Source organism: Bactrocera latifrons, unplaced genomic scaffold, assembly GCF_001853355.1.
Source record: "Bactrocera latifrons isolate USDA-ARS-PBARC rearing strain unplaced genomic scaffold, ASM185335v1 scaffold_91, whole genome shotgun sequence".
NCBI classification, from domain to species: domain Eukaryota; kingdom Metazoa; phylum Arthropoda; class Insecta; order Diptera; family Tephritidae; genus Bactrocera; species Bactrocera latifrons.
This window is the reverse complement of record NW_017537612.1, coordinates 573,785-705,182: the sequence shown is the minus strand read 5'-3', so window position 1 is coordinate 705,182 and position 131,398 is coordinate 573,785. Positions and strand designations below refer to the sequence as shown.

The 131,398-nt window shown below is 37.5% G+C and overlaps 6 protein-coding genes across 7 annotated transcripts; 2 read left to right on the top strand and 4 right to left on the bottom strand.

Moving 5' to 3' along the window:
* The first annotated feature begins 11,627 nt into the window (after positions 1-11,627).
* On the top strand, positions 11,628-33,083 carry LOC108977578 (xaa-Pro aminopeptidase 2). 2 transcript variants are annotated; one of them, XM_018947309.1, is made up of 11 exons: positions 11,628-11,688; positions 21,860-22,256; positions 28,292-28,371; positions 30,249-30,572; positions 30,638-30,982; positions 31,048-31,160; positions 31,220-31,487; positions 31,558-32,002; positions 32,073-32,141; positions 32,215-32,387; positions 32,517-32,768. In XM_018947309.1, exons 2-11 carry the CDS (start codon positions 22,130-22,132, stop codon positions 32,766-32,768), a joined length of 2,196 nt encoding a protein of 731 aa, XP_018802854.1. In that variant the 5' UTR covers positions 11,628-11,688; positions 21,860-22,129. The 2 variants fall into 2 exon arrangements, with proteins under 2 accessions (XP_018802854.1, XP_018802855.1); XM_018947310.1 differs by having other exon boundaries at positions 11,657-11,792; positions 32,517-33,083.
* Positions 33,084-35,258: 2,175 nt separating this feature from the next.
* On the bottom strand, positions 35,259-39,203 carry LOC108977544 (beta-mannosidase-like). Its single transcript, XM_018947262.1, has 12 exons — positions 38,942-39,203; positions 38,747-38,884; positions 38,216-38,570; positions 38,004-38,159; positions 37,846-37,942; positions 37,608-37,788; positions 37,426-37,536; positions 36,635-37,114; positions 36,150-36,571; positions 35,892-36,089; positions 35,650-35,832; positions 35,259-35,584 (listed from the first exon to the last, which is right to left on the bottom strand). Exons 1-12 carry the CDS (start codon positions 39,066-39,068, stop codon positions 35,321-35,323), a joined length of 2,712 nt encoding a protein of 903 aa, XP_018802807.1. The 5' UTR covers positions 39,069-39,203; the 3' UTR covers positions 35,259-35,320.
* A 148-nt stretch (positions 39,204-39,351) lies between these two features.
* Positions 39,352-50,978, bottom strand: LOC108977537 (beta-mannosidase-like). The gene is made up of 13 exons (XM_018947252.1): positions 50,703-50,978; positions 45,142-45,285; positions 44,720-45,074; positions 44,503-44,658; positions 44,247-44,337; positions 43,998-44,175; positions 43,826-43,936; positions 43,456-43,630; positions 43,076-43,392; positions 42,586-43,004; positions 42,109-42,312; positions 41,857-42,039; positions 39,352-39,988 (listed from the first exon to the last, which is right to left on the bottom strand). Exons 1-13 carry the CDS (start codon positions 50,842-50,844, stop codon positions 39,647-39,649), a joined length of 2,817 nt encoding a protein of 938 aa, XP_018802797.1. The 5' UTR covers positions 50,845-50,978; the 3' UTR covers positions 39,352-39,646.
* A 1,398-nt stretch (positions 50,979-52,376) lies between these two features.
* LOC108977551 lies at positions 52,377-53,129 on the bottom strand. Its single transcript, XM_018947270.1, has 2 exons — positions 52,762-53,129; positions 52,377-52,694 (listed from the first exon to the last, which is right to left on the bottom strand). Exons 1-2 carry the CDS (start codon positions 53,048-53,050, stop codon positions 52,444-52,446), a joined length of 540 nt encoding a protein of 179 aa, XP_018802815.1. The 5' UTR covers positions 53,051-53,129; the 3' UTR covers positions 52,377-52,443.
* Positions 53,130-60,144: 7,015 nt separating this feature from the next.
* Positions 60,145-68,619, top strand: LOC108977533 (beta-mannosidase). The gene is made up of 12 exons (XM_018947248.1): positions 60,145-60,307; positions 64,167-64,298; positions 64,372-64,720; positions 64,795-64,950; positions 65,012-65,108; positions 66,303-66,483; positions 66,551-66,661; positions 66,733-67,212; positions 67,272-67,693; positions 67,767-67,964; positions 68,026-68,208; positions 68,276-68,619. Exons 1-12 carry the CDS (start codon positions 60,145-60,147, stop codon positions 68,537-68,539), a joined length of 2,736 nt encoding a protein of 911 aa, XP_018802793.1. The 3' UTR covers positions 68,540-68,619.
* A 2,701-nt stretch (positions 68,620-71,320) lies between these two features.
* On the bottom strand, positions 71,321-89,992 carry LOC108977543. The gene is made up of 2 exons (XM_018947261.1): positions 89,864-89,992; positions 71,321-73,090 (listed from the first exon to the last, which is right to left on the bottom strand). Exon 2 carries the CDS (start codon positions 73,085-73,087, stop codon positions 71,609-71,611), a length of 1,479 nt encoding a protein of 492 aa, XP_018802806.1. The 5' UTR covers positions 73,088-73,090; positions 89,864-89,992; the 3' UTR covers positions 71,321-71,608.
* Positions 89,993-131,398: the final 41,406 nt, after the last annotated feature.

Here is a 131,398-nt window from a genome sequence, read left to right as displayed (position 1 = left end):
AAAAAAATCAAAATCAAAAACAAAAAATTATCGGAACTGAGCAAAGAAGCATTATTATTTTGTATAACAAAGAAAAGCAGTAAATTGTGCACACAGCGCCTAATTTCAAATTCGATTACGCCTAATTTTTGTGATTTTTGTTAATTTTAGCGCTGCAAGCGACACGTTGGACGACTGAAAACCCCAAAGTAAACAAGCTTACACACAGACCCTGCTTCGACAGCGATTTGTGCGTCCGTATTCCAGGTGTGTATGCATTTGATGGCTTCCGTTTGGTCCTTGGACCGCCCGTTTAACAGCTGCGTCTGCAGCTGCAGCTTGAAAAGTTGTTCTATTTATTATTATAATTTATTGTAAACGTTTTTTAACACTTGCATACATACATATGTATACATATATAAATATATGTATGTATATCATTTTCTAACGTGTATGCATTTTAGTTGGTATTTAAGTTTTTTTGCTGCTGTTTTAATATAATTTTTATTGCTAAAGAAAACTTATTTAATATATATGAAAGAAAAAAAAACAATAATAATAATAACAACAACAACAAAATCAAATAAACATATTGTTCATTAATACAGCGGAAATTATAAAAAGTTCCAACTGTATTTGTATCATCTCTATTGTATACTGTATCCTTTATCATATTAGTACATACTATCCTATACAACAACAATAAAAAAATATAATATATAAAAATATATATGTATAATTTGAAGATATTTGCAGAAGAATTTAATTAATAATGAAAAATAACAAAAACGCAAAGTAAAATGTATAAAAACAACAACAACAATCCAAATAAATATAAATATTATATTAAATAAAAAGTATTAAGAAAAGTAATACAAAGGCGAGTGTTTTTAATTTAACTATTTTTTTCGAATCATTACTTGCATTATATATCCCTGAACCATGACGGAGCGCTAAGGTGATCTTTATACCCAATATAGGAAGGAAGGAATATTCACTGGCGAAATTCTTCAGGTCAATTAGTACCACCTACTTATTAAAGAGTATGAAGAAGATCGTGGAATATGAAATAAGGTCGAAGGCGCTGAAACCTGCACCTCTGGTGGTAAGACTAACCGATCTAAACGATCACGCTTCTTCTCTGCACGGAATTTAACACTAAATTCACAGTGACCATATTAACAAACAAGGCGAAGAAGTGCAGTCTTGACCTTAATATTGCAGTCGATGGCGTTAAGATTTCGACTGTCAGTAATCCAAAAATTGTAATTGTAACTTTTGATCTATGATCTATTCTTCTTCACTCTTCATACGACGATTATTGTCAAAGCACAGAGCCGCAACAAAATACTCAAGTCGCTAGCCGGCAGCACACGGGAAAAAGACAAATGAACATTTTTGACAACTTACAAGGAAACCGGCCGGTTGGTGCTCAATTAGGCCCTATCTATATGGTCGCATGTCAGAATATTACAGTCCCGTCTACGATAGGATATGCCTCTCCTAATGAACATCTGCATAGTGAGGCCCGTATGCTCCCAGTTAAGCAGCATAATAACCTCTTTTCCTAGCAGCTCTAGCTGGGATGCTTTCATAGAAATCATCCCTGCAGTCATCTGCTTGAAGCGGAACCTTCTTCTAAGAACATCAAGAAATTATGACTCAATTACGTCGATTCCTCCCGGAATGGCGTACTCGGAGTCAAACTACCACCCATTGCAGACGAAGAGCTCGAGTTGCCATGAGAAACGAGAGTGACCCGTGCGCAGCTTCATTCTGGATACTGTAGCAGGTTAAACCCTACCTATCCAGAATAGACCCCGACATCTCCAGTATATGTCCTGCGTGCAATGAGTCCCCGCTTGATACTCGCTACCTCTTTGCATACCCTATCAACTCTACTCATTTGACACTCCTCTCCCTTTGGTCCGACCCCGTCGTAACAGCACGTTTCTTGGGCCTTCCGTTAGATAACGTTGACAACAACTTAGCTAATCCTCAACGTGGACTAGGTACCCGCTAAAACAACAACAACTGCAGGAAGGCGAATATATAGACATATACAAACTTGACTTCTATGTTCTATGTCTACTATGACTTCAACTGCGTGTCAGTTGCGATGCGCATATGCTCGACGCCAGCATTTGAAGTCGTGCTGGAACTCACATGGGTGCAGGAGTCGCCGGACTACGAATCAAACTCTCCATATCTAAGGGAAGTTTTTCAAGCATATTCCAAGCAGAGATCATTGCTATAAATCGGCCGAAAGGATCTTGCGACAGTGTATGTATGGATGGTGGCCTAGCGCTGGCCAAGACCAGCTTTCTAGTAGTAGAACACACGAGGATAGCGGTCAGGTGTTTTTCCTGGCCAACTCATTTGCTTTATAGTTGCCTGTGATTTTCTGTGCTTTGGCACCCAAAATAGTATTAGTACAAAGAAGGAGAAGGATTCTTTAAATATTAATCATCGATTTAAAGGATTATGGAAAGTCGTGCGTTTGTTTTATTAAGAGCCACCTTTCAGGATCTAAGCTTTAACTTACCCCAGAAACTATCTTTTATAATGTGAATAGTATCGTTATCTATTAATCTGAAAGCTGTGTTTAGAAATTTTGCTCAACAACTCAAACAAACATTATAATGGTTGTCAAAAAAGTTTTTTTATTGAATTTTCAATTGTTCATAAAATTGGTTACAATAATGCGATTCAAGTCAAATATGCGTCGATGACGCGTTCCCAACGAGACGCCAACTTCATAATGCCCCTCTCATAGAAGCTCGCTTCCCTATTGGCAAAAAACTCGGAGAGCCAATTTTCACAGGACTCTCTTCTGGCCAACTTCAGACTACCAAGCGCGTTCGCCATGGACAGAAACAGGTGGTAATTACTTCGTGCGAGATTCGGACTATACGGTGGATGCAAAAGAACCTCCCATCCGAGCTCCCGGAGCTTCTGGCGCGTCACAAAAGATGTGTGTGGCCTGGTGTTGTCCTGATGGAAGACAAGGAGAGCAGCTCATACTGGATTATTCCCTGCCAATCACACCAAACACACAGAAGAACCTTCCTGGCCGTCAATCCAGGCTTGGCCATCGTCTGGGCCGCTTCACCGCTTTTCGACCATGACCGTTTGCGCCTTACGTTATCGTAAGTGACCCACTTTTCACCGCCAGTCACCATACGCTTCAAAAACGTGTCGATTTTGTTGCGATTCAGAAGCGATTCGCATGCGTCGATACGGACAAAGATGTTTTCTTGCGTCAATTCGTGTGGCACCCATACATCGAGCTTCTTATTGACTCCAAGCTTCTTCAAATAGTTTATAACGGTGTGATGACTCATGCCCAGCTCTTTACCGATGCTACGGTTGCTACTATGCCGGTCTCTTTCGACCAATTCAGCGATTTTATGGCAATTTTCGACGACAGGCCTTCCGAAGCGTCGCGCATCTTCGACCACCTYTACACCAGAAGGAAAACGTTGAAACCATCGATGTGCGGTTTAAATGGAAACTGTATCGGGTCCATAAACTGCACAAATTTTATTGGCGGCTTGAGATACATTCTTGCCTTGATCGTAGTAGTACTGTAAAATATGCCGTATTTTCCTTTTACTTTGCTCCATGTTTGCGACGCTATAACTCACGAAAGACTTAAAAGAAACGACTATCAATCAAGCACGTGTTAGCGCGTGAAATGAGCTTTCCAAAAAGGTATAGCATGACCCGATACGACGAATAAAACTAGAACTACGTGCTTTCAGCACCAACTAGCGAAAATACCGCAAGACTTTTTTGACAACTAACTTTTTTGCATCTTTTTTGAATACTTCCGCAAAATGAACGCACCAGTCAATTATATCTCACCCTTGCCCCACTTCTCAGCGCTGCTTGGCATAACTGTCAATCAATGAATGACCTATAATTGTCATTTCAAATCTTCTGTCGATGTGCGGCTAAGCGTTGCGGCGAGACTACTTACATTTCTATGAGTTTTTATTGAATACGCGGTTGCAACACAAACCGAACTGCAATTTGCGGCTGCATTACGATAATTACCGCTCAACTAGGTACATATGGCACTGTGTGGGCAATCATTCAAATACAAAGCGGGAAGCGTTAAATGGCTGTTTGGCGGCAATCAAAGACCTTTAGTTAAATTGTTAATGTGAATCGAATCGACACAATGAAGTGCGGCGAATGACAAAAGTGCAGAGGCATTCAAGTATTCAGCAGCTGATCAGGCAGAGCAAAAGAACACGCAATTAGCGTAAGAGGCGTGAATGGTCTTATGTGGTGGCAGTTTGAAAATAGAGTGTGGCGCGGAGAGCACAATTGATTTGTTGCGGATGAGAGTTTGTATGTCAAGCGTAAGCAATATTCTTTTTTCAGCATGTAATGAGAAAAATTTTTATGTTGATTTGAGTACTCTTCGAATTCCAAAAATTTTTGAAATTAAAAAACAGTTTTCGAAATAAGAGCTTTTATTGCGTGCGCACTATTAGAGCGTTTCCTGGTTGCTGTGATGGTATTATGTTGGTGCTCGTTCTGCTTACACTTTCTCTCCGAGAGACTTCAATAAAATATCAAGAACCCAGCAAAAAGTTTGAGGTACAATCCAAAGTAAAAAAATATATTATATATATCGCCAACTCAAAAAATCATTTTTAACTCTGCATGATATGAGTGTAGGAGAAAAACGAAATTAACTTATTATAATCTTTTCAGAACTCGTTAGTTATGTGAGTAAAGTCTTTTCTAAACAAATGTATTTTGAAAGCTGCAACACTTTTTCTTATAATTTTGACAGATCTTCTTCTTCTTCTTCTTCTTAAATGGTGTAAACACCGTTTACGCGGTCATAGAAGTGTTTAAAGCAGCGTGCCAGTCGTTCTTACTTTTCGCTGTTAAGCGCCGATTTCAGCTTCCAAGTATAGTCAGGTCCTTCTCTACCTGGTCTTTCCAATGGAGTGGATGCCTTCCTCTTCCTCTGGTTCTAACAGAAGGTAATGCGTCGAATACTTTCAGAGCTGGAGTGTTTTCACTTATTCGGACGACATGGCCTAACCAGCGTAGCCTCTGTTTCGTAATTCGCTGAACTATAAGTTTTCGTATAACTCGTACAGCTCATCGTTCCATCGACTGCGGTATTTGCCGTTGCTATTGTGAAAAGTACCATATATCTTCCGTAGAACTTTTCTCTCCAAAACTCGTAATGCTCACTCATCAGTTTTAGTCATCGTCCATGCCTCTGCACCATATAGCCGGATGATGATGGAGGTGATGAGTGATTTGTAGAATTTGGTCCTTGTTCGTCGAAAAAATACTTTACTTCCCAATCGCCTACTCAGTCCGAAGTAGTACCTGTTTGCAAGAATTAATCTGCGTGGGATTTCGACTGAATGACTGTCAACAGTGATGTTCCCCCTGCGGGTAGGGGGACCCCTCCGGGTTCGAGGGGAAACCGAATATACCCGCGGTAAGGCATGCCTGTCGTAAGAGGCGACTAAAAGCCACATGCACTATGTCTGACATTTACCAGGTCTTGGTTCGAATGTCAGCATCGTCTAAAGTCGGAAAAGTTCTATAATATTCAGCTTGAATTCCATTCTAAGCTTCATATTATAATTAATATAAGGCATTGTCGGTACATCTCAAGAGACAACATATATACAGTTGAGTTCTTAGCGACCCAACTGGCAGTAGCGAAAGCTACAAGTCACACCAAAGACTAAAACATGGTACTACGGGGAGCAGTTAGCACCTGGTGGTAACTCCAATCTGCTCATTGGGTTTTTGGCCCTTTGTGGAGATTCGTGGTGGCTGTGGTTTAAACCTAAATGCAGGAAGGGTGTGGAGTCGCATTGCGGCGGCGTGCCGGACGCAGAGTACGGCAGAGGGTTTAGGTCGGCCTCGTACCCGACCAAGGCGGCTGGGGTGTTTACGTCCACCCGAACCAATTGGAACCAAAGTATAAGTGTATGTGGAACACTCATGCTTTGGTTCTCCACAGTATTGGTGCAGGTGCATGCACTCGTGCTTTGGGGCGCTCATCAACGCATAATATTGATCTATGTGCTTCTAGCAATAGAAAGCACCGTGGGGTTAGGCCTTCGGAGCCAGGTACTCACATTAAACCACAACGGACTCTGTCAACAGTGACGTGGGCAGACGGTATTGCTTTCTAAAAGAGTAGATTAAAGAAGTCGCACGATAGGGAGTCGCCTTGTCTGAAACCTTGTTTGGTATTGAACAGTCACATTCAGATATCCCAAAAGTAGCTTTGAAATCGACGAAGAGGTTGTGTATCGATTCTCTTTTCACAGGTATTTTTTAAGATTTCGCGCGAGGTGAAGTTGGTCAGTTTTTGATTTAGTAATATGTAATATGTATACTATATGTAATTTTCTTAAGTGAAATGAGCTGTTCATTCTTTCTGTTTGCCGTATCCACTTGCCCAGATTATATATAAAGTATAACTTGATTTCAGGGCACGATTTTTTTCTAAAACTATCCTGAAAAGAAATCGAGAAATTCGAATGGAAAGAGCCAAGTACTTTCTCTTCCATTGTCCAGCCGTTGCAAGATTTGGGTTGAAACATTTCGGTAGTTTTTCCTACGGCGTACTAGAAGACACTGCCTTACCTGATACTAGCTGCCTTAACAAATTTGTGATAGCCTCCAAGTACTTTTTGGATTTATAATACCTACCCCTACGGAACTGTATTCTAGGCTGTCCACGTGGGTTCCCCGTTATGATCGACATATTAACCTTTACCTAACGTAACCAAGCGCTTTGAATCCACATACACTTAGACAGCGCTTAGATATAGTTTTCCAACCGAATAGTAAGTATATAAGGTACTTGTGAGCATTATATATAAATAGTAAATCAGCTTAATTCTTCTTCTTTCGAGCTTTTACCTTATCAGAAAAATATTGTGAATTCCGATTTATAATAGTGATTTTTATTTGGTAATTATGGCTTCCCGTAGAAATTAAATATATGAACTATAAGAATTCTACTACCAATTAGTTCTTTATATTGCCATAATATTATTTTCCATTCTTCTGATTTCTTAATGAAATTTAATTGAATTTTTAGCCACCAGTGCCAAAAATTACTTATTTGTAATGACGTTTTCGTAAGTGAATCTCCACCCTTCCCAATTTTTTATCAAGGCATTCCACAGCTCATTTGAAACACGATCACAAATCATCACGATCCGCATTATTATTTTAGCTTAAATAATGCTACTGGCATGCTCGTAATATTTATGCAGTTCACGGAAGCAAACAAAGCGAATTAATAAGAAATTAGGTAAGGATGGCTTAAGATCGGGCGTAACAGAAAAACTTAGAATCACTTCACACCACACCACCCTTTTTATACAGTTTTTGAAAGATTTTGATGATAGTCAAACGATTGAAGTGAAATTCAGATACTAAAACATACCGATCTAAAAAGGGTCAGATCTCCGAAAGAACAGACCTTTGCCGGATAAAATTCGATTCGATTCCGGTAACATAGAACTGAAAGTTGTGGAAATTGTGAAATCTAGATTTCCGCTTCGGTTTCTTATTACGACTGTGTAATTTTAAAAGGGAATATGCGAACCAAGACTGAGTCATTGTGACTCAAGAGTTCAAGATGTGTTCAACATGTGAAATTTATACTAAGATGGTTGCTGTAGTTAATGTAACTCCAGATTGGCAAATCACTGAGGGTATATACTTAACATAGTAATGGTAATGGAGTCTAAAAAAAATAATTTTTTTTTAATTAGAATTTGTATGCCTTTCAAAATGTATCTCTCGAAAAGTCAATTCATTTCTATATCACGAATAATCTTCCTTTTGGCCAAGGATGCCTTGAAAAATTTCTTTTCGAGCAATCGAAAACTCGTTATAAATAAGTTTCCGATATTATTATATAATCATAATCATTAAAAATTACCGACATAGAACGAATTAATAATTCTCTCATGCAACATGGTGCTCTCGGGCATAAAAAGTAGCCCATACAAATAAAAAAGAATTCTACGTGCAATCTACTGTATCTATAAATTCAAATGGACTGCTGGCACTAAAGGGAAACCAAACAAATAAACAGCTGTGTAATGCTGGAGCACGGTGCGTGCCACTCATGCACAGTGGGCGCACTTTAATTAATCTATTAAAGCATTCAAAATATTTGGCTGCAAATAAATAAACAATTTGCCTAACACTGAATTGGATCACTTTAAATATTGACACGCATATTCGACAAATTCGTTGATATTCATTAGTAACACTTGAGTGCGGTGTCAAAGTATTGACATAAATTTCAATCTACCCAAAACAGTAGGCAGTCAGCTGTCAACTTTGCCGAAGTCGGCCAAGCATACATTGATACTACTGAAACACCTCTGTAGTTGAGTTATTTAAATCTTTAATAGGTTACTGTTATTTTAATTTTGATTGATGGAAATCGTTAGGGAAATGTCAAAACAAAATCGAAAGCGACCAAATAACCATGGAGATGTAATAATATTTAGTACTCGTCATTATATATGTATGTACATATCTGGATAGAAATATTTCATAATAGAGAGGTATGCATTGAAAATAAATATTATTTATATATATAAATTGTGACAAAAAAGTACCCGGAAATTTTAAATAACACAAAAAATATTTAATTATTCATCAATATCCTCCTTATGCTAATATTTTCATCAGTCTTTGAAACACTTTGCCCGTTTTGGGTTGAACTTAAGCTTTTCAGCGAGTTTTGTTTTATCTCTTTCATCGACTGTTAACGGGTTTACGGATCGGCAATTATATAAAAATATCATGGAGCCAAATATAATATGGTGATTGCGGTGGTTGATCGATGCTATTAATTGGGTTTTTGGCTTTAAATTTGGTCATAAAAGTACTCTTTTTGAAAAAAATTAGCTTTATCGGGACAAGTCGAACAAGAACGCATTTCATACTCAAAATATCCACCGAAATCATTCGAATGGGCTCTTGCCATCTCTATAACACTTGTCTGACGATTTTCAAGTATCATATCCTTCACTTTTTTAGTATCTCTCTACAATTTGGGAAGGCTTTGTACCACTCGTTGGATTTTGAAACAAGTCATCGTAATATTCATCATTTGGTTAGTGGTAAATAAGTTTCTTGTAATATGAAAACATTTTCGAAAAATGGAGGGTTACCTCTGATTGACGATAAATCGAAGAGAGAGAAAGTATGAGATTCCAGATATCTACCGTAAAGCTGAGGTGTTGCTATTTCGACTATTTAAAATTATTTCGACAATTTTCGTTCGGTACAAGTGCTATTCTCACCTCACAACGGCTAGTTTAAAAATCATCGTTTTAGTTGCCTATATACAGGACAAGATAAACTCTGTTGAGCTCAGGTAGGATCTCAGTTCAGTAGTATTTTGAGACTGCACAAGTGATGGCTCAATACCACCGAGCTAGCGAAACTCAATCCTCAAGTACTAAATCGTAGGAAATTAATATATTAGTATTAGAAATCTCGAAAAGAAAACGGGACCTGAAAAGATTCTAACAAAAGTCTAGTAGTACAAAAAGTTGACTAAATCCCTCAATTGAAAAAGACTTAAACGTTATTTGATTCATATTTTTAATATATACTTAGTATAAATTAATATGTTAAAATTAAGGAAGCAAAGACGCCATGAGCTCTGAGCAATGCTAATACCTTTTTTTTGCGCAAATTTTTGGTATGGGAAGCCTTGTTGAAAGGGATACACACGATTTTTATCTAAAGCTCAAACGAATAAGTAAAAAAAAAACTTCTGGTAACTAGTTTCTTTTATTTTTTTAAAGGATCTGAGTTTCGGATCTTCAAAGAGAGCAGCATTTTGTTGTAGTTATAAATACCATCGGATCAAAAACTAGCCGGGCTAACAGAAAATAACTAAATTTTCATTTATTTTATTAGAAATCTCTATTATAGCCTTCAAAATAGGCTCATAAGTCAATCACCGTTGTGACCGTTGTCACCGTTCAATCCCCTCTCCCATACAATTGCTATACCTACGGCTGAGATAGCTTTCAGTGACATCAATTATTGTTTTTTTTTTTGCGGTTTGGACTCACTCCCGTGCCATTTGCTAGATGATTGGATACCTTGTCCCCTGTAATTCTGTACAGGGTGACTCATTGTGTTACAAAAATAAACAAGAATAACTATTTTTCTATCTGAGTAGTCGACTTACATTATTTTTATTTGGCATGCTATTATTTAAGTTTTTTTTTTTTTTTATAAATAAATGCCTGGGCTACCGAAATGAGGGCTTGGTTAAAGCGTTGATTAAAAATAAGTTATTACGGTTTGTTTTTGTAGCACTATTCATGCGCCACGCTGTAGTTGTAGTATCCTTAGATTGTTAAGACTATCTTTTGCGACCTCTACTCGATGAAGTTCTTTTGGATCTCTTTGACACGCTTCGTCCCTAAACGTTAAGCAAAATGTGTTGATTCGATTCAAATGATATGTTGAGATCTTGTGATATCTCTCTAAAGTCAACACGACAGGTTTCAAGTACAGTTTCTTTAACTTTTTCGATTTTATCGTCATTAAAAGAAGTGGATGGAAGACACACATTAGGAAAAAAATATTTACCGAATTAAATGGACCAGTTCGGGTCAAATTTAATCATACGGTATAATATTTAGGAGTAAAATTTCAAGTGCTGTTTCTCTAACTTTTTCGATTTTAGAAAAAATATTTTTAGAAACAGTCCGTGTTAAATTTGATCACATGGTATACTATTTAGGGTTATGTTGTAATAGGGCTAATAAAAAAATAAATTTTTTTTTTTTTCAATAAATGTATAATACCTTGATAGAATTTTGGTATATGAAACTAGAACTTCGGCTCACTGTAAATCGATTTTTGTAAACTGTTTCCTCCTAAGTTAAACGCGTGCGAGCTTTCTTGAAAGTAACGATTCCCTTAAATAGCAAATCATACAGCAATGGGATTTGTTTACAATGTGTAAAGGGTATATGTATCTAAGCGCAATGGCGATTTGGTAAGACTTTTCACTGCCTACAACAAAGTAGCGCGCCTACAGACATACATACTGCCATGTGCACTTGCATATAGTTATGTACGGAGATGTATTTCATTCAGGAACTGCATTCATACCATAAAACCAATACCGCAAAGTAATTTGAACGCATCGACGCGTAATGCTTTAGGAGCAGAGCGAAGCAGCCGCAGCAAGCGCTGCCGTCGTCACCGCATTTACGAGTTATGAATGCGCCGGCCAAACGCACAAATACTTAGCGCTAACTGTCGCTCTAAGCACTATATTTATGTACATGTGTGTGTGAGTATTTGTGCTTGTCAAGCTGACAAAGAGGCAATTGCTGTTGTCGCCAGCCAGCAGCAGCGATTTTCTTTTGCTTTACCCATTTTTCCGCCAAAGCTCCGCTGACTTCCCAAACGCATGAACTTTTTATTTCTCTGTGTAGTTGTTGTACATATGTGCTGTTGCTCACAAACACACACAAGCGCAATGCTGGCGCGCTGTTCGAAACATAATGCAATGAATTTATTTCGTACTTTGATATTTTGAAAAAAAAAAAGAAATAGAAAATATTCTACGCTGAGCGTGGCGCGCGCATTTAGTTCGCTATTTGCTTTGCTTGCGTGCGGTTCGAAGAAAGCGAGAAAAACGTAACGGAAATTAATAGTTTTTCATTATTCTAAGACTTGTGACACACATATTATTGGCCTATGCAAATATATATGTTATACACGCGTGTGCAAGTCGACAACAGGTTAAAAAAAGTTTTGAAAAAATATATAAAAATTTGTGAAACTTTGATGCTGAAAATCAGCTGTTTGAATAAAATAAAAAAACAACGAAAGTTGTAAAACTATTGTATAATAATAACTACCATAAAGTCATACACTGCGTATGAGTAACGTTGCTGCCGAAAAAAGTGTTACAAATTAAAAGGACGATTTAGCAGCGCGCCACATATACATACACATATATTTTATATACATACATACATACATACATATACTTTGCACGCATCGTTGCTTTTGATATTTTAAATGTTGACGCGGTCATTGCCAAGAGTTCAAAAATAAAAAATTGTCGAAATTTTCAGTTTTCAGTTTTCAAGGTGTTTTGTGATTGAAAAAAAAAAGTTAAAAAAATATTTGGCTCGTTGAAAAAAGTTTTTGAAATATCTGCGCGCAAATAAAGCAGCATAATTTTATTTGGCACTGCCTCAGCTGTGCGCCGCATGAGTCATTTGTTTTTTGTAAACGCAGCATATAAACAAACTAGTGTACAACAAGTGTAGTTAATTGCAAAAATTAATTATTGATTAATTAAATATTGATAAAATGTATTTAAATTTTTTTTAATTAAAAATTTTTTTTTAATTTTTTTTAATCTTTTTTTTTAATTATTTTTTTTAATCTTTTTTTTTAATTTTTTTCTTAATCTTCTTTTTTAAATTTTTTTTCTTAATTTTTGAAACTTTGATGCTTGGAATCGCAAACATTTTTCACATACCCACCTAAATACATATGTATAAGTACATATTCAAATCTAGTGCCATGTTTACATGGCATGCGTCGGTGGCAAATAATTGCTGCTCCATATAAATAAGCAAAATTTCGATTTTAAAATAGCCAGAGCATTAATTATCTTGCAGAATGTTCATGTTCAATGTTCAGGCAAAACTTACGGAGGCACATATACCAAAATACATACGTAAATACAATGTTTATATACGAAAAAACATCCGAAATTCTATGAAGCTTCATTTGAAAAGTGTATTTGCTGCTTTGCGGCCTAAATCAAGTGCAATATGCTCAGGAGCACATTCACACTCACGTTCGTGTACACGTTTGTTTGGCCCAAATCAACTTGTCTCGCCGCGTACGTGTGGAGTTCATAAATTTCGAATGTTTATTCTTTCAGTTTATTTTAATTGTTTTGAACTATTTCTTTCTGCCGGCTGCAGCACTTTACATGGAAGGGGTGCATTTGGTGTTAATGCTTGTTGCTCATGAAGTGTTTATATGTAATATGTACCGTTATGTGATTCTTCAAATTCATTTGTGGCACTTTATGTTAAGTTAGAATCATGAAGTATCCACAAACAAATTGTTAAAGCTTAAACATATAAATTTTAATAGCAGAAAGTACTAGAGTAATTGGAGCAGTGGCGGATTCACGGCGAGTTTTGGGTGTCAAAGCCATTAAAAATTGAGATTTTAAGAAAAATTCGGCAAAATTTATGAAGTAACATCAATATTAAAAAACATGTTGGAAGGAAAGCTTACCAAGGAAATTCTGAACACAGAGAGTTTTGGGATTGCTTCAATATAGTTTGAGCACGCGTCAAAGATGGCTAGCACTAAAGAGAAAATGGAATACCTCCTATGATACTGTCCTTGTCTTTTCTAAGACTGTTCTTCTTAGATGTCTAGCGGCATTATTTCTGAAGAAATATGGATCGATGGTTCCACCGGCCCATAAACCACACTAAACTGTCATTTTTTTTAGATGAAATAGTAGCCATTGATTCTCTCGGGATTGTTATTCGTCCAGAATGCGATAATTTTACGTGTTTACATACTCATTGAGCCAAAAATGGGCCTCATCGCTGAACTAAATGTCGGATCTTCTTGGAACTTTTTAAGAACCCAAGGAACGAAGCGATATCGCCTGGGAAGGTCGAGCGGCTTCAGTTTTTGTACAAACTGTATTTTGTATGCTTTAAATCTAAGATCTTGAAGTAAAATGCGCCAAGTCGTTTCATACGACTGTCCGAGTTGCTATGAAAGGCGCCGAATCGACTCTCCACGGTCTTCGTGAATACTCTCAGCTGCGGCTGCTAAATTTTGTTCACGGCGTGCTGGACGTGGTCTATTCGGTCGAATATTATCCAATAATGAATGCTGAGTGCCAAGATGGGTGATAGTGGTGCGAAGAGTTCGCTCAGTAGGCCGTTTGTGTTGACCATAAGTTGAGCGTAGCGCGCGAAACATTTTTTCAACAGAACATGAATTTTCGTAATAAAGTTGAACGATTTGTAAACGTTGTTCAAGCGTAAGTTTTTCCATGTTGAAACGCTAAATATTACTAACCAAAATATTAAATGACAGCTTGACACGACTCACGCGTGATCTGTTAAAAGAGGCTATTGAAAATAGTACCTCTATTTGAATCACCCGTTTTAAGTTATAATAAATCCTTTGCTACAAATCAATATTTTTTATATTTATATAAGTAGCAATTAATATCTTCCCTATCATTACGTTTTGTATAATAATAGTCTTTTCCGACTCACCACTTATTTTCTTGATATTTTCGATCACTTCTCTCATTCCAAAAATTGTTTATTTATGCAACACAAGTAGAGAAAATTATAAAGCACACCGGCTCGCTGTTCTATCTCCCATCCATCATACTAGATTAAAGATGTTTATTTGATTCTTTGCTTCGTTGTCGAATCGAATACAGCTAATAAATCATGCGCAGTTTGTACATAAATGTCATTAGTGAATGCGGGCAAAGCATTAATGGGTTATATTATTTATGGCTGCTGTGATAACCTCTTCACCTTCGCTGATCATAATTCAATAATATTAGTAGTGTATTGTTCGTGAATTTACGTTTTATGAATTATTTTCGGTAATTTGCGGTCAGTCGTTAGTACCGTAATCTCTGATAATGCCATAATATGCCCGCTCATTTGCCATTTCTTGTCAGTAAGGTTTGCTATTTCATCAAGGAAAGATATACGATTCAACAACAAATAGAAGTATTAAAATTTACTACCGAAATTCGGGGTCTGTGGGTTAAATTTTAAGAGCGCTACAGAACAGATCAACAATTGAGCGCCAAGTGGGAAAATTTGAATCCACAGATCTTAGCCTACATTCTTACGAGATCGAATGGACACAAGAACGGACGAAGCTTGACCTCCAGAATCATCGTATGTTCGTAAAATGGGCTGAGCTGCAACTTGAAAATGATCCGGGTTTTCATCGAAAAATCGTCTTCAGCGATGAGCTTTATATCTAGCAGAATGGCTTCCTCAATAAGCAAAATATGCGTTATTGGTCAGGCAGTAATACAGACGTATGCCGTGGGTCACTTCATGAGTCAACCGAAAAAATTATGCGGTTTATGGGCCAGAGGCGTCTTTGGGCTGCACTTCTTCCTTGATGATCAAGACCGGCACGTTACTGTGAATAGGAATCGCCAAAGCTTAATGATAATCGAATATTTTTGTCCCGAATTGCAAGATATAGACTTGGACAATATGTGATTCGAACAGCACGGCGCTAAAAGTCACACAGCGAATGTCACAATCGAATTATTGAAAAACAAGTTTGGTGAACGTGTTAGAAGCTGTTATACTTTTTTTGTGTGTCTACGTCAAGTATGTGATCTATGCCAACAAGCCATTGCATTGATGAACTTCGTATGAATATCGATCGTGAAATAGCCGATTTATGCTTGCAAACCGTTGAAAATTGAATTCAGCGTCTGGACTTCTGCTAGCGTGCCCGGGGTGCCATGCGAAATAAATCGAGTTCCATATACATATATAATGGCATCGAATGTATTTTCACAGTCATAGCGTTTTTATTGAAAACGTTACTTTATATGATTATTAAGACGAGCTGAGTCGCTTTAGCCATGTTCGGCGGCCCGTCTATCTGTAGATACGCGTACTCTCTTTTGACATGTCCATCTAAAATTTTGCACACGTTTTTTTCTCTGCAAGAAGTTGCTTATTTATAGGAGTTCGATATCGACTCATTATAGCATATAGCTGCCATACAAACTGATCGATCGACAGCAAGTGCTTGTATGGGCAACTTCTTCGGTTCACGATATATCTTCATGAAATTTCGCATGGCAAATTGTCTAAGGTAACGGTGCCATCTAGGGTGAAATCTTTCAGATCGGTGACTAATCAAAATGGCGTTTTTGTATGAAAAACATTTAAATTTTATAAGATATCTTCACCAAACTTGAAATGAGTCATTATCCAATAGATTGCAGCATAGTCGCAGACATATTCTAAAGATTGGACTATTATTGCATATAGCTGCCACCTAAACTGTCTGATCAAAATCAAGTTCTTGTATGCAAAACTTTTTTATTTTACGAGATATCTACCTCAAATTTGGCATGATATATTGACCAAGATATTACTACAATTTTCGAAAATATTAAACCGATTGGACCACTATAACATATAGTTGCCATACAAACTGAACGATCCAAATCAACTTTGTTTAAGCAGATATCCGCAAACAATGTCATATGCTTAATGTAATCAGTTATAACAATTTCAAATATTCAATTTCTCCAGTAGAATTAGCTTATTGCAAAGTCTTGAGAAAAGTATCACAAAGTGATTGTCGCACGTCCTTGACACCATCCATATATGCCATTTTGGCGCATATGACCTTTGACAGCAAGTGTTGGACGCATTACAATTCGCCCACAAAGCAAATGTCATAAATAGTTGCTTGCAACATTGTTTGCCAGCGCAATAAACAGCTGATATTTCCTTACAAAAATTTATTGGCACACATACAACTATACATAAGTAGTACATGCATTGACACAAGTAAACAAGTACAGGAAGGAAATGTACATATGTACCAGTGTGTGCGTTTACGCATTTGTTGCATTGCCTAATATACATACATACTCACACATGCACATTATCGCTATTTGCGCTTGCCAACGCTTAACTAATTTTATTAGATCAAAAGAGAAATATGAATTTGCATGGCATTTGCCCTTGTTGGCAGCTGTTGCATTCAACTGACGTTAGTGTAAATTGCTACTATAGTTAAGCTACAATTAAAAGTGTTGTTGCTGCATGTTTTTTTGTTTTTTTTGCAACACTTGCAACCCACACAGCGCTTGGAACAAGGCAAGCCGTTGAAATGCCACCAACGACAATTTTGTAAATGAACTATTCCATTTAAATGAAGTGCATAATTCAACTGCTTATATGCTATATGATATATAATATATACTATAAATATATGTCATATGTACATATGTATGTATATATTAATATAGCTGCCCATAGAAAGTCGCATTCATAATTGGCTGACGCTGGAATGAGCAAGCAAGCATACAATTTCATTAAATTACAAAAGTATTTTTTATTTATTGCTTGGGCTCGCCAAATTTGGCAACGTCGGAAGGTCGCTTTTGTTTTAACCAATAATTCTAATTTGTCAATTCGTTTTTAATTAACCAGTAGCCAAATAAGTACGCATAAAGTGCGCAGCTTTCTACTGGCGCCACTTTATTGTTAAGGCGTGGAATACAAAAACTAAATAAGCAACTTCAGTTTTTTGATTTTGAACTTCTTTTGACTTTAACTTCCCCTCCACATTGTGTTACTCAACCGAAACGTTAACGGCTAATATACACATTGCTTTTTTTATTCGTCTAAACTTAGCAGCATTCAAAACAAACAAGACATTCGTCCAAGAAGAAGCAATAAAATTTCGTTTCCGTTGCATGGTGGGTGTGTGAAGCACATTAGCAAGCCCTCAAACTACTATATAACATACATACACATATAAATACTTACAGAAGTATATATATGTGTCTTCCATGGTCAGTGGTGGGCACGTGAGTTTTCAGTTTAAAAAATCGAGTAGCATGTTCAATTCTTAGAACTTGTCCAGCAAACAACTATTTCTATCGAGGAACAAAACCTTTTACTACACCTATAATATTACCTTACTATCATTCAGAGGTAAATTTTTTTAATTGGACCCCTCCCAATTGTAAAAGGTGATCCATTTCTTTAATAAAAAAAAAAAAAAAAAAAAAAAAAAAAAAAAAAAAAAAAAAAAAAAAAAAAAAAAAAAAAAAAAAAAAAAAAAAACACACAGAAACATCAAATCTAATGAGGAATGTTTGTTATTATTCAAAATGACATTCTTGGGCATTTATGCCTTTCACATGTTAGTCTCAGATGGTCTATCCGTTGAGTCCAGTTTTCGATGATTAGTTCGAGTATTTCGACTGATAACTGGCGAATGAGACTTTTGAATAGACTTCCTTGTTCACAGAAAAAAGTCTAACGGTGTGATATCACACGATCTTGGTGGCCAATCGACAGTTCCAAAACGGGAAATTGTTTGCTCTTCAAAGTATTCTCTCAATAAATTCATTGATTGATGCGATATGTATGAAGTGGCGCCAATTTGTTGAAGCAAATATCGCCGAGATCACGAGCTTCAATTTTGGGAATATAATACTCGGTTATCATGGCGCCATAACGGTCTCCATTGATGATTACGTTTTCACTGGCTTCATTTTTGCAGACAAATGGACTGATGACTCCACCGATCTTTAAACTAGAACAAAGCGTTGCTTTTATGAATGAAATGGCAGGTCTTGAAGTTCTTCAGGTTGTTCTTCATTCAAAATGTGACAATTTTACTTGTTCATAAACCCACTGACCGAGAAATGAGAATCAATGATGAACAAAATTTTGCTAGAAAACGTCGGAAATTCATGGAAATTTTCACAACCCCATAGAGTGAAGAGATGTCACTTGGAAATGTCGAGCGGCTTCATTTTTTGTACAAATTGTATTTTGTACGCTTTAAATCTAAGATCTAAGTAAAATGCGCCAAGTCGTTCCATACGACTGTCCGAGTTGCTATGAAAGGCGCCGAATCGACTCTCCACGCTCTTCGCGTACACTCTCAGCTGCGGCTGCTATATTTTCTTCACTGCGTGCTGGACGTGGTCTATTCGATCGAATATTATCCAATAATGAATGCTGCGTCTCAAGATTGATGATCGATTATGTTGACCATAAGTTGAGCGAAGCGCGTGAAACATATTTTTAACAGAACATGAATTTTCGTAATAAAGTTGAGGGGTTTTTAAACGTTGTTCAGGTGTAAGTTTTTCCATGTTGAAACGCTAAACATTACTAACAAAAATATTAAATGACAGCTTGACACGATTTACGCTTGATCTGTCAAAAAAAAAGAAAAAAAATTTATTTATTCATCTTTCGATAGTAATTTTTTTTCGAAATTGTCTGTGGTAGTAACTCTATCTCTGAGTAAACTTACTGGCTTTCGCCTTTTAGCTGATTACACAAAAATATTACGAAATTAAAAGTAGTGAACATACCACTCTTATCCGAGGCTGTTGTTGCGTTTTCATTTGGGGTGGTTTTTTACGTGGCGGGTCTCAAACCCAGTGCACAACCCTATGCAGGGGATGTTTCGCCTTCTCACTTTAGCTCGCCTTCAAACGGATGTTCTTAGGCTACCCAGAGGACACTAGGTCAAAGACCGGAAGTCGTGAGCTGCTTGAGTCATATGTAAAAGAATCATTTCTGGCCACTCCCAAGTGAATGGCGATCAGAGAACTTCTACACATGACTCCATCCATCCACATACCACTCTGGCTGGAATTAAGTTAGAGTCGGTTATTAAATCTGAAATCGGCACATTACATGTAGGTGTTGTAAACGGAAGTCGTTTTTACTACCTACACGGTTATGTATTTGAATCCTAGATGAATTCTGTTGGGTCCAATTAGAGGAAATCATTCGCTACTAAGTTTCTAAATGAAAAAAAAAAAAAATCATGTATTTCCGCATACAGATATTCTAAATCAATAGCATTTCCTATTAGCAGAGAATCCAGCACATCATCAAAAATCGGCTAATTGTAAGGAAAGTTCCACAATAACAATAAAAACGACCAAAAATACAAAAAATTGCAAGAAATATAAAAACCAACAATATTTTCAGCAAAAGTACAGCATAAAAGATATCTTTTGCCTATTTTAGTGTACTCGATTTAGACTAAAATGTGTCTCGTACATTGTTAACTTTAATGAAGGCCAGCCGTTATAAGCAAAATGGCAAATACTGAATTTGAGTCTGCTTCAGACACATAGATTGATCTAAAAAAAGCAATGTGTTTACTCATATGCAGTTTTTGCTCCTCAAACGGAATAATACAGTTCTCTCAATCTCTATTAAAAATGAATAGAATTAATTCTATTATAAATACTTGCTCTTATCTCTTGCAAATTCGCTTGGTATTGATAATCAGTAAAGAATGTGGGACAAGGAAAAACTTTTAGATTACTGCTCCAGAAACAAAGCTTAGTTGTATTTAGCAAGTGTACTAGATGCTATGGAAATAAGAGTACAGTATTAGTAAAAATTCAATATTAATATTAATAAATAAAATCTAATGACTGCTATCGGAATTAAGAAATTTTATATACGCATATAATATGGCGTTTACATATTTTCCAAATTGTTTACTACTACTACAGCGTGCCAGTCGTTCTTCCTATTGGAAATTTCAAGCCACGCCGGGTCCTTCTAGAGGAGGTCTTACCAACGGAGAGGAGGTCTTTCTCTTCGACTGCTTCCCCCGGCAGGTACTGCGTCGAATACTTACTGAGTTGGAGCGTTTTCGTCCATTCGGACGACTTGACTTAGCAAGCGTAGCCGCTGCCTTTTATTCTAAATACGATATTCGTCGTTGCGCAAACTGCGCAAAAGATCATAAATCATCTTCCGCCGAACCTCTTCTCGAAAACTCGTAACGTCGACATCTAATGATGTTGTCATCGTCCATGCTCCTGCACCATATAATAGGATGGAAATAATGAATAGACTTTACTTTTCAATTGCCCTTATCTAGTCTGGAGAAAACAGAACTAATAGCGCGGTATCATCGACATACGTCAGCAGTTGTACACTATTATGGAAGATTGTACCTTCACCATTCAGATCCGCAGCTCAAAATATTTTCTCCAGCAGTAGATGGAAGTTACATAATAGCGAGTCGCCTGGTTTGAAACCTCATTTGGTATCGAACGGCTTGAAGAAGTCCTTCCCGATCCCGACGGAGCTTTTGGTGTTGCTCAACGTCAGTTTACACGGCTATATTAGTTTTGACGAGTATACCAAATTCAGACAAAGCGTCATTAAGGCAGCTGTCAAAAGCAGCTATGAAGTCGATGAAGAAGTAGTCTCTGGTCGGTTGTTGATTTGCCATGTCTAAAGCCACACCGATAAGGTCCAATCAGTTTGCTGCCAGTACGCTTAGTAGAACCTCATATGCGATGTTGAGGAGGCTTATCCCACTTTGGTTGGCACAGATTGTAGAGTCTTCCTTTTTGAGGATTGTGAAGAGGACACTTAAATTCCAAATGTAGGGCATATTTTCGTCGGACCACATTATACGCCGATTTGTTGTTCTTCAGGCGGGTAATTGATATTCAATGGAAACCTCGCTTCTTCGTCATCGATTCAACAGGCTGGAGAATTGTTCTCTCCATAATTTCAGCATATGCTGGGCATCAGTTAGTAGATAGTATACCATCTGCTGCTATATATATATATATATATATATATATATTTCCCCGAACCTGCCCAGCCCCATAGCCTCTTCTTACTTGCTTACTATCAATTTATATGCATACCACACAAGTCGTAAAGGAATAATATAAATAATAAAAATGATCGTGCAAATCTTTAGGATTTTCTATTTTAATTTAACTACACGTGTCATTAAAGAAACATACCCACTAGACGCGTATCTCGCATATTTAATATGTGAACATATGTGCGCCAGTATGTAAGTATGTTAGCTTTAATATAAAAAACAGATAAAATAGCTAAATCTCAGTCGTTCAAGCGCGGCAACAATAATGTGTGCGCAACGATTAAGGCATCTGTGTTGTTTACTTGGCACTTTAATCGCTAATCAAAAAACGGGCGCGATAACGAAACCGCATTCACCGCAACACAACCGCAAATGTCTTCTCTTTCAGATAGCGCTACCGGGAGTGTCAGAGTGTGTGCGAGGTCTAAATTGCCAACGGCCAAGCGTTCAATGCGATAGACACAAGTATACAAATTGCATTGAGGCCTAGAAAGTTTATGAGATTTGCGAAAAGAAAACTCACACCGCACTTAGCGTTAATTGCGGAAAAGTGATTTGTTGTGGCGACTGTGATTGTGTGGGTGTGCGTACTTCACTAAGCCGGAGCCATTGGTGTGCCGCGCACGTTCTGATAGTCGTGAAACTTTATGAAAATTGTATGAGCAGCAATAACAATAACAACATAAACATCAACAGCAACAGCAACGGCAACAGCAGCTGGAGCAGGCATTCCGCAAAGATGTCGACAGCTAAATGGATTTGGCGATTGGCGTTGAGCATTCTAGGTGAGTACATGTGTGCTGGCAGAGCGAATTTCCTGACCGCTTGTTCTTGTTTGTGTACGTAGTGTTTGTTGGTGGTGACTAAAATGTGGAAAATATTAATGTCTTATTTTTATGGCCGCTACTGTTGAAGTATTTTAATGTAATCCAACAATTTTTGTAGCAAAAAATGGACAAAGCTAAATGCTTGAGCTTCGATAGGCAGTAATTAAAATATTTTTGTATTCATTTTCGCTTTTCATATTTCGAAATACTTAATACAGGCACTTGTGGGGTTAATACTTTCGAAAGGAAAAAAGTAAATAAATAAAAAGTTTAGCTCTGTGACTGTAGCCAAGAATTTGCAATCAATCAATTATAATTCTTTCGCCATAAATTGCTACGGGGGCGTTTCGATAAGTACTTAACAATAACGCCGTTGACTATAAAACAAGCCGGAGTTACAATAGATGTTCTCATAGACAGCTACAGCCAAAATTTCCTCGTTCTTTTTTTTTTTTTTTAACCCGGAAGGGGTTGTGTTCGCTCATTTAAAAAAAGGAAAACGCGTAATACTTGTCGCTGATTCTTCATCGGCGGAGATCGTCAGAAATTGGTTTAACGAGTTTCAATATGGTCGCTGCTGGTGTTTGTTGAGCTGCGCTTTGTTGTCCGGAAATAGTTTTTTTAAAACTTGAAACAAAGGTCTACGATATTATGTCTCCAAACTGCCAATTGCAGATGCATGAGATGCAGATATATATAGTAAGTAACTCAAAAAATGTGTAAGCCATAGCTGCATAAAATATTGGTCATAAAAAGCTGTCGGTACGATAGATGCCGCTCTTGTTTACTCCTGACAAAAAGCCCAATCGTGAAACCACTTCACTGTACTGTTTGAAGCAGTTTGAGTTGTTTCGTGGCCATCGACGATACATGGAACCTTTGGTATGTAGCAGAGACAAGGTGTAGTCGAAATTGTGAGCTTCACCCGCCAACCTTGCACCAGCGAAGGCGACTAGCACAGACTGGAATGGTGATGGCCATCGTTTTCTCTGATCGAAAAATTTAATTCCGGAGCATAAAGACAATAACATCAATAACAAGTTTGGTGAAGTTAGGTTAATATGGTCGACCAATAAGCCACGCGTAGACCAGTTTGGTCCTTTGCGGTATTAGATGGAGTTTAATTGCTAAGTTCAAGAGGATTATATATCGTTTAGAATGCCTGCGCTTGATGCGAATTTTAGCATATTCTGCGGCCTCACTATCGGTACCTCCTTCCGTGTATCATACCGTGAGAATGCTTACAGCGTAGTCTTATTTTCCATTGATTCTCTGGTACCTTCCGCTAGACATTTTCTGCAGTCTTCTCAACCTGTCAGCTCCGTTCTGCGGGCATTTATCGCCACCGGACAGACCAGTATTCCCATCAAGCTCTTACAGTCTTTTCTATCTAGTGCCAATAGGAATTTTGTATACTTCCGGTCTATCGGTTTACAGTTTTGCACACAGGCAGCTCGTTCCATTGGGTTTTGAAATTCTTTAATACGTTTCTGTTCAGATCGTCGTATAGACAATGCATGGGTTTTCCAATATATAATACTCTCAGAGCTGGAGTATTTTTATCCATTCGGATGACATGAGCTAGCCGCTGTCTCCTAATTCGCTGAACTATGTCAAAGTCGTCGTATATCTCCCACAGCTCATCGTTCCATCATCGACTGCGGTATTCGCAGTTACCAATGCGCAAAGAACATTTATATCGAAAACTTGGAAAACATCCCTTCGCACCATTGAATAGAATAGAAAATAAGATTTGAGGTAATGCACCGCGACCTAGGCACAGTTAGCACAGGAGACCATGCCCATGTTGGACAGGTGCTCTTACCATACATACGTATATCAAGACGGGGTTGAAGAGTTACTTATAGAATTCGGTTTTTGTTCGTCGAGAGTCACCTTTTCAATTACCTACTCAGTTCAAATCAGCATCTATTGACAAACGTTATTCTCCGTGGCATCTTGAGCCTGACGTTGTTGTTGGTGTTAATGTTGATTCAAAGATAGACGAAATTATCTTTGACTTCGAAGCTGTGACTGTTAACCGTGAGACATCATTGACTTCGCTTCTTTGTCCAACCTGAAGAAAGTAGAACTAACGGCACGGTTATTAAGGTCAATGATATCGATATTATCGGTGTACGCTAGTGGTCGTACTCATACCTTATCGCAAGAAAATGTTGAATGTAAAAATTTAAGCTCCTCGAATGAAAAGAACGTTGTATTGAGAAGTAAACGCCATTTTTCTAAAACTTTCGTTTTTCATTTACAGGTTAAATGCTTATCGGACCGCTTTCATGTCAAGTTCATCTCAAAAACATATAATACAAATCATAGCATTTCAAGTGAAATTGTAGTTTAAAAAAAATTAGATAGTAGTTTCAATTCAAAACCCTTAAATAGCGGCCTTCAAACTACCACTGGGATCCGAATTTCCAAAAAAAATTTTGTTTCCAAAAACCACTTCAAATTCATTAAACTTTATGTCTACATAAAATATATATGCAAGCAATCATCGAGCCTTCTTTCTATAGATAAATGAATTTTATTTTTAATTCGTGCACGTCATGAGTAAAAGCGTCGGTGCACGGTGCGTATACGTGATTAATAATTTCGTTTCGCCTTTTAGTAATTTCATATTTTTAACAAGCATGACTCTGCCTACATTTAACAATAACTTAAAGTATTTAACAACATTTCCTAGAAGTTTTTTCCGAAAATCTTCTGTCATGGCACTTTGGCAATAAATCAAGCGTTTATGCTTGCACTGCTGCCGCCATAATTGTGTGATTTGGTCGGTGGCTGCGTTGATTATGATCGGTAGTAGCGTCATCACTCAACCGTGGCAGCATCCATCCACAGTGGGCCATATGTTCTTAGTTCGATTGCTGACCATGAAATTGGGTCTAATGGCTTTATTTGATGGAATTTCCTAGGGGATTTCACATTTCTTTTTTTTTTTGTAGATTGGCCCCTCAGGCATAACACTAATATTAATAAATATTATATTTAGTTTTTAAAATGTGATATGATTAAACGGATCTAGTTTAACGATTCACATAAATGATGGAATTTGTTGTGGAGTGATTTGGTAATAGCTTGATTGGGGGTTAAGAACACTCATTTGGCTGTGAAAAATTATCACAACTCTGAAAAATATTATGGATTCCTCCAAATTTTACTCTGTCCTATCATTTGTCATTGAAGTGAATCTATAAATCGGCCGATAGATCTGTGTTCACCCGCGTTGGCTCACCTTTTGTACTTCACTGCTTTGACTATTCCGTGATCCTGAGGTAGACGCCGCTCTTGGGGCACCTGAGTTTGTACGATGAAAAATCGACAAGTATTCACAATGAAGTTCAGCGTGCCACTCATATATGATGTACTATTTACAAGAACACCCTCCAGATTCCTTTGTCCTGTACATAATTATTTTAAAGGATTTTGAAGGTAGGTGAAGTAAGTGGCTGTCTAACGACACACTTAGGCTTTTTGGAGGCTTATTGTGATAGATTGCGATAGTACAAAATGCAGCAATATAATGATATCGCAGTAACAAATAAGCTTCTTTCAAGCTACCATACTGTCTTCTATAATAGTACATTTTATACCCTGAACATGGTATATAAAGTTTGCCATGATGTTTGTAACACTCAAAGTATACATTTTCGATAGTACCTACCGGTGATGGCCTAACTTGATGGATCTTTTAAAAGCATCTCATTGATCTATAATCAATACAATGAGTTGATCAGCGCCCCAAATAACAAATGCTCTTTGCACGTATTTTTTTGGTTCCAATTGGTCTGCTCCCCGTGGTACCGGATTTAAGTCTCCGATCAGACCTTGTAGCTTTTGCTACTACTAGCTAACCAGTCAACAACTCAATGACTGGTGACATTTGTCGTTTGAACTTCAAATGTCTTTCCATTAGAAAAAAACTCATTTAAAGTCTATAATATAATTTCGAGCAGAGTATTACAGCACTATTTGTGACAAAGACCGTGGCCAAATTCGATCCCCTGCCCGGAGGGGGACCAAAATGAAACGTCATATATCCTATAACGTATCAATATAAATTATTAGCTTGACGAGCTGAGTTGATTTAGCCAATTCTATATGTACAACCGTCCGACTGTCCGTCCATCTTTATATATGCTAACTAATTCCGCAGTGTTTTAGTTATCGATTTGAAAATTTGAAACCGAATTTCGTGTGCGGAATCGTTGAGTATGTTGTAAAAAGCTTACGGTGATTCGGTTTTATCGAAACGACAAGCCTACGAGTGGTAGAAAGCCTTCAAAGAAAATCGAGAGATCATGGAAGGGGAAAGATATGGTGGTTGAAAAGCGTTAGGTAAGTGTTACATATCTCTAGATATCTCTCGCGGGCCCGTTCGAATAATTTTGGGTTTGAAATCCGTTCTTGCTTGACTGGTCCCTAAAAAGCTGATTGTTTTTCAAAAATATTACCGTAACAGGTCTCTTTGGACATGTTTGATCGTTCAAATTCCGATTCCATATTCATGGAGAGCTTTATAACGGCCTATGTGACATGGGTTTATGAGTCTGACATGCAAATAAGTCAACAACTATCAGAATGGAAGAAAAAAAAAGGAGGCCGGCCAAAAATCAAGGTGATGTTCATTGTTTTTTTTTTCGATATTCGTGGTTTGGTTTATCCTGAATTTTGTTCCGGAGAAACAGACCGTCAATAACGACTTCAGTTTGGCCGTCTTGAGACAATTGCTTTAGAATATCCGTCGAAAACGGCTGAAATTGGGGAAGGAGAATTCATCGATTTTACACGATTATAATACACCATCGCATTAAGCCACGATTGTGATCGAATTTAAAGCCAAAACTACAATGAATACCATATATCAATCACCGTATTCACAAGATTTGGCTCCATGTGCTTTTTACTTGTTCCCTAAACTTAAGTCGCTGCTTCTGTTTGAAATAGGAGCTGCTTTATATCGTCTAACATATTTATCGCAGTTTGAACAGAGTTTTATTTTTTGAACCACATATTTGACAAACATTCAGTTCATTAATATGAATTGATGTTTTGATTCTGTTATTAACATCATATAATTTATTATTTAAATTTTATTATAAATTTCATACTCCCACCTTAGTATCTTCGTGTTTAACACTTCTCTAAATAATCTTTGCACAAAAATAGAGCAATAAATTACGAATTTATTTCAAATATTCTAAAACCGCATTTCAAAATTCGCACAACAGCTGTTGCAATGCAACAAACACAAGCAATAATATTTAATATAAAAATGAGTATTGAAATTAGCAGCGCTGACATAAAATTTGTGGCAAACCCCTCTAATTTGCACAAGCATTTCACCCAGTTTCTATGTCACTCATATAATATAGTCCGGTGTATGTTTGTTCAACATATTTCAAGAAATTTTATGGACATTTTGACTTTCAGCTGACAAAATGCTGACAATCTCAATGTAAATATCTTCTGGCTATAATAAATATGGCTGCCTTTGCAATTGTCATGCCAATATACTTTGTGCACAAAACAAGGGGATGTGGGTGGGGGTGAAAAATAATTTTGCTATTTGACGTCGAATTTGGCAGAGATGGACGTGTGACGCATTTCAGCTATATTTACCGAGACTAAATTATTTTAATTATTTATGCGCAAAAGAAAAACAAACTTATTAGAAGAGTGTTTGCACTGAGTGCTTTACTAAAAAGCCCTCTCAGTTTTATATTGTATACTCTTTTGTACTATCTATTTTCGGCAGTTTGTATCTTCAAATGTTTCAGCACTCAAATCCATAACATTATTTTAGGTAATCCAAATAATGCCGGTATTAAGAGCAATCCCATTTGTTGTTAACACTTTAAATGATCGCTCGAAAAGCTTGCTTTCTTGCTTTCTCGTTACTAATGACTTAATGAGTAATTGAATGGTCAACTAATTGAGTTCATACCTTTGGTTGTGTTGTATTGTTTTTACAGTTGTGCTAGTCACCAGCGCAGCGGCCAATGAACCGACCGGATATTTTCGTGAGGTCTGCAAATATCGCAAGGGGAAATTGGTAAGTGGATTTTAAGATTTTTTTTCTCATTTCTTTTTTTAGTATTTGCCATTGATCGATAGTTTAAGGAATAACACCATCTGTTGATGTTACAGGATAATAATAAACCCAATGATTATCCTTATTCCGCACAACCAAGGCGAGGTTCGCAATCCACTTGCGAGCGGCATTTGTCGTCTCATAAGAGGCAGTAGAGTGTTTTGTCTAAGGTTTTTCACTTCCAGGTCTTTAAACGAACTCTGGGTCCTATAAGTATAGGTAGAACAGTAAAATTTATTTTGGTTCTTTTACTACTTGTGACTAAAGCTGCTGTGTATTTCTAAAAGCTCGAATTAATCACTTTGGCACACCACAGAACACTTTCTACGCAGATTTCAGATATTAAGGTTAGGTAATACATAATTCGAATACCTCAGGATATGCTCAGAAAGCACGGAAAATTATTTGTAATATTTTCCCTTCCGCACTCCACATTTCAACTACGCGGAAAGTGAATTGTAATGAAGGAGTACTTCTTCACTAAGTCGTGCTTTGTGAGCAGCCAACTTTTATAATAGTTTTGTGACTGAAACCCGCCTATCTTGGAAAAGTATCCGACGTAGTAAATTGTCTTCTGTTTCAATTACAGTTTCCGCACTAATGTAATGCTGTATGTATTTCAAGCTGAGGTCTTCACTATTGCGAAAGCCTCGAAGCTGACCTCTATTGCACTTGTAGGCGATTCCAGAGTCAACAGCTACGTAGACAGCCAAGCAGTAATAAACGCAGTAATCTCGCATCCCATATCGGTCAGAAGTGTCTTGTGTGTTGCCAAAAGCAAACAGCTTAACACCTGAAAACTTAATCTATATTGGGAACCAATGCATTGTCTATACGAAAACCTGAACAGAAGCATGGCAAGGAAAATGAAAACCCAATAGGGAGAGCTATCTGGATGCATATACAGCAGGGTAGATCGGAAGTATACAAAATTGCTATTGGCACTCGATAGAAGAGACTGTAGGAATATATCGGTGGCGATACACGCCTGCAGACCGAGACTACTGCAGGAAATGTCCAGCGCAAGGCAGTAGGGAAACAATGTGCTCTTGTCCTGCATTGGCTAGACTACATTGTAAGCATTTGGGGTTCTCACGTTATGCTACACTGGAAGAGGCATCGATAGGGAGGATACAGAGTCTGACAAATATCGCGTCAAGCGCAGCCGTCTTAAAGGATGACTATTCCTAAAGGACCTAGAAACTGAACTCCTTCTAGTATCGCAAAGGACTAAAACTGGTCTATGCGTAGCTTATTGGCCTACCAGATTAACCTAACCTAACTCGGCATTCAGAGCTCTGACATCACTGAAAGTTTTCTTATACTTGGTTGAAGTCAGTTCGGGAGCTTCTTGTTGCATCAGCAATATAAGTAAGCCGCCATTATATTTTATTCTCGCAACTATCGTAATAAAGAACATTTCGGAGTGAAGTGCAGTCTACTGTCTCTGGCTCTGGAATGAGAGTATAGAACGGTGATTAAGAGATATTTACTGAACTCTCTTATAAATAAGTGTGGTTGGTTGGCCACTATGATAGATTAAAAACCATGATGTCTGCTATACTACATACTGAACTTTAGGGTAACTGTGTCTTTCGAGGGTTGACAAATAAGATCCTGTATTTCCGCTTTTAACACTGGAGTCAGGTTAAAGTCAAATCCTAGATCTGTTTACCATAACTTAAGATATATGTATGATTTGAGTGCCTAGATTGGAGAGTTTAGAGAGTTAGATTTAAGCATTGGTATAAATATTTTCTGTGATGGCTACTTTATTTCATATTAAAACTTCTTTTGTCTCACAATATTATGACTAATTGTGTACTTGGTTCTTTCAGCTAAGACCCGTAACCGAATACCGCCAACGTTTGCATGCATTGCGTGAACAGATGAAAATACGCTCATCACTGCGCGGCCTCGAGATCGATGCATACATATTACCACCCTACGATGAACATTTGAATCAAGAACTGGCCGAGAATGACAAACGTGTGCAATATCTCACTGGTTTTACGGGTATCGGCGCATTTGCTGTTGTTACGGCGCGTTCGGCGGCGGTCTGGGTGGACAATCGCTATGTGCAGCAAGCTGATGCGGAAATCGACTGCGAATGGGAGCTTTATCGGCTGAACGATACTGTTACGATAACGGGATGGCTATCGGTTAGAGAAAATTAGCAGTTAATAAAATATACGTAATTAAAAACTCTCTATTTTTATGCTTGAAGGCTAAACTGTATGCAAACCAGCGAGTTGGCGCCGATCCACACCTTGTGCCGCACTATTTGTGGATGCGTTGGGAGCGTGAGCTGGGCAATCGGCTGTTGGTGCTCAGCAGAGTCAATAACAATTTGCTGGATATGATATGGGTGGATCGTCCGCCAGCATCAAATTTCACAATACGCGTGCAAGAGCTGCAGTTCGCCGGCGACAAGTGGGAGTTTAAAGTGGACCAGTTGAGAATGAAATTGCAGAAATTCAGTTGTAATGCCATGATCGTTACATCACTCACCGAGATAGCCTACTTGCTGAATATACGTGGACTGGACTTGCCATATACGCCGGTGGTGAAGGTAATTTTGCCAAACATATAGCGAGAAGAGCAGAAAAATTTGTTTTTGAACTTATTACTTTCCAGTCCTACCTCATTGTGAGCCACGATGAGATCTTCTTCTACGTAGACCATAGTAAGATGACACAGGGCATAGACTTCCATTTGCGTACCGACTGTTACAACGAACGTTGTGTGAAGTATAAATTAAATAATATTTTACATATCACCTTTTTTAATCTACAAATTAATCTTGCAGAATTAGGGAATACAACAAAGTGTGGAGCGATCTGCGTACCTATGCGCAAATCTGGAAACGTGTATTAGTACCGGGTCCATGTGTGAATGAAGAAGGTGCATCTGAAGCCGTGTACACGGCATTGCCAAGCAATATAGTTTACATCGAGGCTTCGCCCATAATTTTTATGCGCGCACAGAAAACGCCCGAGGAGCAGCGCGGCATGCGTGAGGCGCATGTACGTGATGCCGCAGCCATTTGTGAAGCCATGAGCATTTTAGAGAACAGAGTGAGTGTTCATAAACTGTGTTGTATGTTGAAATAATTTAGTCATTGCATGTTGTCTTTTTCGAATGCAGTTCTTCATCGAGCAATGGACCGAGGAAAAGGTGAAATATGAGATCGATCGTTCGCGCCTCTCGCAGAATAATGCACGTGGTCTTTCGAAGCGCAGCGTTGTGGCTTTTGGCGAACATTCCGCTTTACCGTACTACATTTCCAGCAATGTAACCGATATCGAGGTCACCGACCAGAGTTTATTGGTCATTGAATCGGGTGGCCAATATTACGAAGGTACAACCGATGTATCGCGTACGTTTATTTTCGGTGAACCGACGGCCGATATGAAACGCGCCTATACGAATGTGCTGGCTGGTATGTTGGAGCTGGCAAAGTTACGGTTTCCCTCCAATTTACGTGCATCGGGTTTGGATGTATTGGTGCGTCGTTTAGAGTGGGAAAATATGGTGGATTATCCACAGACGACGGGTAGTGGTATAGGTGCCTATGGCGCGGTTAAGGAGCGTAAGTTGAAGCATAGTTTGAAAAATTGTTTGCAGATTTTTGGTAACAATAAACTATATCTTTCTCGTAGCTCCAATCTCTATAGCTTATGGCGAGGAAGGCTCTCATCGTTTTCTGGAGGGCTATTTCTTTTCCAGCGGTGGGTGTTAACAGTAATGGGGTTTTGTGTTAAGGCAGCTCTTAATTACGGCTCGGTTTTTTCAATATTTTAGAGGCTGGTTTCTATCGACCTTTCGAGTTTGGTGTACGTCTGAAAAATGTGCTGGAAGTAGTCGACACAGGCAAGACGCATCCAAATGGCATGAAATTTCTGGAATTTCGTCATGTAACTCTGGTGCCCTTTGAGCCAAAGTTAATCGATCCAACGCTTCTAAATGCAATGGAGGTGAGAAAAGTTGTATAGCTCGCCAATTCGTGGTAAACAATGCAAATTTCATTAAATACATTACTTCGATGCATTTTTTTTTACAAAAAATTTTATTTTTTGATTACGCTCCTACACCTTTCCGACTAGAAACGCTACCTCAACGAGTACAATGCGAAAGTGCGCGAATATGTCGGTGACGAGCTGAAACGCCAGGGTAACATGCAGGCCTTCCACTGGATGATGAATAAGACCCGCCACATACGCGAATATCTGCCGGAAGAGGATTATCGTGCGGCGCGTGGTGCGGGCAATCGCACACGCAGCTTTCTTACTGTAACAGTTCCAGCGCTGTTGTTGGGTTTAACCGTTTTGGGCAGCTTTCTGAAGTGGTTGCTCTAGTGAAATGTTGAATTATTAGCCGATTATAAATATAACTACTTAACTTAAATTTACTAGTATTGTAGGAGAAATATATATATATAGGAGTATACTAATTATATGCATCATTAGGGCTAACCTAATTGCCTTTAGCTAAATTATAGTGTTCACCGATGGATAATTTAAATAGTAATTGAAAATGATGTGCCTAATTCTCACTGTGTATTACTTTTAAGTGTGTAAATAATGTGTATGTGCCTGTCAGTGTACAATTCAAGTTGTGAATTCAAACTGAATGTATTATTTTTTGTAATAAAAAAAACTAATTCAATTAAAGGCTTGAACCATTTCGACTAATTTTGATAAAACCAAGGATGCAAGGAGTTCATTGCTCAAGAATTGCGATCAAAACTAAAATAAATTTTTTTTTGTTTGTCGCGATTGAGAAGGTAAAAACCGAATAGAAGTGGTCTTGCAGGTTGTATCGGAGAAGTATTATTCCGAGTGTTTCGAAGACTGGAAAAAGCTTTGGGTAAACTGATATTGGAGGATTGAGTCATGTGTAGTAGTTCACGCAAATGAGGAAAGTTCTCTGATTGCCATTCATTTGGGAGTGGCCAGAAATGATTCTTTAACATACGGCTCAAGCAGCTCACGACATCCGGTCCTAGACCAAGTATCCTCTGGGTAGTCAAAGAACATCCGTTTGAAAGCGAGCTAAAGTGCGAAGGCGAAACATTCCCTTTACAGGGTTGTGTGCTGGGTTTGGGCGCGCCACGTAAAAAACGCCTCACTGAAAAAGAACAAAAAACAGTCTTAGGTAAGCGACTCTCCTTTTGATGACGACCATGGCAAACGCATTAACGATTACGATTTAAGGACAAGCATCTGGAATAACCGGTGCCTTAATTGGGAATGTGCCGCTACCCAGCTGGTTGATGTCCTCGTTAGAGTGAGGGCTGACATCACCGCCATCCAAGAAAGGCGATGGACGGGACAAGGACTGAGGTGAGAGTCCGTTGTGATTTAACGTGAGTTCCTGCTTGCGAAGGCCTAACCCCACGGTGCTTTCTATTGCTAGAAGCACATGGATCAAAACAATGCGTTGATCAGCGCCCCAAAGCACAAGTGCATGCACCTACACTCATACTCTGGAGAACCAAGGCATGAGTGCCGCCACATACACTCATACTCAGGTTCCAATTGGTTAGGGTGTGTGTTAATGTCCACCCTTAGCCACCTTGGTCGGGTACGAGGCCCATCTAAAACCTCTGCCGTACTCTGGGTCCGGCACCCGGCCGCAGTGCGACTCCACATTGGACAAATGCCCTTCCTGCATTTAGGTTTAAACCACAGCCACCACGAGTCTCCACAAAGGGCCAAAAACCCAATGAGCAGATTGGAGCGAACTCCAAGGGCAAACTGCTCCCCGTGGTACCATGTTACAGTCTATGGTGTGACCTGTAGCTAGTACATATTGTAGCGCTACTGCCAGTCGAGCCCTTGGGAAACTCAAGAACCCGGCTGTATGATTGACATGTCTCGTAAAACATTCGAACGCGATGTTTCACTGACTGGTCGGGGTACCAGGAATAAAAAACATAGCATACAATAAACATCTTACGATGAATACTACAGCATTGTGTCTGACATGAACTATGCTGACATTTCAAGGCAAGCCCAAAAACACCGACAGGTATGCCTTACCACGGGTATATTCGGTTTCACCCCCGACCTGGAGGGGTCCCCCCTACCCGCAGGGGGAAAAGGACTGAGGTGAGTAGGTCCTTGGGGTATTTACTACAGTGGCCATATAAAAAAGCGCAAATTCGGTGTAAAATTCGTGGTAGGAGAGAGACTCCGTCGCCGAGTACTAGCATACCCGGTGAATAAACGTTCAGTCACAATCCTACCAAAGCGAAGTTCCTCAACATATCGATAAAATCGATAAGATAAGATGTGACCAAAGATGCCAGGTAATCAAAATACTGCTTGGCGACTTTAACGCCAGGGTAGGCAAGGAAGGTATCTTTGGTGCAACAGTTGAGAAATTTAGCCTCCATTGTGTTGAGGCTGATTGACTTTGCCGGGCCCGAAATTTGGTTATTTTTAGTACTAGATTCCAGCAAAGACAAATTCATCAAGATACCAACCAGATTTATCATGTTGTGATAGACGGAAGACGCTTCTCCAGTGGAATTTAAGTGTGCTCTGTCCAATTCACAAACAGAGAGACCCCACAATCTGCGAAATCTACCGTGGGATAAGCCTCCTCAACATCGCATATAAGGAGAGTTTGGAGGCAGGTGTAGAAGGACCTAGATATATTTGGAATCTTTAGTTGGCGCCAAACAGTGAAAAGGCATAACGACCAGCGGGTTCTTATAAACTTGGCTATGGCCGCGCAAACGGTGTCTACACCAATTAATAAGGAGAAGTAATATCTTCCGTCTACATATACATATTATTAAAACACAATATTTCTTAATTTTTTATACCATGTATGTATGTACTTATTATTTTTTCCTTCACAAATTTGTTTACTTTAATTAGTTACAATAACTTCTCCACATTTAGGAAATAAATTCATGCATTGTTTTAATTATCACATTCGAGTTTTGTAGAATGATGCATTCTTTCGCGTTGAATATTACATTCACCTTCGTGGTGGGACTGGTTTGAACAAAGCCGTTCTGTGATAGCTTAAACTTTCCCACCTTCGGATGAATAATATCAATGAAGACGAAGAAAGCTGGACGCTTAACGCCGATCTTTAAAGTGTAGGCATTCTCGTAGGTCTGATCTTTTTCAATGCAGTGCATCCATTGTAAATCATACTGTGAAAGGCATAGAGGACATATAAAAATTAAATCATACACATAACATCAAAAGAAACACTCACAGCCAGCTCAGGATCGCTGATGCCTTCAGCGCTATTAAAGGACATTGGAAAGAAGTAAGTCGACGAGATTTCAACAGGTCCCCTGTGTAGTATAAACTTCAAGAAGGTGTTCTTTTCGTTCGTATCATTGGTGAAAATCTTGCTTTTGGCGAGTGATTGTATGTTAGTTGCGCTGTTGCTCTTCTAAAGGTCCATAAAAAGAGGTTATATAGGGCTTTATTTAATAAATTTGTAAATATTACCAAGTTTGTATCGATTTTGGTATAATTCACCGCGGTTAGCTTGTCATATTTGAAAAGTTGTACCGTTACATGCACAGTTTCGCTGCTTACTTCCAATTGGTCACAAACAATCGTTACATTAATAGCATTGTTGTTGGTGTCAGGTAAAGCAATGATCGTTATCGGCGCCAAGAATTGCTTAGACCAATAGTAAGCAAGCTGTGGTGAATAAGAAAAAGATCTCGAACTCGAAGCTGATATCGAAACTCAAACAAGTACCTTATAGTTGCCGTAGAAATCAATTGCGGACCAGGAGGGTGCCACCCAGACATCATTTAGCTGCCAGTAGAGTGCGCCCATCGTACGATGTTCGGTATTGCGTAGACTGCGGTACCATTCGGTTTCCACTTTTAGGGCCATTGCTTGTGCAATTTGACTGAAATAAATCAGTGCGTCGGTATAACGCGCATCTTTCGTCAGCGGTAACGGTAAATTCGGACGTATCAAATTCACAATCGGCAGCATGGCCATGGGGTGATGTTGACGATGACGCATTATATCCATTAAATTATCCTCGGACCGCATGCTGCGCTTCCAAGCTTCCGTACGCGGTAAACTCTGGAAGCCATACTCGGAGACAAAGCGTGGCGTGGGGTAGATATTGACATTCCAACCGTTTTCGTGGACGACGAAGAAGTGGACTGCAAACAGTTTGAAGACAGAGATTAGTTAGTTGCTTTGCGTAAACAACTTAACAGTCATACCATCGCCATATTGTGCGCTTTGTGGATCCGGTGCAATATAATTGTACTTCTCTCCACGTTTCCCAATCGAAGGTGTTGACAACAGCGGCGTAACGCGTGCGGGATGTTGCATTGATTTGAGTTGTTGGATCACATTGTGCACATATAATGTACGGTATTCATGCTCAAAGCGTTTCTGTTCAACCAAAGTGCCGTATAGGTTTTGTGCCAAGGCCAATTCGTTCTCACTGTTGGCGGCCAACACAACTAAGCTAGGATGATAGGCGATGCGGTGTACGTTCTGCACTACTTCGGTGCGGACAGAGTCCAGAAAGGCCGCATCAACTGGATACATGGCGCTTGCGAAGGTCATATCTTGCCAGATGAGTAAACCTAATGTGTCAGCGAGTTCGTAGAAAAGATCGGATTCATAAATGCCACCACCCCAAATGCGTAACATATTCATATTGGCATCTCTGGCGGAAGTAAGTAGGTGCTTGACTGTGTGAAAATGGACATGTTAGGCTGTGTACATATTTTTCGGTAGCTGCTGTTAAAGATTTAAGGGCTTTTAACCTAAAAACTTGTTTGGGTTAGGCTACTCATGGTCTATCAAAAAAAAAAAATAAATAAATAAATAAAAAAATAAAATGTTTGACCACTAATCACAACTGCTTCATCATCTGACCTCTGTCAGCAGATATCAAGTTCATAAGCTTTCGATTGATAAACTCCATTCGAAAGATTCCTGATAGTATCGAAAATTTTACCTAAAATCACTCACCATTCGACAGTGATTAAACAGTACTTACGTCGTTCGGGTTCTTGCATCTTCTCCGGCAACACATGCGTTGGCATATAGTTGGCGCCCTTTATAAAGATGTCCTCGCCATTTATGCGAAAGTAGAATGTGTAGCCGTTACCTGAAAAGCATAGGCGCAGTTATTCTTTGTTTTAGAAAAAAAAAAATGAAAAATTCTTTTAAAATTCTTACGATTTGCTTGCTCTTGTTCCACAAGTTCAACTGTACGAAAACCGATGCGAATTGATTTCTGCGAGACTGTTGGCGAATCTATGTTTGGACCTTCGTTACCTAGCCATGCGTTGAGCACAAAATTAAAAGTGTATAGATTTTGGCTGCCGAAGCCATTGGGCCACCAAGCAATCACAGAGTTCTATACATTCAAGTAGTTTGAAATATTATAAAGTATACGACAATTTGTTAAGCTTACCAAGGGAAAAGTTTGTGAAAACATTATAACGGGATTCTTACGCAACACGCGTTGCTTTGTGTAGTCCTTAATGATAACTGGCTCCTCCAAGAGGCCACTAAAATTCGAAATAACATATATAGTTCGAAAATTTATGCTGCTTTCAATTGTGAACTTACAAAGCGTAGAACTTGAGCTCAGCAAAGAAGTCCTCTGATCCGCCCACATCCATGTACACATACACATCTGCTTTCCAGTGTGTTTTCGTGCGGCTGATAGCCACATCTACATCTCGAATAAGCGCTACATCGTAGCATTCCAAGTATACCCCTTTCCTATGTTTGAGAATAAGCTTAGGTCCCTTAGATCCATACAATCACTTTGAACTTACCAAATTCCCATGGAAGGCACCGCCGGTGCAAAGTCCCATGAAAAACTGGACTGCATCTTGCGCAGCATATTGACATTGCATTCGCCATGATAGCGATCCGAGGGACAATTCGGCGGGTAGTTGGTCGCATTGACAGCGAAATCTGCGGCACGTTTCTTTGCCGCCTGTATCGGTGAGAATAGCTGTATTTCGATGACATTGTCTTCGTTCAGCAATTTGGTTATATCGTAGCTATAGCGTACGAACATGTTGTCGGTGCGCCCTAAGACATGGCTATTCAGGCGAATCTCGGCGACGGTGTCGATGCCGTGGAAAGTCAAATTGCAAAGGTGCTTCGGCAAGTGCTTGCGAGCAACTGTGCGAAAGAAGGTAGAATAAAAATTGAGTGAAATATCTGATTAACTGAGCAATATAGCGATGGTTATAGCAAGACATTTCGAGCTGTGAGTTCCCACTTTCAGAAACTTGGTAATGTGGCATTAGCAGCGTGTAGTATGAGCTTGATAATATGCATTCTCAGGAAATTTTTACCTTTAAATGTTCGCGTATAAGTCCAGTTATCCAGCGCTATCCAACGCATATTGATGTCATTGTAGGAGTTCAAAACATCCTCGCCATATAGCGCACTATAGACGCCCGATGGCAGATGAATATTACTTTTGCTTACCACTGTAAGTGAATCATGCTGAAGATTTTTGGAAATTTTCGGCGAACTTAAGAACTCACTCAGATTTTGATTTGTGATGCTCCAATTGGCATTGAGATCTACAAATTCAACCAGTTCCGAGTGCGCGCCAATGAACAAACTTGCCAAACTGAAACTAAGGAGGACTGCTATCCTCTTTAAAATCATATTGCTACTATTTTCTTTGGAACACACGTATAAAACTACCGTTACCGCACCGTTAAACTGTCAAATTATGACTATGAGCAAACGATTTGCAAAGCTTCCATTTATATGCGAGCGAAATTGAAAGAAATGGTCGGACTAAAACAGCTGTTGAAGGTGCAATCGGCATTTTTTTCAAACTCGCAGATAAAATTGAAGTAACTTAGACTTAGAACAGTTGTCACGGATACATTTTTGTTGGCCGTTGGCGCCAAAAACGATAATGATGCTAAGAAAACACTTGAAATTATTGCATTGAAGGCTTCGTTAATTTGCAGACACTGTACTTTATAACTTAACGAAATATATTTACAATTTTTATAACTTACAATAACAATTACAACATTTGATATAAACAGGTTTTGTCATATTAAGACAGACACACCTGTCAATAAATCTCAAATACAATATATCACAAACACGTACAAACAAATGCACACACTTAACACTATACCTGCATATATTAGATATATAATAGATATAAATGTATATATGTACATATATCTTATGCATTAAACAGCAGTTATCGCAACTTCGTCTTATCACAAGTCCAGTTTTCGGCGTCGCCGCCTTCGTGCGCTCGTTGCATTTTGCGCCTTTTTCGCCGCGTCTGCCAACAGATATTGGTTCATGGTTTGTACTTTTATATTCTCATTCGAGATGCTCATACATTCCGACGGATGTTCATATTCCAAATGCACGATTCTAACGGGATCTGCTTGTATGAAGCCGTTATGTGAGAGTTTATATCTCTTGATTTGCGGATGTACGATTTGTATGAACACGTACAGTGCTGGCGATTTGATGCGGACCAAGAGACTGTAAGCGATCTGGCGTTTTAACGAGAGCGCGTCCTCATTGCAATAGCGCCAGGATATCTCTACCTAAAAGATTTGAAAAATATTTGTAAGAGCGAGGGGTACCAAGTTTAAGATCAATAGCATTTAACATTTATGTACTTAGTGATCATAAAGTACTTTGGAACTAGGAACAAAAATGGAAAGCTGCTCAGGTAGATATCAACAAGAGGCTAACAAAATCTTCGCTTTAAGGAGATGAAGGTCAAAAACACCCACCCCTTCTTATGTTGTTTGTTTTATGAGGCTCTCATTGACCTTTCGCCCTTTAGCCCTTCACAAGTAGTCAGTCAAAATCAGCTAATCTTTAGGTTTGGTTAGGTTAATATGGTAGGCCAATAAGCCACCAGCCATAGACCAGTTTGGTTCTTTGCGATACCAGTTAAAGTTCAGTTGCTAAGTCCGAGAGGTGTAGTAATTGTTTAGGATGACTCTGCGGCCTTAGTATTGATACCTACTCCAGTGTATTTTACTGTGGGGACCCCAGATTCTTACAGTAGTGCTTGTACTTCATTTCGAATTTTTGATTCGGGAATCTCTACTCCTAGCGCGTTATACCTACCTACAAGGTACTTAGTTACCTACTTCACCTACTTCTTAGGATGCATATACAGCAGTCCAACATAAGGAGATAATTGGGAAAACACGTCAGCTTTCGCTAGGAGCCGTCTGCCTGCAATATAACTGCTCTGACAGGAGCCAGCTTGAGATCATGACGTTATAACTAGGAGCTTGCTAGCTAGTTTATATTTAACTCAGTGCATATTTTCTACCATACTTCGTTCAATTCTCGCAATATTTCTCTGTTCTGAACCAAATTTAACAAAGTGCCAAGCTAGCGAATTTCACATCGATAAACGGCACACCCATATTAGGTGAAATCTATACGGTGACCTCTTTCAGGTTGGAAATCTGGATGTTTGCCGATGCATCTAGGTCTTTTGGAGCCCCTTTGTGAAATTCCCGGGACTAAAACGACTCAGTTTATTATATCCTCCCTGAACCATCCTGTGCACCTGCTGAAGTAAGCCAGTTCGATATAGAATATGTTATATATATAGTCTCTTATTCTTCTTCTACCTCATGACAGCTTCTACAATATTCATTCTATGGTATCTACTGGCATATCTGCAATAAAACAGTGAACGATTGGCACACTTAATAGAGTTCCTATGTCATTAATGCCACTTTTGTTCCCTTGTTGAGCAAGAAAGAAATTGACTCCGTCCATACTCAGTTATATCTGTGACATGATTGCCGATTAAATAACTACAAGTAACGAGAGGTGTATTTGGCATATTCTCTCTTTATTGGGTGGTGCCTGATCTGACTACTTCATCTGCTTTACAGTTGCCAGAAGTATTGCTGTGTTCTGGAATCTCTTGCAGATTTATCTTGAAATAGGGTTTTAGATCAAAGAGAGCGAGGCTAAGAGACTTAAATGGTAAGCAATATCTTACTCAGAACAAGATTTTTTTCTTTAATTGTTGTAGTCTCCGCTTCAAGACACTGCATTGATCTAATGGTCGGAAGGCGATTCTGGTATCTATTTTGCTGAAGATACACCACCTACAACTGGAATATTTAGTTTAAACTCGTCCTGCTGTGCTGTGTAGAGCCAACGAGAATAGTTAACATTTTTTTTTATAACATAAGATTCGAAGAGAGTCGAAAATAAGGGGAATATTATAGAGATGGAGGAGAGCATTGTATTAGTCTGAATAATTACTCTAATTCCGGGTTTTCTGAATCACTTCTAAACTCGACAAATATAAACCAGTAGCTATTTAATCTGAATACTTTTTATTTATCGAAATTTTTTTCTAAAATCCGTTGAATTTAGGTGAAGACTTCGTCTTATTTAATTACAACATATGATATATAGAAGTACTTACCGTTATTTCCGGATCAGTTATGCCCACAATGTTCTTCATATTTGTGGGTAAGAAAAATGTTGACGCCAGTACATCTCCGTTAGTGTTACTCAGCGTAAATTCTAAAAAGCAGTTATTAACAGTAAATGGAGAAGATATGATTTCATCCAGCGGCACAGAGCGCGTCTGCGCCGAATTTGTCTCCTGAAACACGAGAGATGTCAAATGCATGATCGGTTAGTTGCACAACATTGGATTTGCACTTGAACTCACCAAAACTTCATCGCGAGTAGTCGATTTTCTGCTAATCAATTTATCCCAATAGTAGAAATTTATCGTCTCTACATATTTGCGCGCATCAGAATATTCCGTGTACTCTTCTCTGATCAACGTTATATTGATGCTCTCATTGTTGGCATCATTCAAAGCGACTATATAAAGTGGAGCGAAGAATTCCTTGGACCAATAGTAAAGAAGCTGAAAGAAAAGTGAAAGTTATATAAATGATAAGATCAATCCAGCCTCGAATGAGAGAAATCTTCTCTTAACGAACAATAACCTTCCATTCCGTTGGAAAGACCAGATGGAGAAGGACTTGGCTATATGTATGTGGAACCTCCAATTGGTTCCCAACAGTGAAAAGGAAGAACGATTGACGCGCTGTTATAAATTCGCCAATTAGGAAGACGAATATTCCTTGGATTCTTCCGCAAAATTTTTCAGTCTAAAAAAAAAAAAAAGCATACATACCTTAAAATTGCCGTAGTAGTCAATGCTGGACCAAGTGGGAGCCACCCATACGTCATTCAAATGCCAATATAAGGCACCCATCGTACGACGATTTACACTCTGACTGCGAAATAGGTCCGTGCCTGTTTTAACGGCCATAGCTTGTGTAAGCTGACTGAAGTAGACCAAGTCGTTGATGTCCTGTTCCCAGCTGGATGCACGAAACGGTATATGGCGTTCGATTAATTGCAACATCGGCGTCATACCAAGTGGGTCATGCTGCCGATGTTTTATCAAATCGGCAATAGTGTCATTTGTCGTCATAGTCAGATTCCACGAGGTTATTGCCGGCATACTCTGAAAACCATATTCGCTGACAAAGCGTGCGCGTGGGTATATATCTGGATCGCAACCATCGATATCTTCCTCCCAAAAGTGCACTGTTTAGAAAAAAAACGAAAAGAATACAATATTTTCCGACTTTTCTACTTTCCACAAATATACAACTAACCATCGCCATAGTTGATGCTCTGCAAGTCGAGTGGCAAATCTTTCTTGTTCTCCTCAATACCCTTCGATGGTGTTGAGATCATTGGTCCAGGACGCGGATCGAAGGAATTGCGTGAAATGACATTTAGCTCGGGTTTAATTGTGCCCATGAATAGTTGTTTGTACTCGTTTTCTAAGCGTTCGTATTCTAGCGCTGAGCCAAAATCATTTTTATGCGTCACTAGAAACAATTCAATCTCATCGTTTGTCACTATTAATATTAAAGAAGGATGTGACGCGAGAAATTTGGCATTCTGCGATGCTTCAACACGAATTGAACTATTTGAAAAAAGTTTTATAAGAACTTCTAACTTTAGTATGGAATTATATTTTTTTACTTACTCGAGGAAGAGGTTAGAAGCTGGATATGTGGAATTAGTGAAAGTCATATCCTGCCAAACCAGCAAACCCAACTTGTCTGCGGTATCGTAGAAGGTTTTTGACTCGTAAAGACCTCCGCCCCAGACACGTATCATATTCATGTTCGCCTCGTGAGCCGAACGCAAAATGTATTCCACTTTATTCAGAAAATAGAAATTTTGCAATTTTTTTCAAGAAATGATTGTTAGAAGACAAAGATACTGTCAATAAGCTATCGGTAGTGGCTCTCTAAACTGACGTCACAAAGAACGCGTAAAATATACTATACGTGCAATCTTTCTAATCTCAATCTGCTGTTGTACTCTATATTAACTAAAAGTTTTAGACTCACCAGCTTCAGCGTCATCATATTTTTCGGGCAATATATCGACTGGTAGATATGTCGCACCCTTTATGAAAATTGGCACATCATTGACCTTGAAATAGAATGTCCGACCCTGCCCTGTAAAACCGTTGTTTTTTTTTTTAAATATATTTTATATTGCTTTTATAAAGTTATCCACCTTCTTCGGGATCCTCAACTAATCCCACAGTTCTAAAACCAATATAAACTAATTTTTCTGAAATCGTTTTTGCCATCAATTGCGGCTTTTCCGTCTTAGCCCAACAGTTTGCGGACACAAATATTGGGTAGAGATTCGGGTCGCCATAGCCGTTAGGCCACCATAGTTTGACTGATTCCTATATGTGCCGTTATACAACTTTTGCGATTATTTAAGGTTAATTTTAGGTTAAGTTCTTGCAAAGCTCACCTTGGGCACCGGTACTTCGAATGTGACTTTGGCCGCTTGATAACTTATAGTTTTTAGACCCACCTCATGTGGGTTTTCATCTAATAGGTCGCTGTAATGTAAATCAAGAATTGTTTTAGACGTTAGTTTGATGATTCCAACAGAAGTTAAAGGGGATAAGTGGTTCAACATTAACTTTGTTTAGTCAAAAAAAGGGGGACTATATTGAAGATTTATCTTCTCAGTTCGAGTTTGCCTTAGGACTATTTTTACTTACGGTGCAAATAAAGTAATATTTCCAAAGAAGTCATACGATAAATTCGTATCAAAGAATGCATGCACATCCATGATCCAGTGCGTAGTATTAGGCACCACCGCAATATCGACTACACGCAAAATAGCGACCTCATAATACTCCAAAGCTATAGTTTTCCTACAAAAAAGTATATTATTTACTTAAATTTCAAAGAGCGACTTGAGTGCCTTTGACCTACCATATACCCATCGAGGGCACTGCTGGTCCTACATCACTGCCAAAACTCATCTGCATCTTACGCAACATATTCCGATGACATTCGCCTCGAAAAGCCTTCGATGGACATTCTGGTGGCGTTTTCGTCCATGGCGCTTGTTCGCTCACCAGTGCTTTGGCTCTCCAGATAGGTGATTGAATTTCTATTTCTAAGATATTTTCTTGCTTTAAGAGACGCAACACATCGAAATTGTAACGCATGAACATATTGTCCGTTTTGCCAATATGTACGCCATTTAGTCGTATGGTCGACACTGTGTCAATGCCGTAGATCGTCAGATTGATCGCGTTCACATTTGCAAAGTCTTCTTCTTCGACTGGGGTTAATCGGTTAATGGGATTATTATATATTTAGATGTTCATGGATTGAGAGGCTTATATTACCGTTAAAATGCTTTGTAAAAGTCCAATTATCGTAAGCGATCCAACGCAGATTTACATCGTTTTTCGACTGCAATACATCGCCATATTCTGAGCTCAGCGCCGAGTAAACGCTTATGGGAATTTTGAGTCCCGTCTTCGTTATTGCTGTGAATAAGGAGAGTAATAAGTTTTGAAATTATTTTATTTGTTACTGATATACAATAGGGACGCTACGAAAGAAGACTGATAGGGATAGCAAGCGACGCCATGTTTTCCACACTCTTTTGAAATTTCTTTTCAGTAACGTTTGCCATTTTATAGGTTGAATAGATATACGATGCAACAACTAGTCGAAGTTATTAAAATTTACTACCGCTCCTGTCAGATCAACAATTGAGTGTCTAATGGAATAACTGTTGCCGCTAGCGCATCAAGTGGCGAATATCGTGAATTGGGCTGAGCAACAACTTGAAAATCATCCGAATTTACATCTAAAAACATCTTCAGCGATGAGGCTCATTTATGGTTGCCTCAATAAGCAAAATATTATTGGTCAGGGCAACAATCCACATGTACTCCATGAGTCATCATTGCATCCTCAAAAAATTACGGTTTAGTGCGGTCTATGGACCGGCGGCGTCATTAGGCCCTACTTCTTCCGTTATGATCGAGACCGGCACGTTACTGTGAATGGAAATTGCTACCGCTCAATGATAACCGAATATTTTTGGCCCGAATTGGTTGATATGGACTTAAACAATATGTGGGTACCAGCATAGCGGCGCTACAGCGAATGTCGATTTATTGCAAACCATGTTTGATGAACGTGTTATCTCACGAAATGGTCCAGCCAATTGGCCGCCTCGGTCGTGCAATTTGACTATTTCTTCTAGGGCTACGTCAAGTCTATGATCTATGCCAACCAGCCAGCGACGATTGATGAGCTTGATACGAATATCGAATTGCAGAAGTGTCGATGGATTTATGCTTGAAAACTGTTGAAAATTGGGTTCAGCATTTGGACTTCTGCAAGCCTGCCGTTGCTGGCTATGCAAAAAAAAAAAAAAAATATCGAGTTCCATTCTTCATTGATTTCCCAAACCGGTTTGTTTTTTTTACTTAGAAAATTTGAAAAACCCGTTCTAAGCTTCCTTAAGTTACTTTAATGCCTAGTGTTTTTTTTTTATCAAATTTTCCTCCAACTTATCTCAGCAGATTCCAACATCATTAGTTTGTACAAACTATATACGACTTCCTAAGATGGTTTGTTTAAGGGGTTACATGGGTTCCAAATAGTTGTAATTGAAAAAAAAAATCCTTCATCAAAGTCTTTAAGAATTGTATCTCAAAGACTAGTGTAAAATTTCATTAAAATCGGTGAAGTGTTCTTGAGAAATCTTGCAAGCCTAGAGAGCACTTAAGTTCTCGAGGCTGTATCTCCGAAACTATTACTCGAATAAACTCGAAAATTTAGGACTATATTCTATAGGTGAGAGACAAAAAAAAAATAATTTGAATTTTTGAAAATCGTAAACCCATGTAATCCCTTAAAGAAATTTCGCTTCAGAAGCTTTTTTATCATAGCAAATACTGTTGCAAGGTGTTTCATTTTCAAATTTTGGTTCAATATTACTCAGATTTTATCTTTGATATGACATTCGCTTAAGTGTTTTTTTTTATGTGATTAAATACTTAATTAATGAAACACTTGCCAATCAAAAGATAACTGTTATTAAACGTGTAAATACTTTAGCGTTTAAGATACGAAGAAATAGGGTTTTGTTGAAAGAAATATTTTAAGAGGTTTGTTGGTACCGAAAGTATTTTTCGAGTTCCTTTTGAACATTGGTGTCTTCAGACACCTTCAAAGAAAAGCAGAGGTATTACAAAAGGCACAAAGTGACTTAAAAGGTATATTATTTCTAGGTTGAAAATTCGTCTTGAAATTTTTGAATGATATTATTGCTTTCAAATCAAAGAAACATCATTAAAACTATCGAGCAAGTAACTATTTGAGTGGCCTCAATTTTTCGGAGAGTTAGAGAGATTCTGGAAAGTTCCCACATGTGTTCTTTGCAGTTACTTGCATTTATGAAAAGAATTCATATATATCGAAGGGCTAAAATGTATGATATTATAGCAAACCGAATAGCAAACGTTACTGTAAAATCAGGAAATTAATTGGGTTGAGACTTATATCTCAAACTCTCCAAAGTATTATTTTGAGAAATTATAAAATTTTATTTGTTCGTTTTCAATGTATCAAGCTATATTGCTATTCTGTGCTAACGAGAGCGCCCATTAGAGCAAATGGTATTCGGAAAGGGCAAAGTCTAGGCTATAAGACGGGTGAGGTAAAACTCAACCGCTGTTTTAACCAGTCTTATAACCTGCTAGTTCCGGGGGTTCTTCGGCAATCACATCTATTTGATAAGTACTCCACCTTAAAGTGCCGACGTGAAATCCAATGATTTAATTTTGGTTGTTTTGCGGAACAGGAACATATTAACTAAGAGCTCTGACATCTGAAGAGGCAGTTGATGCATTCAAAAGGAGGAGGTACTTTAATGAAAGTGGCATAATTACTTCGACATTTGGTTCAAATCCATTCAAAGGTATATGTATATATGTATGCTTTTTCTCTAATCCTGAAATGTAAAAGCAACTGATTAATGACTAATGAAATTTCTTCCCAGCGAACATTATTTTGAGATCTGAGAACAGAAAATCGTCGCTGTGGTCAGATCTTTTTCGTCGAATGCGATTTTATCCTTTAACCAGCCCATGAACGCTTTGTAATAGTCGCTGCTACGGTTCTTCCATTTTCAAGGTAGTCAGAAAAAGTATCTCCCGCGCATCCCAAAGTACAGACGTCACAACCGTGGCAGTCCCGTGATGCGCTTTTTCAGGATTTTTTCGACGCAAAAGCATCTACAAAAACAGCTACGAATCATGAACTCTTCGTGGTTTTTAGTCAAAAGTAAGATCTCGCGAACCCCCATTTTGCACAGATCTTTCTCATACCCCAATATACGTTAAAGACAGGAAGTACACCTTCTGTTGATATCCTTAGAATATCTGCTATCTCGAACCACTTCACTTTATGGTCATCCAAATTAATTTTCGCGCTTTTTTGATGTTTTCGTCGGTTGATGTAATTAACAAACTAATGACTTACTGGAGGTTAGGCTAACTAAAAATTTAGTTAAATTTATAGATTTAATTCCAGTAGCGCCAGCTAAGACTCAGGCTGCGGAGTTGTCCATTGATTACATCTGCTTTCTACTGATATTTCTGCTCAAAACTGTTAGGTAATAGCCATTTGGCAGTATCTTGAAATTCGAGGATCCGAACTTTTATATCTGGATTACGAAGTTACCAGGGTATGCCACTTCGAAAAGCTAATTACTAATTACCCAAAATTTCGAATACCTGCGAAAGCTCCCTTCGCCGGCATTTAATTAGTAAATCTTTATTTACGGTGATTCCCTAAAAAATCGCATAAAAATGTTCGCTATAAACAGGTCGCCTTATCGAAACTCCCATGGCACGATTATTAGCGTTCAAAAGCCACTCAATTAAGCACAATGTTGACATAGTACAAACAAACAAAAATTTTCTTATCTTATCAGCGTCACACTTGAATGTTCCAGCCACTTTCTACACTTTGATGATATTGATTAATGTTATTGAGTTTTGATCACGCTGCTTAACAAATATACGGCATGCCTGTATATAAAACAAACTGATAACACCGATGATTTATCATAAACGGAAGGATATGACATAGATACAATACTTTTTGAAGTTGATCCGGCAAATACTAGTTCCGAAAATATGAGATATAACGCACTTTTAAACATAGATTCTCTCTCGACTTTCAAATTTCAAACACTTATCGAAACGTTCTCAGAATCCGGAAGAAACTTTCTCCGAAACGCTTGCACCGAACGATTTGAAATTTTTACATAATCTTTGTTGAAACATTTGTTGGGTAATGTTGAAGGAAATAAGCTCTTTTGAGCATAAATTCAATGAACTGCATAAAAAAAAAAATTTATTCACTCAAAGAACGAGTTTTTTTTAGTGAGCCGCCATTTTGTCAAAAATAAAAGTTTTGACTCGCTTTTCGATCATTATCTGTATTCATCTATTGAAATAATATTTGTTTATATAATTTTAAGACAATTTTTATTTCTGCTTAATCTTCTCCACCAAACAGTCTTTTTCGGAGGTCCTCCTAGGGATCGACTCGGCATCAAGGAAATCCAAAGTTTTTCAAATGAATCACCGTTTGAAAGAAAACGCTTTGTTTTTACTTGCAAGTGGATAGAAGATAGATAGCTAGAAAATAATTGAGGTTTTGCATTAAGATCTATGGTCTACTGTGCCTTCTCCTATATCACATATGGTCACTGAGGTCCAGCAGTCTGAACAATTGCAGAAGCTTACTGAGTGCGATGGAGGTTATGTGATCCCTGTCAATGTAGATGGAGCCAAATGCCTTGAACCTGCTTCTACAAATTGCTTGGCAATCAGGTGTTCTGGAGCTTCTGGTTCAGTGTCGCAAAACCGGCAAATTGCTCAAGAGTGTTTTTTGAGCCTGTAGTGGCCAGTATAGTGCGGAGTAGGTTGATTATATCTCTCAACCTTGCTATGGTTATAACCTTGTAAAGCAACTTGACGAATTCCTCTTGTTTGCTGCCAGTGCCACTATCTCCTCACTCTCTCTTGGTGTGAAGTAACTCCTTTATGGAATGGATGTCCACCACAATGCATGATTGTACTCCCATCATCTTGGAAGCTTCCAAAGAGCGGGCTAGTTTGTCGGCCAGCTCATTCCCGACTACCAATTTTGCTCCGGCATCTAGGTGAGTCAGGTGTACATGATTGGAAACTGATAGGCGTTTCAGCCTTCCTATACAGTCTTTCACAAATAGCGATTTGACTTCAAAAGCTGAGATGGCGTTTAGTGCCGCTTGACTTGACTCGTCACTGTACCACTGGATAGTTCTGTTCTCAGTAATAGACCGAGCGTGGGATCACTCCACTCCGCGTTATTTCCGAGAGTAACTTTCAACTTTTTTTTGTAGTTTACCCTCTTCGTAGCACCGTCTCTTGGAAGAAGTGCCAGTGGTTTGTTTTTCTCTAAGCCTTTCATTTGTTGAGACCACATGGGGATATAACCCCGTAAGTCATGATATGATTTTTCGTGTTATTTATTTGTATACCACTTTAACTAACTGAAATTGTAACCGTTTTTAGAAGAATCACCATTGTGCATTGTACTTATGTACATATAAATTTCCATGATTCAACACCAAAAATTATATTGAGTATTCCAAATTGTTAGATATTTTTCGATTGATACACTGTATCACTATAGTTCTGTGGAAATGTTACAAGCGTGTTCTTTATTTTCATATAGTATATCATAAAGGCTTGCCGGAAAAGTAAACAAAATTGTTATCACAGAGGGTGTGAAATTAAATCACAAAAGTGATTTTACATATGAAATCATGGCACGAAAATCAAACCGATTCGATAAGTTTTTTTAATTTTTCTTGAAATCTTTCACTTACAGCCATTTTGATTGCTTAATGTCCACAAAGTGGTCAACTCCACCACACTCACTTTTTCGCCACACGCCAGAAAAATATTTGTCAGACTAAATAAAGCGGTTATTGCATATAAAATTTCATTAAAGGCAGCAAACATTTTCATGCCTTTTCTGCAGATAACGCATTTCGGCAACAATTAATGCAAAATATATGAAAAAGAGAGAAGCAAACAGAAAAAAATGTTATTTTATCACGCGTTTAAACAATTTCTAATTGGAAATCAATCGACTTGTCAGCACGCAGTCCCGATATCAACTAATAGACTGATTACGGAGTGCAAAAGTATGGGCTTCAGGTGCCTATGAGTGGTATCTGTATATACTCGCACATTTGTGTGTAATATATTTAGGAGTCCATAACTGTTATTGTTTATATTTTATATCAACTTAATTGACATATCGCAATCGAAGTGATCGAATGCCTAATTTAAAATTAAAGTAGTCATATTTACCGTTTGAGAGTGTGGAAAATTGAGAGGGTTTCTTGAACCATTTTTGTATTGAAGGCTTATATGGAACTTTTGAAAAAATTAAAACAAAATTTATGCATAGTCTACTCGTTACATATACTTTATACAGAACCGTGTATCATTTTAATTTGCTTAAACTTCGTTATTTTCGATAGAGTTATTTAAAGTACTATTAAGGTTGGGTTTAACGGAAGAGATGTTGAAAATAATCATAATATCCTAAAGGGCTTATATGACGCCCGCTCGCAGCCACATCTCTGTAGACAGTTGTTGTTGATAAACTTCAGCGAATCCTCAAACCGAATATGTCGGAATGGCTTCGCTGACGCTTCAAATCTTTTAGCTTTGCCCTAGACCTTACACAGGTTGGCTACCGTATCTTACACAGGAGTTGGGTATAGTCCTACGACCCCAATTCTTGCCAGCAGATGCTACTTTCGACTGAGTAGCCAATTGGAAAGTAAAGTCCTCTCATAATGAACAAATACAAAACTATATAAGTCACTCATCATCCGCGCCCTGGCACCAATACATAGATCCATAACCCACACACATGGACGATGACAACATCCGATGTGTCGAGTTTTCGAGAGAAAGGTTATGTGGAACAATTATGGCTCTTTGCGCATTGAAAACGGCGAATACCACAGTCGATTGTCAGCGAATAAAGAGACAGCGGCTTCGGTGGATGGAAGAAAGCTTGAATGTTTTCGATTCAGTACCCATCGGCGGAAGCAGAGTCTCCACTACGTTGGAAGATGAAGAACTTCATTACTTCAGAGTAAGAGGTAGATCTCCATTTCGTTAAGACCAGGTGGAGAGGGACCGCGCTTGAATTCTCTAATTGGCGTCAAACTCCGACGTTCGGTGCGTAGGTTTAAAGGGGCTTGCACAGAGGTGGTTTGTGTTACGCGAATACTCTTTACATGACGGGCATATGTTAGTAAGTTCTGAATAGGTAGACGCTTAGTCTACTGCAATATTCAGATCGAAGTCTGTACCGTTAAATCTTACTTCCTTTTAGTTAAATCAAAAATGTCTTACTATTTAAGATCTATGCGGCAATTCTTATTTCTTAGCACTACCGATTCTATAAAAGTTTTCACTTTTATTCGCTGTTCCAGTACTTTCTTTCTTTCTTCTTTGCTAAGAAGTCAAATAGATCATGGCTTATTTCAAACAATTTATTTTATACCTCATCATATCAATTCACATAAACAACGATTCTTGTTGTCAAACTGAGAAGACATCAGCAATATATCGGAACGTATTTGTTTTATAGGCGGTCAGCTGCAGACCAATAGATCCATAACCCACACCGCCCTCTATTACACGACAATCCAAATCATTAGAGGTCATCCAAACGTCCACTTGCGCGAACGCGATCTCATAACCGGTGCCCGATTTGGGGCAACGCAGTTTCAAGTTAACATCGTGCGGTGTCTCCCAGCGTGTGTTATCCTCGGCGAAGCACATGACGTTCTCTGCAAAGACGCAAATTCCAATTTAATACCATACTCTCAATAATCTATATAATTTTGTTCTACTTACGGGTGCGCTTTTTGCCCACCGTGCAGAGGTAATGATACTCGTTGTTATCGTCCAAAGTGCTGGTGATGTCCATACGTTGTGCGATCATCTCGAATTGCGCTTCGCGTTGCTCGGTGGTGCCATCGGCCTGAGGCGTTGTCGTCGCTATGTTGGCTTGAGGATCCTTTGATGATTCAATGACTTCCGTTGTTATCGAAATGGGTTTGGTGGTTGTTGGCTTTGAGGTATCCGTAGCGGTGGCCACACCAGCCAATAGAACGCACAACAAAAATTTTGTGTAGGCAAGCATATTTTTCGTTAGAATCACACGTCGGTTCACGTTAACTCGGCGAATAATGTCAACTGTTGTCTTCGAGGTCTCTTCTTTTACTTTTATATCAGAACTTCCTTGCCACTGCTGACACACATTTATATATACGTATAGAGAGGTGCGCACCATGGCTTTTAAGTGTGCCAATAGCTGCTCGAAAAGAGTTCTTTTCCTAAATGTGGCAATAAGTGTGTGTGTCAGTAAGGCGCTTGCATTCGCTCGCCCACTTGCTTACTTCTTTATGTAACATTATATATTTTAAATGACGACACAGTGTGTAACAGCGGTTGGCATTTAACTTATCGCGAAAGCACCGTTGTGTTATGGAATTCGCCCATATACTCAAGAGTTGCGCTAGAAGTGGAGGCTCCGCTGAGAATGGCGCTGGTGGGCCTAGATCACGCAGCGCAAATGTCATTGCACCGGAAAATGTTTTATTACGATCGATTAGCTATATACGAGCAGTACTTGCTTATTTCTTGCTCCAATTATGGTCAAGTTTATTGTTATATACTTAAGTATTTATTTTGGGGTATGCATTACCTGGTTTCTTGCGAGTAAATTGGTTAATGAGTAAATTGATTTTAAGTACATATGGTATATGTATAAAGATATAATACAAAGACTATTATTTTCTACAGTAAAAGTAAATTAAGACTCACTGTTAGTTCTAACATTACATAATAGTTTTTTTTTGGAAATTTTAGCTAAGAATAATAATTATAAATAATGGTTATTATATCATCATCGTTTACCGCTTACTATTCTACTTACAGATTTTGGGTATTTTCATATTGGATTGTTAAATCCGCAATAAGAAACAAGAAAACAAGAGCTCAACTCGAATGTAATATAATATTTATACTCTTGCAATCTCCAAGAATCAAAGCCCGTTAAAGATTCACTTAATTTTATTACGACATTTTACTTTACGACATTTTACTTACCGTCAGTGAAAATTATACTTAAATAATTCTCATTTCATGAGCAAAATATACACTCGTGGCCACGCAAACTTACCACTATATTTTCTTAAATAAAATATTTATTTCAAATATAGTGTAAATGAAATTAAATTAAAACAGGTAAGGGAGGGTTAAGTTCGGAGGTCACCGAACAATTTATACTCTCGCATGACAAGTTTCATCAAGATATCTCAATTTTTACTCAAGTTACAGCTTGCACGGAAGGATAGGCAGACATCCGGATTTCAACTCTACTCGACACTCTGATCACTTTATTATATGTAACCATATATATATACCGTTATTAGCAACTTTATTGCGAGAGTATAAAAATGAAGCCCTCTGAATTACATGAAAATATCTGAGAGATTTACCAATATTTTCGGTGAATAATTCGCTTAGGTTAGGTTAGGCACTGAGGTCTTCTTGTGCGATATCAGGGACCTTGAAAAGTTATAGTCCGATCACGACAATTTCTCCACAAGGGATACCTCAGCTCAAATACCGTATTTGTGTAAAGTTTTATTCCGCTATAATCTTCGGTTCCTAATGTATATATTATACAGAGAAGGCCTCAGATGGAATTCAAAGTAGCGTTATATTGGAAGAACCCGTGGGTGTGAACCGATTTCACCTATACTCGTACATGTCAGCAGGGTGTTAAGAAAATCTTATATACCGAATTTCATTGAAATCGTTCGAGTACTTCCTGAGATATGGTTTTTGGTCATAAATACCTTCTGCCATTTCTTCCATAAAATTTAGTATTTCTGATGTTTTTTGTTAGTGGGTTAACCCACTTTTAGTGATTTTCCACATAACCTTTGTATGGGAGGTGGGTGTGGTTATTATCCAATTTCTTCCGTTTTGGAACTCTATATGGAAATGCCTAAAAGAAACGACTCTATATAATTTGGTTGACATAGCTACAATAGTTTCCGATATATATACAAAATACGCCACGACCACTTTTCCAAAAGAATTACGTTCAAATATGCCCCTCCCTAATACGATCATTTGTGCCAAATTTCATTTTAATATCTTTCTTTATGGCTTAGTTATGACTTTTTATAGGTTTTCGGTTTTCACCATTTTGTGGGCGTGGCAGTGAGCCGATTTTGCCCATCTTCGAACTTAACCTTCCTATGGAGCCAAGAAATACGTGTACCTAGTTTCATCATGATATCTCAATTTTTACTCAAGTTACAGCTTGCACGGAAGGATAGGCAGACATCCGGATTTCAACTCTACTCGACACYCTGATCACTTTGGTATATATAACCCTATATCTGACTCTTTTAGTTTTAGGACTTACAAACAACCGTTATGTGAACAAAACTATAATACTCTCCTTAACAACTTTGTTCCGAGAGTATAAAACTAAAAAATATTATATAATTTTTTCGTCGCATGTCAGTCTCTTACATTTCCACCTTATTTTGTAAAGCTCGCTATCTTTCAATTGATTTATCTAAAGCTGAATGTGTTTGGTTTTTAATTTTTAATAACTTTAACTTATTTTTAAATAAAACATTTCTATACCGCAAAAAGCAACGGTATAAAATGTAGTCAAATATGCACAATACTTAAACATTTTGTGTGGTAAAGTTTGCGTGGCCACGAGTGTATTAAGACTTTGCTCATAATTCAAAAGTTCTTAATTTTTTCTTCATTTCTATGTCGTGCTCCTCAAAGTAATTTTCCTTGACAGTACAATCCGGAATAGCCTTCAATGCGCCTAGCTATTTACGTCAACATAATCTTGATTTTTCACTTTCTTAGACGTGGTTTTTCGGTTTCAGCTTACTTTTGCCACGCTATTCGGCGTATTGATGGTCTGTTCGGGTCGTAAGCATTGATTCAAGACTCACCGCCAGTAATAATACGTCGCATGACACCCTGGTAGTCAGATATTATTATTCCACTGACGTTAACACCGCGCTTGTTTTCGAAAAAAATTTATTGATTTTGGAACCAATCGTGCTTTCACTTTTCTTAGTTTCAAATGAGAAGGGTCTAGATCGATAATAACACACTTTTTATGACCGAAATTGAATGAAGTTGATTTTGAAAACATCTGTTTCCAGCTCAAGACGCGACTACGTATCACATGCACACATGCAACAACCGCATTATTGCGAGAAAAGTTTGGAGATTCGATTATTTCAAGAAATTGTGATATTGAATGACCTCCAAGAAGTTGCGATTTAACACCATTATACTACTCCTGTGGAGTTATTTGAAGTGATTGATATTTAGCAATAAACCAGACTCTCTTCGAGCTATATAAGTCAATATTGAACTTGCTATTCATGACATACGATGATTTAGTGCAAAAACAACTTGAAAATTGGTTATATCGATTGTACTTGACATAAAGAAATGTTTGAAATTCCTTAACAATTTGTGTTTTATTTTTTGTTTAAGAAATCACTCACAAATCACTTTTATTAGAAAACCTTGTATATTGATTTAATGGAGTCTTCGACGTTTCTCCCTTTAAAATTGTAAATAAATACTTTTCTATTCGAAAAGAATATTTCTGTTAACATTAAAATATACGTATATGTACATTTTGAGAGCCAGTGTTGCATACTAATGTTACTGTAAAAATTTGTTTTTGAGCTTTCACAACTTAACAGCGAACAATAAGAAACAGTTTGAGCGCCAGTCGACATAAGCAGGGAATGAATGGAGTAGGCGCAAATGCTAATATTAAGGTATTTTTCAGTTAAATTTTGGTTAACTTAACCAAGGCTCCTTCCTTCGGTAAAGAACTTTCTTGAACCACAACCTAATTGAATTATTCATTTGAAACAATTAAAGAATGATAGGTGTTTGAGTTCACACATTAGACAATCCTAATCAGATATCTGATATTGATTTTGATTCTATGAAAAAATGTTCGCTGTTAACATTGACAAGCGACCTCTGTTCAAAATTTCGCTTTCTTAGTGTAAACTTTCCACTTATAAATAGCAAAAAATTAGTTTTTATACATTATCATATGTATGTATATATAGCTGTTTGTACATATGAACATATAAAAAACAAGCTTGAATAACTTAAGCGAATTTGGTGCATCCACAGCACTTTCAATTTGGTTTTAAAAATTCTTAAAATATATTTGTTTGTATGAATTCGTACATTGGTGGCAATTGATATACTATATGTATAAACATACATATGTACATATGGGCATGTACGGCTTCCATATATCAATATTCAGAGCGCCGGAAGCGCAACACCCTAAGCGTCCATATAAAACCAATAGAAAAAGAAGAAATGAAAACAAACACAATTTCAGTAATGCGACAAAAAGTTGCCAAAATTGTATGTATGTGATATACATATGTATGTACATAGGTAATCGAATTTAGCTTTATTTTAATTTTATTTAACTCAAGAAGTTTTGATTCGATTTCATACGCAATATGGTAACTATAGTATTAAGTCGCAGTTTGCTTAAGTAAAGGGAGAAGCTTTGACTGCCACTTCACCGTAACATATGTAAGTATCTTCCAAGGAATTTGGTCTGCCATCGTATAACGATCTCAATAACCTTGATATCATTTATTTATCACTTTCAGATTCTGGTTGAACTGTTCTCTCTCCGTTCCTCATCCGAAAGTGTAAACGTAAGTAATATACGCTATTCAGGGTATGAAAAAACAGTACACTGAGGCATGGCAATGCCTTAGGATTATTTGTGAAGTTTCTTCATCAGATTTTCCTAGAGTGCGATTCAATCAATCTTTGTTACGGGTTGTCCTCAGATGAAAGTAACGATTTACAGCAAACTGAACAATAAACTTCGAAGTGCGATGTAAAAAATAACGTGGTCACTACAATATAGTGAGTAACGTTATCAAAATCTATCCACATTTCTAACTCATGCATATATTTATTATCGCTCTTTTGTCACTTGGGGATATAAGAGAATATAAATATAACTGACCTTTTCATAGAGTTCAATTGAATGCGTTTTCAAGAGTGTCAGCTAGTGACGGAGAGAGTAATTGTCTAGTAAAAGAGAATGTAATTTATTGAAAGGCAATGATGTTTATCAACAATGTTTGTATGTGACTTTGTGGTCAAAAATTTAGGCATTGAGGGAATACATATTTATCATTAGTGATTTATTACACAAAGTTATTTATATAGGATGTAAGAAAATCATATTAGTATGCTTAATCATAGTTAAGACATAATTTTGAGAACGATATGCGCAGTTTTTATGTTCTACTAAGAGCAAAAAATAATAAGACTTGGTTCATAATTTTAAAATTCTCAGTTTATTCTTCAAAATCTATGTCGTCCTCTACAAATTTTTTTCCAATCCTCGAAACAGTTGTTAAGTTCCGGTATAGACTTCAATGAAGGAATTCGGAGTCCACCACACTTTTATAATTGAAGAAAACTGTCAACATAACCTTTAACTTTGACGTTCTTTGACGTAGGTTTCTCGGGTTCGGCTCATCTTTGACAGTAATGATTATTTTGATGTGACATTTGGCACATTTTGAATTCTACAACACGTTGATGAATATGGATTCTTATCTACGGACAGACTCAGCGGTTTTTATATACGATAATTTGAAACTCATAAAATGAGGTCCCTTGTGTATGTATAGTACTTGTAAATTGGTAAAGTAATGTATGAAATCCTGTGTTCAATCACAGCGTAACTATGCCTTTTCTGGTATGAGAATGCCAAAAATCCAATTCTATTTTCATATGTAAAAGTTATATTAAAAGAGCTCAACAGTGGGGGGTGCTACTATTATACTGATATACAAAATAAATATTTAACAAATAACAGTAACGAAGTCCTTCACGAAGTTATCAAGATGAATTGGACATCGTCGTTAGATAAGACTCTGTCATTGAATCCAAAGCCCCTTTATTCTACACCGTTCTTCATAGAGGTATTGTATACAATGAATAACTTTTTCATAATCGTAGCAAGTCTTCAAGTAGTCGATGGAATCTTAATGCTCAACGACATACATTTCATTTAGAAAGCAGCAGGGTATCTAAACTTGGTTGCCTTTTATATTTTGGTATCAAAAATAAAGAACAAAAAGAAAAAATTTAACCCTCGAAAATCAGGTTGTTGTCTTTCAAAATATTGTCCCTTAATATTCATACATTTTTGCATGTGTTCGAACCAATTGTCGTAGCACTTTTGGCACTCTGATTCAGGTATTTTCAAAACATGCATGCAGAACGCATCAATAGCCTCTACAGGTGTCAAAAAACATTGACCTCTGATTTTATCTTTTACGAACGGGAACAGAAAAAGAAGTCACTCGTTGCCAAGTTGGTAGAATATGGAGAATAATTCATCAACTCAATGTTTTGAGTGCTCAAAAATGCAGATGCTTCAGTCGATGTGTGAGAGCCCTCATTGTCGTAGCGAAGAGCGATCCGTCTTCGATGATTGGACTCAACGGATGGACCATCTGAGACAGAGCCGCGGCCAATATTAAAAAGAGTTAATCTTCGAAAAATAAATGCCACAGATTGTTCTTTGAAATGATAATAAACACTGGCCATTAAATTAGAAGTTTCTGTGTTTTTTCTTTCAAAAAAAAGGAGCCTCGAAATGGATCACGCTTTATATGTACCTAGTAAAGGTATTTCATGATTTCGCAATATTGTTGAATTCGTTCGCAACAATTTAAAAATGAACTTTTGCCCACACCTTAATGTATTTCGCCGGCTTTAATCTTTGGAAGTTCTAAGAGTCTATTGGCTTATCTCTTAGCTAATAAATTTGTAATTTGTTCTCTTTGCAACCAAATTACAGAGAGCATGGAGCGTAAGAAAAATTGGAGCTCAACAAATAAAATCACCGGCGCGGTGATCGCACATGTTAGTTGCCGGCAAGGTTTTGCTTGGCGTGTAACATAATCGTGTAGTGAAATTGATAAGCCGTCAAACATAAGGCACTCAAAGCCGAAGCGCCAAAAGAAAGTTCAAGTGCACGTAAAAGTAACACAAGTAACAAAACAAATAAAATTCAAATTGTAATAATTAAAAAGTGACGCTAAGAGACTCTTTGTGTGATATGTAAATGACTGCTAAGCAATTTCCAATTATAAAATGCGAATTATGGAGCGGAAAAGTGCAGTCAGCTCTCGTGCTGATCTAATAGTGTTGTGCGCCAGCGTTTGGCTCTGCAATTTGTGCGGGAGTGCCGTGGCGGAGTCGGTGTATGTGCAGGATTTGAAGGGTCTGTCGTGGACGCTTAGCAATGGCACTTACAGTAAGTCTGTGTGTCGGCATTGTTGAATATAGTTGTGAAGGCGCGGCTTATCATATAATTGCCAAGTAATAACCCGTTTATTGTCTCTTTTCGGTTTGTATCTTCCATAGATACTTATACCTATAGTGTCTTTGTAGCGATACGATATATTTATAAACATTTTATGGTGCTTGCCGGTAGGCGCGTTTAAAATGGAAATTCTGAAATATTAGTAGCTGCTGCGGCGCCTGAAGGCATGTCAAATTGTTGGCAGGTTTAACATTTCAGCCTTGTATGAGAAGCCGAAGCCGAAGTTTTTAATTAAGAATTTTTGAAAAAAATATATATTATCAATATCCAATTTTGGATTTAAAAAATAAAATTTCAATTTTAAATTGTGATTTTTCCAAGATACTTGGGATTAAACATTTAATTTCCAATCCCAAATAAAAATTAAAAAAAAAATTTATTTTAAAACTTGGAGAAAAACAAACAATTTTTCAAAAATTTTCCAAAAAAAATTTTTTTTACAAATTTTTTCAAAAACAAAAAAAAAAAAATTCAAATTTTAAAACAAACTCCATTTATTATTTCTAAAACAAACTCCTTCATTTATAATTTTTTATCTTTTTCATTCTTTTTTAATTTAACGATATTTTATATTGATATCTTCAAGATTTTTGGGGTTAAAAATTTAATTTCCAATAAGAAATGAAAATTATAAATTAAGAAAATAATTTTTATTTTCAAAATTGGAGCATCAAATAAATACAACAATTAATTTCAAACAATATAAAAAAAAATGATTTTTCCAAAATTAAAAAAAAATTTATTTTTGAAATTCTAAAGCAGTCTCTTTTTAAATTAAGCGTTTAGTTATTTGTTAATTAAAAATGAAATTTTTATCCGAATTTTGGGATAAAATTTTTAATAATTTTTTAATCCGGTATGTCGGTTAAAACATTAGAAGATTTATTGCTTTTGAGATTATAATTTTGAAAATTATTTTTTATTAAAATTTTCAGGATTTTAATATAAAAAAGTTTAGTTCGTTCGTTAATTAAATTACTTGTTAATATATTTTTCTTTATTCTAAATATAAGATCTGAATATTTTAAGCCGTGCGTACGGCTAAAATATTATTAAAATTAACTAAAAAACGTATTAAAGATATCTAAATATTTTTTACTTTATTTTTTAGCTTAGGTTATATGAGATTTTCAGCAGAGAGTTAATTTTTTCTTCCTCACATATAATATAACGTACTATGTTAAAAAAAAAATAAAAATTTCCAGTGGCCAAGTTTTTTCTGTCTTGGCGTTTTTGGTTTCTTCCATTTGGAGACAACCAATTACTTCTTCCCTAGCGATATTCGTAAGTGAACATAAGCTTCATACCTAAAACACTCCATATACATAAGGTAATGATTCCGGTTCGGTCCGGAGAAATGACAAGCAGTTTAAAACCTGAACGTCAATGGTTCTTACAAAGAAGTGAAGCAACGTAGTTAAAATTTTTAATATTCGATTATGACGAAGTAATTAAATTTTTTTAAATCACTTTTATAAGTTGTCATACGTGTTGAATACACCTCGTGTTCAGCGATCTCGTTAAATAAACGAACATTAAATTTCATCTCGCAAATTATAAGTTTTTCAAGTCCAACACATTTCCATTTTACGAACTAATTCTCCATTTAATTGTTCCAATTACAAGCAAAAAGTAACTTTGTTAGCGATTCGTGCCCGACTCATTTAATATTTGCAATTATGAAAATAAGGGCAAACATAACGGTTTAACAATGAAATATCAACAATGAGTCATTGAAATGAAATATAGAAAGCAAAATAATACAAAAGAATGCAAAAATCAATCAAAAGAATCAGAAACTAGTAACCTATACCTAACTATAGATCAGAAATTCCAATTATAGTAATATAGGGTACATTTTGCGACGTGGACTTCAAGGCAAAATAAACGTATACTAGTAAAAAAAATATTAAATTTGGGCAACTGCTACGGCTGGCTTCAAGTAATTCCAGTCGAAAGTCTTCATTATTGACCATTTTTCGCAGCAATTGGTTCCGTATGTGAGCAATTACGCGCCGAATATTCTTTTCCAAGGCATCAATCGTCTTGGGATTCTCTGAGTAGATAAGCGAATTCACCTAACCCTTAAAAAATAGTTCAGCGGTATTAAACAGTACCAGCATGTAGGTAAGTAGCGCTCTCTTGTTGTTACCAAAGACCATTTACATCATCATCCTCAAATTCAGGCACGACTTAGCGCCGTTTTCACAATGTTAATAATTGGTTAATTTGACCAAGACTACTTCTTTCGGTAAAGAACCAATTCTTTTAACCAGAACTTAACTGACAGCTGGCTGGTAACCACACATTAAAGACCGGTTCTTAGTGCTGTAGTTGTGGAAACATTATCTGGTACCTCGGCAAGATTGAATAACAGGTCAATTGAAAAGTTCGCGACTTAACACAGTAAAACTCATTTTTATGGCAAAATTTGTTGATTCAATATAGTTCCTTTCAAGAGTGATGCACTTTTCGATACCATTTTTGTAGTATGATTCACCCATTGATTAAAATAGATCTTCATTTCGGCGATCGGCTGTTCGTTCGATGAAATTTTCTACCCAGGGAATATTATTTTTGTGATCTGAGTCTGGTGACCCGATTTGCAGAATACGGAGGATGCGGAAGAAATTAGAAGTCCAACTCATGCATTTTTACCAACGTTTTCAACAACCTGTGACACGGCGTCTTGGTGAGATCGCGCTCTCTTTTTTTTCAAATGCTGCCTTTTCGGCGATTTCGTCGAACGCTATGTAATAGTCGTTGTTGAAGGTCCATCTTCTTATTCCGTGCGCATCCCAAGACACAGACGCCATAATCTTGTCAGCCGACTGTAGCGTTCTTCCATGCCTTGGAGCCGGTTCCTCGTGTACAGCCTACTCGGATGACTGTCGATTAGACTTTGCAGTGAAATATTTCTCATTCATTGTCACATATAGATGCTTTTGTCGGTAACAACCTCTTTTGGGCGTCCTTTGCGTTTACCGTCTCCGGTGCTTATTAGCCACCTGTAAACTTAGCTTACCAATCCTTGTTGGTTGATTTTCCTGGGGCAGTGTTCGGAAACTCCTCATCAAGTTTTTGCTTCATTTGTATCTTTTTCCCTTCAAAAAGCATTATTTTATCAATACGCCAAATACCTTTTCATCAGATTTTTAAATTAACTAAAATGGCTTTACTAAACATGACCGTCAGCTATCAGATATAGTATACAAGTGTCGTTAGCGGGGACTTTTCAGTTGACCTTTTGTAACATTATAACATTTATTTATATATATATTTATATATATTACATTTAGGTAATTAGTATTTCGTTAAGTGTAATTGAAGAGACTATTGAAGCCGCGATAGGCCGATTTGCAGCAGGAGAGGTCGTCGAGAAATATGAAAAAATGATTTTTTTGTCTACAAATGTACTGTCTTCAGTCATAGAAATTAATGGTAGAGAGACCCTATAATATTCATTAGCAACCTACTTTAATTATAAATTTCGTTCTCGACCGCTTTCCGGAATAATTTGTGTTTTTTGAGAGCGGTTAAACATTAAGAAGATAATTCGCTACAGATAAAATGAAGAAAGAAAACTTAATAATGAATATGTAATTATAAAAAATTGGGAGTAATATATCGCGTGATCGACTATTTTAAGTAAGTATATATGAGTCATATGGGGTAAAGCGCTTATAATTGAATTAAAATTGTATCAACTCAAAATCTTTATAAATTGAAACTTATTATTAAACTAACTAACATTTACTATTATTTTCTGATTTCTAAATTTCATCTATAGCTAATACGAAGGTAAATTTACCGTCAGGTGTCTACAGCGCTGTCGCCGGTGAAGATGTGCTCAAGTCTTACAATGACGTTGACATGCGCTACATATCTTATGGCAATTGGACCTATTCTCTGAAATTCGCTGGTACATCTCTTCAGCATAAATTATCTATCATACCTTTATAATCATAAGAACGTCTATAATATTTTACATCTAGAGGAAATCAAAGACTCTCGTCTCATTAATCTCACCTTCCATGGCATTGACACGATTTCGGAAATTTATTTCAATGGTCATTTATTGGGCTACACCGACAACATGTTCGTACGCTACACATACGAAGTGGGTCACATATTGCGGGATGTGAATGAATTGGTGGTGCGTCTGATCTCGCCGGTGCATGCGGCGCGTGTCAGAGCCGAAGAGTTGGCAGCGCGCAACATGTCTGTGCCACCCACTTGCCCACCCGTTACCTATAAAGGCGAATGCCACATGAATATGCTGCGTAAAATGCAGTCCAGCTTCGCGTGGGATTGGGGGCTGGCAGCGCCCTCAATGGGTATCTGGTAAATGGTGTCAATTATGTCGTATTCATTTGCTTTCAATTAAAATTCGTAATTCTATTTGTGTGTCTATGAAGGAAAACCGTAACGTTGGAGTTCTATGAGGTGGCCCTGATACGCGATGTGGATGTGGCAATTAGTCGCAATGACACGCACTGGAATATGCGTATACGGGTCTTTATCGACAGTGGCGGCAGGCGGAATTTTTATGCTGAGCTCAAATTTTATGCCATGTACGTATGAAGTTTTTTGTTGTTGTTGTTGTCTTCTCATTAATCATTATTCCTTCTTTAGTGAGCTTATGGAGGAACCCATTACAATAAGTACTTATTCGAAGAAAATGTTATCATGGAGGAATCCCGTTATTACTTTCGATCAAGCACTACCTATTGTAAGTGAGAATAAGTGAAAAGTCGATAGGTTTGAGACTTTGTTGGAATTCTTAATTTGTAGCCCGTTTTGGTCCTCAGCGATACCAGATGAAGTTCAGTTAGTAGGTCCATGAGGAGTAGTCATCCTTTAAGATGCCTGCGCTTGACTCTGACAGACTCTGTGACCTCACTATCTATCATACCGTAGAGACCACATATGCTTACTGCATAGTCTTGCCAAAGCTGGACAACTGCTCAACAGATGCTTTGTTGCCTTGCACTAAACATGCTTATATTGATGTAAATAAGCTTTTGGGAAGCGGTGTGGAATCCTTTCTCACTTTAATTGCATCCCTTATAAGTTGGACTATTGCTCCGTGGAACCTACTGCTACTGTCATATTCTCTGTGTATATGTAAGCTTCTGCACTTCTGTAGGGAGACCTAAATAAATTCTTGTTTTAAACTGCAAACCACTGCAGTGCTTTTAAAGCAAACGTCGCAGCCATCCAGGTGGCATCAGATCAGAAAGAGCACCCTTACCCATATTCAATAAAGATGGGAACGATATAAGGTACAGAAGTTACGTGTACTTGGGAGCTGTATTTATGAACGTCATCCGAACTCAGCGCGATTTGGTCTGCAACCAGCACCTGTGGAGTTGTGAAAGCCTTCTGGCACAGAGTGGAGCGCAAAAGATGCATTGCATTGCTAGCTCTTAGGAAGGTTCACAGCGCCGTAATGAAGATTTTGGAGGACATAACTCGTCAAAGTTGCAATGAAGAAGTTAAGGTGGAAATATGTAGAAATTTTCTTCTGCACTGTGCGGCACACCGCCTCATTAAGTTTTGCCAGGCTATTGGCGCTTTGTCGATATGCGACAGTCTGTTTGATTCATACCTATTTCTAGCTGTCAAAGTGGAGTTATTCGTGGTCTCATGTGAAATCAGCTCTTTTTCCTAACCTATCCCAATCTAAGTATTGAGGTTTCTTTTTTGAAGATAACGTCTTTATAGTCGTAACTTTGTCAATATTGATCCAAATGAACTGACGTGTTGACATAATTTTCTAGAAATATTATGTATTCAAATAAAAATATAAAACGAAACAGTTTTGAAACCTTTTGTAAATCTTAATATTCGCCTTAGGTATATTCCATAATATACATACTATATTATTCCATAATACACACATATCCTTAATTTTTATGTTTAGGAAAATGTGACCCTGTGGTGGCCCAATGGTTATGGGGAGCAAAAATTGTATCCACTACATTTTTCGATGAAAGCCTGGCTTAGTTCAGAAGGTCCCGATACACGTGCTCGTACTACATCTACGAAGAACATAAAAGTAGGTTTTCGAACGATTGAGTTGGTCGAAGATGCGGCCAAGGAAGGTAAAGAGCTAACTAATGAAATTCGTAAAAAAGATATATAATATAAATAGTTTGAATGAAAAAACAGGCATTGGCAACTATTTCTTATTCAAAGTGAACGACGTGGAGATCTTCATGAAGGGCACCAATTACATACCCATGCATATACTGCCCGAGCTGAGCTATGATGAAGTCCAAAGTGAGTCTTCGAGCAATACAATGTTTCTATTGTTATTACATTTTCTTTATATTCCCCATCCACATTTACAGTACGATATTTGCTGACAGCTGTCAGAGACGCGAATATGAATATGATACGCATTTGGGGTGGAGGCGTCTATGAGAGCAACGAGTTCTACGATAAAGCCGACAAATTCGGCATATTGGTGTGGCAGGATATGATGTTCGCGTGCGCTATGTATCCCGTTACAGATGAATTTCTTGCGTCAGTGCGCACGGAAGTCATACAAAATGCAAAACGCATCGCTTATCATCCGAGTATTGCAATTATTGCGACGAATAATGAAAACGAAGCGGCGCTCGTGGATAACTGGTATGGCACGGCCGGCGATCGTGCGCGTTTCGAGTCCGAATATCGTGAGTTGTACATTGGTACCGTCTTCCACGAGTTGAAGATCATACAGGATAGCTCACGTCCGAAGCCGCTGATTTCCTCGCCATCGAATGCCAAGGCGAGTGAACAAGATAATTATATTTCAAGCAATCCCGGCGACCCGAACTACGGCGATAGTAAGTCGTAGAACGTTGAAGTGCCAACTTCATATAAAATAATTATACTTATTCTGTAGTACACTTTTACACGAACTATGAGGATGCTTGGAATCCAAATGTCTTTCGACGTCCGCGCTTCGCTTCCGAGTATGGATTTCAGAGTTTGCCAAAGCTGACCTCCTGGCAGTTGACTAAAAACCCCAATGATAATCTGCTCAACTTAATACATCATCGTCAGCATCATCCCGCCAATATGACTTTGATAACTACTTTGATAAGACGCCATTTGCCGCTGCCGTTACCCGAGGATGATACTTACATTGAGGCCCTGATCTATCTCAGTCAAATCGCGCAGGCGATGGTGACGAAAATAGAGACCGAAGTCTATCGCAGTTTGAGAGACACTGAACATCACACAATGGGCGCACTCTATTGGCAATTAAATGACGTTTGGGTGGCGCCTTCTTGGTCCAGCATAGATTTCTATGGAAATTTCAAGGTTTCTGTTCATTTCTCGTCTGATTTTAACACTCTAACTCAATATTTCACTTTTTTTGTTTGATTTCCTTTAGATACTCCACTATTGGGCGAAACACTTCATGTCACCAATTCATATTGTGTCACTTTACGACTCCGATCAGGAAGTGGTAAATGTGTCGTTAATATGTGATAAGCTGGAAGTGGATTACAAAGATCTCCAAGTCACTATGAATATCTACAAATGGTCGGATTTGTTTCCGAAAAAGCAAACTGTTTGGCCAGTCGCTTTGGTAACCCCCTTTTCTTTAACAAAAATACTGAAATTTGCTTAGTGAACAATTAATTGTACAGAAACCCAATGGCGTGCAGTACGACAAGATAATTCCGATTGATACCATTTTCCAAGAGGGTTTCACCCAGACCAACTCTTTTGTCGAATTCGTTTTGAGCGCCGAATCGAACGTACTAGCGCGCAATTATTATTTTCCCAGCGCGATTAAGGACGCTGAGGGCGTAGCGGATCCTAAAGTAACAGTAGGTCACACATTCCTCTTATTCTAACGAAATTTATAGTTCGTTTTTTCATTCTCCCATTTATCAGTTGAGAGTTTTCTTCACCTACTGCTACCGCGTGAACAATGAATTCGCAAATGTTATCAGCCTAAATATTACTATTGCAAAGCCTGCCATATTTCTTTACCTCGAACTACTTAATACCGATATCAAGCGACATAAATTATCAAATAACGGCTTTATGATGTTAGAGCCGACGCAGATGGTGCACTTGGAGTTCTTTAGCAATGAATGTATGGATGTTAAAGAGCACGATATTAAGGTTACAACCGTGAACCAATACATGCTATGATGTGTGCTTGCGTGTGCACCGATATTTTATGATTTTCCAATTTTTATTACTTAAATATTTGTTTAACGCCAAAGAAATATACATACATAAATAACTATATTAAAGTACAAATAACTGAGCTTTAATCAATTTCTCTGCATTCTCGTGAACCGCGCTTAGCCCAGTTTTGGGCCTCAGTGAGGTCAAATGGTGTGCCGTTAGGTAGTTCAGGAGAAGTAGTCATCATTTACGCGAATTTCAATAGGTTCTACGGCTTCACTATTCATACATAGGATGAGGATGTCTTGCAACGTGAGGACCCCAAATGTTTTAAGAGTTGTTTTGCTAATGCGGACCTGATCGTCTAATAAACACTAAGAATAAAAAGGGATTATTTCAGGAAAAATTTAAAAAAATTTATACATATTAAAATTTATCGCAGTTCTGCCCTTTTAGAGTCTCGAAACTCAAAATTAATTGTTATAGGTTCAGTATAAGGGAGCTTGGATTGCTGGGAATCAGTAGTTCATCTAGTTGAACTACATATCAAAAGCAGTGGTAGAAAACTATGATTTCCACTTACATAGTGAAGCTTATGAGATAAATTACACATTTTTTTATAGCACCGCTAAGGTCCGATACACTCGAGTTTCTCATTTATAATTTGTACCTACATCTTCTGATTGGAAGTGTTAGGTTAGATTATGGCTGATTTAGGTAACGCACGTGGACTACTAAATGCAGTTCTTTGCGAAGCCATACAAATTTAACTTCTGTATCTCATTTCGTTTCCCGCATTGGGGTGAATAAAATGTTAAAAAAAGAGCTCCGTAGTCTTTCAGCACTGATCCCGCAAACGCGGGAAAATCAAGGAGGAAAGAAGACAAAGAGGAAATACAAAGGGAAAATAGCTCATTGAAGCTCTTATCATCGCTCTTATTCTAAAAGGATTTCGCTGGTCAAGCTTTAGCGAAGCCTACCTATCCAATAGCAGAACACACGGAAAGAGTAGATCATCAACCTTTCAACAGCCAACTTTCTTTGCCAGTTGTGGCCTCGCACTCTCTCTCTCGTTAGTGCTTGACTATGGTATTGTATTCTAAAGGACTACTTTTGGTGAGAGTCCCCAGCTTTGCCAATGGCTTCTCGATCAAAAGCTTCTTATTTAGGATACGTTGCTACATTAAAACATTCATCTCTGATATTGAACTATCGTCATGCTACCGAACGTTAAATACAGACTACTATAGGCATTAATGGGATCAATACACTTGTGCCTTCAGTATTGCATGAAAATTTGACTGTATAAATATTTCTTGACGTTAGAACCCACATAATTTGATAAACGCTCAAAAAATGGCTCATGTCCATTGGTCGAAAGAAAGGCTTAAAAAACGATAGCGGTGCTTCAAAGGTCGTCTATGAAATTGTGGTAAATGGGTTTACACGTACGCCCCAAAAAATAAAGACCAGTCGACTGCATGTGTGTTTCATGATGGCATGCCGAATCCAATAAAAATTGTTCCAAGCGAAAAGGTTGACTGTTTTTTGAAACAACTGGACATGTCGCAACCATAATATTAGAACAAGGCAGAACAGTACATTCTAAGTGATATATAATCATTTGCTTGCCACTTGTGTTTCAAGAAAATAGGAAAACCAACCGCCGAAATCGGATCACGCTTCGCCACGATAACGCGAGCTCTCACACGTCGACTGAAACAACTGCATTTTTCAACACTCAAAACATCATTTTGATGAGTCATCCTTCGTATGGTCTTGACTTGGCACCGAATGACTGCTTTTTATGCTTGTAAGTAAAACATAAACTCATAATTCAATCTTTTTTGACACCTGAAGAGGCGGTTTATGCGTTCAAAATGCATGAGTGGCAAAATGCATCGACAGTTGGTTCGAATGCATGTGAAAGCGTAAATATCTTAATGGAGAATATTTGGAAAAACAATTAAGGGATTCTCGATGATTAAAATTTTATTTTTCTTTTCTAATCCCGAAATATAAAAGCCAACATAGGTTGGTTTAGGTTAGATGGCTGAATTAGAGAGATCGCACGTAGACTAGCCTTACTGAGGACAAAGAGATCACTGAATCTCTTGTGATCGATCTTGGGCCAAAAGAATTTTGCGCATATACCGACGGTGGCCCAGCGCTGGCCAAGGACCAGCGAATCCAAGCTATCTACTAAAGGTATGATTTTATTATTCTAAAAAATAACTCATACGAAGTGATGAAAATCACTTGATTGTAGTGTTTCGAATTAGCGTGGCTTAATGTGCCTCTTCAATAGGAACTATTCTTTTCGAATACTCGTCAAACTTAAAAATAAATTGAAACTAAATGCAATAAATTGTTGTGTAAATTTATTAAGCTCAGCAATGTATAATAACAACTTGACTCAAATGACAATTTAAATGCTTAAAATAGATTTTATTTGAAGTGAGGCGAATAGAAGTAAATAAACAACAAGAAAGAGAAAACAAGGGAACAAATCGTTTTTTATTCATAACTTAATTACTAATGCATATACATATTATTAAAATAAAATAATATTAACCTCGGGAGTTGCTTAGAAATATGTGGATATTATAAATAGTTCGGGAATAAATGTGTGCCACTTATTTTACCTAAAAAGAAAAGATAACTTACTACTAAAAATTCTAGATTTTTAACTTTTTATTTGCCTGTAGCTTGCTTAAATTAAATATTAAAAATATATATAAATAAATTACAAAGAAAATGTGCAGCAAGAATGTTTTTAAAGGCGTTGACTTCGCTCGTGAATTCTTTCAGGCATTACAAGCAGGCGCTTAATGGAGTCAATTAACTGTTTATTGCTGCAAGTATTAATGTTACATTAAATTTACATTAATGGTTTAACCACACGATAATTGACTCAATTAAGCCGCTGGTTGAAACGCTTACAACTTCCTCTCTCTCACTCTCTCTTTCTTCGCTCAGCTATGCCAAAGTTAAAGTGTGTTCGTGAAGTAATTGAAATAATAAGAAATCATTTTAATTTTTGGCAGTTAAATTACTATAGTTATGCAGTGGTCACGTGAGATCATTCACTCATCTATCGAAATGCTGGATCTGCACTTTGGGCGGCGTATAACCATCTGGGTAAGGTACGAGCTTGTTGTTCAGCACACGCGCATTACGCCAGGTCCTAACTTTGTCCTCGGGCGCATCGGGCACACGTACACCTTCAATCACCGTTACCGCTGGACCGTCAACGATCGTCGAGGTGGGCGCTGAAGCCGCTGCATACTGATTCGTTGGTGAGTCTCTCAATTTGGGCACTTTAGGATGCTTTGTGGAAGGTGCGTTTTTGTAAGTGTTCGCATATTGATTGCTTACTTTATTGCTATTGTATTGGCTATTGTAACTGTTGTTATCGAAATTTGTGTTCGGTTTAGTGTAAGTATTACTATTGGCTGGCATGACGGATGTGGATGAGGTCAACACTACCGCTGCGGGTACATAGGTGGTCTTCTTCTTGCTCGCAGTCACATAGTCATCCTTGGTGATGATATTTTTGGGGCGTGTGGCGCGTCTTGCACTACCCTGATTACTGGCGGCATTTGTATAATACTCGGCAACCGAGCGTAGCGCCGCATTGAAGATGGGACGGAAACTGTAGCCATTACCGAGGTGATATGTGCCAGCATTGTTGTTATATAGGTCGGGTGCTTGACGCATATTGCGTGTATGTGGCGCGCTCACGGACTCTAACGGTTGCCAGGAGCGATCGATGGATTGGCTGTGTGGGGCAGCGGCTGCGTACGGAAATGAGAAGCTTTTGTTGTTGGTATTTGTACTCTGCGCAATGGGTATATAGTTGACTGGGCCGCCAAACTTTTGCACGTCAGGCGAAACAAATCTGAGCTCGTCGGTGGCGCGCTGTTGCGCACCTCTCTGCTGTCGCGGTTCGTTAGAGTCGCGAAATTGTAGACCACGTGCATATTGCGCCCTGTCGCTGGCATCTGACATACTGTCAGCCTGACGCAAGGCATTTTGTATCTTTAGCACTTGTCGCGCTTCAGCTTCGGCCTTGCGCTCTTGATAATCCCGGCTCTGGCGCGCCAGTTCGACTTGTTTCAACAACGCTGGCGTATGTTGGAAACTAAAAACGGCGGGTTTGGCATTCTGCGGGCGTGGCGTTGGTTTGCGTACATCGGCACTGCGCACAAAGAAGCTACCTGTCGCATCAGCAAGTCGTCCGCGTCTCGAATCTTTGCCCACCAGAATTTCCACGTTATCGCCAGTGTTCGATTTCACATTGACGACGCGCACCTTCTCCGGATCCAGATTACGTCCGAAGCGTAGTTCTGTGCGTATGACAGCGGGCTTGTAGATGGCGGGTTTGCCGGTTATCTCTACGTTTCGGTTTTGTGTAGGCGCTTGCGTCTGCGCGTTGGTGATGGTTAATGAGAGTAGCATCAGAAGTATAAATGTGGCTAATGAAGTGGTTGTCTTTGCTGTTGTTGTTGCCTTCATTGCGCGTGCTGGTTGTGGCGACAACATTGCGATGTGTTGATAGCTGCGCATGCGCTGGAAAATTGCGTGAGAGGAAATGTAATGTTAATAGACTTAAAGTATTTAATTTTTTTTTTTTTTTTTTGATTTAAGAAAATTAGACAGAAACTCGTTATAATGAGTTGAATTGAGTTAATCGTCGGCAGTTCCGTTTGTGGTCGGTAATAGCAACAAATTATAATGCCACAATAACTAAATGCGGTAGTGAATTGCTAATGTATTTGGGTGTGTTGGTTATGAAACATTTTAAAATAGTATCTAAGAGTAATTTCGGAATTTTCGCTATCGTTGGGAGGAAATGATTGCGACACTATTTATTATATTACGGAGTTGTGAACTTTTTAAAAAATAATTTCTTGCTTTTCTTTGTTTTCTTCAGTATGAATATATAATATTTTAATGGCAAAAGGTAACTTTAAAAAATATTGCCTAGGGCACAGAATGCATTGAAACGAACAGCCCCTTATGATACTAAATAAAGGGACAGAAAGTTCTTTCATATTGATCTTAGAGCTTTGGTAATATTTTTACAAACCATCATATATAATAATTTCATGACTTTCCCAAAAATATTTGTAAAAACATTTACATTAAAAGCATATATTGAGCTACCAAGCGGCTTAGAGTACTCTTTTTCACCTCCCTTTGGCTCTCGATATGTTCATCAGGGAAATTTTCAAAACAACTTACATGATCATTTGTTTTATTATTTTTTCAAAAATTTTGGAAGATCTTTATTATCTTTTCGTACAAATTTATTACGTTATATATTTGAACAGCTGATATAGTGATACTTGTTTGTAAAAAATTATCTTCAATCTTTTATTATTTTTTTTTTTTTTCAAGTTATCTTCAATAGTTTTTGTTTGGTGCCTTATCGAAGATGTGAAATCTCAAATACCATTTTCGGCATATTTTATTGTTTTACTATCAAAATTGTAAACATGCAGTACAAGTAAAGCGAAAATTATATATACGGAGTACATATGTTCATTTTCCAACAATTTCGGGATTGAGATATTCCACGAAGCTGTATTGAAACCGATGTGCATAAAATAAAGTCGTTGATCGACGCCAATCGTCAAATAACAAAACAACTCAAGAGACTCCGGAAAGATTAAATTTGTCTAACGCGACTATTCAGAAACACATGAAACGTCTAGGATTAATTTCGAAGCTTGACATAGATATGGGCTTTTCATGTTCTTACAGAACGAAACTTACTTCGTTTTTGTTAATCAAACTTCATAGAAGTGATAATGGCGTCAAAACGTGGGTTGTTTATAAGAATGTAAAGTGCACTACATCGAGGTCTAAAAAGTATGATTAAGCTCAAACCACTTCGAAGGCCGACAGTCACCAAAAAAGCGGTTATTTCGTCTGGTTGCTGGGATTCCAAAGGGATCGTTTATTTTGAGATTTTGCTCGCCAATGCCATGATAATTCTGAAGTGTATTGTGATCAGCTGGACAAAATACGGACGGAATTGATCAATATAAATGGTGTAGTGTTCTACTAAGATAAATACGAAACCTCATACAAGTTTTATGACTTGACACCTTTTGGCTATTACTTGCTTCAGTCACTGCAAAATTTTTTGTAAGCAGAACCTTCATCTAAAATCGGGACGACAAAAACTACTTCGACCATTTTTTTTTGGCTGCAAATATCAAAAATATTATGAACGTGAGGAACATAGGAAATTGGAAAATATATAATTTTATAATTTTTTTGCACTATAAAAATGTGTTTAAATTGCAAAATGTGAAATTACTTAGTCGACCTAACATATTGGACCAGTGCAAGTAATCAGAGTGCAAATTCGGTCGGCTTGTATGGCAGCTATATACTAAAGAAGTCTGATCTGAAGAAACTGTTCAGAGATTATACCGTTGTTTTGGACGGTGATCTACGCCGAATTGCGTGAAAATCTCGGACTTGAGTTGGATCAATGTATGACAGATATATAGTATAGGAGTGTGATCTGAATAATTTGTTCGAATAATCTATTGCTGTCCTGGACAACTATCAAATTTTGAAGATACCTGTATCTTGCCAAATAAAAAAGTTTTCCATACAAAAACTTGGTTCTGATCTATCAATGTGTATGGTAGCTATGTATAGTATATGCTATAGCGAACTGCTATCGGCGTTTTTGACAAATGAACAGTTTCTTAGGGAGAAAAGGACGTGTGGGTCTAAATCGACTCAGCTCATCATGTTGATCATTCATTACATAAAATAAATTGACTTATCGCAATACGAAGCCAGTTGAAGGTGCGAAATAAATGAAAAAATTCCCGAACTTTATTTCGAACTTTGATATAAATCCTTATTAATCATCAATCTTTAAAAGTTGAGAATTTTTAAGTTTTTATTTTTTTTTTTTTGGAAAGAGATTACGGTATCAATCAGCTCGTATAGGTGTCATTCGCCTCTTAGGTATAATTTCGTAAGTATGTATGTATATTATATTACATTGTTGATAGCAAAAAAGCTTTACGATTTATAATCGATCGTCAAATTCACTTTCCAGCGTAGACTAGGCTATTATATCAACAACAACATACAAACAAAAAATTGACGAAAATAATTAGCGAAAATCGATGAGGGAGCAATTTATACCGTTTAATACCGGTGGATACCACAATACACGAGAATGTAACACGAAATGCGATGTAAAGAGTTTGTGGGCACGCAAAAACTGCAGAGAAGCTAAGGAATTAAGCGGTCGTTTAACACATTATAGCGGGTAATACTCACGAAGCTGACCGAGTGCGCGCAACGGCCAATTTGGAAGGCGGATACTTGGGCGCCACTTTCAGTTTTCTTTGACCGATTTCTGACGACTTTTCAGCCTAACTAAGCAACAACAACAATAAAAAAACAAATCGAAGTCATTCAAGTGTGAAGAAGTAAATAAGAAAAGTTGTTGTAGACCAAGCAAAGTTACGTTTTTACGGCGTCTTTACGTATTTTACATTCACAATATTATTTTTAGCAATTTGTTGTTATTGTTGCCGCTTTTGCGAGCATTTATTTGGTTGCGCGTTAATTCGGTTAGCTGTGTTGATCAAGAAAGCGCATCGACAGCCGAAGCTCAACCGGTGAAGCGCAAGAAATTAAGAAATAAAATTCAATGGAAAATGAAACTAGAAAATGGCAACGGCAAATCGCAAATAGCAGTAAAAATAAGCGGCGAACGAACATGCATGCAGAGGAAGAAAAACAATTAGGTGCAGATGTTGCAGCTGCGCGTGTGGCAGGCGGCTATAATGAAACCGTTTGTTGGCGAAGCGCTGGGTGCCGTTAAAAGTTTGGCTCGTGGCGCTTAATTACTATTAGCGAATTTAGCGCTGCTGGAGTACCGTTACATTCGCCAAAACACCTGAAGTGTGCGAATTTTTTCACGAAATTACTTATTTAAAATTGATTTCAATTCTATTCATTTCAGTTCGTATCTCTCACAGCTTCCTGACATAAAACGTTTGCAATTTTGTAAGCGCATGCGCAGCATATTTTCATTTAACCATTGTTTTTCATGTATTTTTTATGTAACGCATTACTTCAATAAACGTTCGCTCTCACCTGTCGGCAGATTTTTCACTAATTAAGTAGAAAAAAATGAGAATTAAAAAAAATCAAAATTTTTGCGTTTAACATGAAGCTGCTACGCCCAAACACGAGAAACTGCAAATAATTTACTGCTGAGTGAAAAATATAAGAAATTGTTTTTTATGTTTTTTTTTTTATTGTGCACAGTTCAAATAGCTTCGGGGCGCGGTGTTTTGACCTCGAACTTACGCATGCGCAGTGCGCATAAGCTCATATTAGCTCGTGTGATCCGCAATCTACTTACTTTGTGTACATTCGTTTAAATGCGAGTGAGTGGAGAAAGAGTGCAAAAGTACCCAGCAAGAAAAGTTATGAGTGCTTATAACAATTACAAAAAAAAAAAAAAAAAAAAATTGGACTAAGAATTACTAAGCGTAAAGGACATAGGCTTTTAAAAGCAGTTGTAACTTAGTTAGCCACTAACAGGCGACTGTTGCCATCTGCTGGTACTCAAAGGATCCATTTGCATTAGAGTACGGTTCAATGTTGGCGTTTGTATGGAATTTGTCTAACAGCAAATTTGTCTAATGTCAAAAAGAATGGTTTCTTTTATTATCTTATTTAATTTTGAATCATATATAGAATACTGACCTAATTCCTTATTTGATCTGTGTAATAGTTTTGAAGCTACTACTTTGTCACTTAAAACTTTAAATGCGTTTTTCTCGAAAGTGTGTTTTCAAAGTCGATTGTCAAGATTGCTCGCGAACTGCTCAACATATCGTAATAAAATGCTTCGAAATATAATTCAAAAGGTCTTAAACGAAGAATTTTTTGGTTCAATTACAACTATTCAACAACAAAAACGTCCAGAAATTTTCACCAAAATTTTCATCTAATTTTCACTTTTTTCGTTTTTCTCTCCTTATTTTTGCTAGATCCGTTTTATTTAATTTATAACATATAATCAGATTTAAAATCTATACCATCTACCATTCGCTAACAAATTTCTCCAGGCAAGTCGTGTGAAAATTTTAGTCAATCGGTGAAGTCGTTTCGGAGAAATTTTCTTTTTCGATTCTGAAAAGGAGTGGTACAAGGCCTTTAAAGAATGTCGAGATATCGTCGAAGAAGACATACCTCGTTCTGGACGACTTCGCGTCTCCTCAACTGATGACAATATTAAAATATTGAAGGATATGGTGTTTGAAAATCGGGCAAGAGAGCCCGACACTAAACGCGTTCATGCTCGACTGGTCCCGATGAAACTGATTTTTTTTAAAGATTACCATATTTTATTACCATAACAGGTGTTTTAGGACATGATTGTTCGTGCGAATTCCGTTCCTACATTCATGGCATTCATGGAGAGCATTATAACAGCCGATGAGATACGGGTTTATGACTTTGACATGCAAATAAGTCAAAAATAATTAATTATTTACAATTTCAGGGCACTTTACTGTCACAATGTTTGTGTTATTGTATTAGAAAGTACGTAGAATATTTATTATAAATTCCAAATATATGTATTTTTTTTTTGTTTGTAAAATAAATTTGAAAATTGAATATATGATTCAAAAGTGTAAAACAGACAAAATTGTGGTTTTCTGATTATCGCTACCAACACAAAGATGATCATCAAGGTATAGTATAATCCTCATTAATATATAATAATTTTATAATTTTATTCCTACTGGGGACCTTTTTCGCCTCCGTCGCACAGAAGTTGCTTATAGTTCGCTATACGATTGCAGCCACGTGCTGCGTCAGCCGCGAGCGCACGAAACCGCAAATAAAAACAAAAACTATACAAGCAAATATAATATGTACCAGAGTGAGTATATTTTTAAGAGTACCTACATAAGTAAGTATATGTGCTGGCTCCCCAAGCTGTTACCATTTTGCTTCACATCGCTATACGCCACTTGCAGTTTCTTTGAGTTTTTTTTTTGTAATGGTGGGGCCCAGAAAACTTTCACTTTCGCTTAAAAGTCGTACATGCAGAATTTGTGAGTGTGTATGTTTGTGTTGACGATGGTGCCAACTTAGCAGAGAGGCGCGTGGTGCGGAAACCTCATTAGCTTTGGCGCAGCACCAATGTATGCGCGCAGCTACTTTTGCGATGCTCTCTTTCACGTTGAGAGCGCATACAAAAACGTATGAGTAATTCTTCCAGCAGAGAAAAAAAGTTAAACTATTCTTTTGGTGTTATTTGACACTGAGTCAATTTTGGATTTTTGTTTTACTCGGCGTGATCAATACCAACACACACTTCTCTGGTTTTGAATATCTTCAACTTTTTCTCACCACAATTCTCTTATTTGCTTGTCATTACCCTAATTAGTTGTTATTGCATATTCGCTGGCTTTTATTTGCGATTACGAAATCTTCAAATGGGACGCTCACAATAGGGATTTGCGAATAATTGCGCACTGCTTTGAGTCCATCCGTCATGCGAGCGTAAATAAGTGAGTGCGTGACGACAGCGCCGCGGCAATGGCAGCTCATTTGCAATGTGCTTAAAAAGTATCGGCTTTATTTTGAAAATTTCAAACGGTTGACCGCCCACAGGCATTAAATAAAAGCCCATAAAAATATATTTTTTATGTTTTCTCATTTATTTACTTTTAATATATCCGCAACTTCAAGTATTGGGTAATAACATTTACTACTCATTTAATGCTTTCTGCTTTCAGCGCCACTTAATCTTAGGGTGCGTTTAAACTTTGCAATGAAAGTGCTTTCAGAAAGCTTGCAGAAATTACTTTTTAAATTTCATTTAAATATTTATAAGTTTTTCGAATAAGTATACAATTCTTGAGAAAATATTAGGACCAATTCGTGAGTCCTACATGAACTAGTAAGTATTTCATATTGAACGTAGGAGCTATTCAAGGAAAAAATATGAAGATCTGTAAATATTGCCGATTATTTCGGTATTTTTAAGACCTGAGTATTTCGAAGGTTCTCAAAATTTGGTTAAATGAGTATCAGGCCCCCCCTCACCGTACAACACTGCCACAATACACACATCATATACACAACATCTTCATTACAAATACATGAGGACACCTCATTGAACACTAGGTCAAAAGGAACAAAAGCGACCGACGGACGTGACCTCTTTCCATTTTATTTTCGTTACGAATTCACATGAGGACGCATCGTTAAGTCTACTTCCAGGTCTTTTCTTTTTCGGTTTTCGCAATTTTTTTCGTCGCCTTGGAGGTGAGTGTTTTGAAAAAATGTAAAGTTTTTACGTCACTAATAAATTAGTTTTTAATCCACTAGTTTGGTTTCCAAAATGTTTCAAAATTTTTCAAAATTTCTGAAGCTAGGCTACCTGTAGGTCAATCAGGTAATCTAATGAGCCACGCATAGGCCACTTTTGGTCCTTAGCGTTGTCAAATGGATGCGTTTGAGCAATCTGTGACCCTAGTAACGATATCTCTTCGTGGTCTCATACCGTGGGGCATCCAAATGCTTAATGCATTGCCTTACCAACGCGGCACAAGAGATGCCGCATTGTTTTCCTGGTGCTTTGCTTTTGACATTTCATGTAGTCTTCTCGATATATAATTACCATTCTGCAAGTTTATGCCGCCACCAGATTCTGAGTATTCCAATCATGTACGGCCAGTGCCATTAAGAGCTTTGTATATTTCTGATCTACGATCAAGTCGTCGCCACGTTTTCACGCTGCCCCAATTCCCAAGAAACATATGGCCGATTTGCAAAACATAACCTAAACAAGCACTGATTGTTTATTAAGGCTCCATGTAGCTCTTGAGTAGCGGCTAGCTCTGCGGTTTTCCCAATAGCAAAGATCATTGTTTGAAATAAAGTGCAGTGGTTCGACTGCTTAATCTGCTGTCTTATAAATAACTCTGGACAACATTTCTTTGCGCCATAATAGCTTTAGATAAATCTTAACTAATAATTCCGAAATTCCTTATAATTAAAATCGCAGTTTATCTATAATATTTTGAAAAGAAATTATCTTGAGTTCAGAAGCGCGAGGATGATCCTCAAACTCAATGTGGACTAACCCTGATCGAATCTTTCTGATACTGAAGACGAATACCCAGCAGAGAGGGTGCAAAATAATTGCTATTAGTTGAAGATCTTTAACGAAATCAAGGTTATACTTCGAAATTAAAACTCATGATATATGTGTAACGGTATGTATAATCATATGTAAATGTTCTTAGTCGAGCTGTTCTTCAATTTGTAAGGTTTTTAGCCGATCCTGGCGAACTTTTGGGTTTTAGAAGAGCTACTAGGTCTACCCGAGCTTTGATTTTCAACTGATTTCACAGTCAAATGGAAGGAATGGAATGGAATGGATTTTACAGTAAATTGCGTGCCAAAGGCTCGGGGATTTTTCAGGACTTTTATACTGATCTCAAAAAATGGACGGTTCTACAGTATCAAAATTTCATGCGAACGTCTGAGGGATCTCACGAGAAGCTTTTTCTTAGTAAAAGTGAATTTAGAGGTACATAAGTAAACTTCTTTGACGGGCAGCTGAAAGAACAATACAACTTTTTCGAAGACAATTGGGAGCAAAGATCGAAGCTTGTTTTTAGATAGATCTAGTCACAACACCATCGACATACACCGAACTTGAGGAAACTAAATTTCCTGCAACTGTAATTCGGAAATTCCCGCTTGAAAGCAATGACTTTGGTACATTTTCGACAGCAAAATATTAACGTAAAGCACTTTCATTGCCACAACCGACAACACATTAAGCTGCTGATATCGCAATAGCGCTTGGCTGCCGTCTACCACACATTGTACATCTGTATGCCCACACCTTGTCGTCTTCGTCAATATTTTTGCAATTTATAAGCAACATTTTTTGGCAGCCCACAATGAATTTGGCCAATTTTCGAGTTGCGGCTTCCAGCCTGCTTTCATGCATGCAAGCAACATGCCAACACATGCGCGCATAAAGCGGCAGACAGTCTCAATGTCACGGTTGGGCAGCTGGTTTGCTGTTTTGCAGCGACAATCGCGCAACTCAGCCGCTTCCGCCATTAAGCGCCGCGTTGTGTGCGTGTGTGTGTAAAGAAGCCGCTGGCTTTGACTCGCAAGTTGCCCTGTGTGTGTGTAGCTTTGAATTTGGTATTTTTTCTTTGGTATTTTTATGCATTTGCGCTATTGCATAACACACACGGTTCATGGTGAGTTCGCGGCACCGCGGCGCTGATTGCAGGCAGCGGAAGCGGCGCTTAATTGCAGCGATTTAAATTTCGTATTCCTTTTGACTGCGCGCGCAGTGGCTTGCATTTGATAGTGGCTTAAGTAAAGCAGAAAAAACAGATATTTTATATGAAATTAAAAGTGTAAACATATAAAATGCTAAACTGCACATTTGCCTGCGGTGGCGCGGATTTCGTAATGTGCCGCGGTGGCTGCGTGCAGCGTTGCATGGGAAATGAGGGGAAACTTGCTTGAGGCAAAACGAAGTGCTCCAAATAAAAGTGGGTTGGCGCGTTTTTTGATTACTACAAAGTTTTTTTGTGTGCTGTTGTTGTTGTAGCATTTATTATGATTACTGTTTTATGTAACAGTTTTTTGTTTGTAACAACAACGGCGCTATGTAAATGCAACACGAGAAAGGGAAAAGTAAGTGGGCAAGCCAAATTAATTTGGAAATCTTTATTGCTTTTAAGTGCACAAATTTTCTATCAAATTGAATGCCTCTTGCATTGTTACGCCTCTTCACTTAGCCCTTTTTCACACACTTTTTGTTACAAGCTTTGCCACACACGCACACACCCGTTGCGTAGAGTGTTTAATGCGCTGGGCCACACTCGAGTCGCTTTCGAGGAAATAACACTTGACAGGCGTCAACTCAACGAAAAACCATAACCGCGGCCCGACCGCTGACTCATAAGCCTTGGGATGTTTAAGGTGAGTTGTTGGCTCTTCAACTTGTTTGGCATTTTTTATCGCCTCTTGGGTTTTTCAAAATCCATAAATATATTTACTTTGATTTATTTAAACCACGCTCATGCTGACATAACATACTGTGTTTTTTTGTTTTTTTTGTTGGCCAGAAAGAGTGACGTAGAAATTGCTTGTCCAATTGTCAGCCGGTTGTTGGCGGCCCGCGCAATAGCCAAGCAAGCGAGCGTGATACAGCTGTTGCAATGACGATTCACGGTGTTGTTGTTGTTTTCTAATGTAATTTCTTTTTATGGAAAACTTTTTGTTGTAACTTTTTTGTTTTTATTTTTGTTGTTGTAAAATTTTTTGTTGTTGTTATTATTTGTTGTTGTTGGTATTCTAATTGTTTTTATGGTCGCCATTGTAGTATTTTTAGTTTTTGTTATTATTTTTGTTGTTGTTAAGTTTTTTTTTGTTGTAATATGCTTTTACTGTCACCGTTGTCGTATTTTAATGTTTTGTTGCTGTATTTTTGTTATTATTTGTGTTGTTGTTGTTGTTCACTTTGTTGTTGAGTGCATTGCCTCATCAATGGCGCGCTGTTTCTCTCAATTGTCATCGGTGTCATTCGCATTAGCGCTGATGTTTAATCACGCTGTCTGATCTATGTAAGTTTTTATGGTTATATGTATATGTCTATATGTAAGTTTGAACGTTGTTGCCGATGGCGTGCTGCGGTTGTTAGCAGACACTCAAGCCGATTGCATGTCACCAATTATTAGTTATGCCAGTAAGTCTAACTTCGTTGCGCTGTCTTAGCTCTCAGCACACAATCAGCTGTTTAAACAAAAACTTCGAGTTGCTAAAGCTTGTAGGCGCAGTCATTTTCACTTTTTGTTATACTACAAATAAATTGGACTAGATACACCTTTATGCGAGTTATGCGGAGTTTCAGTGACTCGGTTAGGAAAAGCAACAATATAAGTTCTAAGGAGATCTGATTCCGACTAATACAATTTTCCGCTTAACGATTAACACGATTCAACACGTGAAAAGTTTGAGCTCTGCGAAGTTTTCGTGCGATACCTTAGTATTATTCGTCCAAAATTCCAGTCCAAGCCTAGAGAATTGAGCAGCAGATTCCCATGTTAGCGAGCAGAAATTACCCTCTAAAAGTCTCTTATCATTCCCGTTCTAATATACCGTGCAGTAACATGGACGACGTTGAACCGAGATGACAAAACACTTGAAGCATTCGAGTGAACTGTTCTGCTTGAGGTCTTTCGAGCCATCCGCGTGAGCGATGTGTACTGAAGAAGATTAAATCGCGAACTGTATGATCTTTCAGGCGACATTTATATATTCAAGCGCATAAAATTCAAACGAATGCGCTGGATAGGAAATGTCGTACATGTAGAAGTCGATGCTCCAACGAAAAAGGTTCTTCGATTCGAGACACATGAATGGGAACAAGGGCGCTTATGCGTTAAAATGAAGGACCAAGTGAATAAAACCCTCACCGACTCCCTCTCAGTGACTTGGAGTCAAACCCCCACCCATTGCAGACGACAAGCGCGAGTTGCCGCGAGAATCGAGAGTAACCCTTGCGCAGCTTCGTTCACGATACAGGAGCAGGTTAAACTCCTACTTATCCAGAATCGATCTCGACATAATAAATAAATGTCCAGCGTGCAATGAGTCCACGCATGACACTAACAAACTCTTTGCATGCTAATGCTACATATCTGACATCGCTCTCAATATGGTCCGACTCCTTCTGAACTTTTCCATACTAACGGGGACTAGATAACCGTTACAACAACTACCAAGTGCCTATGGACTTGTCTGCTCTAGGTATGTACAACCGGCGGGTCCTCGCAACAGAAGAATTGTAGAAATTTTGTAATCTCTGCTCAGAACGACACACTCACTTTGAAAATAATGTAGCTAGCTTACTTTTGACTTCTGATCTGTTCTGTAATTCAAAGACTCGTTGAAATTAAGGTTGTGGATGACCGTGCTTTCATATAAGGCTAATACTTGAGAATGGGAGGACCAACTCACAAATATTTCGAAATGAGGATATTCTCAAACACCTTTATAAACTGGGTCTTCTTGAATGTAGATACCAAAGGATTGTGGAGCCACTCTAATTAGTGAAGACAAGATAACACGAAAATTCCAATTAAAAACACTTTTATAAAGTTTCTTTCAGTTTTCCAAACAAATTTAACGCTATTGTAGGGTCGTAGGTGGTTCTGAGCTCTCTTGCTCAATTCACCTAAGCACTTATGTTAAGGATATATTTGAGATATTTCAATGTGGGTTCGAGAATGCTGAGGTTATAAGCCCTCAATTACATACGTTTTCTTGTGTTAAGCTAGGTTTACGTCTAGAATCAGTAGGATGAAATAATTTTCGTCCAAAATAAGGATGAATGCTTAAAGTGCACATTTTTGTTTTTGCAGCACGAAACTGTGGCTACTTAGTGTATTATTGACTGGAGAATGGAACTATTTGTAGAAAAGCTCTCTGAGCGCCATTCACTTGGGAGTGGCCAGAAACGTTTCTTTTACGTATGGCTCACGACTTTCGATCCTAGACTATTGAATAGCGGAAAAACACCAGTTTAAAGGCGTCTATACCAATAAAGAAGAAGTATACCATTGACTGCCTGATTCGTGTTATATTTTGTAAGCTTATTCCTTTTATTTTATTACTCACTTGGAGTTTTTGGGATTTGATCGAGGTTTTTTAGGTTGGTCCTTTGAAAAATAAACTCTAAAGGAAAAACCAATATCTAAGCAAACCTACAGATCGTAGAAATATATCTTCTCATCGCTTTTGGCGGCTGCCATTGAGTTGTGCGCGAAAATTTCTATGCCACCTCAGTCAAGGTGTCTTTAATGACTCGCACTAGTTTAAAAGTCATTCTTTGTTTTTGCAAATGCTCTCACTTTTGTTGTGTTTTTTTTTTTGGTTTCTGCGCATAAATCCGCGCAGCTGCAGCAGAGGTCCGTTGTTAGTACTCACTTTAATTGTGCTAATAATTCTGCTATTCACTGTTATAATAAACTTTCAATTAAATACCAGGAATAAAAAAGTAAGCGATCGAAATTGAACGATTCAAATAATTTACAAATCAAAAAAAAAAAAAAAAAAAAACAAAACAAAAAAAAATTTAAATAATTAAATAAATAAAAAATACAAAATAATTGTGTAAATAAACAACACCTTTGAAAACAATAACAAATGCAGTAACTAGTGCCAACAACAACAGGAGCATCTGCAATAGACTGCTGCCACTTGAACCAAATGAAAGTGAAAATCTCAGCAATACTTTTTCCCGCTGCCGCATTACTTGCATTGCTCATTGTATTGTTGTTGTTTGCTGTTTTTTTTTCTGCGCTGTACTGAGTTTAGCCAAGCTGCCGTATCACCTTCAACTACAAATAAGTACATACTTGTAGTTTGGATAGTGTTGTTGCTGGTTTTGGCTCCGCTTTTGTACTTGGCTGCCTCAGCTACTTGTGAGCGCCAGCTTTAAGTTGTTGGTTATTGGCATTGTTGTAGTTATTATTATTGTTGTAGTTATTAATATTATTGTTGTTGTTATTTTTGATCCCCACAAAGGTTCATCAGCAAAGTGTCAGATTTATGGCATGTGTTGTTGGCATTGCGTTACTTTCGCACCCTTTCAATATGTGTATGTGTGTTTGTTGTTGTTTTTGTGCAGCTTCATTGGCATTCACTTAGCTGTTAACTGTTTGTTGCAATTAGTGTTCGCTGTGGCGCGCCGCCACGTGAAAAAAATGAAGCAAAACTTTCCCAACTGATTAGACAGTTTTTTTCGCAGTTGCATTAAGTCTTCATTTTTAATTTAAATTTGCAAGAAATTTGTTGTCATACAAACTAATTTATCGCATTGTTGCCATTATTACTTAATTAAAAAGCAAATTTTTTTTGCATTCAATTTCGGTTCTCATTCTCTCGTATTTATTTATAAATATCTTCTTTTCCAGAAAGATGCTTCAAAAACATATACTTGTCATCAGTGTGGTACCTCGGACCGAAGTAATCGATTTATAACCCCACTGGTGTTACGGCTATTCGGATTGAGCTCTAAGCTCTAAAATTTATTTTTGAGTCTAAAATATATTTAGATAAGTTTTAAGTAATTGTCAGGCAGACGCCGATTACTTTCCACTTTAGTCCATCGAAATATTTTCGGAAAATTCAAACAATGCAACAATCTAGACTCAGAACAAGCTGAAAAAATATCTATATCAAACACTAATAATGATACGTTTCGCTTAAGCAAAGTCCTGTTAGTATTTTGGAGTGATCCAAAACAGTTTCATAGACGGGTGTTAGTCAATAAAACTACAATGATTATGTAATATAAATAAACTCATCTACAAATTTGATTTATCTTTAGCGAGAAGCAAAATCTATACACCAGACTTACATAATGGAACACCCTTTGGAAATAAGCAGCCTCGGTAGCTGCCATTCTAACTTGAACAGGGTGTATTAAGTTTGCCACGAAGTTTTTTAAACACGAAAAGAAATGTTAGAGACCCTATTATATAACTAATAATCAAACTACGATTTTTTTAAACACATAATACTAAATATCAGAGACTTTATCAAGTATTTATACTATATAAATAATCAGAGTAAAGAGCCATGTTGATTTAGCCATGTCCGTCTCTATATATTATATATTATACGAACCAGTCCAAGAAGCTGCTGTTTTGTCATAGCTGTCATACGAACTGTAGGATAGGAATCAAGTACCTATATAGCGAACTTTTCCATTTGATGAGATATCTTCATCATGAATTATGTTGAATACAACGGTGCAATCTTTGAATAAATTTTAAATAAATGAAGCAGATCGTAAAGAGTTTTTTGTATTTCCGCGCGACCTAAGTCAACAATTTTTTATCTATTGCTTCGAGACCGAAACTCCTTTACTTTATTGAGCCTATCACTACTAGAACTATTTTGGCATGTAAAATCCTGTATTTAAAATTATTACGAATGTAGGAAAAAACTTGCGAAGATTCAGTTTTATCAAAAACACAAGTTTACAAGTAGTACAAAGCCTTCAAAGACTTTGCAGACATGCCTCGACGGGATGATCTTCAATCTCTTCAACTGATGATAATATTAAAAAAGTGAATGGTGCTTGAAAATCGTCAGGCAAGTGTTAGGGCGATGGTAAGAGAGCCAGAAATCTCTCACGAGCCCGGTTGGATGATTTTGGTGGATATTTTGAGTACGAAATGCGTTCTTGCTCGACTCGTTCCGATAAAGCTGAAATGTTTTCAGAAAGAGTACCGTAAAGAGGTCTCTTTGGACATGCTTAATCGTGCGAATTCCTATCCCACATTCATGGAGAGCATTGTAACAGATGGCCAGACTTGGGTTTGTTAGATTGCCATGCAAATAAGTCAACAATTATCGGAATTTAGGAGAAAAACGAGCCGAAACTAAAGCCGCTCAAAAATCAAGGCGAGGCTCATTACTTTTTTCGATATTCGTGGTTTGGTGAATCATGAGTTTGTTCCGTAGGAGTTCCATTTGGCCTTAATGAGCTGTTGTGGGAGAACATCCGCAGAAAACGGCCGAAATTGGGGAAGAAGAGTTCATCGATTTTACATGATGATAATGCACCATCGCATCGAGCCACAATTGTGACCAAATTTAAAGCCAAAACAGCAATAAATACCCTTGACCAACGCCGTATTTACCAGATTTGGCTCTGTGTGATTTTTTCATGTGTCCTAAACGATCTAACCATGTATGTGATAGAATAATCTAATCATAATTAGAAGAAAATTTCGATTTCCAATTAAACAACAAACAAATGCTAAACAAATAAAGAACTTTCCAGCTTTAATAACATATATTTTAATAAAAGAATAAGCTATTTAAATTTTTCATATAGAAATCTCCTTCTTATTTTACCCGGCACAATTCCAAAACTATTTTGTAAGAAATTATTCTAGAGAATATCCCTACTAATATCGTACAATTTATATGACCGACACGGAATATCAGGCAGAATATTTAAATCTTATGTGACGCATTTCACATATTATATAGTGATGAACTGAGCATGAAAGAGACCGATATTAGATCTAGAAACGGACCCTTTGAAGCTCTTATCGAAATATTAGAAAAGAAAAGAGCAGAGCCGCATTTCACAAATCATATCTTTATGTATATTCGACACTCTCACACCAAAAAAGTAACCATTTTTTTATTTTTTCACAAGCGATCGATTTGAACATCCTTTTACTTTGAAAACCCACCTGCAAGATTGAACAATTTGAAAACCTTACTCCGTACTATGTACCATAGAGTCTCGCTTCATATTTGTTGTGATTTTAAAAACCAAGAAATTCGGCGCATTTGGAAAGTTGTATGAGAAAACATTCATGAAAGGTAAAAAAAGAACTTTAACAAAATAAAATTATAGTTTGAAGAACGTGTAAAATGTCACCCCTGCTCTCTTGAACACCTGCTATACTTTGCCAGTGGCTTGAGCCATTAGGGCCCTTAATGTCTTCCTACGCGGTTTGAAGTAAATATTTTGTTTAAATATAAACCTTTTTGCTGTTGTTGTGAAATAAATAATTCTCGGCCCAATTTCTGAGAAAGCTATCGCGTTGAAAGTCCTTAGCCTGCAGACCAACTTTTTAACGATTCTAGCGAACTTCTCCTAATAATTGTAGGATAAATCTATATGTACATATGTAACCGCCTTATGTTCTGGTTTTTATAAGAAGCCATTCTATTTTATTTCGAGGTAGATGCTCTGACATGTCACTGCGAGATGTGGACTGATACATATATTAATTTAATAGCGACCACAGCAGTACATTTTTTTTTTTCAAATATGGTTTGATTTTTATACTATATAGATTACTAGGGCTGTTCACAGCCAGGTATTTCAGTAGTCAATACTCTTTCCTCCCATAAGGCCCATTTAAAACGTTAAAAAAAGAGAAACAACACGAGATTAAACAACTAGGAGTAAAATTACCCGAAGACAGCTGTGATAATTACATTTTCTAATAAAATCTTTAATGTAACTGAATAACTTTTCACTTTCTATCCTCCCGTTTTAGTATCCTTTTAAAGTCCATGTTCACTTGCATTAGGTTTGATCACTTTCATTTTCCTTCCAAAGTCTTTTCTTTTGCTATTTTCAACACAATTCGCACCAAATACAATAGTTCAACTCAAAATATGACTATAAATACATATGTATGTATATAAATATGTATAAGACCACAGTCAACTCCAATGAAGACTCACTTTTTTGCTTCGAATTTTGATTGAATTCGACAATGGAGTTGGAAACAGGAAACCTGAAACGCTTGTGATTTTCCAAGACGGCTTTTTGAAAATGTGCAACGGACACGTTTTTTGGTATGCGGCAGATCACCTCACGAACCGAAAAGCAACTGAACGAAATTGAAAACGCTTGCTAGCCAAGTAAAGCAGCTGTCGATGGCGCTAAGCAGTGCAAGTTAAGGAAAAGCAACAGCAACAACAATGTACCTACACAAACGAAGTGCATGAGTAAAAACTTGGCTGAGACCATTGACTGAGTGACTAAGCGGCTGGCTGATAGTAAGGCGACGGCGGCAACACAGGCAGCGACGACGACAGCGTCAACGACGGCAACGGCGCTCCAACGGCTATGACGGTAAGTCAAGCGAAAATATACATAAGCAACTGCATTGCGGAGCCACAGCCGAACGGAGCAGACGTAGCGGTGGCTTGAAGGTGTATAAATCTTACGTGGAGCGCCACGCAATGCTGCCGCCACCAGCTTTTGGTCGCCAGCGTGCAACGTCCGTCCGTAAGAAATCTCAAAACGCCAGCGAAATGCGAGTACAAAATACACAATTTCGCGACTTAATTGTTATTTATATTATATATGTATATACATGTTTATATTATATAAAGCATAAATATATATGTATGTATATATGTATGTACATCGATATGTCTATCTCATTTTTCTTAGCTCGCTGTGTGTGTCCGTGTGCAAAATGCAAAAACCCATACTTTTGAGTCGTAAGGTAAGTAAGAAAAAGCTCCAAACAACAAACCACAACACCAACAACAATAGCTTGGCTTGACATCTCCGCTAAAGTCACTCATTATTGCGCAATTGTGACATTAACCACTTCACAGCAACAAACGAAAACTCGCACAATCCGCCGCTACCTACAGCGCAATGAAGTTAACAAAACAATAAAAGCACTCTAACAATAGGTAAGCGAATTAAGCTCAGTAAAAGAAGCGAGATTACAGCGTTATTCGTGCTCATAAAGTAGCTGTAAGCTGAGCCAAGCGTGTGTGGCCGAAAAGATGCCGAGCGCATTACTGGTGCAGATGTGTGTGTGTTTTTAGGTCTATATTTGGGATGTTTGGCGTTATGGTTTCCCTGCTACCGAAAATGTTGTTTCCGTATTTTAAATGCCGATCGGCTTCGTTTTGAAACTAAATATCTGCCTCTTTAGATCGAAGTGGCTTATTATTTTAATTACTAACTTACCAAAAATAGCCAAACTGTATATATACTACTATGAGCAAAAGGTAGTACGATTTCTTTTATAATTTTCAATTTTCGGCCCCTTTTTTCGAAAAGCTTCGCTCAAACGACGAATAACACTCAGATGTATTTCTTGTGGACAGTTTGACCGACATCCTGAAGTTGTAGTTTCATGGCATCCTGGTAGTTGGAAAGCATTGTTTCGCAACGTGATGGTTATTTTTCGAAAAAATTCGTGCTTTCCACACATAACGTTGAGCAATCACACTCATCGTAAAAATCACCGAAAGCATTTCAATAAAAAAGTCTTACTATTTTGTACCTACATTTTCAAACATTTTACTGAACATTTTTTTGTGACAATCTTTCGAAGACATAAAATATACATACATATATACAAGCATGATTTTTGATTTTCTTAATCCCTCAGTTTTCGGGATATCGATCTGTAATTTTCCATACCACGTTTTCTCCCTAGGAATCTGTCAATGCAAAATGACAGGGCCAAGTAAGACTCCTATAGCATATAGATGCTTTACAAACTGGCCATTCATAATCAAGAGAAAGATCTCCTTATGGAATATTCATATTTTCTCCAGTAAACGGTGGTCCAACAAGCTTCCAATCATCTCTGATTTTATTTAAGATGCTACTAGATATATAACATGATGTTAAAGTGTGAAAATAAAAACTGAGGATTATCACTATCTACCAAGCTATGACTGTAATAAAAAAGGATATGTTTGATGAAAAGCGGAATTAGATTAGAATCCTACACAGCTTAAGTGTCCGCTTTTAACCGCCCCGCAATAGCAGCTGGATGTCATGAAGTCATGTGTAGAAGTTCACGCAACTGAGGAAAGTTCTCTGATCGCCATTCACTTGAGAGTGGCCAGAAACGATTCTTTTACATATGACTCAAGCAGCTCACGACTTCCGGTATTTGACCAAGTGTCCTCTGGGTAGCCTAAGAACATCCGTTTGAAGGCGAGCTAAAGTGAAAAGGCGAAACATACCCTTTACAGGGTTGTGCGCTCGGTTTGGGACCATGATTCCCGTCCTACTATATGACGAAGAGGCTTGGACGATGACAACAACTGATGAGTTGACGTTGCGAGTTTTCGAGAGAAAAGTTCTGCCAAAGATTTGCTACCCTTTTAGAATCCAGACTGTCAAAATACCGATAAATCAAAACACCGACAAATCAAGAAACGGTGGCGTTGTTCGTTCGAGGCCCTGTGGCCTTTGGCCACGAACACGCTAAATGAATGTAATTTTAACATATGCCACTCGATTTTTTTCTTGGTGATTGGTATGACTGCCACTGATAACTGTGCCAAAATTCAAAAGAAATTTGTGAAACAATGCTTACCGTTTACCAACATGTCATGAAACGTATTATTACTTGCGATGAGTTTTGGATCTGTGCTTACGATCCAGAAACAGACGATCAATTGATCGAATATCGTGGCAAAGCTGAGCAGAAGTCGAAAAAACCTCAACAAAGCAAAAATCAAGGCTAAGTTGGCCGCTCCGGGGAAAAACAAAGTCTTACTATTTTTGTCGACAATATTTATTAATTTCGAATACTATTATAGTAGGCTCAAAACTACTGGCAGGAACTGCAGATAATCGTTATGCTTCTACTATGCAAAGCCAGAACACAATAACATCTGCATTATATTGAAGGAAAAAGTTAATAGAACACATTTAAAAATTACTTTTTCTATTAATCTCCTTGTTTTATTTAGAGGATTTTGATTTAAGGACAAAGCTGTTTGCTGGCAATATTTCGCATCCCAGTCTTTGCATACTCCACAAAATTTCAGCAATATCCGTCGGATACCTTGACATGAATCAGTTTAAACAAACCGAATGGGTTTCATCACTTGTAACGATTGCCCCACGTCAGCGGCAAATAAATAAGCTTACATTTTTTCGTGCTAGAATCGGAGCACGACCTTCGATAGCAAATAACACATTTGTCTATATTGTCTGAATATTTACTGTATTGTTGTTTTAGCTTCAGAAGTGCTGCCGCTTTAAATATCAACGTTGCACTAACTAATTGCTCATTGTTGCAGCAATTGTGGCATATGTTCAAACAAACTGTTGCATAATTGCATGCACTTTGCAGGCTACTCGAAATTATGAGTTCTGACATTTTATTGAACAAGCAAATGTGTGGCAAATTGTGTGGAAAATGTTTCGTATATATTTTTTGAGCATTAAATATTTGTTAAATACATAGGTATATTTGTACATATGTAACAAAGGTAGTCAGCTACAATGTGTGTCAATGTCGGAATGTTAGGCTTTAGTAAACTTATCTCATTAAATTTGTTACAAAAAAAAAAAAAAATTTTTTGTTAAAAAAATTTAAAGTAAAAAAAAAATTAAATTTGAATTAGAACGTTAAAAAGAATAAAATTTTTATTTTAATGATATAGTTATATATAATAACATAAATAAGCATATTGAAGCTAATGAGTCTAAAGCATTTTAATCGATGTTATCTTTACTTCTTTTTATACAATTTTAATTTTGTATGCAAAGCGTTAATTTTTGTTAATTTTTTTGTTGGCTCATCGTTTGGAAAAGCATGTATTTTGACAAAATTATTTGCAATTTGTTAATGTACTGATAGGCTGACCTCGAACTACTCATAAAATATGCATTTGCTCGCTTATCGCTTAGCTTTGTGTGCCAGTTCTGTTCTTTTTTTTGCACTTTTTTGCTTTACATAAATTAGGTGCTCGTATGTTCGCTAAAAGCTCACTATGTAGAACCAATTAATAAAAACTAATATATTCGCATTTAAAGAGTGTTGAATCTAGGACAAGCTCTGTGTTTGAGGATTTGTTTTTCATGTAATTTAAATATCTTGCAGCAAAAGTAATTTGCTCACATTCATTAAAAAGTAATTTGTGAGAGATAGGTATTGATGGTACATACATTTTTTAGGCATTAAAAATTGGTCTAACTTTTTATTTATTTATATTGTGTATATTTATACAGAATAGTCACAAATTTGCAAGGCAGAGCCGAGTCAAGCTGGTCATGTATCCACCCCAACTTCCTTCCTATCACTATGACAAGTTGTGCACTCAGAAATCCGGGTCAGAATACTTTTGTTACGCCACAAGAGCTGACTGCTGACCAACTCTTGCTCGGCTCCTAAATCCCACGTTCGAATGCCCGAAGACGGGAGTACCCCTGATGGGATTTAGATAAGGATGCATTTTCCTGCAATTTCATTGGTTTTACAGTTTCCGAGGATTCTACTACTATGCTGGTGTTAGTGATGTCATGACTAAAGGCCTCTCTAAAAGAATTCGCAGTTCACAGAAGTACATATAGTGCTTCCTTAATAGCTAATATTTCTAACTGAAATATAGCACAGAGGTTTGGCAATCTGAAACAGAGTTCTCCTTCGATTCGAATCATCCGTAACCAAGCTTACTGCGCCGTTTCTCTAGCAACTCTGTTCTGTGTCTTAACTACAGTTTCGTTAAGCCAACCGACATCAATATCCAATAGCTCATTTACAACAATATAAAGCCACCAATGTCGTTCTCACCCTCTCAACATTTGATCCCCATGACAGTTTTCTATCATGGATGAGACCCAAGTTCTGTTCGACCGTATGACATGGAGAGCGTCACAGTGAGGGAAGGAGTGCTCCGGGATTTTATAGACCTTAGTAAATAAAATCAATACAGTTTTATTAAGATTGACAGCTAAGCTACTTGTTTCCGCCCAGCTAGCTACCACATTGCGAATGCTTATGGTATACAGGAATTTTCCTTTAATCATGTGCCCAACATTATCAGCGTATCATCAGCTTCTTATCTCGAGTTATTTCAATACGTCAATGGTAAGTGACAGCCGAAGTAAAGAAGACAGAACTTCACCTTGCGGGTGTCTCTATTAACCACTCCGTCATGACAGTTTTGCAGACAGTATATTAGATGCTTTACTTTCGATTTGGTATGCGACACAATGTCAACCCTCCAGTATCTGCTGTAGACATGCTGAGTACGTAATATCATCATTGGCCCTGATGTGCAGGTCCGTAATCATTTCAGTATCTTCAACAAAAACGAGAAGATGCTAATAGGCATCTGTGAGCTTTTTCCGGCCTTCATGATAAGCCACCTTCAACTGTTCACAAGCCTTAGAATGTGGCGTAATCTCACAAATAGCATAGACCTAACCTGTATTATCTGCAATCACAATAATAATCACATAATAAATATAACATATATATACAAGTATATTCCAACTCTGTTAACGCAGATGAATTACCAACTTCAGATTAAGACTAAAGCTTCGGCCACCTGTTAGCATTGGTTAGACACAAAGCATACTTTTTTCAGATCAGCTTGAGAATCGACGATTAATAGTCAGATATCTTACTCACACAGTTGAAATATAGGGAAGGGTCAGTGAAAACCATTTTTAAAGATCATTTGAGCCTAAGACAGTGAAAGTATGATTGCTTTCAAAGTTACTTAATTTTTTCGATAAACCTCGGCGCGTTAACATCTATGAAACAATGCTTTACGATTAACAGGATGTCATATTGACGATCCATGCTTACGACCCGAAAACAGACGATCAGCCGCCCGAATAAAGAATAAATAAAGAAATATAAAATAATGAATAAAGTCTTACAATTTTTTGCTCATATTAGTATATATAAAAAATTTCTAACTTGCCTAAATTTTTACTTCCTTAATTATTGGTAAGATTATCACTAGTAATGTTATTGTGTCTGTAATAAAGCATTAACCATTAACTGAATAACAGCGCCATTTAATATTATGTAACTTTAATGTTCGCAAATTAGTTTTGCGATTTAAATATAAATATATGTACATACATATATACACACATGTACATATATATATGCACATTCACCTGGCTTTTGTTAGTTTTGCGCTTTTGATCGATTTGTGACATTCACTTGTCTTTCATGGCGCGCATTTTGTTACACAATAAAAATTTTGATTGAACAAAGAGATTCACACATTTTCATTGTGTTTGCGATTCGCGAAAAGGTTCCGGATATGTTACATAAGTAATCAACTAAATAAAAAATTTCATTCAGAAATGTTATTTTCTTTCAAAGTATTTTTTTTTTTAAAAATCTGCAAATTAAATAACCTTTACTTTTTACAGAAAAATATCTATGTAAAACGGATATGGAATGAAAACACAAAAAAAAAAAAAAAAAAACGAAACGATGTTACAGACGGGAAGATAATGGATAATATAGATGATAGACGGAACTATGTGGTTCTTTTCCAAATTACTAGTTCCAAAGAGATATCTCTTTCGAAACCTTTAGTTATAAACTCTCCTCTGTACTACACTATAAATGATATATAGTATGAAAGCCTTTTGGAATAGGAAACCTCTTTTCTTAACAATTTTACTTACACAATATTCTTTCAAAAAAATCAACAATTAAGTGTGCTTTGCTTAAAGGTAAACCTCCACAAATCATTGCTGTTGATGGCTATCTCGGTTCGTGATGTAATGCAATCAGTCAACCTTTGGCATATCCGCTAACTGCCCTTCTCCTCCAACTTCTTATTTCCACCCACAGCTCCTTCGCCGGTATATTCAGCGAAGGAACCGCCATGATCCAAGTGATTCGGTTCCACTTTGAATTCATGGTGTGAGGACACGTTTTCTTTCAGATTCTATCAGTTTGATAGCAACATTCGCAGCCATATATAATACCTACCGACGATGTATGCACGCCCTATGTGCAATATGACGTTAAATGCTATGGTTCGGATGGACTTTAGAAGACCTCACATGCTGATGAGCGCCGCCCGTTGAACGCTCTCGATTTTCTTTGCAAGTGTGGTCTTCCCTCCACCACATAAAGACTCTATAGAACATAGTGTGTCAAGCCCATGTCATAGAACCAGAAAACCACCATCGATGCCTTTTTTCTCTTTCTTCCTGCGCCTTACAGACGGATGTCTCAAATTTGTGGCAGCGGTGCCACCGAGATCTTGTATCTTCTAGTAAATAAAGTAATCCCGTCTTTATTTGTATTGATGGCGAGGCTACTTCCGACCACCCAATTTGTAACGACGCTGAGATACCCCTGCGTCAACTCGTACACGGTACCCAGGAACTTTTCTTTGACCATGTGTGCTATATCGTCTGCATAGGCAAATACCCAGCAGCCACGATGCTCAAATTTTTCAAGCAGGTCGTTAACAACAAGGATCGATAGAAGAGGTGAGAGAAATCTTTGAGGGGCTCCCCTACTCACATTTCTATCAGTCTCAGAAGCGGCTGATGGACCTGAAGTCCTCGGCCGTAACGTGGGAGCCACTACCAGCCTATTCTAAGAAAACGACATAACATAAATCATGGATGGAGGAGTAGACAGACTTTGCGACAAAATCAGTACCGTTAAAATTTTTGTATAAGCAAAATCATATATTAAGTATATTCATGTACGAGTCAAGTGGCGACTAATCGCTTACTTCTGCTATCTAATGTGTTAGTGTGGGGTTTGTCGTCTTTGAACCAGAAAGTAGTGGGTCCGTTTCTAAACAATAAATGTGTGCTCTTCGTTAATGGTTAGTATTATTGCGAGGCATAAGCGTGGCCTTCACCTTTCGGCATTATTTGGTCGATTCATTTGCTGCTATGTGACCATTGTTGTTGTGGGTAATTATAAGTTGTAATAAAAATGAACATTTCGGTCATTTATGCAACACCAAAATGCAATTGAATACCTTCACTTCGACACTTCGGCGCTTCAGCGGTTTGACAGTTTGTGATGCTTTCCTCACTTTTGCGGTTTTAATAATAAAACACCAGCTCATTCGTAGCACGCTGTTGTAGAAGTTGTTTTTGTTTTTGTTGTTGCTGTTGCTATTTGTGTTACGTTTTTACGCTAATATTATTACCGAACACGTTGCCGGCAACGATAACAATAAAAAATCGGTTATACTGACCTAACAGCCGAACACATACACACGTGCACATAAACACGCACATATGTACATGTGTACCGTTAATAAAAACAAACAATGTGACACACAATTGACGCTATTGAAGCGCGGCGATGGCAAAGCGGACAGCTATGTATGACCGGCGTTCAATTTGCTTTTGTTGTCGCGCATGCGCCACGGCTACTTTGTAGTTCAGAGCATCGCAATGTTAGATTCGATATTTAACCCAATTTACGGTAAACGCCACACTTTGTAAAGTAGTTTAAATGCCATTTTCATATAAAAGACATAAATATTTTCGTGACATTTTTGCGTTATGTTTTTGTTGCTGTTTTTTCTTTATTTTCTTTGAATTTCTTATTTTGTTTCAGCTGCTTTTGCACTTCTTGTGATTTTCAAGTCATTCTGTGTTGTGAGTTTTTGCGGTTTAAATGATAAATAATGAATGATTACATAGATGTATGTATGTAATATGCGAATACCGTTAAATAACCGTTTAAACATGTATTCGTATATTTAAATTGATTCACATAGACTTCATTTACATTTTAACAGTGCAAAAATTTTACTTGTTTTACAGTTACTAAATACACTAGAGAGCAAAACTTTAGCATACCCTAGATGACCTTCAATAGGCCTTTGTTGAAGGTGGCGCGTGAGTCGTGTCAAGCTGTCATGTTATTTTTCATTACGAAAATTCACGTTCTGTAAAGATTGTGTTTCGCGTGCTTTACGGAATTTATAGTCAACATAATCGGCCTACTGAACGTACTATTCGCAACACCATCACTCATCTTGCGACCCAGTATTGATTATTTTATAATATTCAACCAAATATATCACGTTCCTCACTCAGTGATAAAAATATAGCAGCCGTAGGTAAATTTGGCCTGGCAAAATTCGATTATTGATCAGATCAAAAAATCGATAGATCACGATCGGATCATTTGCTTGTGCGTTATCACTGCTGTAAATATAAAAATGCGGTTTTGATGAAAACCCGTTTAAATATTAACTATTAGAACTGATTGAACTTAGCGGCTAAGCTTTAGAAGTTTGTAACTCAAACACTATTTGCTATATCGATTTGAAAATGTATTTTAATTTATTTATTAAACTGGAAGACAAACAAACTTTTTTTTTCAAAATTTTACTCTTGGTGTACCCTTTAAGAGCTCTTGCTTATGGAAGTTTTTCGGAGTAGAAAGTGAAAACAAAACAAAAAAAAAAAACATTAAATTCAGTTGCTCCTAATTTTTAATACCATTCCCTAGTGCATTTCTTATGTAAAAAAAATTGTTTATATTTATTTTATGTAAAAAAATTGTTTATATTTATTTAGCTGATCAGTTTGTATGACCACTATACTTTGTAGTGATCCGAACTGAACAATATATTCGATGAATGTGGTGTTACGGGGAAAATAACCTATGCGAAAAAATTTTATCGAACATACAAGTGTTCCGTACAAGAACTTATATAGCTCATAGTGGTCTCATAGCCGGTTCCGACAAATGAGCAACTTCTTGGAGAAAAAAAGGACGTGTGAGATATTTTGTTTTGAACAAGTGTTAGGATACGGGCTCATTGGAAACTTTTCAAAAATGGTTAATTATTATTAAAGGACACTAAGTTTAGTAAATGTACATTATTTTTACTTATTTATTAAATAAAGTTTAAAAAATAACAACAAATCACATAGAACGCTTAACGAATAGAGAACAATAAGGCAGCTGGGGACTTCTAAATATTTGCTGTTCTGTATATCTATGTATATCTGTATGTGGTATAATATAATACATATGAATCGTTGACTAACGCCGCAACGGATTGTACAGCACAGTGGCGGCCTCGATGTGCGTGTATAAAAACGTTTATGGTGTGTGTCTTGGCTAAATGAGCTTTGCTATAAAAAGCTCATGTGTTATTATAACTATCATTGAAAGCTATATATAACACAGGTATATACATATCAATATATTTATATAATTGATTTGAAATTCAGGGATAGAAATCGTTAAATAATTTTCCAGTTGTGACCAAAAGTTGGAAATTACAAATTAACACTCCTGCAGCACAATATACGTAAGACACTTCAATCGGTGGTGTTTTCCAAATTCTAACGAGCTTCTTTAAGTTTTATGGTCTTTTCTTAGCTCTGAGGCTTTGAAAAGAGGTTAAACAGTTAAAGGGGGCCCGAAAGCCTGCCGATTCTTCTGCAGTTAATTCTCGGAATGCATAATAAGTGAAATGATCAAATTTTCGCATAGGAGTCGGAAAAAGTTTATTGAAATGTACAGTTTTGTGTTTGTTGATGATCGAAGTAAAGTGGTGAGGGGATGTGTGTATCGAAAAATGGGGGCGTATTACGCCGACTCTCCTTCTTTCCTCATAGGGGAAGTGCAAGAGCCCATAAATAAAATATGAAACACAAAAAAAGTTATTTTCTTAACCACTACACCTTTCCGCATCCGTGGAACTATAACAAAGGAGATGGGATGAGGCCAATTTCTGTCTTTATGTGTATGTAAATAGTCAAAATGGCCGCACGTGGGAGAAAGAGAAACCTGAGAAGATGCATGAGCTGTCATTTTATCCAGAGAAACCAACGATTTGGTGTGGTTTGTGGGCCGGTGGACCATCGGCCCATATTTCTTCAAAAATGATGCCGTTGAGAAGATAACCGTCAAGGGCGACTGTTAACAAATAAAATAAGGCAATGTTCTTTGATATGAAAGTGGGGAACCTCGAAATGGTTCCACCTTCATCTAAATATGCAAAAAATAAAAAGCAATTTTTTTGATCTCAATTCACTCCATAGCATTTCTGAATAAAAAAAAAAAAGAAAAATCATTGAACTCATCCTCCCGTAATGGCATAGATAGCTTCGAGGTCATTTCGAGCGAAGCAGTAAACATTCGGAATCCCAGGAGCAAGAAAAGGCGAAACTCGTTATTTTTAAATGATCGAAATAACCCGTTCGAGGATTTCTTATTTCGAACATAAAACAGCTGTTCATTTGTTTATCATTCCAACTCATAGAGAAGTATGTAACTAGTTCAGGGTACCAAAAACAATTTTCGCCCACATGCCCACACGGCCATGCTCCCGCATCGCCGTCGCCATTGCCATTGTCAACTTTGAGGTTACAGCTATTGCTTTCGTATTGAAATTCAAATTCACGAATACAAATTGAAATTGAATTGGGAATTGGTCGGTGTGTGTGGGCGTGTGGGCGTTCCCACCACGCGCTCGGGTGTCACAAATACGCGCAGTGTCCCAACCGTTATTTTTTGGTGCATTTTTTCGAGTTGTTTTTTGGTTTTTGCATCGCGCACATCAATGCTTTCGACATATGACAGACGAAATTCACAGATTTTAGCCGAAAATATCGACAAAATTCGTTGACAACATTTCCGCTTGTAGTGTAGCGCAGCAGCGTAATGGTAGCGCTATGGAAATCGCATTAAAATTGAGTGGGGGAGGGGAGTAAACGAAAGTTGCCGAAAAAAATTTATATTGAAAATATTGCTAAAGCATTTCAAATTTAAACACCACAACTGGTATGGGAAAGAGAATTTTTATTTTTAGACGAGCTGTGCGCATGTATTTGCGTTCGAATTGCTGCTGCCACAGCGCAGCCGAAATTAACTGAAATTCGTTAGTTTATAAATAAAATAAATCAGATCGAAACTCCCTGCGGACATTGGGTCACTTGTGTTCGGAGGTGTCGATTAGCTTGTGTGGATTTCTGTGGACCGCAACCGCTTATATCACAACACACCTCTGTTACGGAAATTCGTGTCGGGAATTAAGCAAATTTGTCGATGATTTATTTATTTGTGATTGTGGGATAATATCTTTTTTCAATGTCAAAAGGTCTTTCGGTTTAAAAAATGTATGGGGGGTGTCTTTGATATGGTCTTGTTAGCTATTTCACTTCATTGGTTATGAATGAAGGGCAATTGATTAATTTGTGATAGTTACTTTCAAGAACTTCATGATTTCTAGGAATTCATAAATGCAGAAATAATGTTCATGTGTTTCGCTTGTCTTCAAAAGAGCCTAAAATAGATCTCATTGGTCTGCAAAGAAAGGCTTAATTAACGAATTCATTTATCTTGTTAGGTTACTTTATAACATTGAACATATCGGGCTATATATACATTATTGAGTAGTTAAGGATAGTTCTTCTTTCTTTTCATGGCGGACCGTTTTTACAGGACGAGTCCCAAATCTAGCCCAAAACTCTGGGAAGAGATGATCCGCCTTGTCATTTTATTTCAATTTCTTTCGAGTTTTTATAACTATATGTATAAGTTAATGTTTAGACTGATTAAAATTTCTTTCAATATTTGACGATATGGAGAGGTCAGGTTAGATTTGGTTAGCTGGCTGGCCACTGGGTGGCGGGAGAATCATACTTAGACTGTGCGTTCAGTGATTTGTGAAGCCAAATGAGAAACTCCGTAGCTATCTTAGCTATCCACCAGAAGAGCCTTGCGACTGACATAGCTACTGGTATTTGATGGATTTGATTTGATACTGGTTATGCAGAGCAAAAGGTATGCGAAAAATTTCTCCTTAATTCTAATTATCTTCATGTCTCCTTGACTTACTCCTGCGCCTTATTTCAGAAATAGTGTATTATTTCAATCTTTGTAACGATACAAAACTCTTTTGTTGACAAATCATCAGCAAATTAAGGTTATGACTTGTTAATGAACTGCTATATGTAGTCCTTTGTGAAGCAATAGAAAAGAAGAACTCCTGTTCGAATTTTCATTCTCGCAGTTCGGTGGGAAGCCTAAAGGTATGTGCTTTCAAGTGATTAAGCCTTGATGATGGTGATGAGGTCTGGTAAGGTTCCTAGCCTTAGAACATGAACACCAATGTTTCAATGGCTTGTAAGGAGCCCCACAACTAGGGAGAGGTGAGCCTTACTGAGAGCAAAGAGATCACTTCATCTTTTGTCATCGATCGTGGGCCGAAAGCGATATCACATGTACTGATGGTGGCCCAGCGCTAGCCAAGTTCCTGCGAAGCCCAGCTAACCAGCTAGGGTAGAATACAAGAACACTGCGACCTGACACCCATAAAAAATGGACGTTACGTGCCATGGTTGGAGTGAACCTTGGTACACCACACATGCTGATGAGCGTCGTCCGTTGAACGCTCACAAGTTCCTTTGCAAGTGTGGTATTTTCTAGAGCTCTCCACCACATGAAGGCTATATAGAACATAATGGGTTTGACTACGGTTTCGAAGAGCCATAGGAGCACTTTTGGTGAGAGACTTCACTTTTTGCCAATGTCTCCTCTACAGCATATGTATATTATACTAATTGATCTAACTCAAGTTCTTGTAAAGAAATTTCGAGATATAAGGAGTATTATAACTTCGGTATAGCTAAAGTTAATGTTTGTATTGTTTCTTTTGATACCATCAAATTCAATCTGGCTGCTCTTGAACCTACCCAATGTGAAGATAATTGAGTTAATGTAAGGTTTGTTTAATCGGAGAATTTAGCTATATTGTAAGCAGATGACATCGATATTCATTAGTACTTGCATGCCCTTATAAAAAGTGAATCCGATCGATTTCGTTCCATTGCTCGACTTGTTTTCTCAAACATCAGAAAGACAAACCTAAGATTAAATTGTCCGAAGGAACTTTCAATTGAATGTGGACATTTTTCAAATAGGAGTAACCTTAAGATGTTATTTGTATTACTTTACAAAGCTTTGTAAGGTTTATAGAGACCGTATTCAGATGAAGATCTGTTTCGTAAATCTTGACTTTCAATACCGCATCTCGATTTGGTATAGTCGGGCAAATAACGGGTTTCTATGAATTTACGGGTTTCAAAAACTCGATTTTTTTATTGTCTTATTAAATTCCACAACAGCTTTAGAATATTGACCTAAGTTTTCAAGTTGATTCGAGTAAAAGCTTCGGAGAGCCTTGAGAACTTGTGTGCTCGGGGCTAACTAGAATAAGTGCGCCATCTTTAAACGCGTTTTTCTCGAAACTGTGTTCTTGAAGTCGGTTGGCAAAATTTCTCTAGAACTGCTCAACCGATCATCATGAAATCTTATACAGCTCTTTGGGATACAATTCTTAAAGACTTGGACGAGACTTTTCTTCGATTACATTTGGTTAAAAAGGAAATGTCGCGAAGTTTTCTTTTTGTTTATGTAAAAATGTCTGTCAAAAATATAATTTTCAGTTGTTTTGGTGCATACATTTTTTTTTTTTGAAATTTCAGAATTCCTTTGTTAATATTATAATAAAATTTCATTTCTTATATGAGAGAAAAATTCTGAAAAAAGGATATTTTTAGCCGAGGAAATCCATTCAACCCCTTCAAAAGATCAGGCATACGCTTAATAACGGAACAATTATAGAATTACCTCATTAAAGAGCCAAATTGGAAGGTTTGAACACTGTGTTAACGGCAAACTACTTTTTTTATGTTGATACCACAATAGTCGGATAATTTTGTTAGCACGAAGTTCACATTGGCTCTTATCCTTTGCCGACCAATTTGAATTGCTCGACCTTTCGTCCTGTGCTACAACTAATGGATCCAAGAAGAGGCTGTTATTCAATAGCAAAGATATAAATACTGTTATGTCCTTCAATAAATTAAGTTTTCTTTTAAAACGGAATGTATATTTTATTAAAAGGAGTTAGCAAACCAAACAGCCTTATGGAAACATTTAAAGTAATTTCAATTTATTTTTTTTATTTTTTTTGCGGAAATAATTTGCAACTTCTACTTATAAAGGCACCTTTATATTTACGACCATATACATACTATATATCAGTGTATAAATGTATATGGGGCTCTCAAACGCCAAAGTGGCAGCCTTTTAATTATTCCATTTGTTACTTTCTTGAATTTATTTCTCTTTCTACGCTTTTCACGCTTTTGACGTTTACTTTTATTGTTATTATTATTAAGCTTTCGTTTTAACTTTAGCGCGATTAAAATTATTGTGCCACATATGCAGCAAATATTTACTTTTGTCACACACTCACACATACTCCTGAGTCATACGGGTAAACAAAAGAACTTTTCGTTGGGAAGTATTTCCACGTGTGTGTATCGTTGCATGCCACTTGCCTCTTTTGTAATATTTTTATGTATATGAATTTTAATATTCATGCATGATTTGAGTTTCGCAGTAATTACCATAAGAAATTTACAATTAAGACATTTGTTTATGTTTCCAATTATAAACATGTGACTGTATTTCAATATACATAAATATCAACTTTTGTTGCAAGAAACAAATGCGCCAATATGTCAATGAAACACATAAGAATTAAAATTTTGGGAAATATAGAGCACTTTTTTAGAGGTAAAGGGTCTTCCAAAAAGAATGACATGAGGTTAATATGAAATTAGACACTCAAATTTTATCAAAATGGGTTCTGTTCTGTTATGCAAAAGAAGTTCATTCACGATTTGAACAAAGTGTTAGTCAAAGGGACATCACGGCTCCGTATGCATTTCCGCCAAACTTCGCCTACAATGTTGCCAATGTTAGGCGTAAAACATAAGGCGGCACTCCGTTTTGCTGGAAATAGAAATTTCATCAAATTTGGGAAGAAAAAGCCGCTCAATATCATATTAGTGTTATTGGTAATGATAATAACGGCATGTCCTTCCTCATTTCGATGAATAAATTTTCTCCAAATACTTGGCGCAAAGTATTGACTTAATATATGTCAGTCCTTCGTCTTTTTCGCTGTTTGGTGCCAATTGGAGATTCCAAGAGTAGACAGGTCCTTCTCCACTTGGTTTTTCCACCGGAGTGGAGATCTTCCTCTTCCTTTGCTGTCCACGGCGGGCAGTGCGCCGAATATTCTCAGAGCTGGAGTGTTTTTACCCATTCGTATATCTCATACAGCTCATCATTCCATCGACTGCGGTACTCGCCGTTGTCAGTGCGCAAAAAACCACAAGAACCTTCCTCCCGAAAACTCGTAACGGTGAGTCATCAGACGTTGTTATCGTTTATGCTTTCGCAACTTGCTATTGTAAGTAAGACGGGAATGATGAGTGCCTTATATAGTTGGCTCTTTTTGTTTGTCGAGAGAGGAATTTACTTCTCAATTGCCTACTCAGTCCGAAGTAGCACCTGTTGGCAAGAGTTATTCTGCGTTGGATTTTCAGGCTGACATTGTTGGTGGTGCTGATACTGGTTCCAGGATAGACGACGAAATTATCTACGACTTCAAAGTTATGACTGTCAACAGTGACTTGGCAGCCTAGTCGCGAGTGCAACAACTGTTTGTTTGATGACAAGAGATATTTCGTTATGCCCTTGTTCACTACCAGATCCATTTGCTTCGCTTCTTTGCTCAATTTGGAGAAAGCACAACAAACGGCGCAGTTATTTTTGATAATGTTATCGATGCCATCGGCGTAAAGCAACAGTTGTACATCTTGTATAAGGTTGTACCTTCTCTATTCATTAATTTCTCCAGCAGTAGATTGTAGAAAGTCGCATAGGGAATCGCCTTGTCTGAAACCTTGTTTGGTATCGAACAGATCGGAAGGTCCTCCTTCCTAATCCTGACGGAGCTTTTTGGTATTGCTCAGGCAATTAGCACGATCTAATGCTCAGCAATAAATGCGTCATGACCCATTCTTCTATCGGATTTTGAGCAGCACAAATTCGATGAAAATTATTGTAATAGAAATAGAGAAGTATCCAGAATTTTAGTACGTATTCTCTATTTGTGTTATTTATTCGCGACATAATAGAGTCAACATATAACTCCACACTTCCCACTGTGTAACTCTATCCTTACATAACTACTAAGTGCGAGTGTATTAAAACCCAATATACTTTTTACGCAAAGTACACGAAACTTTAAAAGGATTATTAAGTTGTTCGCCATTTACGATAGCGAGCTTATGCATATTTCTTGTTTTTCACACCAACCAACCATGACTAACTTACCAACTACATACATACATACAAATATACTTATGCTTGTAAATAAAAGACGGCATATCTTAGCTTATAAAGTGTTTACTCATTTCGCTCATAACAAAGTAATGAAAGTTTATGCATCAAAAGTTTATGTGAAAGCGAAAAAAGAGAGCTCAAAAGCGCTTCGATCAACTTGCCGCGTTTCTGGAAATATAAGGATATGTATAGTATTACATGTATGTATGTGTGCATAATATTCTGATCGATACTTTAAGATACAGTCAAGTGTCCTTATATAGTTGGTGCAGTATTTGGATATATAAATTATATGTAGAAATGTTTTTGTATTGAAGTGTATAAAATACTCAAGTACACGTTTATTTATTACTTTGCAACTATTTTCACTCAATGTTATAGCTCATTTTTTCTTAAAATGCATACAACATGACCTAAGTTGTTATTGTGTTATAGTTAATTGACCTAAAAAAGCTACAAATTAAGCTATTCTGAGTTTTTAGTGTTCATGTTTTAAATATGCACTTGTTTTCTTGAATTTTTTTTGAAATTAGCAGGCTATATTATTAGATTGATCTTTATCAGCGTAACTTCCGGCAAACCTATCATTAGAAGAAGAGACAGAAGGCAGTGGAGACTCCTCAAGCGGTTTTCGAACAGGGTATGGTCTTAAAAAAATTATCCGATGATATTCCATAAATACGTTAATAAATATATTACTTGATTGGAAATTGAAAACCGCAAACTACTGCCACGGCTGGATGTTAAAGCGCACAAGGAGCTGTAGCGCCAATAGATAATTGCATTCGCAGATGGTGACTTTAAGTCATCGTTGCTGGCCTGAACATCTTTAATACTTTTCAGAGGTCTGTCCGTTCGGTACAACTCTAAAATTTATTTGGAAAAAGTTTTATTATGAAACAGCAAAAGCATAATTTTTAAGACACATACATAAATGCAAGGTGCGTTCCAAAGTAAACAGGACTTTTTAAATCTAGCGCTCCTGGTGGCTATCTGCGACCTTTATCGACTGTCCAGTGATAATATATTTGTGCTGTCTGCGGTTTCAACGTTTTCAAAGTGGTCGTGAGGACATAAATGACGATCAACATGTGGGCCAATCAAAACCCGTGATCACCGAAAATTCCAGCGAAACTGTGCGTGAATTTATCAAAAATCAGCCGAAATCGTCATTGAAATTCATAGAAGTGGAACTGAACATCTTCTAAACATCGATTTATCTTATTTTGACCGAACATTTTGGGCTTACGAAAGGTATGTGCACGATTTGCTCCACACAAATTGACTGACGACCAAAAATTGCTCAGAATCCAAAATTCAGCGTTCTTTCAATTTTGGATTTGACCAAAAATCACATTTTAACCATTAACCACTCCCCGGATTCAACTGATATGGCACCGTATGACTTCTACCTTTTCAGCAAAATGCATTTTCCCATGAAAGGAAAGTGTTGTGCAGATGTAGATGCCATTCAAATGGCTTGCACCGGCGTACTGGCGGTCATACCGGCCAACGAGCTAAAACACTCGTTCGATATGCTATTGGACCGTGCAAAAAGATATATTGAAGCAGAAGAAGACTATTTTGAATAAAATAAATTGGTTTTGCCGAAAAAACTATTTGGTCTGTTTTCTTAAAGTCCTTTTTACTTTGGAACGCACCTAGTATAAAACAATCCACAAATACAAAAGATTTATATAGAGGAACTTTATTCAGTTTGTATGTCAGCTATATGTTATAGCGAACCGATTTGAATGATTCCTTTGAAGATTGCGCCATTGGCTTAGACAACACTCCGTGGCAAATTTCTTAGAGGCATATTTTTATAATTGAAAAAGCTTTCACATATTGATTGAATTGCTGCCTCAGACAATAAACCATAACAAATTTCTTGATTTTCTTCTTCTCTCAAATGAAAAATTTTGCCAAAATTAAAGTTTTTTCCATTCAAGCACTTGAGTCAGATCTATCAGTTTATATATCAGCTTTATGTTATAATGATCCGATATCGGTGGTTCCGACAAATGAGCAGCTTCTTGTGGAAGAAAGCACGTTTTTCAGATCGATAGCACAAAAACTGAGGGATTAATGCGCGTATAATATTGGTTGTCAAAAAAGGCTTGCGGTATTTTTGCGATATTTTTATTGAATTTTCAATTGTTCATAAAATTTTTTGATGACTTATGCCCAGCTCTTGATCGATACTACGGCTGCTATTATGCCGATCTCTTTCGACCAATTCAGCGATTTTATCGCAATTTTCGACGACAGGCCTTCCGGAGCGTGGCGCATCTTCGATCACCTCTACACCAGAACGAAAACGCTGAAAGCATCGTTGTGTGGTGGAAATGGAAACTGTATCGAGTCCATAAACTGTACAAATTTTATTGGCGGCTTGAGATGCATTTTGCCTTGATCGTAGTAGTACTGTAAAATATGCCGTATTTGCTCATTATTTGGCTCCCTGTTTGCGGCGCTATAACTCACGAACGACTTAAAAGAAACGACAATCAATCCAACACGTGTTAGCGCGTAAAATAAGCTTTCCTAAAATGCTTATATGACCCGATGCGACGAATAAAACTAGAACTACGCGCTCTCAACGCCAACTAGCGAAAATACCGCAAGACTTTTTTAATATTTGGTTGCACCAAAGCTATTTTGTTATTTTTTTCTTAACATATTCTTCGGATTTTGTGCTAGCTGATATCTACAAGTTCAATCTTTGCGGTTAATGACGAATCGGATGATCTTCATCATAGCACAGAGTTCCTGTTGATTCCTTGTATGTTCCAGATGTGGATCTGCCTACCATACCCTACCTACTGAACTGAAACTGAAAGCAATATAAACTTATTTGATGGTGTCTACCCAGCATTTATAATACAGAGTTCCGAGTTAAATTGATGCTGATTAAAACTTTTGTTAGTAAAAACTTACTTACTTACTTCATTCTGAAATCGATCCAACAACGGGTTGAAATTATTAAAATTAACTACCGAAATTCGGAGTCAGTGATCTCAATTTTAAGAGTACTACATCCAATTTATGATCAGATCAACAACTGAGCGTCTACTGGAAAATTTTGAATCCACATGCATAGTACAAAATGATTCCCTGCCAGTGAGATAAAGAAGTGCCCGAGTGTGGAGAATAATGCTACCGCTTTCGCATCAATAGAGGAAGACCCAAAATCAGTCTCACACACGTCGTTCTCAAGCCTTGGGAATTTCTGTGATGTCGTTGTGGCAAATCTTGCGAAAATACCTACATATCAAATTGACACAAGAACAGTCAAGTCAAGTCAAGTTAAGTCATATGTTCGTGAATTTTGCTAAGCAACAACTTGTAAATGATACGGATTTTTATCGAAAAATCGTCTTCAGCGATGAGGCTCATTTGTGGCTGAATAGCTTCGAATGGCCCAGTCAATTGACCACCTCCGTCGAGCGATTTAACGTTGTTATATTATTTCTATGCCAATATATCAGCGACGATTGATCATTTTCGTACGAACATTGAGCATGAAATTCTTTAAAACCGTCGAAAATTGGTTTCAGCGTGTGGATTTCTGCATGTGTTCGTCTGACAGCTGTTGCTCAAGATTTCGTTTCTTTTGAAAAAATTTCCCGCTTCAATTGGAGTGTAAACTTCTTGGCGAAGAGAAATCGAAATAATTCTTTGAATGTTAAAACTGGCCTACTGCTTGCATCTACGAAGACCGTTAATAAGTTGATATATAAATGAACTGCTTTTGGAAAAAATAATTTCTTATTCCTTTAATTATTTAAAAAACTCGCCTTACGAACTAATGAAAGAAAATTTCTAATCATTTTAATATGTGTTGCGATAAGCCAATTCTTTTCACCTCAGCCGCATAAAAAATTGCAGTTAGACGCATAATTCTATCATTTTCACCTTTGCATTGAAAATTCGGAGTCATTTGTACCCCAACGGTGAAGCGAATTCGATACTCAACTTACTCACCACACACCACATTACTCCTCCGAGGCTAAACACACTGGTCGGCGATTTTGATTAGCTGTTTGTTGCTGGCGCGGCGAATTCGCGTTGTCGAGTCGCCGCTGTGGCTTGGTTGGCGGCACAGGCCGATCTGGGGGTTGGTTGGTTGGGCGCTCGGCCGTTCGGGCGAATACGAAAATTTTGCTGTCAACGCAGAAAGACGGGACTGACCTAGTTAACACACTTCTACGTGGAAATGGCTAACATGAGTGTGCACAAACTCACACACACACACACACACGAACGCGCTGACTTGCATATGCATATACATACGTGTGCGTATGTGTGTGCTTGTATGTATGCAGCTGCAGTTCAGCGAAAGACTGTGAGCATGTATGCAAATGAATGGTTGAATGCAGAGGGGGACGCGTTGGTTGGCTGCTTGCCTTGCTAACGGTACGCTTCACTGCCTCATAGATTGGGGTTTCATTGGCGGCTTGGTAGATCGTTTGACGCTTGTTGTTGCGTTGCATGCAAATCAGTGTCGAAAATTGCATATGTTGCATGTGCGGCACTTGGCAATAGCCATACACATATTTGCCTGTGCTGTGTATGCCTTAATAGGTAGACGGCGTGGACGCAAAGCGGTTGCAAGTGGCGGTGGCAGGCGTTGGGTGGCTTGTTGGTTGTTGTTGCCTGCTGAGCCGCCGCTCATGATGTTTTGCCTGTGCCATGGTTCAATATTTGCCCAGTGGCGATAGGTTTATTATGGTATTAGCAGCGATTAATGCCGAAGACAATAATGACCTAGCAAAGGACGGGCGCTGAGCGGCGTGCAGTGCGGGGCGCGCTGGTCAAGAGCATATTGGAAATTGCATCTTAAAGCAGCACAAGCAGCGCCAGATTGCCTGCCGTTAGAAAGTGAGCGTACTAATATTAATTTCATGTGGAAGGCGCTGCTCTGCGGCAACAAGTAATTGAGGTTACGTATACGCCGTGTGCGCTGAGTTACATTAAACCCAGCACATTCACTGCTATTGTTATTGCGGGACTAGCGAGCACAAGCGTGCTTTTTAATTTCCTTTAATCTCGCAATTTATCTATTTGTTTGTTAAAAAGAATTCTTTCGAAATTTGCGCATTTTGCATGGAAATTGAGTGCACACACTTTGTTGTTGCGTAAATTGAGAAAAGCTTTGAAGGTGTTGTTCATCAATTTCATATTAGTCGACTAGCTGCTGCATTGGTTTTATTTTTGTTTTTTTGTTTTGGCTGTTGTTTTGTGCTCCTAGTAGCTGGAATAGTACAGCGCTTGTGCGGCTGTGCGCGTGTGTTTGTGTGTGCGGTTGGTCGTGGCTGTAAACAATTTTCAATTAAAAATCAATTTTTGTTTTTACTGCGGAGAGAGGGGAGAAAAAACAAAAAGTAAAACAAAATATTAACAAAGTGAAATAGCAACAGCAACAAAAATATATGTATATACGCGCACAGGCACATATAAATGTATTTATATACATATGTATATAGTAGGGTGGGCTTAAAAACGAATATTTTTTTTCTCTGAAAAATAGTTCCTTGACACTTCTAAGAAGCCATTCCAAGCATGTGCCCTTAATTGTAACGCGAAAATTGAAAAACTAGATCAGTTCGGTGTTTTGCGGTGGTGCTTGAAGCAGGCGATCGACCAACAGTGTAGAAGTGTTCAGATTTGGCCAACAGGAAGGAATGCCAGACCACACACTTCGTTGATGACTCGTCAGAAGCTTCGAAAGCTCGGATGGGAGGTTTTATTGCATCCAACATTTAGCCCGGACATAGCGCCAAGTGATTGCCACCTGTTCCTGCCCATGGCGAACACCCTTGTTGGTGTAAAGTTGAACTCAGAAGAGGTTTGTGAAAAGTGGCTGCCCGAGTTCTTCGCAAATAAGGAGGTGAGCTTCTATGAGAGGTCTGTTATGAAGTTGCCGTCTATATGGAAAAAGATTAGGAAACGAAACGGCGCATATTTGAACTAAATCCGATTACTGTAACACTTTTTATAAAGCATTGAATAAAGAGCATAAAAAAGCGGAAGGGAGTTATTTGACTACCTTATAATTATTAGACCCTTTCTGTAGATCGTTAATTTCCCCACAAGAACTAATATTCATTTTCACTTTATAATAATTTGTTCAAATTCATTAAACATAGGAAGAAAATAAAAGTACACTCCTTTGTTATAAATAAAAATGTTAATACCAAGAGCTCCATAGTTACCAGAAAACTTGTTCGTCAAGTCGCACGATATTTTCGATATATGAAGAAAAAAATGAACTTTTGACCCACCCTAATATACATTCCCATATTCAGCAGCACAAAGTATTCTTAGCGCGCAGACAAATTTAGCACATATTTCGCTTTCGCTTTTGTTTTTGTTTAATTGATTGCTTGGTTACCACAAAAGTGTGGTGAAAATGCTTCAGAAAAGTTTCACGCATTGCACGACACAAACAACAACAAGCGCTACATGCACAGCGCCATTATATGGAAATTAAGAGAAGTATTCCTATTACTTGATCGCATGCAATTGCTGGATGGAAGCTCTCCATGGCAACTAATTTACAAACGGATCGCACGCGTGCTAGCGCGGCAATCCAGCTGAACTAATGTCTCAACGTATGGCGAGGACAATGACACGAGTTTGCTACTCGCATGTAAGCATACAGAGTTCAGCCGCAGGTATGCGACTATCTGTCGTGAAAATGACAATTTTAGTGGTTTTATATGACTTAAGTAATCTTTGCAAATTGTCTATAAAAAACAGTAATTTTTTTATTACTTCGCTATATGTTGCCCAGACCATAATAGCTATTTTACTCAGCGGTTGTTTGTATCACCTAAAACAAATCGAGATAGACATAGGGTTATGTATACATATCAAAATTATTAGGATGAGGACACAATTTGGATTCCGGATGGCTGGCTGCCCCCTCCTGCTAGCGGTAACTTGTTAAAAAATCCAGATATCTAGATGAAACTTCGTATACGACTTCCTGAGTACTTTGGGGAGATTGATTTACAGATGGATGGCACGGCATTGAAAGAAACATTTAAAAAATGTGTACTTAAGCCATAAAGCAAGTCGTTAAACTCAAATTTGGTACAGAGCATACAGTACACAGGAAAATCTATGGTTTAAAATTTGTTAAAAAATGTTCGCAACTTGACTACATTCAAGCCCACCTTCCATATACATATAAAAATGAAAACGAAAAAAATAAAAAAGGCAGAACAAATTGTTTATTCTCGAACTCTCGACGAGTCACTCAAGGAGGACGATGCGTCGATGGTTAAGAATAGAAAAAAAAGAAAGATATATTAGTCAAGAAAAGCCAAGTTTTGTGTTTAATAAAAAAAAAAAAAAAAACGTTTGGTTCTTTATTATGACTAATAAATGTGGTTATACAATATATTACCTTGTTGGTGTTTATAGTAATGGTGATGATGGCCGATGGACATCTTGATTCGCTCCCTTCTTCTTTAAAAGTGACAAAAAAAGTGACTAGCAGAATCGCTTGCTAAGCTACTGAGTAAAGTTAACGAAACTATTGCCAGTTGAGTCAAAACTATTAGCAGTGTCAACAGTTAACTGGCTATAGTTTGTTATATGCTCACTAGGGTTGCTAATTGCTTATGTGTATGCCAATGATTCAATTTAGGTCAAATATGCGCAATTTATTGTTCTTTCGAATTTTATTTTATAATGCCACTTCCATAGGAACCTCCGTCCTATTAGCAAAAATCTTCGACAGTAGATTTTTGAAGCTTCTCTTTCGGTAAACATTATTTGGCGTCAGGCCCGGACGATAAGATGGATGCATGAGAAAATCTGAGCCAAGATCCTATAGCTTCCGGCTTGCAACTATCGATATGTGTGGCCTGACGTTGTTCTGATGTAACATAATGTCTGTCATATTGTCATTGTTTTCAGCAAGAGAGTAGCGCATACTTCTTGATTTTTTGGCAATTCCACGAAACAGATACACTTACCTGCCTTAATAATGCTTTTCCTAGTCCCTATGCATGTGCATGCTAATTTTAGAATTTTCTATTGACTTTACTCTGTTATATCTGTCAGTATATGTACTATATAGTAAGTTATCGTCGTGAAATTAAACCGATTTTTGCTTTTCTGAAGAATGAATTTAATCCGTTTAGTACATTAGCTTCCTTATACCCAAATTTTAATTTTAGAACTTTCTTATGATGTTATATCGAAAATGTCTGTTAATATGTAAGAATATATGGTAAATACATGTGAAAAATGTTGCTGAATATACCGTAATTTGTTGCTGAAAATGGTTGAAATCGGTTCATGAATTACTGTCATATTGTTCTGACATGATGGATATGTAGTAAATGTATACTAATTCCCATTGTTCTAAATGGCTGCATTCCGAATATATCGGTCAAATTGTAAGTTATCTTAATACAATTACATGGAATAGATATTCTCAAACTTTTGTTTTAGCTTAATGCGAGAACTAAATGAAAGTTAAGTTACTTCCCTCCCATCAATATGCGCAATATGATTTTCGAGTTTCCGCTTAACAATATTCCGTAAATATCTGTGTGATATTTAAAAAAAAATCAAGTGAACATACTTCTCTCCTCACAATTTAGTTAGCGTCAAGTCCAGAAATCGTTTAAGCTTCCAAATCACTAATACAACGATATTCATCTCTTCAGATGGCTTTTCCTTGATATACTATATATTGTCTGGTCTCGGTTTTGTTTAATTCTTTTAAACATTATGTCATCCGGTAGTAAAAAAAAAGTATTATGGTTATGTAGCTAGTAACAAATAAAAGTAAGAACAGGCTAAATATGAATGAGCATGAAATATTTGCTAAGTAAGGTTAGGTTAGTCAACCAAAAGTTAATGTAAGATCACAATTCGAGAGCTGTGGACATTGATCCTTTGTGATTTCAAAACTTCTAAAGATACAATACAAAATTGTTAAGGCGGCTAATATCAATGCCAACAATTTCGCCAAATTCTCCAAAAGTGTGTCTATCTAAAAGTTTTAATCTATCTCCATTAAATTAAATAGTTGAGAAAAAATTGTCAAGATGAGTTCACTTCGTATTCTTTCATACAGGTTCAATTAACTCTTACCATAGCGTTGAGATGAATATTGGTAAAAGAAGGAGCTTCAGAACATCTCATGTGTTTCACTTTGCGTCAGAAGATCTCACAGCCGTATAAATTTTGGTTGTTGGCCAGCGCTTGCCAATCTCACGGGATCTCCATACATGCACTGCTAGAGCAGAAGAGGACATCAGTGTTCAAACTCGTTATTAATCTGTTAAAATGTGTGTCAGGGAGGTAAGCTCGTCGGTTTGATACTTTTCAGCGATGTCATGATTCTCATCTGTCACGTAGACATGTTTCAATGCACCGATATCATATTTTTTAAATTTTTTTTTGACCAATCAACACTAGCCGTTTCTGCGCGTTCAACAAATTGTGAGAGATCCAACGTGAACAATTTCATTCAAATGTTCATGCAACATTGAAGGTATAGTATGCTAGTCCCACTAATGCCTATAGTTGTGTCAATCCCAAGATAGGTCACGTGGAAAGTTATAAAAGGTAATCGCGTGAAAATGTTTATGATTTAATTTAATTTTTTGACCGAAATGAAAATTTTAAGTAACTGTAAACAACACACGCTCGTATATAAAAATTTTCTGAATGAGTATAACATCAAAAATATCAATGCCTTAATCAAAGTCGAGAGCTATAGTTGCTTACGGCATTGTTCATAAGGTCTTTAGTACTAATTTTATCGTGGATAATTCTTCTTTGGAACACAGATTTATAACTGGATATGCAAAATTATCTGAACATCGCTATTTATATTTAATCTCAAAAATAACGGTATATTATGCCAAACTATTTTCTACAGACACACATTACATTTTTTTAATATATATTTTTTTCTTTTATTTTTATCTTTCTATTCCATGCTTATGTACATACTTTGTATGTCTTCAAGCATGTGCTTATGTTGTTTAAGTAAATGTATGTATAGAGTACTTCCACCAGCACTTGCATTGCCGCAACTTTGTCGGTAATTGGTTGATTTGATTGTTTTCCAAGAACTTTAAACGATTTGTGAAATTTTCATAAAACTTGTTAGTGCTCCATTTTAGTGTAAGCAATTGCAATTGTTACCAATTTGACGCAAGTGGCAGTGTTAAAAGGCGACCAGACGATAGATAAGCGCTGGCAAAGGACAAATGCACGCAAGGCGCAACCGAACCGAACGGTGTGGAGGCGGCGGACGCACATCTGAGGAAAACAGAAACTTGTTAGCTGCAATTTAACGCACAATCCAACCGCAACGTTTGCACTTTACATTCGATATAAACCACAAGAAAATCCTAGAGGAAAATGTGTGCATGGCGGAGATAAAAGTGGCCAACAGGAAATTTCTTATTATGCTCAGAGGAGAGGGATTTGAATATATTTTAGAGATACAGTTAGTTATTAAATAACAAAAAACAGCAGTTTATAAAATGAAATTTTTTGATTGCAAGTGTAGTCGGTAAGCCATCGTGTGAGCTGTGAGTAATAAATTATTTGATTTTATCTGAGAAATGTGGACGCACTTTATAACGGGTCGTCTTGCAGGTGATACTATCATGTTCTGTCCTGAACAGTTCAACAGTCCTTTCGAGATCGCGTGAGCAAAAATCATGTGTGGTTTTTTCGGTTTTTTTCGCACATGATCTTGACGATTCTGTACGTCCTTAAGGCATTTCTTCTCGCTCTGATTCATTTGTCAGTGCCTTCGGAAATTTTATTGCGCATAATTTTTAGTGACTTACGTGTTTCCTGTACTGGTGCAGCTATTTCGTTTCCTTGAATTTCCTTGTGGCCTGGAACCCAGTATAAATGCAGTCGCGTTCCGGAGCCAATACATCGACTGCCTCCTTGATTCTAGGGACATTCTTTGGCGTCATGTGAAGTAAGAGTATTGCTTATAGAAAGTGTTAACTAGGAACTCAATATATCACTACGTAAGTGGTCGATCGGGCAACGTTAGTTTTAGGCTAAAGGATCCTTGGTATAACTCCGAATGTATTCTACAATTAAAACTCTTCATATAATTCATTAGCCATTCAAATGGAATTAAAGGCTTTTGGGACGTCAAATTTCATGAACAATAACACGCCGTAAGGAATCATTAAAACATTATTTACTGTATCTCTCCAGTTTCTGAATCTGGTAACAGTCAGTGCTAGGTTAGGTCATGTTACTTTGGAGGATCAAAGATTGCACGTGGACTACTATATGCGGACCATAGAAAAGAAGAACTCCTGTGTTCGAATTTATAAATTATCAAAACGCTAGTATCGCCGGTTTGATATCTGAGTGGATGGTCACTTCTCTGAAGGAGCCAATTCATAAAGAAAATTTCCAACGAAGTTTTATATAATGAAATCTCTATCACAGTGGTCAAGGAGTAACATTGAGTAGACCCACACATAAAATATTTTTTAAAAATATTGTAAATTTTCTACCCGAAACTCCTTTAAAGCAAGAACCCACCAACTGCACTTGCATATGAAGCCGAGCTATCTACCTATACGCACATACACATACTTATAGGAATCGAGTGAAGCATGCTTGTTTGCGCGCGAGCTATGAAATTCCACCGCAGTGACATGCCAATTACGAATATTGTTATTACACTGTGAGAAATAACAGGCGAAATCATTGAAGCAAAAGCAATAAAACAATCGCAAAAAGTCAATAGAAAAACTTTTACACACTCATTCGCCGGCTCATTGGAAACTGCTATATACCCCCTATCCTCCTGCCACTCGCTGCGCGTCACTGAACTGATAGTGGCTTGCAACATTCGATTTGTCGGTGCTTGTGGCTGCTTAGATTCGGGTTCGCTAGGCTGCCGGCAGGCTGTATCTCTGTATCCATATGGAAGGTTTTAGTTATAATTCGTGTGTGTGGGTGACTCGTATAACTTTTCACATGAGCCATGCAGCTATTCAGCCCGGCAGCCAGGCGGGCAGTCAGCGCGGCAGGCAGGTTAAGTCGCACAGTGAGCATAACGTACTGTGGATCAAAAGTTTAAGCAGAGTGCAAAAATTACACACGAATTTTGTCTGTTTGTGGTTTCATTTTCGGTTACGATTTTGGTTAAGCGATTTGGCTTAAATGCGTAGTGATTTGGAGTTTTGCAGATCATTGCTGCTGCGCTCGATGTGTGTTTTGCAAACTTTTCCTATTACGGGTTTTGCCTGCTGATTTGTCACTCTGACCTAGTCGTATCTTTTTATTGGAGTTGCGACAGTTTTTTGGGGTTTATAAAATGACTACAGTATTTTATATATTTTAGTGCAGCGACTCGTTGGTATGTCGGTGTGTGTGTGCATTGTTAGATTTTCAATGCTACGGAACACTTGTGGTAAAGTTTTAATATTTAATGCCATCAAATTTTGCTATCAAACATTGGTCTGCACTTCAAAGTTACTTGCACGTTTGTATGTATGTTAATAGCGAAAATGTTAGTTTGGCTGACTTTTTGTAAGAAGATTTAGAAAAGTATTCACTCTTTGTCTAATTTTTTAGCGATCGCGCGATTATTGCACGTTGAACTTACTTTGTGATAAAATAACAACCGTTGTGATTTTTACAATGGCTACAAATATTGAACAAACAATTTGTCTCAAATTTTGTATTTCTAACCAGATTCGGATTCGTTGCGAATGTTGGAAAATTCTTACGGTGATTCGGCTTTTTCAAAACCACAAACCTATGAGTGCTAAAAAGCCTTCTAGAAATAGTTGATAACATGCCTCGATCTGGAAAACCTTCAACCTCTTCCACAGATAAAATATTAAAAACTATGGTGCTTGAAAATCGCCAGACAAGTGGCTGGCAGATGGCAAGAAAGCCTGACATCTCACTCGAACCCGAATTCAAATGATTTTGGTGGATATTTTGGGTATGAACCGCGCTCTTGCTCAATTCGTTCCGATAAAACCGATCCCACATTCATGGAGAGCATTTTAACTGTCGCAGAGGCATGGGTTTATGAGTTTGACATGCAAACAAGTCAACAATCACCGCCATAAAACCTATTTTCAGTCGATCGAATAGATAAAACAAAATTCGCTGAAAGAGCTGAATGTCATCACAGAAAGAGTTCATGAGAAGTATTTAAAGGACTGGGAAAATCGTTGGCGTAAGTCTATTACATCTGGTACGGTTGGCAGGGAGCGATCAGTTTGTATGAGGGTTATTATATACTATTTATCTAATTTAAGACCAGCAGTGTATATAACTGGCAATGGTCCGATATTGGCGGTTCCGATAAATTAGCGCTTACTTGGGGAGAAAAGACTACATGCGTCATCAGAAACGATACGAAGAACTTATTGTAGATGGTAATGATGATGTAATCTCTATTTTGATTTTATGATATTTATATTTAACACTAAATTTCTTCAATGCTATGCGAAGGAACCGCTTTGAGGAAATCAACTATATGCTGCACTTCGAGTCCGCATTGCACGAACCGTCTGCTAGCTCTGATAGGTTTGACACTCTTTGGAAACTACGCCCACTGACCGACCATATAAAGGCCAAAATGACTGAAAACTTTCACCCAGAACAAAATCTCTCATATGACGAAAGTATGATTGCATATTTCGGTCGCCATGGATGTAAACAGTTCATAAAAGGAAAGCCAAAGCTTGGTCTCTTTGCGCTCCTAGAGGATATATGATCAATTTTGAAATATACCAAGGTAAGAATCCGAGGGTGAATCCTAAATATGAAGAACGCTTTGGCACTTACGCAACTCCGCTCTTGTGTATGATTGACGAATTTTCGGAAGAGGTGCAAGAACTTCCGTTATCCTTTTACTTTGACAATCTTTTCACTGGAATACCATTTATGATTTATTTGAAAAAAAGAGGTTTCCAGGCTACCGTTACAATTCGAGAAACCCGAATTCCAAAAAGTTGTCCTTTTCCATATAAGAAGGATTTGCGTAAGCAGCAAAGAGGATATTACGAAAGCGTAGAAATCAAACAAGAGTCAATTTATCTGACTAAATGGGTAGATAACTACATAGTCTGCCTTGCATCGACATGTTTTAGTGGCGAACCAAAATCCACAGCATCTCGCTACAATAGAGAATTGCGTAGGAAAATACCAGTTCTACGTCTGTGCGTTGTAACTCAAATTGTTGCAGGCCACCGCATAAGATTTAGAGGAAAAAAATGGTGGCATTCCATTTTTACTTGTCTTATTGATGCAAGCTTGCAAAACAACTGGCTTCTTTATAGATCTGCTAATGAAAATAAGTCCTTTAAAAATTTTGAGAGAGAAGTAGCCATTTACTACTGCAAGCACTACGGCGTCGAACTGAAAAAGTTGCAAAAAACCTGAAATAAACGAATTGAATCCGTAACGAATGTCCTGCGCTATGACAGGACTGATCACCGTGTGGTTCCAATTCGAAATAAGAGGCGATATGCAGGTGATGTATGCAAGTATATCGTGCGAACAGCCTGCAAAAAATGCGATGTTGGACTTTGTTTGCCTTGCTTCGAAGCATATCATACAAAAATGTGAAAAACCACGTTTTTTCAATAAAATTTTGTATCATCTCAATGATATTTAATAAAATGAATTAATTATTTTTGATTTTTTAATTATATATAATAGAGTGAATTGAAAACTTTTATTTTGAAGTTTGATTTTTGGGGGTTCCGGAATGATTTTCTACATATATGTAAACCAATGGCATAGCTTACCTAGCGTTGCCATATGGCAACAAGACATTTCAAGGACCATTCGTCCAGGACATATAATCTAATGCTACAGTTTTTTTAGTTTACCCAAAGGATACCGCAAAAAAAATCTTTTCAAAATTCCACAAAAAATTTACGTAGGGTGATTCGGGTTAAATTAAATATTCAGCTCTGAATGAAATTAGGATTCTCTTAATAAGTTTAGGGAGGTTTTAAGCATAGTTTGTGAGTTATTACAATTGTAATGTTAAAGACAACTCTTTAGTGAGGAAGATGGATTTTAACCATCTTGTAAATATCAAAAGTCTGTTGCGACATTCGAAGTGTTGCAGCCTTAATCTCGTTTTTATCATACAAAATAATGATAATTTCCTGCTAGCCCTTTGATTTTTCGTTCCATAACAGCGTACGGCTTTCCGAAGTCAAAACAATATAATTACACTAAGTAATTACCGAAATCCATTGCACATGTATTAAGGAAAATCAAACAACTTACGAAAACAATGCAACTAGATTCAACGAAACATAAGGAGAAGCAAAATTGCCTACCTAACATTGTGGACACACGATATATACCTCAATTGAATTCCTGGTAAATCATTAAATGGGCGAAAGGATAATTATATTGCACTTCATTTATGAACAATGTATATGTATAGTACGTATGTGTGTTTTACTATATACATATATACATATGTACATGTATACATGATTATATTTTTCTATCGAAGGCTTTGCTATAAACATGCGTAACAAGTAGGGATATTAACAATTGCAAGGAAACCAGGAAAGAGCCATAAAAGAGAATCGTAATAAGCGCTCGGATACCAATTTCCGTTATGAACATAAAGTCCCAATATCATTAATCACACGCGATCAAATTGAAAATTTATTGAATTCGCACACATATTTGATATTTGCTTTGAAGTACTTAAAATCTATACCCAATAGTATTGCAAACTGTTTCAAACTGGTGGCAAAAAAGTCGGGCAGACCCAATGTATTGTCTTGATTTTGGCACTAATCGAAACTGGATGCGATTGCGACACCAAACACTCTTCAAAATGGTTTGAGTTGAACCAAATGTTATTCCAAAACTACCAACGAGTTTTTTTAATTGTCAACTGACGATTTTCAAGCATCAAATCTCTGAGTTTTTGCATGTGGCCCTCGCCGGCAGATGTTGATGGTCGTCCAGAGAGCGGTCTTTAAGGAGTTCTCGGCTCGCTTCGGTTGAGAGCAGGTGTTTGGTAAAAATTATACAAAGAGGGCTGAGAGTGCGTTGACGACTGATTATTAACACGCCAAAAAAATAAAGGAATTGGTGCTTGGGAATCCGCGAATAACAATTAGAGATCTTACAGGAATCGTTGGAATATCGGAAGGATCAGTGAAAATCATTGAAAGATCATTTGAGCCTAGGAAAAGTAAACGCATGAGTGGTTCAAAATCGCAGCCTCGCATTAATGTCTGTGCAACAATGTTTCCCGACTAGCAGGATGTCTTGAAACTATTATTACTGGCGATGAGAATTGGATCTATACTTGCGACCTGGAAACAGACGATCAATCAACCAAATATCGTGGCAAATGTGAGTCGAATCCGAAAAAAACATGTCAAAGCAGGTTAAAAATTAAGATTATGTTGACAGTTTCTTCAATCAGCAAGGTGCGTTGCATTCAGAATTATTTCCGACCGCCCAACTGACAACAAGGAATACTATTTGAGAGTTATGCGTCGTTTGCGCGAAGCTATTCGTAAAGAGAGTACAGAATTATGACTTCAAAACTCTTAGCGTTTGCAATATGATAATACCCCGTCGCATATTGCATGGATTCTTCGTCAGTTTTCGCTAACATTTCAACCAATGTCGTTTCGCAACAACCGTATTCGCTTTATTTAGCTCCGTGTGACTTCTGGCTATTCAGCAAGCTTAAACGATCGCTCCGAAGAAACCGTTTTGAGCTTTAGTTAAACTATTTTTATAAACTAGAATTAGTGTACCAACTGATCTTAACCCCGAAGGAGTCGGTAAAGAGATTGTTGAATGAGATCTATTCGAGTAATCTCTATCATTTCGGCATTCGTCGAATGGGAATAACAAATAACAATTAGTACATGTATACTTAGTGATTTTATGCTTATATAACAATTCTTAAGATCCAACGATTTCACAGAAGTTAAAACGTATACTTTAGCCACTGTTACGTAACTACTTACTTTTGCTACAGATTGAAAGTAGTCCTCATATACCACATTTATACAAAAACTCAATAGTTTCGTTCTTACCGCAATTTTCTTCAAAATATTGAATACGAAGAAAAAAAAATTCAATTAAGAACTACTCTAGAAAGCAATGTCCACAACACAAGACGAGTTCTTGGAAAATTATTTCGAGCACATGCTAAGCAATAGCAAAGCAACCACAAAGTCAAAGCATAAAATGCATCGATAAATAAAAGGGCAACAGAAGCAAAAACGCCAATAACGATGCAACCAACAACAAGCGTGTTGAAAGCAAAGTCAAAAGTAGCAACAACTTTATTCGTTGTAAACGAGGGCCAACCACAACAACAAAAACAACAATATTAATAATAACGCAAACTAGAACAAATCAATTCAATAAACGACCATTCAACACTGCAGTTAGCACACACTTAACATACAACTTATACATATATATGTATGTATGTACTATGTAATACTTTGTGGTATACAATGCTGGTGCAAACCATAGTTAGTATAAGGGTTAGAAAAATGGATTTTCAATGGATGACGTTAGTAATCTGTTATTCGCGTTGTGTAAAAGCCCTCAGGTTTTGCTATATAGCGTTAGAGAAATACGCTTTTGGTACTGAAGAACTTCTCAGATAGTTTTATGAACGCTTGGGTCAGTGTTGGTTGCACAAGCTTCTCTGATGGACACCACGAAATAGAAAATACTACTTGTTTTCAATAAATATGAAAGTGCACGTCAATCCTGCTCAATTTCGTCGACTTCGGTTGGATTTTTTGATGCACTAAAAATCGAAATCGTCTAGTCCGACCGTTACCTTAGAACTATTTCGATTTCTCTCAAGCTAAATATTGTCCGTAGAACCGTTTGTAACCAAAGATACGATAGGAGGTTCGTTCAAAAGTAGCGCTAATTTAGTATTTCTTAAGAATGTGGTTATTTATTCATTAATATCTATTTTATCCTCTTCGAAGTAATCACCCTATATATATTGCTGTTCTGCCAGGGTTTTATCCAATCCTCAAAGGTCTTCAAAAAGTAATTTTTTGCGATCTTGTTTAGCACCTCCTTAAAGGTAGTTTTTATCTACTCAATCGCAGCGTAGTGTTGTTCTTTTGTGTACTTTTCCAGTTTTGGAGTGGCTGCTGCACAATTAATGAGTTGTTTTTGACCAAATATCCGCATACAAGCATCTATGTGTGAGCAGGAAAGTGTTAGCAAATCCTTGGAATTCGACTTAATCTGGTGGGCTTCTTTCGACATTGGCTCATGCGGAAGCTTCCATTGAGAGATTCAAGTTTGGTTTCCACGTCATAACCATAAACCCATGATTTGTCACCAGAGGTAGTCCTCTGCAGCAGATCTGGGTCGTCGCGGACTGAATTCAAAATCTCCTGAGCAATGTCAATGCGATGCTGTTTTTGGTCGAAAGTGAGAAATACAAACTTTGCGGCGACCGAGTCATACCTAAATCATTTGTCAAAATTGAATGACAGAAGCCAATCGATAAGTTGGGTAACTCAGCAATTTCTATAATGATAAATCGAGGATATTCTCTTCTATTCTTTTCACTAATGTTTTCGTCTTTTTTTGACCTGCTCGGGCGTCCGGCACACTTTTCGTCGTTCACATCTTCTCGACCCTCTGAGAACATATTGTACCATCGATAAACGTTGCTTTTGTCCAAGGTGGCTTCACCGTATGCTAAAATCAACAGTCGGAATGCATCAGTGCATTGTCTGTGGCCGGCAACGCTCTAACAAACTAATATACTTGACGCAACTTACTATGAGCACTGTAACTTCATTTATAGCACCGAGCTCACCAGGAACTGTGAGGGGTTATGTTCTGTCATAATTACAGATGAAAATTCTATATTTGGCCACCAACTCGCTTTAATGATTTGAATCATTTCACTTTCCACGGCCGCAGAAAAGAACGAAACTGTGTAATCTCTCTCAAGAGGTTTTTTTGTTTGACAAAATGGGCAGCAAATCAAAATTAGTTTAAAAAAATCTGAAAGTGCTCAATGATTATGAAGTGATGTGAGCTCTTCGGTTTCAAATCTTCGCTCAAATCGAAGGAACGGAAACAAAGAAGAATATCACTGAAGAACTGATTCTGGATAGAAACGTATACGTAATTTCACACTAACTGAATTAAAATTTCAACGTACCTGGTAAGATTTTTGTGTTTTAGTTACAGAAATACTACTTTAACATCCTTGTATAATATTAGTGTGACTTTTCCTCTACCCTGGGCAGCAAATTGATTATTAAAAGTATTTTCTCTTTCTCTTTTCTATACCAAAATTTTTCTAGAAACATTAAAAAAATAATTTATTTTATGATTGCCCAAAGTCGAAGCTAAAAGCACTTGATAATTGTCGGAGTTGTTGCAGCGTGCGTCTGGCGGTCACGCGGATGTGCACTTCAGCGACACGGCGTCAATAAAACTTCGTTACAATTCGTGGTCGTAAATTAAGAAAACACCGAATTAATTTACACATCATAAAAAGTGCTCACACCGGGCACGTACTGGAGCCATCAAAAGTTCACCAATTTCTTCTACAACTATTTTAGAACATGTTTTTGTTTCTTTTTTGTTTTTGTTTTCGGGAACCACTTCTAGCTTGCATAAAGTTCATGCGCTTTTCAATAAAACCGAAATTAAAAGTTAGTTTAATAACTTCATTTGTACGGACAAAGCAGATAAGGCGGCAATAAAATCAACACTAAAAAATACAGTCCGTCGTAAAAATCGTGTTTATTCGCCTGTGTGCATGCAACAATTAAGAGCAATGCGACACACCTCGCAGAAAGCGCGGAAGTCGGGCATGAGTGCGAACAATAAAATGCGGACATCTAACCGAAAAACATGACATTTTACATGTTGTAAAATTATTAGCAAAATATTAAGCGAAATGAGGGGTGAGGGTGCCACCAGACAGGGTGCTATGGGCGTGTGGGCCATGAGCGTGGAACAGCGTAAGTTACAGAGCAATCGCGCAATCGGGTAATCGGAATGGCGAGCGGCCAAGCCCAAATGTAGTGCCGCTAAAATGCAAATGAGCTAATGAAAGCAACAACAATAATCTCTAAACAAATAGAAGAAAAGTGGGTCCACAAGGTGGACGCCTGCCAGGAAAGGGTGAATTTGCATTTAAAAATAGCATGGAAAACAGTTATGATATACCTTACGAGCTACTCATCAACCACCTGGTGGCTCTAGCGCGAGCCAAAAATTAACTGGAATGGAAAAACACGCATATCTAATTAGTTACAAGCCTTTGCTGCTAGCGAAAGTGAGCAAAAGAAAGCGATGATTATTTAACAACGAATAAGTACAAATGCAGTTGAAGGAGAAAGCAAACTGGCGCCCTCAATGCGCGCGGCCGGTGAACTGTAGTCCAAATGTGTATCGAGCGTGTCACTTCATTGCCAAATCCGCCTTCAATCCACACCTCAGTTGGATGAAGTGAGCCTTCGGTCAGTCGATGCGTCAGTCAGTCAGTCATTCAGTTGTTGCTCCTTTGTGCTGCCAATTCACGCAAAGTTTCGCACTTCCGTTAAGGCGCAAGTAGTAAATAGGAAAGTAAGGAGTAGGGTAGGACTAAGTTCGAGTTGCATTAAGCATTTGTAACTTTTACTCTTTGTGTATTCTTAAGATTATTCTTCAGTTTGGGAGCTCTATAGAATTCTCTATTAAAGGGCGTGTGAAGAAAATCTGCAGATGAGGACATTGATTGGAAGTGTGGATTACTGTTAAAGATATAAACGAATTTAAGGAACTGTAGACGAATCCTATTTGCAGACTTTGAAGGAAGACACCCTCCATAGAGACTGACAAAGAGACGAATATAGTGCTAACTATTTGGGATTGTCAGATATTTTTGAAGAAAGACCCTATCTACAGAGACTGACAAAGCGACGTATGTGGTGTCATAGCATATTTCCATTATATGAGAAATTTTGATTCATGATGATCCTTTGACGTTTTGATGCGGTAACCTGTCAGCTAATTACTAAAATCTTCCGCCTATGACTTAAGGAGCACTGAACCTCCATCAGATCTTCTACTGGATTCCTTCAAAAAGAAGGTATGTTATGGAAATAGATGAGGATATTAGCTGGAAATATTGATGAGTTTTAGTGAACCTAACATCTACAGGCTGTCGAAGACTCTCAACAGAGATTGTGAAAGATACGAAAATGGTTCCAATCATCTATGATTGGCATGGCAAATCTTTGATAAATGCCATTGCATCTGATCTAGTCCCATACAATGGATTCGGAATGAGTCCAATCACTCAGTCTTTGACTTAGTTTGTGGGATGCCTCTACATGCGAATCAAGCAAAGCAACCAAGTTACCCTTACGACCTATTGCCATTTATACCATGTTCGGGAATTTTACCAACATTTCTGTTATATTCGATTGGGAATTTCTATTCGTGGACTATTCGTTACTGTATTTTGTTAATAGTTTGGAATAGTTTTCCATTTATTACTTAAGAAGCTGTGGACTTCATTCAACCGTATTACTTACTATATTACAGTAAGAATTTGCTAAGCCTTGGTAAACTGGCAACAAAGCTAACTATCTGTGATTGGCATGGGTAATATCTGACAAATGGTATTGTGTGTGGTCTAGTTCCATACAATGGCTCCGAAATGAATCAAATCCTACAAACCACTTGGATTGTGGACTGTTCTACTAGTGAATTAAGCAGAAAGCTCTGGACTTCATTTATTAGCTTCTTGCCGTATTCCTTTAAGTATTTGCACCGGTCCTGAAAATTTCTATAAGTGGCCGTACCTTTCGGTAAGGTCATCGGACGAGTTTTTGGTCTGCACTCAAGTAGTTAAACATCTTTTGTTTCTTTGTTTACGGCTTTCTCCTTTTTTGCCCTCGGTTGTCTATAACTCGGATAGCTCTCAATAGGAGACTGATTATTTAGTCAAGCTGTAGTATGCTACTTTTTGTAATACCGTTAGTTTTTCGAAATCGCTGAAATTCTATGAGTTTTATGTCGGTGATCTGAGGAAAACGATCTGAGGAATTCATCATCTGACTGCCATATTTGGTCGGAAATATAAAGAGTCCTCTCAGAAAGTGGTATTTGTCTTGCTAAACGTACGCTCTTTAATATCGAGATGTGCGTGCGTATCTTTTCCCGGCAAGATGGTGTTCGATTCATTTAATTTGTATGTTTTCAGGTCTCGAAAGACTAAATTTTCCCACAGTGGTATCAAAGATTTCACTTTTCACTGAACAGTGCCAGTTCAGTTCAACATTACAACCGATGGAGAAATCGTCAATGGCACGGATATTGTATACTCTGCAACTGTCTGCGATTCTACGTGCACGAAACTATTCTACTCTCCGGAGCACGCTGCGTGAGTGTTAAAAAGTGACAACAACAATAAATATTTATGGAAATTTGAGTTGGGTTATGCCGATTTGCTTTTCGCTCACTCGGACCGGCTTCTCGTAGGCGTACACGCAATTAATTTGTTGGTGGCAAATGTGTGCGTAGGCGAAACTATCTGAAAGTGCTCGCACAGCGTGTGTTTTGCTTTAAATGTCCGCATTTCGTTTTGGTTTTCTTTTTGTTGTTTGCTTGCGTGGCGTTTTCGGCTGCGACAGTAAGGTGCGTGTAGCGCATTGACTAACTTCGCCCATTTGACCATTGACATGTAATTTGAGACCCATTTCAGCTGGTTGAGCTCATTCGCTTTGACTTCGCGTCACATACATACATATACAGGAACTGTACTGCATGTTCGTCGGTATATTAATATGGAAATCAAGCTCACTTATCTTAATTAGCAATTCAATGTTAGAACAAAAACCGCTAACCGAGCGTGTGAGCAGTCAAACGTTCAGGCAATTGCCCACTTTGTTGCCGAATGTTGCATGCAAATAGCTCGTGTTGTGGAGTCGGTGATTATTCGGTTAACTGGTTACTCATGGTATTGATATTTCAAAATGGTAAAGTAGTTAGACTGTGTTTTGGTAGTTAGCGTTGATTCCAAGTTCGTTAGGAATGACTCGTAGTAATATAATAATTATTTTCCGCAAATTTTCTGAAATTTCAAGCTCAAACAAGTTGTTTTTCGAAAATCGTATCATATAGCTTATGGAGTCTTTAGCGATTGTTTTTCTTTAAGTAAGAGAAATGTAAAAAACTCAATGTTGAAAACCGGATTTGTTAGAAACTATTTCGACCACACTAGCCATAGCCTCGACAATGAAAGAGTCAGTAAAAAACTTCACCTACATTTCTACAATCTAGTTTTGTAACAATGTTGTTGAAATGATATCGACGGAGCGCGATGTTTGTGTGACTTGTTTTTTGTGGTTAAATCCTGTGCGTGTCACATTTCAAATTCCTGCAATTAGTTAACTAAAAATACTGTGAACAAAACTCGCGATTAGATTAGCGCGTATTTATGCTTGCGCGAGCATTTGTCGCATAATCTAAAATGCGCAATTAATACAGTTACAAATTTACTACTTAAATGTTGGATGGCAAAAATATAATAATTGCATGATATAACATATTAATCACTCTTCCAAAGCGTAACTGAAATTGCTTCAATTTCGAATCATTTCTTAAAGTAGTAAATTGTGTAAAGTGTAAGTAAAGAAAAAATATACATATATGAAAATATATGATAATTATGAATACTGAATACGGTAATATTAAGTTTGTCACGCAGTTTTTAACACCCAGAAGGAAGCGCCGGAGACCCTATAAAGTATATCTATAAATGATCAGTATATTGAGCTAAGTCGATTTAGCCATGTCCGTCTGTCTGTCCAGTCCCTCAGTTTTTAAGATATCGTTTTGAAATTTTGCAAATTTCATTTTTTCTATACCACTATAACATATAGCTGCCATACAAACTGAAAGATCGGATCCCGTTCTTGTATGGAAAACTTTCACATTTCACAAGATATATTCACGAAATTTGGTATAGATTACTTTCTATAGCAACAATGTAATCTCCGAAGAAATTCTTCAAACCGGCTCCCTACAGCAAAATAGTTGCTATACAAACTGAATGATCATTTGACGTGGTATCTTCAAGAAATTTGACATGGATTACTGCTTAAGGTAATATCATAACCTCCGAAAAAATTGTACAGATCGGATTACTATAGCATATAGCTTTCATACAAATTGGACACATATTTACTAAAATAAAGGGTAAAGGGTGTGAAGGGTATATTAGTTTCGGAGCAGCCGAAGCTAACGTTTTTTCCTGTTTTTT

Excerpts from the sequence above, each read along its gene's own strand:
- LOC108977578 (XM_018947310.1), top strand. The coding sequence starts at position 22,130 with ATGAGCAGCAATAACAATAACAACATAAACATCAACAGCAACAGCAAC. Across the intron at positions 30,983-31,047 it reads CATATACGCCGGTGGTGAAG|TCCTACCTCATTGTGAGCCA; the intron begins GTAATTTTGCCA and ends ATTACTTTCCAG. Across the intron at positions 32,142-32,214 it reads GGGCTATTTCTTTTCCAGCG|AGGCTGGTTTCTATCGACCT; the intron begins GTGGGTGTTAAC and ends TCAATATTTTAG.
- LOC108977544 (XM_018947262.1), bottom strand. The coding sequence starts at position 39,068 with ATGATTTTAAAGAGGATAGCAGTCCTCCTTAGTTTCAGTTTGGCAAGT. Across the intron at positions 38,160-38,215 it reads GTGCCTTCCATGGGAATTTG|GAAAGGGGTATACTTGGAAT; the intron begins GTAAGTTCAAAG and ends TCTCAAACATAG. Across the intron at positions 37,789-37,845 it reads TTTCACAAACTTTTCCCTTG|AACTCTGTGATTGCTTGGTG; the intron begins GTAAGCTTAACA and ends TTGAATGTATAG.
- LOC108977537 (XM_018947252.1), bottom strand. The coding sequence starts at position 50,844 with ATGAAAATGTTTGCTGCCTTTAATGAAATTTTATATGCAATAACCGCT. Across the intron at positions 44,176-44,246 it reads TCGAAGTACCGGTGCCCAAG|GAATCAGTCAAACTATGGTG; the intron begins GTGAGCTTTGCA and ends CGGCACATATAG. Across the intron at positions 42,040-42,108 it reads CTACTCGCGATGAAGTTTTG|GAGACAAATTCGGCGCAGAC; the intron begins GTGAGTTCAAGT and ends CTCGTGTTTCAG.
- LOC108977551 (XM_018947270.1), bottom strand. The coding sequence starts at position 53,050 with ATGCTTGCCTACACAAAATTTTTGTTGTGCGTTCTATTGGCTGGTGTG. Across the intron at positions 52,695-52,761 it reads GGTGGGCAAAAAGCGCACCC|AGAACGTCATGTGCTTCGCC; the intron begins GTAAGTAGAACA and ends GCGTCTTTGCAG.
- LOC108977533 (XM_018947248.1), top strand. The coding sequence starts at position 60,145 with ATGCGAATTATGGAGCGGAAAAGTGCAGTCAGCTCTCGTGCTGATCTA. Across the intron at positions 65,109-66,302 it reads TCGATCAAGCACTACCTATT|GAAAATGTGACCCTGTGGTG; the intron begins GTAAGTGAGAAT and ends TTTTATGTTTAG. Across the intron at positions 68,209-68,275 it reads TAGCGGATCCTAAAGTAACA|TTGAGAGTTTTCTTCACCTA; the intron begins GTAGGTCACACA and ends CCCATTTATCAG.
- LOC108977543 (XM_018947261.1), bottom strand. The coding sequence starts at position 73,087 with ATGCGCAGCTATCAACACATCGCAATGTTGTCGCCACAACCAGCACGC.